Genomic DNA, 144,179 nt, shown 5'->3' on the forward strand with positions numbered 1-144,179 from the left:
ATCCCGAGGGTTTTCTGCATTTTCTTAGAGAATCCTGATAGTAAACTGTGTTGCGTTTTGAACCAATGACTACCAAGATCCAGCGATTGCTACAAATTAAGAAAATCATGAAATTTAGAACAATTTAGAAAAGTGAAAGGTGATCAATGTATGTGTGGTTGTATATTTAACTTCCCATTCATGATATGGCAACAAGAAGTGTTCTTCTACGTGTAGCCTTATCAAGATCCACAGAGTCACGGCGTGAACAATTGCACAGTAATAAATTGCCTTTTGCTACATCAGGATCTATGAAATGCGCATGATCTCTTATTGTTCTCTGATTGACCAATCCCCTGAGAGGAATATAATACATTTAGCTTTATTGCATCAACAACCTTCTATGGAGATGTTTGATCGGAGTTTGTGAAGTACTTACACCATCAACATTTAATAAGAATGCCAACGAGTATACCGAAGTTGAAGAAGAGACGAAAGTCCTCGAATTCCACACCGATGGTACCCGATAGGTGAAAGAAATGCTTAGACTTGTAGTGCACTTCTAGAACGTTATGACCTTCTTCTGACATTTCTCTATGCAATATTTATGTAACTTGTGGCAACCAGAACAAGGAATGGCTGGCCATGCTTGTAATTGCATCATTCAAATGCGTCTTCTTTATTCTTAAAAAGTGTCATGTCAATTTCTTTATCAGGTATGCCATGGTTATGGTCAAAGAGTTTTTGTAGTAGGATTCTATGGTTCTCATCCCTCTTCTGTTTTTGTTATGTGTAATAACAGATTGCCAATTTTACGAGGAAGCCAAATATTAATGCAACACTCTTTGTAGTACATGACGCACAACTGAAATGTTTGAATGACATCGAATTAATAGTAACATGTAGGTACATGCATAAATTTTATAAATTGTTATTTATGATATCAATTAAAATATCACTCACATACATAGAACTATGACAGTGTCTTAATCACATATAGAATCAAATAACACACTATAAGTGTGCGAATCATATCTGATATAACAAGTTATTTCTAACAAAGAGTCTTGGGCTAACCTTCTTTGCACGTCCCAGAATCTTCCTTCGACAGTTCCTAGATTCAAAAGCACCTAACTTCACACATGGAGATTGATATTGACCACGAGCAGGCAGGTCTTCAACTACCCCGCTCCATTCCTTGGAAGTAATTGTCCTAGGGAGCTACATGTTGGAGATATGTCCTAGAGGCGACCATGTATGATGATATTTCCTATGTGTTTATGAATAAAGATAGTCTTTAGACATTATCAATAATGTGTATTAACAAGAATGTGACTTGTTTGTGAGACTATGCATTGTATGACGACTGTCCTAAATGGTCCCTATCGGAGGTGGGTTATCAATACCTTCAGCAGGTTCAATTTGCACATCATTATTAGGTTCCTTACTACTATCTGATGGATCTTCTACATGAACATTATTCTTACCACTATCATTATCATTTAGTTCATGTTCACTACCAGATTGTGTCTCAGCATGAGAAATAGAAACATCATTATGATTCTCAGCATGTTTCTCAATATCAGGTTCACTAGGAGCATGCAAAGTCCTATCATTTTTCTTTTTATTTTTCCTCTTAGTGAGACTAGGTGTATCTTCATTAATTATTTGTAAATCTTGTTCTATTCCTTTAGGGTGACCTTCAGGGTAAAGAGGCTCCTGAGTCCTTCTACCTCCTCTAGTCATTACTCTAACAACATGATCATTCATATTGTTTTTTATTTCAGCAAGCGAATCATTTGTGTGACTTAGTGCTACGGCGACAGAAATCCCCGGCAACGGTGCCAGAAATCCTTCTACTGCCTCTTGAGCTTGCGTTGGTTTTTCCCTTGAAGAGGAAAGGGTGATGCAGCATAGGAGCAGTAAGTATTTCCCTCAGTTTGAGAACCAAGGTATCAATCCAGTAGGAGAATCGCGCCAAGTCCAGAGTACCTGCGCAAACACAAAAGAGCTTGCACCCAACGCTATAAAGGGGTTGTCAATCCCTTCAAGATTGATTGCAAAGTGAGATCTGAAGGTGGAAAGTGCAACGAAGTAAAAGTGTAAGGCTGAAAATATGGTGTGAAGTCGACCCGGGGGCCATAGTGTTCACTAGAGGCTTCTCTCAAAATAGCAAATATTACGGTGGGTGAACAAATTACTATCGAGCAATTGATAGAACCGCGCAAAGTTATGACGATATGTAAGGCAATGATCATACATATAGGCATCACGTCCGAGACAAGTAGACTGATACTTCCTGCATCTACTACTATTACTCCACACATCGACTGTTATCCAGCATGCATCTAGTGTATTGAGTTCATGACGAACAGAGTAACGCCTTAAGCAAGATGACATGATGTAGAGGGATAAACTCAAACCAATGATGAAAACCCCATCTTTTTACCCTTGATGGCAACAACATGATGCGTGCCTTGCTGCCCCTTCTGTCACTGGGAGAGGTCGCCGCACGGTATGAACCCAAAACCAAGCACTTCTCCCATTGCAAGAATCATAGATCAAGTTGGCCAAATAAAACCCACAACTCGAAGAGAATTACAAGGATATGAAATCATGCATATAAGAGATCAAAAGAAACTCAAATAAGATTCATAGATAACCTGATCATAAATCCACAATTCATCGGATCTCGATAAACACACAACAAAGAAGATTACATCGGATAGATCTCCATGAAGATCATGGAGAACTTTGTATTGAAGATCCAAGAGAGAGAAGAAGCCATCTAGCTACTAGCTATGGACCCGAAGGTCTATGGTGAACTACTCACGCATCATCGGAGAGGTCATGGTGTTGATGAAGAAGCCCTCCGTATCCGGATCCCCCCTCCGACAGGGCACCAGAACGTGCCCCAGATGGAATCTGGCGGAGACAGAAGCTTGCGGCGGCGGAAAAGTATTTTCATGGATCTCTCTCGCAGTTTTGGATTTTTTTTCTGAATTTATAGGCGGAAGAGATAGGGCAAACAAGACATAGGGGGCCCACAAGCCTGCTAGGCGCGGCCCCCCCTGGCCGCGCCTAGGGGGCTTGTGGGGTCCCCTGGTGGCCCTTGCCTTGGTTCTCAAGTCTTGCGTATCTTCTGTTCCGGAAAAAAATCTTTTCAGAAGTTTTATTCCGTTTGGATACCGTTTAAAATCCTCCTCTGAGAAGGGTCAAAAATACAGAAAAAACAGGAACTCGCACTTGGCACTGAGTTAATAAGTTAGTCCCAAAAAAGATATAAAAGGCATACAAAACATCCAAAGTTTGACAAGATAATAGCATGGAACCATAAAAAATTATAGATACGTTGGAGACGTATCAAGCATCCCCAAGCTTAACTCATGCTCGTCCTCGAGTAGGGAAGTGATAAAGACAGAATTTTTGATGTGGAATGCTACCTAGCATAGTTGTCCTTTGCAACTTCTTTCATGTGACATGAATGTTCAGATCCATAATATTCGAAACAATAGTTTGCTATTGACATGAAAACAATAATACTTCAAGCAAACTAGCAAGGTAATCATGAACTTTCAAAATAACAAGGCCAAAGAAAGTTATCCCTACAAAATCATATAGTCTGGCTATGCTCCATCATCCTCACACAACTAATTTAAATCATGCACAACCCCGATATTGGCCAAGTAATTGTTTTCACACTCTTACTTTCTCAATCCTTTTACAACTAACACGCAATACATGAGTGTGAGCCATGAATATAACACTATAGGTGGAATAGAGTGTGGTGGTTGTGAGACAAAAAGGAGGAGATGGTCACATTGACTCGGCATATCTAAGGGCTATGGAGATGCCCATTAATAGATATCAATGTGAATGATTAGGGATTGCCATATAAAGGATGCACTAGAGCTATAAGAATGTGAAAGCTCAAAAGGAGAACTAGTGGGTGTGCATCCAACTTGCTTGCTCACGAAGACCTAGGGAAATTTTGAGGAAGCCCATCATTGGAATATACAAGCCAAGTTATATAATAAAGATTCCCACTAGTATATGGTGGTGACAAAACGAGAGGCTCTCAGTCATGAAGAACATGGTGCTATTATGAAGCACAAGTGTGGAAAGAGATAGTAGCATTGTCCCTTCTCTCTTTTTCTCTTTTTTTGTTTGGGCTCTTTGGCCTCTTTTCTCTCTTTTTTATTGTGGGCAACTTTGGCCTCTTTTTTTTATTTCCTCACATGGGACCAAGCTCTAATAATGATGATCATCACACTTTTATTTACTCACAGCTCAAAGCTTAGAACAATGATGACTCTATAGAAAATGCCTCCGGCAGTGTACCGGGATGTGCAACGATCTAGCTTGGCGTATGATGTTGAAACATCTCGCTAGATATCTTACGATCATGCAATGGAAATATGAGAGTGACGACACATGTCATGAGATGGAACGGTGGGAGTCGCATGGCAATATATCTCGGAATGGCTATGAAAATGCCATAGTAGGTGGTATGGTGGCTGTTTTGAGTAAGGCATATGGTGGGTTTGTGCACCGGCGAAAATTGCGCGGTACTAGAGAGGATAACAATGGTGGAAGGTGAAAGTGCATCTATACCATGGACTCACATTAGCCATGAAGAACTCACATACTTGTTGCGGAAGTTTTTATTAGTAATTGAAACAAAGTGCTAAACGCATACTCCTAGGGGAAGGGTTGGTAGGTGTTAACCATTGCGCGATCCCGACCTCAACACAAAGGATGACAATCAATAGATCAATTATGCTCCGACTTCCTAACATAGCGGTTCACCATACGTGCATGTTACGGGAATCATTAACTTCAACACAAGTATTTCTAGATTCACAACACCCTACTAACGTAACTCTTAATATTACCAAATCCACGTCTCAAAACTAATTGAGAGGAATCAAACTTCTCTTTCTACTCAATGCTCATGAAGACGGAAGTTTTTGTATCCTCTTTGGGTACTTGTAACATCCCAAATTTTGGAATGTTAATATAATTATTAGATAGTTTGTTTGTTTGTTTGAGTGATTGAACTTGAGTGAAGTTTGAAAATTTTAAAAAAATTTGAATGAGAGGGAATAAAATGACTTTCCCCATTTCCTGCGAATTCAATTTCATCTTTTTAAAACCAGCGAGAGGAGATAGCATGACTTCTTCAACTATAAAGAATTTGAATCAAGATGGCATTGGAATTCCTTTCGATTTAGCTTTGCATTTTGTTTCTTCCTCAATCACGGAATGCCGGGAACAATACTTTGTCAAACAAGAGAAAAAGAGAGGAGGAACATGACCCTCCAAAACTCGGGTATATTCTTTGTATTATTTGAGCCATGAAACCCTTGATTTATTTGAGAAAATATTTGCAAAAAGAAATAAAGCATTTAGGGATTTTCTAATTTTTTTTTTAGTTTTTATTTTGGCCGTGGAAAAATGTCCATCATTTAGATTTTATTTTTCTATTAATTTTAGTTTATAAAAAACTATTTATTTCGAATTTATTTGGTTTCCTTTTTAATCGTTTACTTTCCTGTTTTTGAAAATAGGAAAGATATCTCTTTTAAATGGAAATAGAGCTGGCCCATTAAGAGGTTTCCAAAAACTGGCCCAACAGGATATTCTTCTTCCTCACGTTCACCCTCCTCCCAAGAACTTCCTTAGCCATGGAGACAGGGTATCTCTACCTTCCCGATCTCCCTCGTCCTTCCATCCCGGCGCCTCCCGAGCCCCCTATAAGAACCCCCTCCCTCTCCTCTTTCCATTCCCCTAAAAAAATCTCCGTTTCCTCGCCCAACGCCACCACCCCCACTCGCCGGACTTCCATGTGTGGACCGAAGCACAAGAGCACGCCAGGAGCGCCCGTGTCACCCAGGAGCCAACCCCGTCTCCCCTGGGAACCCCCTCCTCACCGAGGCCTTCCCCCGCCGGCCGCTCCCTCCCTCCACCACCGTTCTTCCTCGCCGGAGCACCCTCCCCGCCACCTTCACGTCGGCCTGCCAAGAGTCGCCGTTCTTTTTCCTGGAGCACGGTAAGTTCTTCCTCTCTCTCTCTCTTATTTTCCTCCCACCCTTAGATCTCGAATAGACGGTGTAGATTAGAGAGGGGATACCTCTTCGGTTCTTTTAAAAGAACCGGCGGTTTATTTTTATTTAGTTAGTTAGCCGACGCGGTTTGGTTAGTTTGCGGCCGCCCTCTAGATAGCCAAAAACGCACACACCCAACAACCAATCAGGATCCGCCCGGTCACTTTTTCGTTTTTATCTCTTTCAGTTTTTGTTTCGGAAATAGAACCAGTTCCAATTTTGTTTCCCTTATATCTTTTAATCTAGAAGTCCAATGAAGTAGATTCTTTTTGCAGTAGATCACAATTTTCCTGTAGTTTTCAAAAACATATTACTTGCCGATGTTTAAAATTTCAAAATTTGAATTAGAACAGATTTAGTTTAAATCTTGTTTTGCTTATACTGGGAGTTTAAAAATAGCTTTTAATTTAATTCTTTTTGCTGCTGTTTCCTAGTGATCATATCTTTCAGTAGTTTCAGTTTCAATGTTTTTAAATATTTTTACTTGGGATTTTACCAAAAACAAATTCTGTTTTGGTTATGTTAAGTGAATTTCTTCACTTGGTGCTATAGTGTTTAGGTGTTAAAGATTTTATTTTGTTTTCTCTTAGTGAATGGTAGGTTTTCAACACAAACAAAATTTTATTTTTATTTGTTATAATGAAATCAATTCTAGTTCTCTAATAACTTGCAATTGATTTTCCCAACTAGTTTACTCCCATTTGAAAATACTTTCAAATAGTTTTAGGAAAAATACTTTATTTTATCTTAGTTAAATTTATATTCTATTCTCTGTTATTTTAGTGTTTTATTTTCGGTTAGAACAAAAACTATTTAGTGTTTGATGTAATAGAAGACTCCCTAGATTTCTTTGAAATTTCCTTTGGATTCTTTTCGATCTTTCTTATTGTTTTGATTGCATCAACTTTTATTGTAGTTTGTTATTTGATTGCTAGAATGATTGCTAGTGTGAGTGCTTATGTGAACACTATGTTTGATTATATAGATTTCATCGGAGAGTGACGAATAGTTCTATCACGTATTTCCCGAGAAAGATATTGATCCAGTGCCCAGTGCCAGTTCCTGTTTGTTGCATGTTTTTTGTTTCACAGAATATCCATACCAAACGAAGTCCAAACGTAATAAAAACTTACGGGTTTTTTTTTGGAATATTTATGATTTTTGGGAAGAAGAATCAACGCGAGGCGATGCACTGAGGGCCCACAAGCCCTGTAGCCGCCACCAGGAGGTACGGTGTAGCGACCCGACTCAAAACGAGTCAAGCCTCTGTGTATCTGTGCCATCCCTGGATCAGTATGCTGGCACACACAGTACATCAATGTATATATCAAAGTGCAATCACATGTAAATAGCGTAAAACTGATATATACCTTAAATATTTCAGTGGAAGCAGCCAAGGGAGTGGAGTCCCAATAAACACCAACGGCAAGTTGAGTGTAGACCGTAACCCTGAATCGTACTCTTACTCATCGAAGAAAAAATATCAGCAACATAAGACGTTGCAGCCGTGTAGGTCAGCATATTGAATATGCCGGCAAGTCACATATGAGAGGGGGTAAAATAATAATCATCTATTCTACATGCATATATGGTAGGGGGGGCTATAAGTTTTTAGCGAAAAGCAAGTTTCTCCTACATCAAGAGGGGGCTAAAAGCAAAATGTTACTACAAAAGTTGGTTGTTAACGAGATGGTTCCGCAACCTGTTCTCGTACCTGAGTTGTCAATAATTACCCTCATCAAATATATTTAATGGTGTTGAGAAATCCAGATAACTTCAGTTCCTTTGGCTCAAGTTGTCCATGACCGTGGACACGGCTAATCGATTAGATTTGAGTACTCTGCAGAGTTTTGCACACGTTCCACACAACATTTGATCGCCTCCGAGTATGTCCTCGCACTTCAGGGTGTTTGAAGACCGGATGATCAAAACATGGTCTTTCAACGGGTCCCTCTGAATCCCTGTCGGTGCCCATCCATTCCTACCGTTCTTCTACATCTGCTAGCACCGCCTGTCCAGAGTTGCCGCGTTGTCCAACCAAGCCAGAGCCCATAATGACTTGTGGCTGTGCAGGTAAGCCTTGGGTCTTGAAAATATCCGTCCGTCTCTTTGAGCCTGGGTGAAGCTTTCCGCAGGATGACATGGCCTCTCCAGCATCCCGGGCATCCACTGGGTTCTCCAGGGAGCCTATCAACCGTCCTTCACCCAGAGTTGCATTGCGTCCGAGGTCTTGAAAATCTTGTCTTAGTCCGGTCTTGATTATTATATGAACCTCGCATCACTCGTGATACACACTCAACCGATAACCCGTCTACTCCAGCATAGGAATATGAAATTTGTCGTCCCGGGGCCAAGTATCGGGGTTGTTGTGTGACTACCACATGATACTACAATCTATACTAAAATTTCCAAGTACCTAAGGAGCATGCAATTGGGCGTAGGATGGTAGAACAACAATGCATAAAACATAGGTGATAGTATGATCAAAGTGACTTGCCTTGATGATAGTTGTCTTGCTCGAGCGCTTCTAAGTAACACGCTTCGCACTCCGGATGATCTACCGATACAAACACAAAGCACACCATAAGCACTTTAATCATGCCACAAGTAAAAATAACATAATAAGTAATGATTTGCGAAAGCCTAAGCAAAAGAATTTATCACGCGCCGGTATGGCAGAAAATTGTTTCTGTTGAAAACACCAGTAAAAATACTTTAAAATTTTTGAAACTTCTACCACAGTAAGTTTTATCACTAGGAAGCAGTAGCAAAAAGAATCAAATTAAAAGCTATTTTTAAACTCCTCGAATAAGCAAAACAAGGTTTAAACTAAATCTGATCTAATTCAAATTTTATAAGTCCAAACATAGACAAATTATATATTTTCGGGAACTACAAGAAATTTGTGATCTAACGCAAAAAGAGTCACCTAATTCGGAGTTATAGACTAATAGATATGAATTTTATAAGATTGCAATTTTCTGAAAAAACTGCAATACGGGATTTCGTGAATCTCACCGTGGCTGACACAAAGGAAGAACTCCGGCGAGGTGGCTGGTCCGGCGAGGTGGGGAGGTCGCCGGCGGGGTGGGGAATCGGCGGAGGAGTAGCACGGCAGGGGGTGGGGCGCTGGAGAGGCTCGGCAGGGGTGATGGGGAAGCGCCACGAGACCTACTGTACTCCGTTCTTGACAGGAAGATGAGGATGGTGGCGCCGTGGCTACGAGCAGGGAGAAGGCGAGGTGATGGGGAAAATGGAACGAGGAGAGGAGGGGCGTTCTTTTAGGGGTGGTGGGAGGCTCGGGAAGTAAGTGTATCCCGCGAATCGGGGGAGGGAAGCTTCCTGGGAAGCTTCTGCCATGGCCACACAAGGAAGCTCATGAGGAGGAAGAAGAAGGTGGGATTGGGCCAGATTGGTTTCCTAACGTGGCCCAAGTACATTCCTAAAATAAGAGATCATTTTCCCTTTTTATTAAAACAGGAATTAATACGATTAAAAGGAAATAGAATATCCCCGGAATATAGGGGTATAATATATTAAAATTTTCAGAAAAATAAATCCAAAAAGATGGGCATTTTTCCACTACCAAAATAAATACTTCAAAAAAAATGTTTTTTTATAAAATCCCTAAATTGGTTTATTTTCTTTTTGCAAATATTTTTCAAATAAACCTTGGGTTTTATGGTCCAAATATTTCAAAGGAATATCCCCGGTTTGGAGGGTCATGTTCCTCCTCTCTTTCTTGCTTGGCAAGAATTATTTTCGTGGTATTTCTCGGGGAAGAAAAATATAGAAGCAAGGGCAAATATTTGAAAGGATTCCAATGCAAACTCCGTTCAAATTCTTTATAGTTGAAGAAGTCATGTCTTCTTCTCTCTTTGTTTTTAAATGATTGAATTTGAATTTACCGGAGAAGGGGAAAGTCATTTTATTCCCTCTTATTCAAAAGTTTTTGAAAAGTTTCAAATTTCACTCAAGTTTCAATCACTCAAGCAAACAAACAAACAATATAATAATAATATTAACATTCCAAAATTTGGGATGTTACAAACCTACCACACTTAAAATGAACCTCGTCCTCGAGATTCGAAGAGGCTAGAAAGAAAGGTTAGGGTTTGGGGGTCTTCTAGCAATCCAATCTCCGGCAAGGTGGGATGCTACCACACTTAAAATGAGAGATACTGGTCCCTCAAATGCTTTAACGATCCTCTGGGGTTTTGGCAACTCACATCGCACAGTCTTCATATTAAATCCTTTGGTGATGCTCTCCCGTTGATATAAGCTTCTTCCGTCACGGGGTCTTCTTAACTGACAGTCTCGTGATCAATTCTAAATAACATATCGATGGTTCTCATGGTGGTCTACCATTTGGGGTTATCCTGCACAGAGAGGGGTCTTGGTTTCATTCTCACCGTAAAATTTCCTACGCGTGACAACAAGTGCCATGTACGTGGGCTTTTCTTATACCATTCTAAGGCTTAAACAAAAGCTTCAAAGAACGTCGTCTCTCACTATGGGTAAGTCTCTCAGATTTACCATTCCGAATAGCAAGATAAATGAGAAGAGTAAGTCGTCATGGTGATCAATCCATTCCACACCCAAATCATTTCTTTGTATAAGGTTTAGTGAATCTCGCATTCTAACACTTGGGCATCCTCACAAGCGTTGCAGAATTTCTCTTGTCCACGAACGAAGTTCGGATAATCCATTGGTTCTGCAAGCTGAACGAAACATCTATCGTATCTTCACAACTCTCAGGTTTTCGTATGCTCCTAAGAAAACGTTTGCTGATCCATCATAGCTTCTTCCATAAATCATATTCATTTCATAATCAATCCTTTATTACATCCTTGCTTTCTTCAAAATTCCAACTCAAAAGTAATTTATTACAAATGCTGCCATCCACATTGTTCGGTATGGTCGAGCATTTCTGCCAACTTTATTCATCTGCCTCTCTTGGAGGTACTTTAGTTCCACTGGAACTTTCCGAGGTGCTCCTTGATAATCATGGTACACTCCTACTCAATGGATCCTGTGGGTTTACCGATTACTACCACACTTAAAATGAGTTATACTCATGTCTGCATAGACCATATTTCTCATATCCTCATAATGTTCAGGGATCTTTGCTCGTAGATAAACAACGCATACATTTTCAACATAGGCAATCATGAGACAATAAATTCCATTTATTCATGATGTTATTACAATCTCAGGGATTTCTGTTACAAGAATTTCACTCCATGATCTCATGAAAAACAAGAGTGCTTCGGATTACACTTATTGCCATGGTCAAAACTTAACTACTCCATTCTAGCTTTCTTCCTTTGCGGACAATCGCTAGCAAAATGTCATGCTTCCTTGCAACGAAAACAAATGATTTCCGACAAGTCTCGAGGCTTCTTAGCTTCTGCTTTTGCTCCTTGGATTCCCGGCTTCCTTCCTGAGCACATGTATTTGTGGTGGCCAAATTTCATACACTTGTAACATCTGAGATGACTCAGGTCTATGTCTGTAGAGATTTGGCTCTTCCGAGGGTACGTTTTCTTCTTTCCGGACTCCTTTATTTTGGCCAGTTCTTCTATTTCAAGTGGATCAAACTCCACTTCTTCCATCGGGAAGTTTCCCAGATACTCTTGGCTTCTCTTCGTGCAGTCCTGTGAATAATGTCCTTCTTCTCCACATGAGTGGAATGCATTGGAGAAAAATCTGGTCAGACCTTGTCCATCAGGGTCTTCAATATTTTCGTTCATCACCGGCTCTTCTGGAATCTTCTTCTTGAGGGTTTCCTTCACTTCATCTTTCTGCTGCTTGACAACTTGTTGCACCTTGGGGTAAATGTGACACTGAGTTGGGTAGTGGGTGGTTCCTTCACACAAGAAACAAGTCACCTGACTAGTTGGGCATTCCTCAGCTGGGTGATTTTCTTCACAATGAGTGCAGCCATCCGTGTGTTCTTCCTGGGTGTGTCCTATTTATCCACAGATCTTGCATGCACAAGTCTTCTCCTTCGGATTGTCATAGCCCTTCTGAATGAGACGGGATATTAGCAGAGTCTTCTTGAATTCTTCCCAACTTTCTGCTCCACTAAATCCTTGTATGGCATGGTGCATTTTCCACCAGATAGCAGCACTTTGGGTAAAGTACTGAAGAGCGTGTTCCACTTCATACTTCCTTGAGATCAAGTTGCTCCCGAAGTGGTTCTCCATGTTCTGAATCCATGTTTCAGCCTCCAGCTGGGTCATTGGTCGAGATACTACAAGTCCAGCTTCATACTCCATCTGGTAGGGTTGAGGTTTTGGGGATGAGACGGGTAAGAGAGAGAGAGGGAGATACACACAATACAAACAATATTTTTGAGAATATATTTTATTTGTGGCCGTCGGAAAACACACACCAATGACGGCTCACAAATCATCGTAACTAACATGGGTATATAATTGGGGTTTGGACTTCTAATGGTCATATAATTATTCGAACACTTCAGGATCTTGGAATTCTTCGGGTCTTGAGAGTCTTCAATTGGCGCAGCTTCAATTCTTCAAATGCATGATGAAATCCTCATTACTTTGAAGTAGAACTCCGTTGATTCTTCATGAGGTCAAAGGGGTAAGGGTATTGTCTAACTATTGGAGGTGAGGGAGAACATTTGATGAAGTCAGAAGAGATGAGAAGTAAAAGGTGTTGTTGAAAATAAATTTTTTGAGAGATCCTTTCCTAAGAAATTTCCAGTTTCTAGGGTCACGTCCTATAGTCAACATGTGCTCTGATACCATCTCTGTAGCGACCCAACTCAAAACGAGTCAAGCCTCTTTGTATCTGTGCCATCCCTGGATCAGTATGCTGGCACACACAGTACATCAATGTATATATCAAAGTGCAATCACATGTAAATAGCGTAAAACTGATATATACCTTAAATATTTCAGCGGAAGCAGCCAAGGGAGTGGAGTCCCAATAAACACCAACGACAAGTTGAGTGTAGACCGTAACCCTGAATCGTACTCTTACTCGTCGAAGAAAAAATATCAGCAACATAAGACGTTGCAGCCGTGTAGGTCAGCATATTGAATATGCCGGCAAGTCACATATGAGAGGGGGTAAAATAATAATCATCTATTCTACATGCATATTTGACAGGTGGGGCTATAAGTTTTTAGAGAAAAGCAAGTTTTCTCCTACATCAAGAGGGGGCTAAAAGCAAAATGTTACTACAAAAGTTGGTTGTTAACGAGATGGTTCCGCCAAACAGTTCTCGTACCCGAGTTGTCAATAATTACCCTCATCAAATATATTTAATGGTGTTGAGAAATCCAGATAACTTCAGTTCCTTTGGCTCAAGTTGTCCATGACCGTGGACACGGCTAATCGATTAGATTTGAGTACTCTGTAGAGTTTTGCACACGTTCCCCACAAGATTTGATCGCCTCCGAGTATGTCCTCGCACTTCAAGGTGTTTGAAGACCGGATGATCAAAACATGGTCTTTCAACGGGTCCCTCTGAATCCCTGTCGGTGCCCATCCATTCCTACCGTTCTTCTACATCTGCTAGCACCGCCTGTCCAGAGTCGCCGCGTTGTCCAACCAAGCCAGAGCCCATAATGACTTGTGACTGTGCAGGTAAGCCTTGGGTCTTGAAAATATCCGTCCGTCTCTTTGAGCCTGGGTGAAGCTTTCCGCGGGATGACATGGCCTCTCCAGCATCCCGAGCATCCACTGGGTTCTCCAGGGAGCCGATCAACCATCCTACACCCAGAGTTGCATTGCGTCCGAGGTCTTGAAAATCTTGTCTTAGTCCGGTCTTGATTATTCTATCAACCTCGCATCACTCGTGATATACACTCAACCGATAACCCGTCTACTCCAGCATAGCAATATGAAATTTGTCGTCCCGGGGCCAAGTATCGGGGTTGTTGTGTGACTACCACATGATACTACAATCTATACTAAAATTTCCAAGTACCTAAGGAGCATGCAATTGGGCGTAGGATTGTAGAACTACAATGCATAAAACATAGGTGATAGTATGATCAAAGTGACTTGCCTTGATGATAGTTGTCTTGCTCGAGCGCTTCTAAGTAACACGCTTCGCACTCCGGATGATCTACCGATACAAACACAAAGCACACCATAAGCACTTCAATCATGCCACAAGTAAAAATAACATCATAAGTAATGATTTGCGAAAGCCTAAGCAAAAGAATTTATCACGCGCCGGTATGGCAGAAACTTGTTTCTGTTCAAAACACCAGTAAAAATACTTTAAATTTTTTGAAACTTCTACCACGGTAATATTTTATCACTAGGGAGCAGTAGCAAAAAGAATCAAATTAAAAGCTATTTTTAAACTCCTGGAATAAGCAAAACAAGGTTTAAACTAAATCTGATCTAATTCAAAGTTTATAAATCCAAACATAGACAAATTATATATTTTCGGGAACTACAAGAAATTTGTGATCTAACGCAAAACGAATCACCTAATTCGGAGTTATAGACTAATAGATATGAATTTTATAAGATTGCAATTTTCTGAAAAAACTGCAATACGGGATTTCGTGAATCTCACCGTGGGTGACACAAAGGAAGAACTCCGGCGAGGTGGCTGCTCCGGCGAGGTGGGGAGGTCACCGGCGGAGTGGGGAATCGGCGGAGGAGTAGAACGGCAGGGGGTGGGGCACTGGAGAGGCTCGGCAGGGGTGATGGGGAAGCGCCACGAGACCTACTGTACTCCGTTCTTGACAGGAAGATGAGGATGGTGGCGCCGTGGCTCGGGAAAATGGAACGAGGAGAGGAGGGGCGTTCTTATAGGGGTGGTGGGAGGCTCGGGAAGGAAGTGTATCCCGCGAACCGGGGGAGGGAAGCTTCCTGGGAAGCTTCTGCCATGGCCACACAAGGAAGCTCGTGAGGAGGAAGAAGAAGGTGGGATTGGGCCAGATTGGTTTCCTAACGTGGCCCAAGTACATTCCTAAAATAAGAGATCTTTTTCCCTTTTTATTAAAACAGGAATTAATACGATTAAAAGGAAATAGAATATCCCCGGAATATAGGGGTATAATATATTAAAATTTTCAGAAAAATAAATCCAAAAAGATGGGCATTTTTCCACTACCAAAATAAATACTTCAAAAAAAATTGTTTTTTAGAAAATCCCTAAATTGGTTTATTTTCTTTTTGCAAATATTTTTCAAATAGACCTTGGGTTTTATGGTCCAAATATTTCAAAGGAATATCCCCGGTTTGGAGGGTCATGTTCCTCCTCACTTTCTTGCTTGGCAAGAATTATTTTCGTGGTATTTCTCGGGGAAGAAAAATATAGAAGCAAGGGCAAATATTTGAAAGGATTCAAATGCAAACTCCGTTCAAATTCTTTATAGTTGAAGAAGTCATGTCATCTTCTCTCTTTGTTTTTAAATGATTGAATTTGAATTTACCGGAGAAGGGGAAAGTCATTTTATTCCCTCTCATTCAAAAGTTTTTGAAAAGTTTCAAATTTCACTCAAGTTTCAATCACTCAAGCAAACAAACAAACAATATAATAATAATATTAACATTCCAAAATTTGGGATGTTACATACGGTGGCGGCTGGCAGGCTTGTGGTCACTCCTTAAGGCGGCTGGAGCCCTTGTTTCTCCGCAAGAAAGATAATATCGAGAAGAAAATCGTGTTAAAATTTCAGTCCAATCGGAGTTACGCATCTCCGCGAATTTAAGAAACGTTGAAACGCAGAATCTTGGAGCGCAGAAATAGAAGGACAGAGAGAGAGACCAGAGGGGAAACCCTTCTCCCATCTAGGGAGGAGGTCAAGGAAGAAGAAGAAGAAGAAGGAGGGGGGGCTCTGTCCCCCTCTCTCCCGGCGGTGTTGGAACGCCGCCCGGGACATCATCGTGTGATGGCGATCTACACCAACACCTCCGTCATCTTCACCAACATCTCCATCATCTTCCCCATCTATATTCAGCAGTTCACTCTCCCGCAACGCGCTGTACCCTCTACTTGCACATGGTGCTTTATGCTACATATTATTATCCAATGATGTGTTGCTATCCTATGATGTATGAGTAGATTATCGTGTCCTATCGGTGATTGATGAATTGCTATGATTGGTTTAATTTCCTTGTGGTTATGTTGCTGTCCTTTGGTGCCCATCATATGATCGCGCGCGTGGATCACACCATAGGGTTAGTTGTATGTTGATAGGACTATGTATTGGCAGGCTAGAGTGACAGAAGCTTCAAACCTAGCATAGAAATTGATGCATATGGGATTGAAGGGGGACCAATATATCTTATTGCTATGGTTGGTTTTACCTTAATGAACGTTAGTAGTTCCAATCATAAGTGCATAGAATTCCAAGTAAGGGATGAGATGCTAGCAGAGGCCTCTCCCACATGATACTTGCTATCGATCTAGTAACATAGTCAATTGCTTAGGGACAATTCCACAACTCCTACCACCACTTTTACACACTCGTATTTGATTCTTTTTCTAACCAGCCCTTAGTTTTATTTACGTGTTCTTTACTTTCTTGCAAGCCTTTCCTATCACTCCTACAAAGTACTTCTAGTTTCATACTTGTTCTAGGTAAAGCGAACGTAAAGTGTGCGTAGAGTTGTATCGGTGGTCGATAGAACTTGAGGGAATATTTGTCCTGCCTTTAGCTCCTCGTTGGGTTCGACACTCTTAGTTATCGAGAAAGGCTACAATTGATCCCCTATACTTGTGGGTTATCAAGACCTTTTTCTGGCGCCGTTGCCGGGGAACAATAGCGTGGGGTGAATATCCTCGTCTGTGCTTGTTTGCTTTATCACTAAGTAGATTTATTTTCTGTTCTAAGTTGTTCTCTATCTTTAGTTATGGATATGGAACACGAAATACCCAAAAAATTAGGTGTACTTGCTACTCATGGAGATGGGGAACCTCCTAAAACCCTCGATGCTCGTTACGTGGAAAATACTGTATACTTCTTTAATAATCTTGAGAAAGCCCCATTCAATTATATAATGGGATACATGTTGGATCAACGTGAATACTTTAGGGATTATCGCTTAACTCAAAAAGGGAAACTTTTATGGGATGAAATCCATTTGTTGAAATGGTATGCTTGGGAACTATGCAAGAGATATGGTGTTACTTGTTGCTCTAGGATGAAGGCTCCACACCTTCCCTTTTCTTGTGAATTTAATGATCATAGAACCTTGGCTTCTTATGCTAATGGTATAGATGATTACTATGATGTGGATCAAATAAAAGAGTTTGTTGCTTTTATGGGTGCTTATGAAATTGAGGCTCTGTTTAAAAGGTATGATGATAATGATGATGCTCCTTACCGATCTGAAATTTTGGCTATGCTTCGTTATTGTTATACTAATTATGAATATAATTCCCATATTGAACGATTTAAGGAGAAATCCTATGCTGCCCAAGAAGAGACTATTATTTTGCAGGAAACTATGGAAGAAGAAAATGCTGAAATTGTGAGCTCATTAGATGAAAAAGATGAAGAGGAGAGCGAAGAACAAAAGGAGGAAGAGCGGACTAGCTACCCCTGCCCACCTTCTAATGATAGTAACTCTTCTACTCATACATTATTCAATTTTCCTTCGTTCTTACCGAAAGATGAATGCTATGATCCCTTGGATTCGTTTGAAATATCCCTTTTTGATGAACTTGATGCTTGCTACGCTTGTGGCCATGATGCCAATATGAATGATGCTTACGAAGATGAGCTAGCTATAGTTCCTTATGTTACACATGATGATTTTGATGAATATAATATGCATGTGCTTGCTTCTCCTACTTGCAATTATTATGAGAGAGGAACTACATTTCCAGTATGATAAAATTGCAAGAAACTGCTTATGCTATGTATTGGCCTTTACTTGATGTGCATGAATTGTTCTTTTATGACATGCCAATGCATAGGAAGAGAGTTAGACTTTGTGATTGCTTGATATATGTTACCTTGTGATCACTACTAAATTTCAAACCATTGCTAATTAAAATTGGCTTTGATATACCTTGGGATCCGGGTGGATCCATTACTTGAGCACTTTATGCCTAGCTTAATGGCTTTAAAGAAAGCGCTGCCTGGGAGACAACGTTGAAGTTTTAAAGAGTCATTTATTTCTGTTGAGTGCTTTTATTTAGTTTAAAAAAATAGAGGGGAACTTAAATCTTTTTCAAAATGAGAGGTGATTGAAAGGTGATGCATTGTGGAAGTGAGGCTCGACCTTGAACACTTGTGTTCATACTCATGGAAACAATGTAGAATTTTTCATGGAAGTTTCTCACAAAAATAATTATCCCCTTGTACAATTCCTTTGTTTTTTTTAAAAATAATGTGCCAAGCAAAGCCTTTACGATTAGTTTGGGTGATAGTTGTTTGATCACGCTGAGAAAATACAGAAACTTTCTGCTCACGAAATTAATTTTCATTTTTATTCTGGAAGAGATTTTGAGTTGATTCTTTTTTGATTCTGATTGATATGCAAATTTTCCAGACGTTCGTAATTTTTCAGATTTTTTTGAGATATCAGAGGTATAAGGAATATACAAATTGCTACAGACTGTTCTGTTTTGTCAGATTCTATTTTCTATGCATTGTTCTCTTATTCTGATGAATCTATCGGTAGTCTCGGGGGGTATTAACCATGGTGAAGTTGGATTATAGTAGATATAATGCTAATATGAATTTAGAATGAGTGCACAACAGTACTTGAAGTGGTGATTTATTTTATTATACTAACGGATCTCACGAAGTTTTGTTGAGTTTTGTGTGATTAAAGTTTTCAAGTTTTGGGTGAGAGCACGATGGATGAAGGAATAAGGAGAGGCAAGAGCATAAGCTTGGGGATGCCCGAAGCACCCCAAGGTAATATTCAAGGAAGACTCAAGCGTCTAAGCTTGGGGATGCCCCGGAAGGCATCCCCTCTTTTGTCTACAATCTATCGGTAATTTTACTCGGAGCTATATTTTAATTCGTCACATCATATGTGAAAATGCTTGGGGCGTCTTTTGTGTTTATTTTTCCTTTTTCTTTTATGCACCATGCTGGTATGATATAGTCCTTGGTTGGCTTTATAGAATGCTTCATGTGCTTCACTTATATCTTTTGAAGTTTGGATTGCATGTTTCCCTACACCTAGAAAACCGCCATTTGTAGAATGCTCTTTTGCTTCACTTATATTTGTTAGAGCGGGGCATATCTTTTGTACAAATAATTAAGCTCTCATGCTTCACTTATACCTATTTAGAGAGTTAACAGGAGTTGGTCATTCACATGGTTAGTCATAAAATCCTACATAAAACTTGTAGATCACTGAATATGATATATTTGATTCCTTGCAACAGTTTTGCGACATGAATATGTGATATTAGAGTCATGCTAGTGAGTAATTGTGTTTTTCAGAAATACTTGTGTTAAGGTTTGTGATTCCCGTAGCATGCACGTATGGTGAACCGTTATGTGATGAAGTCGGAGCATTATTTATTTATTGATTGTCATCCTTTGTGTGGAGGTCGGGATCGCGCGATGGTTAACTCCTACCAACATTTCCCCTAGGAGCATGCGTGTAGTACCTTGTTTCGATGACTAATAGACTTTTGCAATAAGTATTTGAGTTCTTTATGACTAATGTTGAGTCCATGGATTATACGCACTCTCACCCTTCCACCATTTCTAGCCTCTCTAGTACCGCGCAACTTTCGCCGGTGCATTACACCCACCATATAGCCTCCCTCAAAACAGCCACCATACCTACCTATTATGGCATTTTCATAGCCATTCCGAGATATATAGCCATGCAACTACCACCGTTCCGTCTCATGACATGTGCCACCACTTCCATATTGCCATTGCATGATCGTAAGATAGCTAGCATGATGTTTCCATGGCTTGTCCATTTTTTTGATGTCATTGCTATTCTAGATCATTGTCACAGCACACTACCAAAGGCATTTCATATAGAGTCATCATTGCTCTAAGTATTGAGTTGTAAGTGTGATGATCATCATTAATAGAGAATTGTCCCATGTGAGGAAATAAAAGAGGCCAGCGAAGCCCATTTATAAAAAGAGGCCAATGATGCCCACCAAAATAAAAAAAATGAAAGAAAGAGAGGCCAAAGAGCCCACAAAAAAATGAGAGAAAAGAGAGAAGGGACAATTTCTACTATCCTCTTCCCAAACTTTTGCTTCAAATAGCACTATGATCTTCATGACAGAGAGTCTCCTATGTTGTCACTTCCATATACTAGTGGGAAATTTTCATTATATAACTTGGCTTGTATATTCCAATAATGGGCTTCCTCAAAATTGCCCTAGGTCTTCGTGAGCAAGCAAGTTGGGTGCACACCCACTAGTTTCTTTTGTGAGCTTTCATACACTTATAAGCTCTAGTGCATCCGTTGCATGGCAATCCCTACTCACTCACATTGATATCTATTGATGGGCATCTCCATAGCCCGTTGATACACCTAGTTGATGTGAGACTATCTCCTCCTTTTCGTCTACTCCGCAACCACCATATTATATTCCACCTATAGTGTTATGTCCATGGCTCACGCTCATGTATTGCATGAAAGTTTAAAAAGTTTGAGAACACTAAAGTATGAAACAATTGCTTGGCTAAAACCGGGGTTGTGCATGATTTAAATACGTTGTGTGGGGAAGATGGAGCATAGCCAGACTATATGATTTTGTTGGGATAACTTTCTTTGGCCATGATATTTTGAGAAGACATGATTGCTTTGTTAGTATGCTTGAAATATTATTGTCTTTATGTCAAATGATAGACTATTGCTTCGAATAACTCGTGTTTTAGTATTCATGCCATGATTAGATTATATGATCAAGATTATGCTAGGTAGCATTCCACATCAAAAATTATCTTTTTTATCATTTACCTACTCGAGGACGAGCAGGAATTAAGCTTGGGGATGCTGATACGTCTCCATTGTATCTATAATTTTTTATTGTTTCATGCCAATATTCTACAACTTTCATATACTTTTGGCAACTTTTTATACTATTTTTGGGACTAACATATTGATCCAGTGCCCAGTGCCAGTTCCTGTTTGTTGCATGTTTTTTGTTTTGCAGAATATCCATACCAAATCAAGTCCAAACGTAATAAAAACTTACAGGGATTTTTTTTGGAATATTTATGATTTTTGGGAAGAAGAATCAACGCGAGGCGATGCACGGAGGGCCCACAAGCCCTGTAGCCGCCACCAGGAGGTACGACGGCGGCTGGCAGGCTTGTGGCCACTCCTTAAGGAGGTTGGAGCCCTTCTTTCTTCGCAAGAAAGATAATATCCGGAAGAAAATCGTGTTAAAATTTCAGCCCAATCGGAGTTACGGATCTCCAGGAATTTAAGAAACGGTGAAACGCAGAATCTGGGAGCGCAGAAACAGAAGGACACAGAGAGAGAGAGAGAGAGATCCAATCTCGGAGGGGATCTCGCCCCTCCGCCACCATGGAACCATGGACTAGAGGGGAAACCCTTCTCCCATCTAGGGAGGAGGTCAAGGAAGAAGAAGGAGGGGGGCTCTCTCCCCCTCTCTCCCGGCGGCGCTGGAACGCCGCCCGAGACATCATCGTGTGACGGCGATCTACACCAACTCCTCCGTCATCTTCACCAACATCTCCATCATCTTCCCCATCTATATTCAGCAGTTCACTCTCCCGCAATGCACTGTACCCACTACTTGCACATGGTGCTTTATGCTACATATTATTATCCAATGATGTGTTGCTATCCTATGATGTCTGAGTAGATTATCATTGTCCTATCGGTGATTAATGAATTACTATGATTGGTTTAATTTCCTTGTGGTTATGTTGCTGTCCTTTGGTGCCCATCATATGATCGTGCGCGTGGATCACACCATAGGGTTAGTTGTATGGTGATAGGACTATGTATTGGCAGGCTAGAGTGACAGAAGCTTCAAACCTAGCATAGAAATTGATGCATATGGGATTGAAGGGGGACCAATATATCTTATTGCTATGGTTGGGTTTTACCTTAATGAACATTAGTACTTGCGGACGCTTGCTAATAGTTCCAATCATAAGTGCATAGAATTCCAAGTAAGGGATGAGATGCTAGCAGAGGCCTCTCCCACATGATACTTGCTATCGATCTAGTAACGTAGTCAATTGCTAAGGGACAATTCCGCAACTCCTACCACCACTTTTCCACACTCGTTAGACACTCGTATTTGTTTCTTTTTCTAACCAGCCCTTAGTTTTATTTACGTGTTCTTTACATTCTTTCAAGCCTTTCCTATCACTCCTACGAAGTACTTCTAGTTTAATACTTGTTCTAGGTAAAGCGAACGTAAAGTGTGCGTAGAGTTGTATCGGTGGTCGATAGAACTTGAGGGAATATTTGTCCTGCCTTTAGCTCCTCGTTGGGTTCGACACTCTTACTTATCGAGAAAGGCTACAATTGATCCCCTATACTTGTGGGTTATCAATGGGCTCCCTGGAGAAACCAGTGGACGACCCGGGATGCATGGGGAAGCGCCATGACATCTTGCGGAAAGCTTCACCCAGGCTCAAAGAGACGGACGGATATTTTCAAGACCCAAGGCTTACCTGCACAGCCACAAGCCATTATGGGCTCTGGCTTGGTTGGACAACGTGGTGACTCTGGACAGGCGGTGCTACGAGATGTAGAAGAACGGTAGGATTGGATGGGCACCGACAAAGGATCAGAGGAACCCGTTGAAAGACCATGTTTTGATCATCCAGTCTTCAAACACCCTGAAGTGCGAGGACATACATGGAGGCGATCAAATCTTGTGGGGAACATGTGCAAAACTCTGCAGAGTACTCAAACCTAATCGATTAGCCGTGTCCATGGTCATGGACAAGTTGAGCCAAAGGAACTGAAGTTATTAGGAATTCTCAACACAAATAATAATATTGATGTGGGTATTATAGACAACTTGGGTACGAGAATTGGTTGGCGGAACCATCTCATTAACAACCAACAACGTAGTAATATTTATCTTTTAGCCCCTCTCTTGTTGTAGGAGAAAACTTTGCTTTCCGCTAAAACTTACAGCCCCACCTGCAATTTATGCATATAGTATAGATCATATTTTTACCCCTCTCTTTTTGTGACTTGCCGGCATATTCAATATGCTGACCTACACGGCTCCAACGTCTTATGTTGCAAATACTTTCTTCGACGAGTAAGAGTACGATTCAGGGTTACGGTCTGCACTCAACCTGCCGTTGGTGTTATTTGGGACTCCACTCCCTTTGACTATTTCCGCTGAGATTTTGAGGTATATATTAATTTAACATTATTTACATGTGGTTGAACTTTGATATATACATTGATGTACTGTTTGTGCCAGCATACTGATCCAAGGATGGCACAGATACACAGAGGCTTGACTCGTTTTGAGTAGGGTCGCTACAGATATGGTATCAGAGCACATGTTGACTATAGGACGTGACCCTAGAAACTTGAAATCCCTTAGGAAAGGATCTCTCTAAAATTTTATTTCCAAGAACATCCTTTACTTCTCATCCCTTATGATTTCATCGAATGTTCTCTCTCGCCTCAAATAGTTAGACAATACCTTTCCCCTTTGACCACATGAAGAATCAACGGAGTTCTACTTCAAAGTAAAGAGGATTTCACCATGCAATTGAAGAATTGAATCTACACCAATTGAAGACTCTCAAGACCCGAAGAATTCTAAGACCCTAATGTGTTTCCAATATTTCTATGGCCATTAGAAGTCCAAACCCTGTTACATACCCACGTTAGATACGATGATTTGTGAGCCGTCCTTTGTGTGTGTTTTCCGACAGCCACAAATAAATCCTATTCTCAAAAAATATTGTTTGTATTGTGTGTATATCCCTCTATCCCTCTCTCTCTTACCCATCTCATCCCAAAAACCTTGGACCCAATAGATGGCGTATGAAGCTGGACTTGTAGTCTCTGGACCAATGACCCAGCTGGAGGCTGAAATATGGATTCAGAACATGGGGAACCACTTCGGGAGCAATTTGATTTCAAGAAAGTATGAAGTGGCACATGCTCTTCAGTACTTTACACAAAGTGCTGCTATTTGGTGGAAAATGCATCATGCCATACAAGTATTTAGTGGAGTAGAAACTTGGGACGAATTCAAGAAGACTCTGTTAAGATCCCGCCTTATTCAGAAGTGCTATGATAATCCAAAGAAGAAGACTTGTGCATACAAGATCTGTGGAGGAATAGGACACACCCAGGAGGAACACAAGGATGGATGCACTCATTGTGAAGAGAATCACCCAGCGGAGGAATGCCCAACTAGTGAGGTGACTTGTTTCTTGTGTGAAGGAACCACCCACTACCCAGCCCAGTGTTACATTTACCCCAAGGTGCAACAAGTTGTCAAGCAGCAGAAAGAAGCAATGGAGGAAACACTCCCGAAGAAGATTTTAGAAGAACATGTGATGAAGGAAAATATTGGAGACCCTGATGGACAGAGCCTAACCATATTTTTCTCCAATGCCTGTTACTCATGTGGAGAGGAAGGACATTTTTCACAGGAGTGCATGAAGAAAAGCCAAGAGTATCTAGGAAACTTCCCGACGGAAAAAGTAGAGTTTGATCCACTTGAAATAGAAGAACTGGCCAAAATGAAGGAGTCCGGAAAGAAGAGAAAATACATGAGCCAGAGTCAAATCCCGGCACCTAAGGACCCGAGCCATATCAGATGTTTCAAGTGTAAGGAGTTGGGCCACTACATCAATATGTGCCCAGGATGGAAGCAGTAAACCTAAGGAGCAAAAGCAAACACTAAGAAGCCTCGAGACTTGTCCGAACTCATTTGCTTTCGTTGCAAGGAAGCAGGACATTATGCTAGTGATTGTCCACATGTGAAGAAAGCTAAAATGGAGTAGTTATGTTTTGACAGTGGTAATAAGTGTAACCTGAAGCACTCTTGTTTTTCATGAGATCATGGAGTTGAATTTTTGTAACAGAAGTCCCTGAGATTGTAATAACTTCATGAATCAATAAAATTTATTGTGTCATGATTGCCTATGTTGAAACTGTATGCGTTGTTTCTCTACGAACAAAGATCTCTGAACATTTATGAGGATATGAGAAAATATGGTCTATGCAGGCACGAGTATAATTCATTTTAAGTGTGGTAGTAATCGGTAAACCCACAGGATCCACTGAGTAGGAATGTACCATGCTTACCAAGGAGACACATACATTCCTCTGAGTACCTATTTTCTGACACCTGCAGATGACAACCCTCTACGAGTCATTCCTTAAGGGCCTAGAAACGATCATGACCCTGACTAGTGATCATGATTACCCGAAAATCCTAAAGGACATGATGAAACACATTCATCTTGAAGGAGATGCAGTCTACAAAGGCTACCCGTTCATGGAAAGTGGAGTGGAACTTTGGTATGTGGAAGTACAACTCCACCATGTGAAAGGACTTTGTCCAAAGACTATGTGATGCCCTTGATTTAATCGTACGCTAAACATACACGCAAATGCGTATGACCAAACCCAAGGACTCACGGGAAGATATCACAACACAACTCTAGACACAAATAAAATAACATCAGCTTCATATTACAAGCCAGGGACCTCGAGGGCTAGAATACGAAAGCTCGATAAACACACGAATCAGCGGAAGCAACAAATATCTGAGTACAGACATAAAACAACATGGGGTGCCTTAGAGAAGGCTAGCACAAAAGATACAACGATCGGACGAGGCGAGGCCTCCTGCCTGGGAACCTCCTAACTACTCCTGATCATCAGCGGCCTCCACGTAGTAGTAGGCACCGTCGGGGTAGCAGTCGTCGGCGGCGGGGACCTCCATCTCCTGGGCTCCATCATCTGGTCGCAGCAACGGATCAAGGGGACAAGGGGGGAGCAAAGCAGCGGTGAGTACTCATCCAAAGTACCCGCAAGTCTTACATCATAACTATTCTAATTATGCATCAGTATCAAAGAAGGGGGGTTATATGTGGACTGACTGCAGCAATGCGAGAAATAGAGAGAGAAGGCCTAGTCCTGCAGCAATAGACGAGAGTAGAACAGGGGGTAACACATTAATAGTCATATTGTTGCAGCAATATTAAAGTGAGGTCGCGCCTAAAGATCCTTCCTCGACTCCCTGCGAGGAAGCAATCCCGAGGCAAACTAATTCCAGTTAAGTAACAATTGTAGTTGTAAAAGATCGGGGCACAACTCCAAGTCGTCCTGTAACCGTGGACACGGCTATCCGAATAGTTAATTTTCATCCCTGCAGGGGTGCACCACATGTCCCGTCACGCTCGATAACACTCTGGCCGGGCATTCTTTTTTGGGTCCTGCCCCGCCTCGGAATATCGACACGTCGCAGCCCCACCCAAGACTAATCAGAGAGGCCAGCCCGCCGGTCTAAATCCTAAGCACAAAGGGTTCATGGGCCCAGTTCCCCTTCACGCTCCTACACGTGGCGTGGGCGGCCGACGTCAGTCCTAGCATCCCTTAATCACAAGTGCGATGCATCTCAGGACCACTCGGGCGCGCGCCGCTACATTGGTGGCATCTGAAAAGCTTCGGCTGATACCGCGACGCCGAGTACCCATAATTCTTCCCACGTAGCCGGTTAGTGCGAAAAGGTCTCCGACCAACCCAGATCAAATACCCAAATCCATTAGCATTTTAATTAGGCCAACAACACAGTCTCACGGGAATCCACCCGTCTTACAACTAATCACCAATGATCCGAGTAACATGGTCGAGTAACTGTGTGGTTGTAACATCGGGGGGAATCCGAGGTATCACCCTCGTTGGATTCTGAACGATGTACCCGTCAAGGTGGGCTTAGAGGAATCACCCTCGGGGGTCCCACACTCGCGGGGTTGCACGACAGAGGCGTCATCGGGAATGGTGAAAGAGGAATCACCCTCGATAACCACGACCGACTAGCTATACTACAGAGATATCATCAGGAGTACTTAGCGAGGTGTCACCCTCGGTACCCGATAGTATCCCTATAGAGTCGTACAACGAAGGGGGGTGAATGTGTTGTGTCGGGTCTGGCTCGTCGATCAGAGATCGAGATTTGAAAACAAGCGGGGCAACTGAACTACGGGGTCAGAGGGGATGACTGCTCCACCTATACTAAGCTGATTAAAGGTACTGGACTGAAAGTAGTAGTTCATCAAAAATAGGCTATGCATCAGATATAGGAGCTAACTACAACAGTAGCAAAATACTAATGCAAGCAGTAGGAAGAAAGACATAGGCGATATAGGAATGATCAAGGGGGGGTTGCTTGCCTTGCTGCTCTGCGGCAAAGGACTGATCGGCAGGGTCGTAGATGTACCCGGCAGCAGCGTCAGTCTCGGGGTCTACCGATAAGAAGAGGGGGAAGAAACAATAAATAATAGCACCGATGCAACACAAAGCATGACATGGCAAGATGCAGGCTAGACATGAACTAACGCAGCAACATCCGTCATAGATGGGTCGGAAGAATATCTGATGATATTTTCCGGGTCTCGGGCTACTACCGGTTATACGGGAAACGATGGAAATGTTCCATGTTTGCTATGCTAGGGACGCGTGACAGACGAATGGACCGTGTATCCTGGTTCGTCTCGCTTTGCTGATCAACTTTCATGTTGAAAATATCTCGATCTGACTTACGGATTATTTAATATTAATTTTCAAAGTTTTATTAATTATTTAGGAATTAAAAACAGATTTAGCTATTTTAAATGAAATCATATTATGACATCATCGCGATGTGAGGCTGGCATCAGCAGTTGACTGGTCAACTGACCAGCGGGTCCCGAACGTCATAGGCACAAGGTTTAATATCGATTAAATATTGATTTATCAGATTAATTTAATGAGGGACCCACGTGTCATACTCTAATTATGTTAATTAATTATTTTAACTAATATATCTATTTATTTATTTAATAAAAACATTATTTTTATTTTAACTATCGCGTGGGGCCTCCCTGTCATAGACAGCGGGTGCATTGGCCCCACCGGTAAGTGGCCTAAGGCTATTTACTCATTTCATTAATCTCAAATACATAATCATACACATGTCGTATTTCTCCACATGCCTATATACGCAAATACATAAGTAAATACGGGTATCAAATACATACATACATACATACGGAATACAACATTTGTTTTTTCTATTTTCTCTCAAAACTCTCATCTCCCTCTCTGTTAACAAAGAGACACAGAACTCTCTCTGCTCCAACTCAACATAGAAGAACATAAACTTCAATCCCTCCTACCGGAGTCTACCGTCGACGGATCGGGGTCCCGTTTGCCGGAACGGAACCGGGGCGGCTTGGAGAACGACATGGTGGGAGGAGCCCGAGGAGGTGCTCACCGACGTTGACGGGAGGGGCCGGTGAAGCCGGAGTTCGCGGGAAGAGGCGGAGGAGACGGCGTGGAGGCGGACGAGGCGGTGACGGTGACGGTGACGGCGCGGTTCCAGCAAGGAGGAGCCCGAGGTGGTCGGGACGCCGTGGCCGTGGTGGTGGTGGTTGCCGGAGTTGGTGAAGGGGGCCGGCCGATGGTGGGCCGGGGGATGGCCGGCCGAGGTGGAGGGCCGAGGTGGCCGGGGCCCCTGCCGGCGGGGTGGAGGCCGAGGGTGGTGCTGCTGGCCCGCGCGGTGGAGGGGGGGATCGCCGGCCGGGAGAGGGGAGGGGCCGCCGGGGAAGGAGGAGGCCGTGAGGGGGGGGGGGGGCGGCTCGCCGGTGGGAGGATGGAGGCCGAGGGGCGCGCCGGCCGGAGTAGAGGGGCCGACGGGGGGGGGGGGGGGGGGGAGGCCGCCGGCGGTTGGAGGGCGTGGATCTGAGGGGAAGAGGGGCTCCTGGGGGCGCGGGCGTCGTGGGGGAGGGAGAGGTCTCGTGGCGTGGGGGGGGCAGAGGATCACGAGAGAGAGAGGGAGCCCCTCGTGGGGAGTTGTCGGTGGGAGGGGTGGGGCCCCCCACGAGGGGGAGGCTGGCGGCGCTCAGGGGGGAGGGAGTAGCGAGGGGGGAGGGAGTTACGGGAGCGAGCCAGGGGGGACTAGGGTTTCAGCGGGAGGGGGCGCGGGGGCCTGGCCAGTTGGGCCTTTTGGCCCAGCTCGGCCAAGGGGTGGGGGGGGGTTGCTTTTTTTTCTTTTTTTTGTTGTTGTTTTGTTTTGTTTTGTTCTATTTTGCCTTTTCCCTTTTTTATTATTTCTTTCTTTCTAATTTCTTTTCTTTCTTTTATCATTATTATTTTTTAATACTTTCTTTTTTTTTCATATATATTCTTTCGATATTTAACATGAATTTATAAAAATACTTTTCTTTTGTTTTCAAATTTTTGGATCGTACAGACTCGAATCAACGCGGGTCTCAGATGGAAATTCGATGACGTGGCATCATTAGCGGGTGATCACTGTAGCTTAATTACAATAATTACTGTTGCAAAAGTCGAGGATGTCACAATTCTCCCCTACTAACAAGAATTCTCGTCCCGAGAATTAAGAGGTAGAGGGAAAGAGCCGGGGTATTCATCACGAAGATGATCCTCGCGTTCCCAAGTGGCTTCATCTTCAGAATGATTTGACCACTGCACCTTAAGGAACTTAGTGACCTTGCGACGATTCTTACGTTCAGCTTGGTCGAGAATGCGGACCGGATGCTCTTTATAAGAGAGGACTTGTTATAGTTCGAGCATATCGTGATCCACTGCTCGAATAGGGTCCTTGAAGCAGCGACGGAGCTGAGAAACATGGAAGACATCGTGAACCTGAGAAAGGTTCGCCGACAGTTCCAGTTGATAAGCCAATCTTCCATGCCTTTCGAGAACAGTGAAAGGACCAATATAACGAGGAGCTAACTTGCCCTTGATTCCGAAACGGTGTGCACCTCTCATTGGTGTGACACGAAGATAAGCCTTTTCGCCAGGTTGATAGACCATATCTTGATGATGACGGTCATACTGACTCTTCTGACGAGACTGAGCAGCCTTCAGATTCTCATGAATAATGCGGAGTTGATCTTCGGCATGTTGAATAATATCCGGACCGAAGAGTGATCGTTCCCCAGTTTCTGACCAATTCAGAGGAGTTCGACACCTTCGCCCATACAATACTTCGAAAGGGGCTATCTTCAGACTAGCTTGATAGCTATTGTTGTAAGAGAACTCGGCATACGGGAGAGATTCCTCCCATTTCTTACCGAAAGAAATGACACAAGCTCGAAGCATGTCCTCGAGAATTTGGTTGACTCGTTCAACTTGTCCCTGGGATTGAGGATGAAATGCAGTGCTGAAGGACAGATGAGTCCCCATAGCCTTATGAAAACTTTCCCAGAATTTTGAAGTGAACAAGCTGCCACGGTCCGAACTGATTACCAACGGAATACCGTGAAGTGAAACAACTCTTGACATATAAAGATCTGCCAGCTGACTAGCATTAATCGTTTCTTTGACGGCCAGGAAATGTGCAACTTTGGACAGTCGATCAATGACGACAAGAATAGAATCATTACCTTTCTGAGATCTGGGAAAACCAGTGACGAAGTCCATTTCAACATGGTCCCATTTCCACTCGGGAATAGAGATAGGTTGCAGGGTTCCAGCAGGCTTTTGGTGTTCTGCTTTGATACGCCGGCATATATCACATTCTGCCACATAGCATGCAATGTTTTGTTTCATATTGGGCCACCAGAATCTTTGCCGGATGTCTTGGTACATCTTGGTACTACCCGGATGAATAGACAATGGTGTGTCATGAGCTTCTTCCATCACCTTCCCAGTCATCCTGAGATTTTCCTTCTTATTTGGGACGAATAGGAGACCCTTGAAATACAAGGCGCCACCTTCATCAACAGTGAAAAAGGAGGGTTTACCCTTCGCAATATAGCTCTTAATCCTGTCGACATCATCGTCAAAGTCTTGCAGATTCTTTATGGAGCTCACAAGATCTGGTTCAACCACTAGGTTACTGAGGGAACGCTGATTAACAACACGAAGGTTCATCTTTTGACAATCTTCAGGAGGGGGAACAAGGTAACCCTGAGGAACAATGTGGAGGTTCAGCTTACGGAATTCCCCTTGCAGTCGATCGTGAACCCGATGAACCTGGAGGTGGTTGCAGTATGACTTGCGACTTAAGGCATCAGCCATTACATTAGCCTTGCCAGGGGTATATGATATACTACAGTCAAAATCTGCTATACGCTCCATCCATCTTTGTTGACGCAGGTTCAGCTCCGGTTGAGTGAACAAGTACTTCAGACTTTGATGGTCGGTGTAGATTTCACAGCGATTACCGACAAGGTATTGTCGCCATTCCTTCAATGCACGAATGACTGCGGCAAGCTCGAGATCATGAACTGGGTAGTTCTCTTCATGAGCACGCAGTTGACGTGAAGCATAAGCGATCACCTTGCGATCCTGCATTAGGACACAACCTATTCCTTGACGAGAAGCATCACAGTATATGACGAAATCCCTTTTCGTATCTGGAGGAGCAAGTACTGGAGCGGACGTCAGTTTGTCCTTGAGTGCCTGAAAACTTTGCTGGCATTTATCAGTCCATTCATATTTAACACCTTTGTGAAGCAGGTTGGTTAAGGGCTTCGCAATCTTGGAGAAGTTCTCGACGAATCGACGGCAATAGCTGGCGAGCCCGAGAAAACTTCTGACTTGCTTGACATTCTTCGGGGGAGTCCAGTCAAGAATAGCTTGAATTCGTTCGGGGTTGACCGCAATACCATCCTTGGAAATCACATGACCAAGGTAAGTCACTTTGTCTAGCCAGAACTCACATTTGGAATACTTCGCATAGAGTTTATGCTCCCGAAGCTTATCCAGTACAAGACGAAGATGCTCAGCATGCTCTTCTTTGTTCTTCGAAAATACCAGAATATCATCGAGATATACCACAACAAATTTGTCGAGGTAGTCCATGAATATATAATTCATCAATCGAGAGAAGGTTGCCGGTGCATTGGTTAAGCCGAAGGACATGACGGTGTACTCGTATGATCCATATCGAGTAACAAAGGCGGTCTTTGGAATATCTTCCTTGCGAACACGGATCTGGTGGTATCCCAATCTCAAGTCGAGCTTAGAGAAAACGGTGGAACCAGCAAGTTGATCATACAAATCATTTATCCGAGGGAGAGGATATTTGTTTTGAATAGTGGCCTGGTTGATAGGACGGTAGTCTTGAACCAATCGATTTGTCCCATCCTTCTTCTTAACAAAGAGAGAAGGTGCTCCCCAAGCAGAGGAACTCGGACGGATGAAACCCAGACGGAGCGAGTTGTCAATTTCTTGCTTAAGTTCAAGGAGTTCATGTGGTGGCATTTATAAGGACGCTTGGCAATAGGAGTGGTACCGGATACCAAGTCAATGACAAACTCGACAGCTCGAGCAGGGGGGATCCCCGGAAGTTCTTCTGGAAAGACATCTTGTAATTCTCAGACCACTGGTATGTTTTCAATCCCTTCAAGAGGCGACGCATTTAATGCATTCAAAGCATACAGCCGTGCCTCAGCATTACGGACGAGATGAGCATGGTAGCTTACTAGTTCATCTGAAGGGTGTAGGAGGTGGACGGTTTTGGTGGCACAAACGATCGATGCCGTATGAGCTTTCAACCAGTCCATCCCCAATATGAGATCAATGTTGGATGACTTTAGTAGGATGGGGTTGGTAAGGAATTCTAATCCTTCAATTTTAACTGGAACATGGGGGCAAACCACAGAGGTTCGGCATTCGCCCCCAGGGGTGTTTACCACTATCGGGATGTTCATCTCTTCGCTCCTAATGTCATGCATGTATGCAAAATTTTCCGACATAAAGGAATGCGATGCTCCTGTATCAAACAATACAGAAGCAGGTACTGAGTTAATGAGAAGTGTACCCATCACGGTAGCAGGCTGGTCTTGAGCTTGACCCATATCAATGTTGTTGGCCTGACCACGAACATAAGCAGGCTTAGTGTTGAAGTTGCGGTTCCGGTTGTTGCCACTGCCAGTTGTGGGAAGTGCCAGCTGATTCGGATTCTGCCTGCAGTCTCTAGCACGGTGACCTGGACGGCCACACTTGAAGCACAGCCCGTCCTCAGGACGGGAAGGAGGAACTCGAGGTGGTGGAGCTGGAAGCCTCGGCTGCCTAGGTGGTGGAGGAGGCAGGCGAGGTGCAGCATAGGACGGCCTCGGAGTAGGAGCAGGTGCATGGTACATGTTGTTGGGAATCCAGATCTTCCGCTTCTGTGCAGATGAGCCCGAAGATGAGCCCTTGTTGCGCTTGCTGCTATCTTTGTATTCCTGCAGACCAGTCTCAACCTGAATAGCCTTGTTCACCAGGGTGGCGAAGTCAGCATAGTCCTGAACGAGGAGTGTCAGCTTCATATCAGGGTGGAGGCCTTCACGGAACTTCTCCTGCCTGCGTGCATCAGTCGCAATGTCTTCTTCAGCATAGCGAGATAATTCCAGAAATTCCCGCTGATAAGCATCCATAGTCTTGTTGCCCTGGACCAAGTTGCGGAACTCACGCTTCTTCCGGTCCATGATTCCCTGGGGAATGTATCGAGCACGGAAAGCAGCCTTGAACTCTGCCCAAGTGATGATAGTTCCATCGGGCTGAGAGCGCCTGTGGCTGTCCCACCATTGAGCAGCGGGACCCTTCAGAAAGTAGGCGACAAAGTTGACATAGCTCGCCAGGGGCACATTGGCAGACTCCAGCTCATAAGAAATGTCACGGAGCCAGTCATCAGCATCTAGAGGCTGAGTTGAGCTGCGGTAGATCGCAGGGTTGAGACGGCAGAAGTCTTGCAGTGTCACGCCTTGCGGTTGGTTCATGTTCGGCCTTTGGAATTGATCCATGAGCCCTTGCATAAACTGGCGGTTCAGCTCAAACTGTTGGATCATCCCCGCCATATACTCAGGAGGCGGGGGTGGTGCATCGTTGGCAGGGCCACGCGGGCGGCCAGCTGGTCTAACCATCCTGTTAAATATTTAGCAGGGGTAGTTTAGCTTAAAGTAATTGAAAGGCATCGCACGCATTCATGAAGTAATCAAGCATAATGAAAGGGAAATGCGATAGATACTCCATAGTAGTTGAGTTCGACATACAGACCCATACATAAGTTCGATTACAGACTAACGATTACAAATTCGAAATTTGGCGATAGCCCGGACGCATTTGACGATACCCTGGACTCACTAGGCGGCGCGCAAGCACGCGGTGGAAGAGTACCACAACGAGATGTAGCGATAAGGCTACATCAACGTCGGAGAGGACGATCGAATCCTGGTAGCTGGCGGTGATAGAAGGTAGGGACAGGACCTTGTGTCCCGTTGTGACTCTGGTGAGGGTACCGCATCCAGTCGAGCAGCTGAGGTCCAAGTGCAGGGGTTCTACCCCCAACATCAGTCCACTCGAGAGCTGATGGTAGCTCTGTCCTGCCCGACTCGCGGATGCGCATAGGTGGAACCCTCGGACAGTGTGATGGCTGCAGCTCTGTCAATGCGTCGTAAAGACGAGCGCGCGTAGCATACAGCTCCACAGTCAGAGCTCGGAAAGCACGATCCATTGCCTCAGTGTACTGCACCAGAACCCGCGCGTCGTAGCGACGCGTCACGTAGGGGGCGCAGACAGCGACGTAGGAACGGTCACTGCGCTCCCGAACGTCAGAAGCGTAGGCAGTGAGATCAGACCCAGTCTCATCCCCAGCAGGAGCATGCGGTATGTATCTGAAAGGGCTCTCCTCCAGGTGAGGGTACGCTCCACGGAGACGGGTGATGGCGATGTAGGCCGCATCATGGACGGCCATCTCGACCAACACTCCAATACCACAGAACACGTGGCGCTCGAGGGTCTCGCCGCCCCTCTGGTTGAAGATGCGAACCTCAGCCTGGTACTGGTACTGGTTGTACTCGCGGAAATCCTCGAACACAGTGTACTCGGGGTATCAGCGATATCCCAGCCTGGTCAGGAGATCGACCAAAATGGCCGGGAACCCAATCGTCTCAGTGGCCTGTGTCAGGCGCACGTGCTGTCTTGCGGGACGCATCTGAAAATAAGATTGACGGATGTCAATGACTGTGTGTGTAATACATATTCAAGAGAAAAAGAGTAGATCGTCCAGCGCTCCGGATCGATGTGATTCGAGAACCTAATGTTAGAGTTAGTAAAATCTTTGACCCGAAAGAGAAGAGAAAGTAGAGCCCAGAGTATAGGAAAGGAGTAAAAGATACTAATACCACCCAATTGAGATGTGGGCCCGTAAGCCACAACATCAGTGTTAGTAAAGTTTTTGAAACACTAGACTCAACTTCGGCCAAGGAGTTGGAAAGGGGGCTACCTACAGGCAGTTGGCTCTGATACCAACTTGTGACGCCCTCGATTTAATCGTACGCTAAACATACACGCAAATGCGTACGACCAAACCCAAGGACTCACGGGAAGATATCACAACACAACTCTAGACACAAATAAAATACATCAGCTTCATATTACAAGCCAGGGGCCTCGAGGGCTAGAATACGAAAGCTCGATAAACACACGAGTCAGCGGAAGCAACAAATATCTGAGTACAGACATAAAACAACATGGGGTGCCTTAGAGAAGGCTAGCACAAAAGATACAACGATCGGACGAGGCGAGGCCTCCTGCCTGGGAACCTCCTAACTACTCCTGATCATCAGCGGCCTCCACGTAGTAGTAGGCACCGTCGGGGTAGCAGTCGTCGGCGGCGGGGACCTCCATCTCCTGGGCTCCATCATCTGGTCGCAGCAACGGATCAAGGGGACAAGGGGGGAGCAAAGCAGCGGTGAGTACTCATCCAAAGTACCCGCAAGTCTTACATCATAACTATTCTAATTATGCATCAGTATCAAAGAAGGGGGGGTTATATGTGGACTGACTGCAGCAATGCGAGAAATAGAGAGAGAAGGCCTAGTCCTATCGAAGACTAGCATCTTCAGGGTCTTGCAGCAATAGACGAGAGTAGAACAGGGGGTAACACATTAATAGTCATATTGTTGCAGCAATATTAAAGTGAGGTCGCGCCTAAAGATCCTTCCTCGACTCCCTGCGAGGAAGCAATCCCGAGGCAAACTAATTCCAGTTAAGTAACAATTGTAGTTGTAAAAGATCGGGGCACAACTCCAAGTCGTCCTGTAACCGTGGACACGGCTATCCGAATAGTTAATTTTCATCCCTGCAGGGGTGCACCACATGTCCCGTCACGCTCAATAACACTCTGGCCGGGCATTCTTTTTTGGGTCCTGCCCCGCCTCGGAATATCGACACGTCGCAGCCCCACCCAAGACTAATCAGAGAGGCCAGCCCGCCGGTCTAAATCCTAAGCACAAAGGGTTCATGGGCCCAGTTCCCCTTCACGCTCCTACACGTGGCGTGGGCGGCCGACGTCAGTCCTAGCATCCCTTAATCACAAGTGCGATGCATCTCAGGACCACTCGGGCGCGCGCCGCTACATTGGTGGCATCTGAAAAGCTTCGGCTGATACCGCGACGCCGAGTACCCATAATTCTTCCCGCGTAGCCGGTTAGTGCGAAAAGGTCTCCGACCAACCCAGATCAAATACCCAAATCCATTAGCATTTTAATTAGGCCAACAACACAGTCTCACGGGAATCCACCCGTCTTACAACTAATCACCAATGATCCCAGTAACATGGTCGAGTAACTGTGTGGTTGTAACATCGGGGGGAATCCGAGGTATCACCCTCGTTGGATTCTGAACGATGTACCCGTCAAGGTGGGCTTAGAGGAATCACCCTCGGGGGTCCCACACTCGCGGGGTTGCACGACAGAGGCGTCATCGGGAATGGTGAAAGAGGAATCACCCTCGATAACCACGACCGACTAGCTATACTACAGAGATATCATCAGGAGTACTTAGCGAGGTGTCACCCTCGGTACCCGATAGTATCCCTATAGAGTCGTACAACGAAGGGGGGTGAATGTGCTGTGTCGGGTCTGGCTCGTCGATCAGAGACCGAGATTTGAAAACAAGCGGGGCAACTGAACTACGGGGTCAGAGGGGATGACTGCTCCACCTATACTAAGCAGATTAAAGGTACTAGACTGAAAGTAGCAGTTCATCAAAAATAGGCTATGCATCAGATATAGGAGCTAACTACAACAGTAGCAAAATACTAATGCAAGCAGTAGGAAGAAAGACATAGGCGATATAGGAATGATCAAGGGGGGGGGGTTGCTTGCCTTGCTGCTCTGCGGCAAAGGACTGATCGGCAGGGTCATAGATGTACCCGGCAGCAGCGTCAGTCTCGGGGTCTACCGGTAAGAAGAGGGGGAAGAAACAATAAATAATAGCACCGATGCAACACAAAGCATGACATGGCAAGATGCAGGCTAGACATGAACTAACGCAGCAACATCCGTCATAGACGGGTCGGAAGAATATCTGATGATATTTTCCGGGTCTCGGGCTACTACCGGTTATACGGGAAACGATGGAAATGTTCCATGTTTGCTATGCTAGGGACGCGTGACAGACGAATGGACCGTGTATCCGGGTTTGTCTCGCTTTGCTGATCAACTTTCATGTTGAAAATATCTCGATCTGACTTACGGATTATTTAATATTAATTTTCAAAGTTTTATTAATTATTTAGGAATTAAAAACAGATTTAGCTATTTTAAATAAAATCATATTATGACATCATCGCGATGTGAGGCTGGCATCAGCAGTTGACTGGTCAACTGACCAGCGGGTCCCGAACGTCATAGGCACAAGGTTTAATATCGATTAAATATTGATTTATCAGATTAATTTAAGGAGGGACCCACGTGTCATACTCTAATTATGTTAATTAATTATTTTAACTAATATATCTATTTATTTATTTAATAAAAACATTATTTTTATTTTAACTATCGCGTGGGGCCTCCCTGTCATAGACAGCGGGTGCATTGGCCCCACCGGTAAGTGGCCTAAGGCTATTTACTCATTTCATTAATCACAAATACATAATCATACACATGTCGTATTTCTCCACATGCCTATATACGCAAATACATACGTAAATACGGGTATCAAATACATACATACATACATACGGAATACAACATTTGTTTTTTCTATTTTCTCTCAAAACTCTCATCTCCCTCTCTGTTAACAAAGAGACAAAGAACTCTCTCTGCTCCAACTCAACATAGAAGAACATAAACTTCAATCCCTCCTACCGGAGTCTACCGTCGACGGATCGGGGTCCCGTTTGCCAGAACGGAACCGGGGCGGCGAGGAGAACGACATGGTGGGAGGAGCCCGAGGAGGGGCTCACCGACGTTGACGGGAGGGGCCGGTGAAGCCGGAGTTCGCGGGAAGAGGTGGAGGAGACGGCGTGGAGGCGGACGAGGCGGTGACGGTGACGGTGACGGCGTGGTTCCGGCAAGGAGGAGCCCGAGGTGGCCGGGACGCCGTGGCCGTGGTGGTGGTGGTTGCCGGAGTTGGTGAAGGGGGCCGGCTGATAGTGGGCCGGGGGATGGCCGGCCGAGGTGGAGGGCCAAGGTGGTCGGGGCCCCTGCCGGCGGGGTGGAGGCTGAGGGTGGTGCTGCTGGCCGGCGCGGTGGAGCGGGGGGGGGGGGGGGGGGGGGGGGCTCGCCGCCGGGAGAGGGGAGGGGCCGCCGGGGGAGGAGGAGGCCGTGGGGGGGGGGCTCGCCGGTGGGAGGATGGAGGCCGAGGGGCGCGCCGGCCGGAGTAGAGGGGCCGACAGGGGGGGGAGGCCGCCGGCGGTTGGAGGGCGTGGATCTGAGGGGAAGAGTGGCTCCTGGGGGCGCGGGCGTCGTGGGGGAGGGGGAGGTCTCGTGGCGTGGGGGGGGGGGGGCAGAGGATCACGAGAGAGAGAGGGAGCCCCTCGTGGGGAGTTGTCGGTGGGAGGGGGTGGGGCCCCCCACGAGGGGGAGGCTGGCGGCGCTCAGGGGGGGAGGGAGTAGCGAGGGGGGAGGGAGTTAGGGAGCGAGCCAGGGGGGACTAGGGTTTGAGCGGGAGGGGCGCGGGGGCCTGGCTAGTTGGGCCTTTTGGCCCAGCTCGGCCAGGGGGTGGGGGGGTTGCTTTTTTATTTCTTTTTTTGTTGTTGTTTTGTTTTGTTTTGTTTTATTTTGCCTTTTCCCTGTTTTATTATTTCTTTCTTTCTAATTTCTTTTCTTTCTTTTATCATTATTATTTTTTAATACTTTCTTTTTTTTCATATATATTCTTTCGATATTTAACATGAATTTATAAAAATACTTTTCTTTTGTTTTCAAATTTTTGGATCCGGACAAACTCGAATCAACGCGGGTCTGAGATGGAAATTCAATGACGTGGCATCATTAGCGGGTGATCACTATAGCTTAATTACAATAATTACTGTTGCAAAAGTCGAGGATGTCACAGACTATGGGTCAATACTTTTTCATTTGACGCGTACCACGAGCAACCTTCTTTGATGTTGTTCGTGAAGCTGCCATGGAAGCCATACGTCAGATTGGAGAAATACTTGAAGCAAGACTCCGTCATACTCAGGAATACCTGAGTGAAGTGCATGCAGAGATGATGGAGATGAAGCTCATGGCCACCATGAGAAAGAAAAAGATGGATGATTTCAAGGAGCTCATTGGGATGTTCCAGTGGAACTAAAGTATCCCCAAGGGAGACAAATGAATAAAGTTGGCAAAAATGCTTGACCATACCGAACAATGTGGATGGCAGCATTTGTAATAAAGTTATTTTTTTGAATTTGGAGTTTTGAGAAGAAATTAAGGATGTAATAAAGGATTGATTATGAAATGAATATGATTTTTGGATGAACCAATACCTTTTAATGGGAAACACACCAATGGAAAAAATAAAGTATCCCACGGAGTGGAGTGTGTACCAAAAATAAGTCTGAGGATTTTATTATATGATGGTTACCCCAAGAGTATGATGGAATGAAACACTTTAGGATTTAAAGGCAGAGTAATTCCAAGTATGCCTGCAACCCATAGACCCCGGGACTAATAAGGATCAAGTACTACCTTTATGAACAAAGAAACTTGGAAGAAGCTATGATGGATCAGCAAACGTTTTCTTAGGAGCATACGAAACCCTGAGAGTTGTGAAGATACAATAGATGTTTTGTTCAGCTTGCAGAACCAATGGATTATCTGAACTTAGTTCGTGGACAAGAGAAATTCTGCAATGCTTGTGAGGACGCCCAAGTGTTAGAATACGAGATTCACTAAGCCTTATACAAGGTAATGATTCCAGTGCGACATGGCTTGGCCACCATGACGACTTACTATTATCATTCTCTTGCTATTCGGAATGGTAAAGCTGAGAGACTTACCCATAGTGAAAGACGACGTTCTTTGAAGCTTTTTTTAAGCCTTAGAATGGTATGATGAAAGCCCCATGTACATGGCATTTGTTGTCACGCGTAGGAAACTTTATGGTGAGGATGAAACCAAGACCCCTCTCTCAGCAGGATAACCACAAATGGCAGACCACCATGAGAATCATCGATAGGTTATTTAGAATGATCATGAGACTGTTAGTAAAGAAGACTCAGTGACAGAAGAAGCTTATAACAACAGAAGAGCACTCGATTTTGATGGAAAATGTTATTCATATAACGGAAGAGCATCACCAAAGGAGTTAGTATGAAGAAAGTGAGGAGTCAGATGCCAAAACCCGACACGATTGTTAAAACATTTTGAGGGACCACTAATCCTCATTTTAAGTGTGGTAGCATCCCACTTTGCAGGAGATTCAATTTGTTAGAAGAACCCCAAACCCTAACCTATCTTTCTAGCCTCTTCGAATCTCGAGGAAGAGATTCATTTGAAGTGTGGTAGGTTTGTAACATCCCAAATTTTGGAATGTTAATATAATTATTAGATTGTTTGTTTGTTTATTTGAGTGATTGAAAGTTGAGTGAAGTTTGAAACTTTTAAAAAACTTTTGAATGAGAGGGAATAAAATGACTTTCCCCGTTTCCTGTGAATTCAATTTCATCTTTTTAAAACCAGCGAGAGGAGATAGCATGACTTCTTGAGCTATAAAGAATTTGAATCAAGGTGGCATTGCTATTCATTTCGATTTTGCTTTGCATTTTGTTTCTTCCTCACTCACGGAATGCCGGGAACAATACTTTGCCAAACAAGTGAAAAAGAGAGGAGGAACATGCCCCTCCAAAACTCGGGTATATTCTTTGAATTATTTGAGCCATGAAACCCAAGATTTATTTGAGAAAATATTTGCAAAAGGAAATAAAGCATTTAGGGATTTTCTGAAAAACATTTTTTTTAGTTTTTATTTTGGCCGTGGAAAAATGTCCATCATTTAGATTTTATTTTTCTAATAATTTTAGTATATAAAAACTATTTATTCCGAATTTATTTGGTTTCCTTTTTAATTGTTTACTTTCTGGTTTTTGAAAATAGGAAAGATATCTCTTTTAAATGGAAATAGAGCTCGCCCATTAAGAGGTTTCCAAAAACTGGCCCAAGAGGATCTTCTTCTTCCTCACGTTCACCCTCCTCCTAGGAACTACCTTAGCCATGGAGACAGGGAATCTCTACCTTCTCGATCTCCCTCGTCCTTCCATCCCGGCGCCTCCCGAGCCCCCTATAAGAACCCCCTCCCTCTCCTCTTTCCATCCCCCTAAAAAAATCTCCGTTTCCTCGCCCGGCACCACCACCCCCACTCGCGAGACTTCCCTGTCTGGACCAAAGCACAGGAGCTCGCCAGGAGCGCCCCTGTCGCCCAGGAGCCGCCCCCGTTGCCCCTGGGAACCCCCTCCTCACCGAGGCCTTTCCCCGCCGGCCGCTCGCTCCCTCCACCGCTGTTCTTCCTCGCCGGAGCGCCCTCCCCGCCACCTTCACGTTGGCCTGCCAAGAGCCGACGTTCTTCTTCCTGGAGCACGGTAAGTTCTTCCTCTCTCTCCCTTATTTTCCTCCCACCCTTAGATCTCTAATTGACGCTGTAGATTAGAGAGGGAATACCTCTTCGATTCTTTTAAAAGAACCGGCGGTTTATTTTTATTTAGTTAGTTAGCCGACGTGGTTTGGTTAGTTTGCGACCGCCCTCTAGATAGCTAAAAACGCGCACACCCGACAACCAATCAGGATCCGCCACGTCACTTTTTCGTTTTTATCTCTTTCAGTTTTTGTTTCCGAAACAGAACCAGTTCCAATTTCATTTCCCTTATATCTTTTAATCTAGAAGTCCAATGAAGTTGATTCTTTTTGCAGTAGATCACAATTTTCCAGTAGTTTCCGAAAACATATTACTTGCCTATGTTTGAAATGTCAAAATTTGAATTAGAATAGATTTAGTTTAAATCTTGTTTTGCTTATTCTCGGAGTTTAAAAATAGCTTTTAATTTAATTTCTTTTTGCTGGTGTTTCCTAGTGATCATATCTTTCAGTAGTTTAAGTTTCAATTTTTTTAGATATTTTTACTTGGGGTTTTACCAAAAACAGATTCTTTTTTGGTTATGTTAAGTGAATTTGTTCACTTGGTGCTATAGTGTTTAGGTGTTAAAGATTTTATTTTCTTTTCTGTTAGTGAACAGTAGGTTTTCAACAAAAACAAAAATTTATTTTTATTTGTTATCATGAAATCAATTCTAGTTCTCTAATAACTTGCAATTGATTTTCCCTACTAGTTTACTCCCATTTGAAAATACTTTCAAATAGTTTTAGGAAAAATACATTATTTTATCTTAGTTAAATTTATATTTTATTCTCTGTTATTTTAGTATTTTATTTTCGATTAGAACAAAAACTATTTAGTGTTTGATGTAGTAGAAGACTTCCTAGATTTCTGTGAAATTTCCTTTGGATTCTTTTTGATCTTTCTTATTGTTTTGATTGCATCAACTTTTATTGTAGTTTGTTATTTGTTTTCTAGAATGATTGCTAGTGTGAGTGCTTATGTGAATACTATGTTTGATTATATAGATTTCATCGGAGAGTGATGAATAGTTCTATCACGTATTTCTCGAGAAAGATAATTCTTCTTCATCAACCTTACCAGGCAAGTCACGGTGATCATATTATTACCTATGTTTTATATACATTGTAGTTCTACCTTTCTTCACCCAATTGCATGCAAAGTAGGTACTTGGAAATTTTGGATCTTGATGTAGTATCATGTGGTAGGCACCCACCCCCTTGTTACTTTGGCCGGGACGTTATTATGCTATGCTCCTAGTAGACGGGGTTTTGGCTGAGTGTTTACCATGAGTATTGTGAGAACTTAAGAATCAAGACCTGAAGACTCCAAGACTTGCAAGACCTCAGAACGAAATATACCTCTGGGTGAAGGACGGTTTAGATGGGCTCCCTGGAGAAACCAGTGGACGACCCGGGATGCATGGGGAAGCGCCATGACATCTTGCGGAAAGCTTCACCCATGCTCAAAGAAACGGACGGATATTTTCAAGACCCAAGGCTTACCTGCACAGCCACAAGTCATTATGGGCTCTGGCTTGGCTGGACAACATGGTGACTCTGGACAGGCGGTGCTACGAGATGTAGAAGAACGGTAGGATTGGATGGGCACCGAAAGAGGATCATAGGAACCCGTTGAAAGACCATGTTTTGATCACCCGGTCTTCAAACACCCTGAAGTGCGAGGACATACACGGAGGCGATCAAATCTTGTGGGGAACGTGTGCAAAACTCTGCAGAGTACTCAAACCTAATCGATTAGCCGTGTCCACGGTCATGGACAAGTTGAGCTAAAGGAACTGAAGTTATCAGGAATTCTCAACAAAAATAATAATATTGATGTGGGCATTATGGACAACTTGGGTACGAGAATTGGTTGGCGGAACCATCTCATTAACAACCAACAACGTAGTAATATTTTGCTTTTAGCCCCTCTCTTGTTGTAGGAGAAAACGTTTCTTCCGCTAAAATTTACACCCCCACCTGCCATATATGCATATAGTATAGATGATATTTTTACCCCTCTCTTTTTGTGACTTGCCGGCATATTCAATATGCTGACCTACACGGCTGCAACGTCTTATGTTGCAGATACTTTCTTCGAAGAGTAAGAGTACAATTCACGGTTACGGTCCGCACTCAACCTGCCGTTGGTGTTATTTGGGACTCCACTCCCTTTGACTGTTTCCGCTGAGATTTTGAGCTATATATTAATTTAACGTTATTTACATGTGGTTGCACTTTGATATATACATTGATGTACTGTGTGTGCCAACATACTGATCCAGGGATGGCAGAGATACACAGAGGCTTGACTCGTTTTGAGTAGGGTCGCTACAATACTTATCACCTTTGGGACTATTTTCATAGCACAAACCAACTACCAAGTCACGCACCGCCGTGCTATAAAAGATATAAGTGAAGCACATAGAGAAAAATGGTCTAGCTCAAAAGATATAAGTGAAGCACAATGAGCATTCTAGCAAATTCACGATGAGTGCATGTCTATCTCAAAAGGTATGCAGCAAGGAGGATTGTGACAAAAAAAAATACTCCTACGATACAAGACGCTCCAAGCAAAACACATATCATGTGGTGAATAAAAATATAGCTCCAAGTAATGTTACCGATGGATTGAAGACAAAAGAGGGGATGCCTTCCCGGGGCATCCCCAAGATGAGGCTTTTTGGTGTCCTTGAATTTGGCTTGGGATGCCTTGGGCATCCCCAACCTTGAGCTCTTTCCACTCTTTATCCATTTTTCCATGAGAACATCACACAAAACTTGAAAACTTCACAACACAAGACTTAAACAGAAACTCGTGATATCATTAGCACAAGAAAACAAACTACCACCCCTTTAGGTACTGTAGCAATATTCATTTCTATTTATATTGGTGTTAGATTACTGTATTCTCACTTTCCATGGCTAGTACCCCCCGATACTATCCATAGTTTCATCAAAACAAGCAACCAACTCAATAAAAACAGAATCTGTCAAAAACAGACCAGTCTGTAGCAATCTGTATACTTTGTATACTTCTAGTACCTCAAAAATTCTGAAACATTACGACTGCCTGTGCAAAAGGCATATCAACCAGCAGCAAATAGAATAAACTCTCGAAATATCTTTGTGAATAAAAATGAAAAATAATCTTGTGAGCGAAAAGGTTCTGTCTTTTTCACCAGGATCAAACAACCATCACCAAGACTAGTCATAAAGGTTTTGCTTGGCTCAAACACAAAAAGAAACACAAAAGACACAATCATCACAGAATTATGATGGTGTGGATGCAACAAAACAGAAATAAAAAAGATAAATTCATTGAGTTGCCTCCCAACAAGCGCTATTGTTTAACGCCCTTAGCTAGGCATAAGGCAATACAATCACGTATCGTCGTCTTTGGTGCTCAAATCATAAGTAGCCCTCATCATAGATTCATAAGACAATCTTATTTTATTTCTAGGAAAATGCTCCATGCCCTTCTTTAAAGGAAATTGAAATCTAATATTCCCTTCCTTCATATCGATGATAGCACCGGTAGTCCTTAGGAAAGGTCTACCAAGAATGATAGGGCATGTAGGATTGCAATGAATGTCAAGCACAATGAAATCCATGGGTACATAGTTCCTATTTGCAATAATAAGAACATCATTGATCCTTCCCATGGGTTCCTTGACTGTAGAATCCGTAAGATGCAAATTAAGAGAACACTCCTAAATCTCATTAAAACCCAGAACATCACATAAAGACTTTGGAATCGCAGAAACACTAGCACCCAAATCACACAAAGCATTGCATTCATAGTTTTTGATTTTTATTTTGATAGTAGGTTCCCACTCATCATGAAGTTTTCTAGGGATATAAACTTCCAATTCAAGTTTCTCTTCAAGAGATTTTATCATAGCATCGACGATATGATCGGTAAAGGCCTTGTTTTGGCTATAAGCGTGTGGAGAGTTTAGCATGGATTGCATCAAGGAAATGCATTCAATCAAGGAGCAACTATCATAATTGAATTCCTTGAAATACAAAGTATTAGTTTCATTACTACTCAAGGTTTTAATAACTTCTACTCCACTTTCAATGCTTTTAGCATCAAGATAAATGGACTCCGAATCATTGGGGCATTTTTCAACCAAAGTGGATTCATATCCAGCCCCATCATCATTAGGTTTGACACAAGAAAACAAAGATTCAATGGGAGTCACACCAAGCACTTTAAGATCTTCATGATTCTTATCACGAGAACACGCCCTTTTAAGACATTCATGCCTAGCACGAATTTGGGCGGTTCTTTCTTTGCTCTCACTCATGGAAACATGCATAGCTTTCAAAGTTTCATCGATATTGATCTTGGGAGGAGCACATCTAACTTTCAAAGCATCAATATCATTAGACATTCTATCAACGCTCCTAGCCAAATCGTCAATTTTGAGTAGTTTTTCCTCTATGGACGCACTGAAAATCTTTTGCGAGTTGATAAACTCTTTGATATTAACCTCTAGATCAAAGGATAATCTATTGTAATTTCCATGAGTATTTTTGTAGGAGTTGCCAAAGTTATTAGAGGCGTTACTAGGAAAAGGCCTAGGAACATAGTTTCCTCTAAAAGCATTGTTGTTGCCAAAATTAGTCCTACCAACAAAATTAACGTCCAAGCTAGCGTTGCTACTCTCAATCAAGGAAGACAAGGGATGTCATTAGGATCTAAAGGAGCACTTCTACTAGCAACCAAATTCATTAACTCATCCATCTTAGCACTCAACGAGTTAATTTCTTCTATAGCGTGTACCTTCTTACTAGCAGGTGACCTTTCAGTGTGCCACTGAGAGTAGTTCGTCATGATATTGTCTAGGAGTTTTGTGGCTTCTCCTAATGTGATTTCCATGAACGTTCCACCTGAGGTGGAGTCCAAGATATTTCTAGAAGCGAAATTCAAGCCAACGTAGAAGATTTGTATAATCATCCAAAGACTCAAGCCATGAGCGGGACAATTTCTAATCATCAATTTCATTCTCTTCCAAGATTGTGCAACATGTTCATGATAAAGTTGCTTAAAATTCATGATATCATTACGGAGAGAGATAATCTTAGCCGACGGAAAATACTTGGATATATAAGCATCTTTGCACTTGTTCCAAGAATCAATACTATTTTTGGGCAAAGACGAAAACCAAGTTTTTGCTCGATCTCGCAATGAAAACGGAAAAAGATTCAATTTAATCACATCATTATCCACATCTTTCTTCTTTCGCATATCGCAAAGCTCAATGAAGGTATTAAGATGGGATGCGGCATCTTCACTAGGAAGGCCGGAGAACTGCTCTTTCATAACAAGATTCAGCAAAGCAGCATTGATTTCGTATGATTCCGCACTAGTGGCGGGAGCAATCGGAGTACTAATAAAATCATTATTATTAGTATTTGAGAAGTCACAAAGTTTGGTGTTTTCAGTCATGGTGACTTCAGCAAGCAAACAAGCACACAAGCAAACAGAAAGCAAGCGAGAGAAAAGGGCGAACGAAAAAGGCAAACGAAAAAAGGAAAATATTTTTGTAAATTTTTGTTTTTCACAAGTGGGGGAGAGGAAAACGAGAGGCAAAAAAGTAAATGCAAGAGATGAGTTTGCGACACTTACTTGGATGAGTTCTTGACTTGATCCTCCCCGACAACGGCGCCAGAAATCGTTCTGCTATAGCGACAGAAATCCCCGGCAATGGCGCCAGAAATCCTTCTGCTGCCTCTTGAGCTTGCGTTGGTTTTTCCCTTGAAGAGGAAAGGTTGATGTAGCACAGGAGCAGTAAGTATTTCCCTTAGTTTGAGAACCAAAGTATCAATCTAGTAGGAGAATCGTGCCAAGTCCAGATTACCTGCGCAAACACAAAAGAGCTTGCACTCAACGCTATAAATGGGTTGTCAATTCCTTCAAGATTGATTGCAAAGTGAGATATGAAGGTGGAAAGTGCAACAAAGTAAAAGTGTAAGGCTGAAAATATGGTGTGAAGTAGACCCGGGGGCCATATTGTTCACTAGAGGCTTCTCTCAAAATAGCAAATATTACGGTGGGTGAACAAATTACTATCGAGCAATTGATAGAACCGCGCAAAGTCATGACGATATCTAAGGCAATGATCATACATATAGGCATCACGTCCGAGACAAGTAGACCGATACTTTCTGCATCTACTACTATTACTCCACACATCGACCGCTATCCAGCATGCATCTAGTGTATTGAGTTCATGACGAACAGAGTAACGCCTTAAGCAAGATGACATGATATAGAGGGATAAACTCAAACCAATGATGAAAACCCCATCTTTTTACCCTTGATGGCAACAACACGATGCGTGCCTCGCTGCCCCTTCTGTGACTGGGAGAGGTCACCGTACGGTATGAACCCAAAACGAAGCACTTCTCCCATTGCAAGAATCATATATCAAGTTGGCCAAACAGAACACACAACTCGAAGAGAATTACAAGGATATGAAATCATGCATATAAGAGATCAGAAGAAACTCAAATAAGATTCATAGATAATCTGATCATAAATCCACAATTGATCGGATCTCGACAAACACATCGCAAAGAAGATTACATCGGATAGATCTCCATGAAGATCATGGAGAACTTTGTATTGAAGATCCAAGAGAGAGAAGAAGTCATCTAGCTACTAGCTATGGACCCGAAGGTCTATGGTGAACTACTCACGCATCATCGGAGATGTCATGGTGTTGATGAAGAAGCCCTCCGTATCCGGATCCCCCCTCCGCCAGGGCACCAGAACGTGCCCCATATAGAATCTGGCGGAGACAGAAGCTTGCGGCGGCGAAAAAGTATTTTCGTGGATCTCTCTCGCAATTTTGGATTTTTCTGAATTTATAGGCGAAAGAGGTAGGGCAGACGAGCTTGTGGGGGTCCCTTGGTGGCCCCTGCCTTAGTTCTCAAGTCTCGTGCATATCTTCTGTTCCAAAAGAATCTTTTCGGAAGTTTTATTCCGTTTGGACACCGTTTAAAATCCTCCTCTGAAAAGGGTAAAAAACACGGAAAAAACAGGAACTGGCACTTGGCACTGAGTTAATAAGTTAGTCCCAAAAAAGATATAAAAGGCATACAAAACATCCAAAGTTTGACAAGATAATAGCATGGAACCATCAAAAATTATAGATACGTTGGAGATGTATCACTTAGCAACTTGGTCTAGTTGGGTATGAACCGTGGAAGCCTGTTTACATAGACCTTTCACATCATTAGAAATTCTAAACATCAAGTCACTTAAGCGATCTATCATCATGACATTACGTCTTAATTGATCTTTGGCATAATTATTGAAGTTCTTTTGCTTAACAACGTAATTATCAAATTCAGCCATTCATTCACTAGGAGTCTTAGTGTAAGGTATATTACTTTCATAAAGGAACATAGCGAATTTACCTCTACTACCTGTGTCGGGATATCGAGTCCATCAATTTCTTCAATAGGTGGTAAATTCTTAACATCTTCAATTTTAATACCTTTCTCTTTTGTAGATCTGTTTGCTTCATGCATATATTTAGGGATGAGGAATAGAATACCTTTGTTCTTTTGAATAAGTTTCGGAGTTGGTCCAGGGAGAGTCAAATCATCGACATTTTGCAATATGTTATTCAATAAGTATTCAGCTTGACCAATAGTTCTTTCCCTGAAAACACAACCAACCCAACTATCTAGGAAGTCTCTAGAAGCATCAATTTTCCCATTATAAAATATTTCAAGAATTTCATTTTTCTTAAGCGGATGATCAAGCAAAGCTTTTAGTAAATGGAGAAGTCTCCCCAAGCCTGAGGGAGATTCTCTTCTTTAATTTGCACAAAATTAAATATTTCCTAGAAACCAACTTGTTTCTTATGAGCAGGAAAATATTTTTCAGAAAAGTAGTGAAGCATATCATGGGGACTACACATACAACCAGGAGCCAGAGAAAGGAACCATTCCTTGGCCTCGCCTTTCAGCAAGAGAGGAAAAAGCTTAAGGATATAATAGTAGTGTATCTTTTCATCGTTCGTAAATAGAGCAGCAATATCATTCAGCTTCATGAGATGTTCAACAACAGTTTTATTGTCATAATCATGGAAATGATCAGACTCAACTATAGGAATCACTCGTGCGTCTATAGAGAATTCATAGTCCTTATGAGTGATAAATATAGTTTGCATAGTAGTTTCTTCAAATCATTCCTATCCTCAAAAGCAAGAAAATCCCTTGCTACTTCCCCATCCATAACATAACCTTCAGGTACATATGGAAATTCACATCTATTAGGAGGGCGAGGTGCAACAAGTGATTCAAAATCTTCATCAGCTTTAGCATTTTAAAGTTCTCTAGCTTCAGCAAGATGAGCATAAAGCAATTCATTCAGTGGCGCAGTTTCAGTTTCATAAAATATACCAATAGTATCATCACTAATTTCAGAAGTAGCATCGTCAAGTTCATGTGACATATAAAGGCGAGCAACATATGGTGGTGTAAAAAGCTGATTCAAAACAGTAGGTGGGTCAAAAGCACAGCTAGATGGCGGTTCCGTACCTCCTCTCGTGCGAGAGGGTACGATCTTAGTTCGAGTATCTTTCAGTTTCTTCATAGTAGCAATTGGAGATCCTCAACTTAACACAATAAATATAGCTATGCTCCCTAGCAAGTTACACACTAGGGTAACACAGAACTAGCTCCAATTCATCAATATAATGTAGGCATTTTTATATGACACATTGTTCATATAACAGTTACACACTAGGGTGACACAGAACTAGCTCGAATTCATCAATATAATGTAGGCATGTATTCCGTGTATGGTCATATGTGCTTAAGATAAGAACTTGCATGACATATTTTTTCCTACCCTCCCATGGCAGCGGGCTCCTATTAGAAAGTAAGGGATATTAAGGCCTCCTTTTAATAGACAACTCGAACAAAGCATTAATACATAGTGAATACATGAACTCCTCAAACTACGACAATCACCAAAAAGAATTCCAATTATTGTCACCTTGGGGTATGCGGATCAAGACACGTAATAGGTAGCTTAACTTGCAAGATAGGATCCAAATCACTCTTATATTCATGAAAACATAATAGATTCAAATGTTAAATCATGGCACTCGGGCCCTAGTGACAACATTATCCATAGCAAAGTCATAGTAACATCAATCTCAGAACATAGTGGATACTAGGGATCAAGCCCTATCAAACTTAACTCCATTACATGATCAATCTCATCCAATTCCACCACTGTCCAGCAAGCCTACAAAGGAATTACTCACTCCCGGTGGTGAGCATCATGGTGGTGTTAATAGAGAAGGGTTGATGACGACGACGACGACGAATCCCCCTCTCTGGAACACCAAACGGACTCGAGATGAGCCCTCCGAAGGAAGAATAGGAGGTGGCGGCGGCTCCATCTCATAAAATGTGATGAAAACTTCTCTTCATTTTTTCTCGGAGAATATGAATTTATAGGACTGGAATTAGGGTCGGAGGAGCCTCGAGGGCCCCACAAGCCATCAGGCCGCGACTTGGGGGGCGCCGTGATGGCTGTGGCCCCCTGACACTTCCCCTTCGATAGGTCTATGCTCCATAAATCCTTATAAATTCCAAAAATAATTCACAAAAAGTTTTGTCGGAATCCGAGAACTTTTATTTACGCACAAAAATAACACCAAGGTAGTTCTGCTCAAAACAACTTTAGTCCGAGTTAGTTCCATTGTAATCATGCAAATTAGAGGCCAAAATCAGAGCAAAAGTGCTTGTAAAAGTAGATATGTTGGAGACGTATCATGCCTATATACAAATGATCTTTCCTACAAATAAATATTGCATAACTATGAGCTTTTCTATCAATTTCCCAACAATAATTTGTTTACCCACCGTATGCTTTCTTCGAGAGAGATGCCACTAGAGAATACTATGTCCCCGGGGCCTATTCACTATTCACATATAAATTTACAAAAAATACAAATACCTCTTTGTCTTTTTTATATATTTAATAAAATTGAACTATCTATCTACACTACTTATCTTCTTGCAAGTAACGAGTTCAAGAGGATTGAGAACCCTCTTGCCCGCGTTGGGTGCAAGTGTTTGTTCTTTTCTGTGTAGGCGTTGAAGACGGGAGTTGTATGGTCCTCCTATTGGTTTATCTATACTGTGCTACATCATCCCCTACTCTTCATGAAAAAAGCTAACACAAATCATAAGTATCAGCAAGGATTTCTGGTGTTGTTGGTGGGGAGTATCACAAATTTCCTATCAAGTACCTTCTCACAAATTATCATTCACTTGTTCTACTTTTCATTTGTTGTTATATTTTCTTGTTATAAAAATCAAAAATCAAAAATATTTATCTTTGCTAATTTACTTGTTTGCTTACAATAACTATGTTATCACACAAAAATGGATGTTAAAGACTTATGTATACACTTAAAGTTTTCTACTTGGACCATCTTCGATCCATACGTGCTCGTGCTAAAACCCGAACTAGCTTATCTGAGGGAAAATCATTAGATGAGCATGCTTATTTTGTGTGTCGCCGGTTGTCTCAAAAGGGGAGACTCTTATGGCATCAAATAAATTGTTTGCTATGCTATCCTTGGAATATGTGTGAAATTTATAATTTTAGTTGTTTTGAGAACCCTAAAAAACACCTTCCCTGCCTATGTGAGTTTGATGATAATGAGATCTTACATTCTTATGCCAAGGGTGTTCATAGTTACTATGATATCAAACTAATTGAGGAATTTGTTGCTTTTAAGGGTGCTTATGAAGTCACTTCTTTGATTTAAAAGTATGATGCTACTCTCTACAAATCTGAAAATTCTGCCATACTTAAATATTGCTACAAAAACTATGCTCCTAATGCCTATGTTAAAGAATTTATTGACAGAATGCCTACTGCATTGGAAGAAATGATGATTCCATTGATTCGATTGAAATATAACCTCCTGACGATGTGATGCTTGCTATTCTTATGGTTAGGATACCAATATTAATGATGCTTATGGAGATGAACCTGCAATAGTTCCTTATGTTGAAAATGAAATTATTGCTATTGCACCCAAAAAGCATGGTTGCAATGATGTTACTATAAACTCCATTAATGGAGACTGTGATAGTGATATTCAAAGGTAGAAGGTTGGGGATGATAGTTTTGTTATGTCCACTACATATTGCAATGATCATTATTGGAGTGGTGATGTTTCTTTTGTTCTTGAAAATTTATTTAATCGTATGATGAATATGTTATAGATAATAATGTTTGCAATAATATTGAAAGGATTGGGAAGAGTGTCAAATTTAGATAAGAATCCCACATATCCGAAGAGTTTTCAATCTTATGATTTTATTGATAAAAGTGGGTTTGGAGAAGTCATGACTTTAGTTAACGTTGATCCCACTACCTTGGAATATTGTATAACTTTTCTGCATGTGGATCATGGAGAGTGTATTTTATATGAGAGCTATATTATTGAATTTGAGTATGACCCTACATGTAGTTATTATGAGAGAGTAAAATATGGTTATAGAAATCTTCATGTTACTCACTTATCTCTCTTTGTGTTAAAATTATTAATGCCACATTCTTCCTACATGCATATACTTGATACTTCTTGTCTTGATAATTTGTTTACTGATAAAGTACCTATGCATAGGAAGTTTGTTAGACTTAAGTTTGTTTTTCATGTTAGACTTAAATATGTTTTTACATGCTACATGATGCTCTCTTTATGTTTCAATTACTATCTTTCATGTGAGCATCATTTTCATCACAAGCCTATCTTAATGGCTATAAAGAAAGAGCTCGTTGGGAGACAAACCAATACATGTTGTTATTTTAGTTAACCTGATTATTGCTACTGCATTGATTGTTTTTGTATGTATAAATTAGTGTTTGTGTCAAGTAAAGCCTTTGGGATGATTTAAATGATAAGTAGAATTGATACGGTGCAAAAACATAAAATTTAACGTCCATTGCAGAATTTCTATCATTTTTGCTAGAATGTCTTTTTGATCTAATTTTTAAAAACAGTATTGTTATACAAATTTCTCAGGTTGTCCTAATTTTTCAGAAATTTTGGAGTTATAGAAGAAGGGTGTCTTTGCTTATCACTATAGTTGTTCTGTTTGAGACAAATTCTATTTTTTGCTTGCATAGTTTGCTTGTTTAGATGATTCTATGGATTATATCTGGGGTTATAAGTCATGGAGAAGTTAGAATACAGTAAGTTATGCAATAACAAAATATATAATAGTACCTAATGTTTATGGTTCTCCTATCGTACTAACGGATCACACGAGTTTACTTTTGAGTTTTGTGTGTTTTAGTTCCCAAGTTTTGGGTGTTATCACGATGGATGAAGGAATAAGGAGCGGCAAGAGACTAAGCTTGGGGATGACCAAGGCACCCCAAGGTAGTATTCTAGGAATACTAAAGTGTCTAAACTTGGGGATGCCCCAAAAGGCATCCCCTCTTTCGTCTCAATCCATCGGTATGTCACTTGGATATATATTTTTATTCATCACATGATATGATTTTTTGCTTGGAGCATCATTTGATTTATTTTGCTATGGTTTTAGTTTTCCGAAATCATTGTTTGCGAGGGACACCCACATGAGAGAGAGACATTTTCACCATGATTTGTTAGAATACTCTTTGTGCTTCACTTATATCTTTTGAGCTAAGAAGTTGCTCTAGTGCTTCACTTATATCTTTTAGAGTAGAGTGGCATATTGATTTTACACAAATAATGGCACTCTCACTATTCACTTATATTTGTTTGAGAATTAATAAAGAACAATGGTAATTGGCATGGGTTTTAATATTAGTCCAAAAATAATAGGTATTCAAGGAGTGCATAATCAAAACCACATGTAGCGCATAAAATAGAAATTATGGGTAAATGATATTGATGTGGTAATATGAAAGCGTATGATTGCATGATTGTTGGTTTGTAAAACATAGATTGTTAAAGGATGTTAATTTTCTTTTTATCTAAGTATTGGTTGCGGCATGGTGATGATGTGTGAGCATGATGGGTCGGGGGTGCATGATGGTTAACTCCTACCAACCTCCCTCCTAGGGGCATGCAAGTAGTACTTTGCTTCGAGAAAGCTAATAAAACCTTGCGATAAGCATGTGAGTTATTTATGACTAATGTGAATCCATAGATGTCCGCACTCTTACCACCTCATATTTTCTACCCTCTTTATTATCATGCATTTCCCATTATTACCTCGAGGATCGGTGTGAATTTTGCCGATGCATCCAAACTCCACAACATGATACGCTTTGTTGCACATAAGCCGCCTTATATCTTCCTTAAAACAGCCACCATATCTACGTATCATGGAATTTCCATAGCCATTCTGAGATATATTGCCATTCAACTTCCACCATCACATCATATGACTAGTACATTCATTGTCATATTGCTTTGCATGATCATGTAGTTGATATAGTATTTGTGGCAAAGCCACTGTTCATCATTATCACACATGTTACACTAGATCATTACACATCCTGGTACACTATCACAAGCATTTCTATAGAGTCATATTATTTAGTAGTTTTTCATATTGCGTTGTAAGTAAATAGAAGTGTGATGGTATTCATTATTTAGGGCACTCTCTTAGTGAGGAAAGGATGATGGAGGCAATGATCCCCCACAAGTCGGGATGAGATTCTGGATGAAAAATAAAATAAAAAAAGAGAAAAATAAAGAAAGAAAGGAAAAGAAAGAAAATAAAAATAAATAAATAAAATGAGAGAAAAGGGAGAAGGGACACTGCTACTACCTCCTTTTCCACACTTGTGCCTGATACGTCTCCAACGTATCTATAATTTTGTATTGTTCCATGCTACTATATTATCATTCTAGGATACCTTTTGGGTATTTATATATCAATTTGTATTATTTTTGAGCACTAACCTATTGACCCACTGCCCAGTGCGAGTTGTTGTCTTGTACGCGTTTTTTGCTTTTCAGGTTTACAGTACCAAACGAAGTCCAATTGCCATGATACTTTTTGGTGATTTTTTCTGGACCAAAAGAATATCTGGAAGATTAGGGAGGAGGCCAAAAGCCTCACAAGGGGAGCACCACATAATAGGCCGCTCCCAAGGAGGGTGGTCCCTCCTTGTTGCCTCGTGCCCCCTCGGCTGCCTCCTGGCGTACCTCTTCGTATATAAATTGTGAAGCACTTTTTTCGCTGACATAAGTCTCTCCTCCGCCATGAGGCCATCTGGAGCCTTTTTCCTGTACCCTATCGGAAGGGGAATCGATCATGGAGGACCTCTAAATCAACCTCTCTTATCCCATGGTGATGTGTGAGTAGTTCACCACAGACCTACAGGTCCATAACTAGTACCTAGATGGCTATCTCTATCTCTCTCTTGATCTTCAATACAATGATCATCACATTTTCGCTTTGATCTATCCGATGTAACTCTTTTGTGCGGTGCATTTGTTTGGATCCGATGAATTGTGGCTTTATGTTGATATTATTCATGATAAATATTTGAGTCTTCCTTGAATTCTAAATATGATTCTTATGTGCATGATCATCATAGCTTCATAAATCCCTCCGATTTATTGATTTTCTTTGGGAAAGTAGTTTGATCTTTCTTCAGTGAGAGAGGTGCGTTGTAGTGGGTTCAATCTGGTGGATTTATATATCCTAGTGACAAAGTAGGGGACAAGATACGTCTTTGTATTGTTGGCACTAAGGATAAAATGATGGGGTTAATTCATATTAATTGAGTTCTCTTTGTCTACATCATGTCATTGTTCTCCAAGCATTACTGTATTTACTTAATACTCTAGATGCATCCTGGATAGCGGTCAATGAGTGGAGTAATAGTAATAGGTGCCCGCAGGAGTCGGCATATTTGCTGATGGATGTGATGCCTATATACACATGATCATTTCCATGAATATTGCATAACTATCTACTTTTCTATCAATTTCCTAATAGTAATTTGTCTACCCACCATATGGTTTCTTTCATGAGAGATTACACTAGGGAACATTATGGCCCCCGAATCTAGTCACTTAAAAATTTACAAACATTACAATTTCCTCGCTGCCTTTAATTATTTGTTATTTACTTTCACTTTGCAACTTCCAACCACACTGCTTACTTGCTTGCAAATAACGAGACAAGGGGATTGCCAACCCTGTTGCCCGTGTTGGGTGCAAGTGTTTGTTTCTTTTGTGTGTAGTTGTTGAAGATGGGGGTTAGTTGATACTCCTATTGGTTCAATAAACCTTGGTTCTCTATTGATGGAAATACTTACCGATATTGTGTTGCATCACCCGTTCTGGTTCTCTATTGATGGAAATACTTACCTATATTGTGTTGCATCACCCGTTCCTCCTCACGGAAAACCCAACACAGATCAAAAGTATTAGTGCCTCAAAGTGTCACCATGTTTTTCATATAAAGAGTCTCACGTTTTGTCACTTTCATATGCTAGTGGAAAATTTTCATTATAGAACTTGGCTTGTATATTCTGATGACGTACTTCCTAAAATGCCCGAGGTCTTTGCTTGGTGTTGCTGATGCGTTGGTTTTTTCCTCCAAGTGTAAAGTGTGATGTAGCACAACGATGACAAGAATTCTCTCAGTTTGGAACCAAGGTATCGAACCAGCAGGAAGATCCAAAATATTATGTAAGCACTACTTGCACACAAACACTACTCGAATTCCTTTATTTTCCGTCTGCCAAATCTTTGCCATCAGCCAGCGGACGGCGAAGAACCTCTTTACCGTGTGTTGGCAAAAAACAGACGGTAAAGAGGAGGCTGATGGCAAAATATATATTTGCCATCAGCCACCTCTTTGCCGTCTGTCAACAGACGGCAAAGGTGGGGATGGCAGACGGCAAAGCTATCCCACCCCACCCCTCCTCTCTCCCCATCCCACCCCGGCCCCACCCACCCCTTTGCCGTCTGCCTGACTAGCTTTGCCGTCCGTGGCAGACGGCAAAGGGGATCAGTGGCAGACGGCAAAGGGGATGGACCCCCCAAAAGTTAACGGTCGCCGCGCGCCCCACCTCTCTCCTCTCTCCCACGCACTCTCTCTCTCTCCCACCCCACCACCGCCGTGCACCCCCCCTCCGGCCCTCCTCCTCCTCCCTGCGCCCCCAGCGCCGCCGCCGCCCCACCGCCGCCGCCGCCCCACCGCCGCCGCCGCCGACGCCACCCCACCCCACCTCCCCACCCCACCGCCGCCCTGCGCCCCCCCCCTGCGGCCCTCCTCCTCCTCCCTGCGCCGCCGCCGCCACCCCCACCCCACCTCCCCACCCCACCCCACCGCTGCCCTGCACCCTCCTCCACCGCCGGCCTCCTCCCCCTGCGGCCCTCCTCCCCCTGGTAAGTTTCTTCTTTTTTTAATAGTTTTTGTTTAATTAGTTCTTACTTTTAGTTTAGTTTTAGTTTTAGTTTTAGTTTAGGTTTAGTTAGGTTAGTTTCAGTTTTAGTTTAGTTAGTTTCAGTTTTAGTTAGGTTAGTTTCAGATTTAGTTAGGTTAGTTTCAGTTTTAGTTAGGTTAGTTTTGGTTTTAGTTTAGTTTTAGTTTTAGTTTCAGTTTTATTTTAGGTTTATTTAGTTTAGGTTTAGAAGAAGAAGAAGAAGGAGAAAGGAGATGAAGAAGAAGGAGAAAGGAGAAGAAAAAAATAAGAAGAAGAAGGAAAAGGAAGGGAAGGAGAAGAACCAAGAAGAAGAAGAAGAAGAAAAATAGGAGAGGAAGAGAAGAATAAGAGGAAAAAAGAAAATAAGAAGAAGAAGAAGAAGAAGAAGAAGAAGAAGAAGAAGAAGAAGAAGAGAAGAAGAAAACAAGAAGAAGGAGAAGAAGAATAAGAGGAAAAAAGAAAAAAATAAAATAATAAGAAGAAGAAGAATAATAAATTAGTAGATTTAGTAGGTAGTTTCTGTTAGTTAATTAGTAGATTTAGTAGGTAGTTTCCTGTTTAGTAGAAGAAAATAAGAAAAAGTAGAAGAAGAAGAATAAGTAGAAGAAGAAAAAAGGAGAAGAAGAAGAAGAAGAAGAGCTAGTGGAGGAGGAGGAGAAGAAGAAGAATAAAAAGAAGAAGAAGAAGAAGGAAAATAAGAAGGAATGAAAGGAAAAGGCAAAAGGAAAATAAGAAAAGAATAAGAAGAGTGGATCAGCTGCTCGCCATGGATCGTCACGGGCAGCAACATGGTCCGCTCATGGCGGATGCCGGCGAGGGCGTGGAGAGACGACGCAGGCCGTCGCCGTAGAATCTGCGGCCGGGTCTGGTGCGTCGTTCGTCTCGTTCGCCTCGGTGTAGTCGACCGTCTCCAAGTAGAAGAGGCGGGGGCAGACATGTGTTGGCGTGTAGGGCTCATCGCAGTTAAAGCAAAGACCCTGACGTCGACGCTCCTGCTGCTCGGTCAGGGACAACCTGCGGAAGGTCCGTGTGGCGGCCGGAGGTGCGGCCGTTGCGGCTGGCGGAGGCCGGCCCGGTGCTGGAAGGGTCGGCATGGGTCGACTGAGCTGGCGGCCGCCCCGTCCGGGCGGTTGCTGCAGTGCCTGTGCCTGGGTATAGATCGGACCCGAAGATGATCCGGCTGCCCACGCGGGAATTGGCGATGGCGATGACGGGAACTGCACCTGGTGCAGGGGCCGACCGGTGGTTCGGGGCGCTGGAGGTGCTGCTGTCGATGGCGGCGGCGGCTGCTGGTGCGGCGCCGGAGCTTGCGCCGTGGTGGCCGGTAGCGACTGTTGGGGCAGCCCCCCCAGCGGCGCGGTGGTGGCCGGCCACACTGGCCAGGGAGTGCCCGCGGCGTGGTAGTGCTGCAGCAGCAGCTGCAGCGGCGGTGGCGGCGCCCCTTCGTGGAGTGGCTGGAAGGCCGGGGTGGCCCACGGCAGCGACGGCGGCCCGTAGGTAGTGGGGGCGACGCTCGGCGGCGGGGGTTGGGTCCTAGCGGGGCGGTGGTGGTGGTTTGCGGCAGTGGGGCGATGGTGGTGTTGAGCGGCGGCGATGGTGGAGGGAGCGACATGATCAGCCTGGAATCTCTGGATACCAAATTGGTAGGACTAGGGTTCCTACCGGGCCTCCGGCGTAGGTTGTAAGGGCAGGGAGGAGGGGAGCGAAGGCTAGAACGGACGCGCCGGCGAGATGGCGCCGTCGCGGCTAGGGTTAGGTGCGGCGGAGGCTAGGGTTCTGGCTCCTTGGAGAGCCGGGCATCAGAAGATAATATCCTTCTCCTCCTCCTCCTTCTATCCTTCTCCTCCTCCTCCTTCTCCTCCTCCTCCTCCTTCTTCTTGATTTCTTCTTCTTCTCCTCCTCCTCCTCTTTCTTCTCCTCTTTCATATTATCCTTGCTTTAATTAACCCAACAATGACATAATTAGCCCATTTAGCTCCAAAATACCATAATAAGCTCAAAATGGCATAAGAACCTTGGTTAGCTCATGAATATTATATACTTAGCTTGTTTTCCTCTAAAATGACATAATTGGAATATTTAGCTCAAAAAAGACATAATTAGGTAATTTAGCTCCAACAAGAGGAGAAGAGGAGAATAAATAGGCAAATTGAAAAGAAAGAAGAAGAAGAGATGAAGAAGAAGAGAAGGAGGAGGAGGAGGAGGAGGAGGAGGAGAAGGCCCAGGACCTTCTATCCTTCTCCTCCTCCTCCTCCTTCTTCTTGATTTCTTCTTCTTCTCCTCCTCCTCCTCTTTCTTCTCCTCTTTCATATTATCCTTGCTTTAATTAACCCAACAATGACATAATTAGCCCATTTAGCTCCAAAATACCATAATAAGCTCAAAATGGCATAAGAACCTTGGTTAGCTCATGAATATTATATACTTAGCTTGTTTTCCTCTAAAATGACATAATTGGAATATTTAGCTCAAAAAAGACATAATTAGGTAATTTAGCTCCAACAAGAGGAGAAGAGGAGAAGAAATAGGCAAAATGAAAAGAAAGAAGAAGAAGAGATGAAGAAGAAGAGGAGGAGGAGGAGGAGGAGGAGGAGGAGGAGAAGGCCCAAGACCATCTATCCTTCTCCTCCTCCTCCTCCTTCTTCTTGATTTCTTCTTCTTCTCCTCCTCCTCCTCCTCTTTATTCTCCTCTTTTATATTATCCTTGCTTTAATTAACCCAACAATGACATAATTAGCCCATTTAGCTCCAAAATACCATAATAAGCTCAAAATGGCATAAGAACCTTGGTTAGCTCATGAATATTATATACTTAGCTTGTTTTCCTCTAAAATGACATCATTGGAATATTTAGCTCAAAAAAGACATAATTAGGTAATTTAGCTCCAACAAGAGGAGAAGAGGAGAAGAAATAGGCAAAATGAAAAGAAAGAAGAAGAAGAGATGAAGAAGAAGAGAAGGAGGAGGAGGAGGAGGAGGAGGAGGAGGAGGAGGAGGAGGAGAAGTCCCAGGACCTTCTATCCTTCTCCTCCTCCTCCTTCTCCTCCTCCTCCTTCTTCTTCTTGATTTCTTCTTCTTCTCCTCCTCCTCCTCTTTCTTCTCCTCTTTCCTATTATCCTTGCTTCAATTAACCCAACAATGACATAATTAGCCCATTTAGCTCCAAAATACCATAATAAGCTCAAAATGGCATAAGAACCTTGGTTAGCTCATGAATATTATATACTTAGCTTGTTTTCCTCTAAAATGACATAATTGGAATATTTAGCTCAAAAAAGACATAATTAGGTAATTTAGATCCAACAAGAGGAGAAGAGGAGAAGAAATGGGCAAAATGAAAAGAAAGAAGAAGAAGAGATGAAGAAGAAGAGAAGGAGGAGGAGGAGGAGGAGGAGGAGGAGGAGGAGAAGGCCCAGGACCTTCTATCCTTCTCCTCCTCCTCCTTCTCCTCCTCCTCCTCCTTCTTCTTGATTTCTTCTTCTTCTCCTCGTCCTCCTCTTTCTTCTCCTCTTTCATATTATCCATGCTTTAATTAACCCAACAATGACATAACTAGCCCATTTAGCTCCAAAATACCATAATAAGCTCAAAATGGCATAAGAACCTTGGTTAGCTCATGAATATTATATACTTAGCTTGTTTTCCGCTAAAATGACATAATTGGAATATTTAGCTCAAAAAAGACATAATTAGGTAATTTAGCTCGAACAAGAGGAGAAGAGGAGAAGAAATAGGCAAAATGAAAAGAAAGAAGAAGAAGAGATGAAGAAGAAGAGAAGGAGGAGGAGGAGGAGGAGGAGAAGGCCCCGAACCTTCTATCCTTCTCCTCCTCCTCCTTCTCTTCCTCCTCCTCCTTCTTCTTGATTTCTTCTTCTTCTCCTCCTCCTCCTCTTTCTTCTCCTCTTTCATATTATCCTTGCTTTAATTAACCCAACAATGACATAATTAGCCCATTTAGCTCCAAAATACCATAATAAGCTCAAAATGGCATAAGAACCTTGGTTAGCTCATGAATATTATATACTTAGCTTGTTTTCCTCTAAAATGACGTAATTGGAATATTTAGCTCAAAAAAGACATAATTATGTAATTTAGCTCCAACAATAGGAGAAGAGGAGAAGAAATAGGCAAAATGAAAAGAAATAAGAAGAAGAGATGAAGAAGAAGAGAAGGAGGAGGAGGAGGAGGAGGAGGAGGAGAAGGCCCAGGACCTTCTATCCTTCTCCTCCTCCTCCTTCTCCTCCTCCTCCTCCTTCTTCTTGATTTCTTCTTCTTCTCCTCCGCCTCCTCTTTCTTCTCCTCTTTCATATCATCTTTGCTTTAATTAACCCAACAATGACATAATTAGCCCATTTAGCTCCAAAATACCATAATAAGCTCAAAATGGCATAAGAACCTTGGTTAGCTCATGAATATTATATACTTAGCTTGTTTTCCTCTAAAATGACATAATTGGAATATTTAGCTCAAAAAAGACATAATTAGGTAATTTAGCTCCAAAAAGAGGAGAAGAGGAGAAGAAATAGGCAAAATGAAAAGAAAGAAGAAGAAGAGATGAAGAAGAAGAGAAGGAGGAGGAGGAGGAGGAGGAGGAGGAGCAGGAGGAGGAGAAGGCCCAGGACCTTCTATCCTTCTCCTCCTCCTCCTTCTCCTCCTCCTCCTTCTCCTATTCCTCCTCCTTCTTCTTGATTTCTTCTTCTTCTCCTCCTCCTCCTCTTTCTTCTCCTCTTTCATATTATCCTTGCTTTAATTAACCCAACAATGACATAATTAGCCCATTTAGCTCCAAAATACCATAATAAGCTCAAAATGGCATAAGAACCTTGGTTAGATCATGAATATTATATACTTAACTTGTTTTCCTCTAAAATGACATAATTGGAATATTTAGCTCAAAAAAGACATAATTAGGTAATTTAGCTCCAACAAGAGGAGAAGAGGAGAAGAAATAGGCAAAATGAAAAGAAAGAAGAAGAAGAGATGAAGAAGAAGAGAAGGAGGAGGAGGAGGAGGAGGAGGAGGAGGAGAAGGCCGAAGACCTTCTATCCTTCTCCTCGTTCTCCTTCTCCTCCTCCTCCTCCTTCTTCTTGATTTCTTCTTCTTCTCCTCCTCCTCCTCTTTCTTCTCCTCTTTCAAATTATCCTTGCTTTAATTAACCCAACAATGACATAATTAGCCCATTTAGCTCCAAAATACCATAATAAGCTCAAAATGGCATAAGAACCTTGGTTAGCTCATGAATATTATATATTTAGCTTGTTTTCCTCTAAAATGACATAATTGGAATATTTAGCTCAAAAAAGACATAATTAGGTAATTTAGCTCCAACAAGAGGAGAAGAGGAGAAGAAATAGGCAAAATGAAAAGAAAGAAGAAGAAGAGATGAAGAAGAATAGAAGGAGGAGGAGGAGGAGGAGGAGGAGGAGGAGGAGAAGGCCCAGGACCTTCTATCCTTCTCCTCCGCCTCCTTCTCCTCATCCTCCTTCTCCTCCTCCTCCTCCTTCTTCTTGATTTCTTCTTCTTCTCCTCCTCCTCCTCTTTCTTCTCCTCTTCCATATTATCCTTGATTTAATTAACCCAACAATGAGATAATTAGCCCATTTAGCTCCAAAATACCATAATAAGCTCAAAATGGCATAAGAACCTTGGTTAGCTCATGAATATTATATACTTAGCTTGTTTTCCTCTAAAATGACATAATTGGAATATTTAGCTCAAAAAAGACATAATTAGGTAATTTAGCTCCAACAAGAGGAGAAGAGGAGAATAAATAGGCAAAATGAAAAGAAAGAAGAAGAAGAGATGAAGAAGAAGAGAAGGAGGAGAAGGAGGAGGAGGAGGAGGAGGAGGAGGAGGAGGAGGAGAAGGCCCAGGACCTTCTATCCTTCTCCTCCTCCTCCGTCTCCTCCTCCTCCTTGTCCTCCTCCTCCTCCTTCTTCTTGATTTCTTCTTCTTCTCCTCCTCCTCCTCGTCTTTCTTCTCCTCTTTTATATTATCCTTGCTTTAGTTAACCCAACAATGACATAATTAGCCCATTTAGCTCCAAAATACCATAATAAGCTCAAAATGGCATAAGAACCTTGGTTAGCTCATGAATATTATATACTTAGCTTGTTTTCCTCTAAAATGACATAATTGGAATATTTAGCTCAAAAAAGACATAATTAGGTAATTTAGCTCCAACAAGAGGATAAGAGGAGAACAAATTTGCAAAATGAAAAGAAAGAAGAAGAAGAGATGAAGAAGAAGAGAAGGAGGAGGAGGAGGAGGAGGAGGAGAAGGCCCAGGACCTTCTATCCTTCTCCTCCTCCTCCTTCTCCTCCTCCTCCTTCTCCTCCTCCTCCTCCTTCTTCTTGATTTGTTCTTCTCCTCCTCCTCCTCCTCTTTCTTCTCCTCTTTCATATTATCTTTGCTTTAGTTAACCCAACAATGACATAATTAGCCCATTTCGCTCCAAAATACCATAATAAGCTCAAAATGGCATAAGAACCTTGGTTAGCTCATGAATATTATATACTTAGCTTGTTTTCCTCTAAAATGACATAATTGGAATATTTAGCTCAAAAAAGACATAATTAGGTAATTTAGCTCCAACAAGAGGAGAAGAGGAGAAGAAATAGGAAAAATGAAAAGAAAGAAGAAGAAGAGATGAAGAAGAAGAGAAGGAGGAGGAGGAGGAGGAGGAGGAGGAGAAGGCCCAGGACCTTCTATCCTTCTCCTCCTCCTCCTTCTCCTCCTCCTCCTCCTTCTTCTTGATTTCTTCTTCTTCTCCTCGTCCTCCTCTTTCTTCTCCTCTTTCATATTATCCTTGCTTTAATTAACCCAACAATGACATAATTAGCCCATTTAGCTCCAAAATACCATAATAAGCTCAAAATGGCATAAGAACCTTGGTTAGCTCATGAATATTATATACTTAGCTTGTTTTCCTCTAAAATGACATAATTGGAATATTTAGCTCAAAAAAGACATAATTAGGTAATTTATGTCCAACAAGAGGAGAAGAGGAGAAGAAATAGGCAAAATGAAAAGAAATAAGAAGAAGAGATGAAGAAGAAGAGAAGGAGGAGGAGGAGGAGGAGGAGGAGGAGAAGGCCCAGGACCTTCTATCCTTCTCCTCCTCCTCCTTCTTCTTCTTGATTTCTTTTTCTTCTCCTCCTCCTCCTCTTTCTTCTCCTCTTTCCTATTATCCTTGCTTTAATTAACCCAACAATGACATAATTAGCCCATTTAGCTCCAAAATACCATAATAAGCTCAAAATGGCATAAGAACCTTGGTTAGCTCATGAATATTATATACTTAGCTTGTTTTACTCTAAAATGACATAATTGGAATATTTAGCTCAAAAAAGACATAATTAGGTAATTTAGATCCAACAAGAGGAGAAGAGGAGAAGAAATGGGCAAAACTAAAAGAAAGAAGAAGAAGAGATGAAGAATAAGAGAAGGAGGAGGAGGAGGAGGAGGAGGAGAAGGCCCGGGACCTTCTATCCTTCTCCTCCTCCTCCTTCTCCTCCTCCTCCTTCTCCTCCTCCTCCTTCTCCTCCTCCTCCTCCTTCTTCTTGATTTCTTCTTCTTCTCCTCCTCCTCCTCTTTCTTCTCCTCTTTCAAATTATCCTTGCTTTAGTTAACCCAACAATGACATAACTAGCCCATTTAGCTCCAAAATACCATAATAAGCTCAAAATGGCATAAGAACCTTGGTTAGCTCATGAATATTATATACTTAGCTTGTTTTCCTCTAAAATGACATAATTGGAATATTTAGCTCAAAAAAGACATAATTAGGTAATTTAGCTCGAACAAGAGGTGAAGAGGAGAAGAAATAGGCAAAATGAAAAGAAAGAAGAAGAAGAAGAGATGAAGAAGAAGAGAAGCAGGAGGAGGAGGAGGAGGAGGAGGAGGAGAAGGCCCCAGACCTTCTATCCTTCTCCTCCTCCCCCTTCTCTTCCTCCTCCTCCTTCTTCTTGATTTCTTCTTCTTCTCCTCCTCCTCCTCTTTCTTCTCCTCTTTCATATTATCCTTGCTTTAATTAACCCAACAATGACATAATTAGCCCATTTAGCTCCAAAATACCATAATAAGCTCAAAATGGCATAAGAACCTTGGTTAGCTCATGAATATTATATACTTAGCTTGTTTTCCTCTAAAATGACATAATTGGAATATTTAGCTCAAAAAAGACATAATTAGGTAATTTAGCTCCAACAAGAGGAGAAGAGGAGAAGAAATAGGCAAAATGAAAAGAAAGAAGAAGAAGAGATGAAGAAGAAGAGAAGGAGGAGGAGGAGGAGGAGGAGGAGGAGGAGGAGGTGAAGGCCCAGGACCTTCTATCCTTCTCCTCCTCCTCCTTCTCCTCCTCCTCCTTCTCCTCCTCCTCCTCCTTCTTCTTGATTTGTTCTTCTTCTCCTCCTCCTCCTCTTTCTTCTCCTCTTTCATATTATCTTTGCTTTAATTAACCCAACAATGACATAATTAGCCCATTTAGCTCCAAAATACCATAATAAGCTCAAAATGGCATAAGAACCTTGGTTAGCTCATGAATATTATATACTTAGCTTGTTTTCCTCTAAAATGACATAATTGGAATATTTAGCTCAAAAAAGACATAATTAGGTAATTTAGCTCCAACAAGAGGAGAAGAGGAGAAGAAATAGGCAAAATGAAAAGAAAGAAGAAGAAGAAGAGAAGGAGGAGGAGGAGGAGGAGAAGGCCCAGGACCTTCTATCCCTCTCCTCCTCCTCCTTCTCATCCTCCTCCTTCTCCTCCTCCTCCTCCTTCTTCTTGATTTCTTCTTCTTCTCCTCCTCCTCCTCTTTCTTCTCCTCTTTCATATTATCCTTGCTTTAATTAACCCAACAATGAGATAATTAGCCCATTTAGCTCCAAAATACCATAATAAGCTCAAAATGGCATAAGAACCTTGGTTAGCTCATGAATATTATATACTTAGCTTGTTTTCCTCTAAAATGACATAATTGGAATATTTAGCTCAAAAAAGACATAATTAGGTAATTTAGCTCCAACAAGAGGAGAAGAGGAGAAGAAATAGGCAAAATGAAAAGAAAGAAGAAGAAGAGATGAAGAAGAAGAGAAGGAGGAGGAGGAGGAGGAGGAGGAGGAGGAGAAGGCCCAGGACCTTCTATCCTTCTCCTCCTCCTCCTTCTTCTTGATTTCTTCTTCTTCTCCTCCTCCTCCTCTTTCTTCTCCTCTTTCATATTATCCTTGCTTTAATTAACCCAACAATGACATAATTAGCCCATTTAGCTCCAAAATACCATAATAAGCTCAAAATGGCATAAGAACCTTGGTTAGCTCATGAATATTATATACTTAGCTTGTTTTCCTCTAAAATGACATAATTGGAATATTTAGCTCAAAAAAGACATAATTAGGTAATTTAGCTCCAACAAGAGGAGAAGAGGAGAATAAATAGGCAAAATGAAAAGAAAGAAGAAGAAGAGATGAGGAGGAGGAGGAGGAGGAGGAGGAGGAGAAGGCCCAGGACCTTCTATCCTTCTCCTCCTCCTTCTGCTCCTCCTCCTCCTCCTTCTTCTTGATTTATTCTTCTTCTCCTCCTCCTCCTCTTTCTTCTCCTCTTTCATATTATCCTTGCTTTAATTAACCCAACAATGACATAATTAGCCCATTTAGCTCCAAAATACCATAATAAGCTCAAAATGGCATAAGAACCTTGGTTAGCTCATGAATATTATATACTTAGCTTGTTTTCCTCTAAAATGACATAATTGGAATATTTAGCTCAAAAAGAAGGAGAAGGAAGAAGAAGAAGAAGAAGAAGAAGAGAAGAAGAATAGAAGGAGAAGGAGAAGAATAAGGAGGAGGAGGAGAAGAAGAAGAAGGAGGAGGAGAAGAAGAGAAGGAGGAGAAGGAGAAGGAGGAGAAGGAGAAGGAGCCCTCCTTCTTCTCCTTATTCTTCTCTCGTTCTTCTCCTCCTTCTTCTCCTTCTTCTTCTCTTCTTTTTTCTTCTTCTCCTTCTCCTTCTCCTTCTCCTTCCCCTCCTCCTCTTCCTCCTTGTTTTTCTTCTCCTTGTTCTCTTATTGCTTCTTCTCTTTCTTCTTCAATTTAGCTTATTTGTCTTATATATGTTGTTCTTCTTCTTCTACTTACTTTCTTATTCCCATTTTGCAGATTGGATGTACTACATGCATGGAAGCTGGCGTTGGAGTGCTTTAGTTTCCGTTTTTATTTGAGTTGATGAACAATGTGTTGGTTCTTTGTATGTGTTGATGAACAATATATGTGCAACTATATGTATGTATATATGGATGAAACTTCGTATGTGTTGGTTCTTTTGATATATGGGATGTACGTCGATGAACAAATGGCATTGATGAGCTTTATATGTATATCATATATGTGTTGTGATCTATTTATGATATATGTGCTCTAAATTATATGTATATGTAATGTGAAATAGAAAAAATAAATAAAAAAGAGACAATATAGGCTCTTTGCCGTCTGCCAGCTGATGGCAAAGGCCTTTGCCATCAGCCAGCAGACGGCAAAGGTGCCACGTGGCGCCCAGCTGTGCAACCTGGGCAGTAGCAGCTGGCCATATAGTCTCTTTGCCGTCTGCCTACTGGGTAGGCAGACGGCAAAGAAGAGGGCACAGAGGAGGGGGCAGAATACAAAAGTGGAGAGAGGGGGGAGGGGAGGACACGGCAGACGACAAAGGTTGCCGAGGAGGCAGACGGCAAAGGTTACCGAGGAGGCGGACGACAAAGGTTGCCGAGGAGGCAGAAGGCAAAGGTTGCCGAGCAGGCAGACGGCAACGGCTCCGTTAACCCCTAACGGAGGCAACGCCTCTCGGCTGCCGTCCCAAACTCTTTGCCGATTGCTCCTCAGGAACGCTGACGGCAAAGAGCTTTGCCATCCGCTTTATGGGGGCAGACGGCAAAGAAGGTCCTATGCCGTCGTAGGCTGACGCAGAAAATTTGCCGGCCGTGACAATCTTTGCCGTCTGTTGTACTGTCTTTGTCGTCCGGGTATTTGTCTTTGCCGTCTGTGATGGCAGACGGCAAAGAAGGTGATTCCTGTAGTGAAACAACAAATCCTCGCATCACAACACATGTTGGGGTTGTCAATCCCTTGTGGGTAAGATAAAACAGTAAGTAGATAGATTGATAGATGCAATTAAAGTAACGGCAAATAAAACAAAACAAGGTATTTTTGGGTTTTGACAATATAGATCTGAAATTAAAAGAGAAAATAAATTGGAAACGTGAATGGCAAAATAGATCTTGCAAATAGATGATGAGGAATAGACCCGGGGGTCGTATGTTTCACTAGTGGCTTTTCTCTCTAAAATAACATATAGTGGGTAAACAAATTAATGTTGGGCAACTGATATAAGAGCGAATAATTATGACGATATCCAAGACAATGAGCATGTATATAGGCATCACGTCCAAGACAAGTAAATCGACTTCTGCCTGCATCTACCACTATTAGTCCACACATCTATTGGAAATATGCCCTAGAGGCAATAATAAATTAGTTATTATCATATTTCCTTGTTCATGATAATATTTTATTATCCATGATATAATTGTGCTGATTGGAAACTCAAATACATGTGTGGATACATAGACAACACGATGTCCTTAGCGAGCCTCTACTAGAATAGCTCGTTGATCAAAGATGTATAAAGTTTCCTAGCCATACACATGAGTTGTCATTTTATAACGGGATCACATCATTATGAGAATCATGTGATGGACAAGACCCAAACCTTAAGCATAGCGTTTGACCATATCCAGTTTACTGCTATTGCTTTCTGCATGTTGATACGTCTCAAACGTATCTATAATTTTTGATGGTTTCATGCTGTTATCTTGTCAACTGTCGATGTTTTATATACCTTTTATAACTTTTTTGGGACTAACTTATTAATTCAGTGCCAAGTGCCAGTTCCTGTTTTTCCTGTGTTTTTGACTCTTTTTCAGATCTGATTTTGGAACGGAGTCCAAACAGAATAAAATCCCCGAAATAAATTTTTCCAGAACATAAGAAGATTGGGGGAATTGAGGGCCAAGGCAGGAGGCCCACAGGGAGCCCACAAGCCCTATGGTCACGGCCAGCGGGGGCCGCAGCCACCAGGCTTGTGGCATCCCTGGGGCTCCCCTGCCCTATCTCTTTGGCCTATATATTCCCTAAAATCCCAAAAAAAAATCAGGGCGTCCACGAAACCACTTTTCCGCCGCCGCAAGCTTCCTTTTCCGCGAGATCTCATCTGGAGACCCTTCCCGGTGCCCTTCCGGAGGGGACTTTGGAGCTGGAGGGCTTGTACATCAACATCATTGCCTCTCCAATGACTCGTGAGTAGTCCACTTCAGACCTACGGGTCCGTAGTTAGTAGCTAGATGGCTTCTTCTCTCTCTTGGATCTTCAATACAAAGTTCTCCATGATCTTCATGGAGATCTATCCGATGTAATCCTCTTTGGCTGTGTGTTTGTCCATATCCGATGAATTGTGGATTTATGATCATATTATCTATGAATTATATTTGAGTCTTTGCTGATTTCTTATATGCATGATTTGATATCCTTGTAAGTCTCTCCGAGTCTTGGGTTTTGTTTGGCCAACTAGATCTATGATTCTTGCAATGGGAGAAGTGCTTGGTTTTGGGTTCATACCGTGCGGTGACCTTTCCCAGTGACAGAAGGGGCAGCAAGGCACACACCGTGTTATTGCCATCAAGGGTAACAAGATGGGCTTTCATCATATATTTGGGATTGTCCATCTACATCATGTCATCTTGCTTAAGGCGTTACTCTATTCTTATGAACTCAATACAGTAGATTCATGCTGGATAGCGGTCGACATGTGGAGTAATAGTAGTAGATGCAGAAAGTATCGGTCTACTTGTTTTGGTCGTGATGCCTATAGATATGATCATTGCCTTAGATAACGTCATGACTTTGCACGGTTCTATCAATTGCTCGATAGTAATTCGTTCACCCACCGTCTACTTGCTTTCTTCAGAGAAGCTACTAGTGAACACTACGGCCCCCGGGTCTATTCACAATTATCATCTCAGCTTTCACTTTTACTTTGCTTTGTTTACGTTTTGCTTTCAGTTCTCACTTTGCAAACAATCTATAAGTGATTGACAACCCCTTCATAGCGTTGGGTGCAAGCTCTTTGTGTTTGTGCAGGTACTTGTGACTTCACGCGATCCTCCTACTGGATTGATACCTTGGTTCTCAAACTAAGGGAAATACTTACCGCCGCAGTGCTACATCACCCTTTCCTCTTCAAGGGAACACCAACTCAAGGCACCAAGGCCTCGGGGGAATCCTTTGCATATTTGCCTAGGAAATTCCTATAGGCGTAGCCAGCAGCAGAAGGATTTCTGGCACCGTTGCCAGGAAAGGTTTTTGTTGCCGTAGCAGAAGGATTTTTGGCGCCGTTGCCGGGGAGAGATCAAGTCAAGATCTATCGAAGTAAGTGTCACAAACTCATTTCTTGCATTTACCTTTTTTGAAGTTGCCTCTCGTTTTCCTCTCCCCCACTTCACATTTGCCGTTTTCATTTGCCTTTCTCCTTTGCCTTTTTCGTTCGCCCTTTTCTCTCGCTTGCTTTCTGTTTTCTTGTGTGCCATGTGCCTTCAATATGCTTGCATCTTCGCTTGTTGAACATCTAGTGATATGGATCCTCATCCACTTGCTAATCTCTTTAAGAGATCCAATTATGTTGATCCAATTGCTAGTGACTTGAGTGCACTTGACTATCTTTATGGAGTTTTGCTTGAGATGCGTGAATCTGAAAATTGTGAGGAAGAAATTTATGAAGTGATCCACGAGGGCTCCTTGGATGAAAAGCATGATTGCAATGGTTTCACTATAAATTCTATTAGTGACAATCATGCTAAGAATATGCAAAACCCTAAGCTTGGGGATGCTAGTTTTGCTATGTCCACTACTTGTTGCAATGATCATGAGTGGGGCGATGATTTTTCTTATGATCTTGAAAATTTGTTTAAGACTCATGATGAATATGATATTTGCAATATTATTGAAAGTGGGTTTGGAGAAGTCATGACTTTAGTTGATGATAATCCCACTATTTTGGAAGATCGTCAACTTTGCATGCATGTGGATCATGAAAAGAATGTCCTTTGTGATAGTTAAATTGTTGAATTCGAATATGATCCCAAATGTAATAATTATGAGAGAGGAAAATATGGTGGTAGAAACTTTCATATCACTAAATCACCTCTCATTATGTTGAGATTGCTATTGTGTCTTTCTTCTTCCTTGCATATGGTAACTATTGGTTGTCTTGACAATCTGTTTTCCTATAAAATGCCTATGCATAGGAAGTATGTTAGACTTAGATGTGATTTTCACATGCTTTATGATGCTCTCGTTGGGCTTCAATTCTTTCCTTTTGTGTGAGCATCATTGAACCATCAATGCCTAGCTAAGGGCGTTAAACAATAGCGCTTGTTGGGAGGCAACCCAACGAATCTATCCTTTTTATTTCTGTTTTGTGTTTTCCACACTTTCATAATTCTGTTATGATTGTGTTTTTTGTGTTTCTTTTGTGTTTGTGCCAAGTGAAACCGTTATGATTAGTCTTGGGGATGATCGTTTGGTCATGATGGAAAAGACAGAAACTTTCTTCTCACGAAAAGAATTTTCATTTTTTTATGTGAGATATTTTGAGTTTATTCTTTTTTCTGCTGATTGCTCCACAAATTCTTCAGACTGTCGTAATTTTTCAGAATTTTGGAAGTACCAGAAGTATACAAAGTATACAGATTGCTATAGATTGGTCTGCTGTTAACAGATTCTGTTTTTGTTGAGGTGGTTGCTTATTTTGATGAAACTATGGATAGTATCGGGGGTATTAGCCAAGGAAGATTGAAAATACAGTAACCCAACATCAACATAAGTAGAATTTAAGTTTTCTATAGTACCTAAGGAAGTGGTGATTTGCTTTCTTATACTAATGTTATCACGAGTTTCTGTTTAAGTTTCGTGTTGTGAAGTTTTCAAGTTTTGGGTGAAGTTCTTATGGACAAAAAGATAAAGAGTGGCAAGAGCTCAAGCTTGGGGATGCCCAAGGCACCCCAAGATGATTCAAGGATGTCGTAAAAGCCTAAGCTTGGGGATGCCCCGGGAAGGCATCCCCTCTTTCGTCTTCAATCCATGGGTAACGTTACTTGGGGCTATATTTTTATTCACCACATGTTATGTGTTTTGCTTGGAGCGTCTTGTATCGTAGTAGTCTTTTATTTTTGTTGTGTCAAAATCTTCCTTTCTGCACACCTAGAGAGAGAGACATGCACTCACCGTGATTTTGTCGAGCTTCACTTATATCCTTTGATTAGGCAATTCAGCTCACATGTGTTTCACTTATATCTTTTGAGCTAGTTGATTTTGCTCTTTGAGTTTCACTTCTATCTTTTAGAGCACGGAAGTGCGTGGCGTGGTAGTGATCTAAGCTATGAAAGTAGTCTCAAAAGGGGTAGTTCTCCAAAGAGATATGAAAACTTCCTCCTTCATGTGCATTGAGTAGTTAGAGAAGTTTAATTCATCTCAATTAGTTTTGAGTTGTGGTTGTGGTAATATTGAAGTTATATTAGTAAGGTGTTGGGGATCTAGAAATACTTGTGTTGAAGTTAGTGATTCCTGTAGCATGCACGTATGGTGAACCTCTATATGATGAAGTCTGAGCATGATTATTTTATTGATTGTCATCCTTTGTGTGGCGGTCGGGATCGTGCGATGGTTTATACCTACCAACCCTTCCCCTAGGAGTATGCGTTGAATGCTTTGTTTCGATTACTACTAAAACTTTTGCAACAAGTATATGAGTTCTTCATGACTAATGTTGAGTCCATGGTTTAGATGCACTTTCACCTTCCACCATCACTATCTTCTTTAGTGTCGTGCAACTTTCGCCGGTGCATAAAACCCACCATTAGCCTCCCTCAAAACAGCCACCATAGCTACCTACTATGGCATTTTCAAAGCCATTCCGAGATGTATTGCCATGCAACTACCACCATGACATGTGCCACCACTTCTACATTGCCATTGCATGATCATAAGATAGCTAGCATGATGTTTCCATTGATGTCTATGCCATGCTAGATCATTGTCATGGTACACTACCGAAGGCATTCCTTATAGAGTCATCATTGCTCTAAATTTTGAGTTGTAAGTGTGATAATCATCATTGATGGTGCATTGTCCCACGTGAGGAAATAAAAGAGGCCAGCGAAGCCCATTTACAAAAAGAGGCAAAGATGCCCACAATATATATATATATATATATAAGAGGCCAAAGAGCCCACCAAAAAATGAGAGAAAAAGAGAGAAGGGACAGTGCTACTATCTTTCCACACTTGTGCTTATTAAGCACCATGATCTTCATGATTGAGAGTCTCTCGTTTTTTCACCACCTATAGCTAGTCGGAAATTTTCATTATATAACTTGGCTTATATATTCCAATGATAGGCTTCCTCAAAAGTGCCTTAGGTCTTCGTGAGCAAGCAAGTTGGATGCACACCCACTAGTTTTTTTAAGAGCTTTCACATACTCTTAGCTCTAGTGCATCATTTGTATGGCAATCCCTACTCATTCACGTTGATATCTATTGATGAGAATCTCCATAGCTCGTTGATATGCCTAGTCAATGTGACCATCTTCTCCTTGTTTGCCTTGCAAACTCCACCACACTCCATTCCACTTATAGTGCTAAAACCATGGCTCACGCTCATGTATTATGTGAGAGTTGAAAAGGCTTGAGAAAGTAAATGTGTGAAAACAATTACTTGGCCAATACCGAGGTTGTGGATGATTTAAATTCGTTGTGCAAGGATGATAGAGCATAGCCAGACTATATGATTTTGTAGGGATAACTTTCTTTTGGCCTTGTTATTTTGAAAGTTCATAATTACCTTGCTAGTTTGCTTGAAGTATTATTGTCTCCACATCAATAGCAAACTATTGTTTTGAATCTAATAGATCTGAACATTCACGTCACATAAGAGGAGTTACAAAGGACATCTATGCTAGGTAGCATGAAAGCATCAAAAATTCATTCTTTATCACTTCCCTACTCGAGGACGAGCATGAGTTAAGCTTGTGGATGCTTGATACGTCCCATACGTATCTATAATTTTTGATGGTTTCATGCTGTTATCTTGTCAACTTTGGATGTTTTATATACCTTTTATATCTTTTTTGGGACTAACTTATTAATTCAGTGCCAAGTGCCAGTTCATGTTTTTTCTGTGTTTTTGACCCTTTTCAGATCTGATATTGGAACGGAGTCCAAATGGAGTAAAATCCCCGAAATAAATTTTTCCAAAACAGAAGAAGATCGGGGGACTTGAGGGCCAAGGGAGGAGGCCCACAGGGAGCCCACAAGCCCTGTGGCCGCGGCCAGGGGGGTCGCGGCCACCAGGCTTATGTCCTCCCTGGCGCTCCCCTGCCCTAGCTCTTTGGCCTATATATTCCCTAAAATCCAAGAAAAAATCAGGGCGTCCACGAAACCACTTTTCCGCCGCCGCAAGCTTTCATTTCCGTGAGATCTCATCTGGAGACCCTTCCCGGTGCCCTTCCGGAGGGGACTTTGGAGCTGGAGGGCTTATACATCAACATCATTGCCTCTCCAATGACTCGTGAGTAGTCCACTTCAGACCTACGGGTCCGTAGTTAGTAGCTAGATGGCTTCTTCTCTCTCTTGGATCTTCAATACAAAGTTCTCCATGATCTTCATGGAGATCTATCCGATGTAATCCTCTTTGGCGGTGTGTTTGTCGAGATCCGATGAATTGTGGATTTGTGATCAGATTATCTATGATTTATATTTGAGTCTTTGCTGATTTCTTATATGCATGATTTGATATCCTTGTAAGTCTCTTCGAGTCTTGGGTTTTGTTTGACCAAATAGATCTATGATTCTTTCAATGTGAGAAGTGCTTGGTTTTGGGTTCATACCGTGCGGTGACCTTTCCCAGTGAGAGAAGGGGCAGCAAGTCACGCATCGTGTTGTTGCCATCAAGGGTAACAAGATGGGCTGTCATCATAGATTTGAGATTGTCCATCTACATAATGTCATCTTGCTTAAGGCGTTACTCTGTTCTTATGAACTCAATACACTAGATGCATGCTGGATAGCGGTCGACGTGTGGATTAATAGTAGTAGATGCAGAAAGTATCAGTCTACTTGTTTTGGACGTGATGCCTATAGATATGATCATTGCCTTAGATAACGTCATGACTTTGCGCGGTTCTATCAATTGCTCGATAGTAATTCGTTCACCCACCGTCTACTTGCTTTCTTGAGAGAACCACTAGTGAACACTATAGCCCCCGGGTCTATTCACAATTATCATCTCAGCTTTCACTTTTACTTTGCTTTGTTTACGTTTTGCTTTCAGTTCTCACTTTGCAAACAATCTATAAGGGATTGGCAACCCCTTCATAGCGTTGGGTGCAAGCTCTTTGTGTTTGTGCAGGTACTTGTGACTTCACGCGATCCTCCTACTGGATTAATACCTTGGTTCTCAAACTGAGGAAAATACTTACCGCTGCAGTGCTACATCACCCTTTCCTCTTCAAGGGAACACCAACACAAGGCTCCAAGGCCTCGGGGGAATCCTTTGCATATTTTCCAAGGAAATCCCTATAGGCGTAGCCAGCAGCAGAAGGATTTCTGGCGCCGTTTTCGGGAAAGGTTTTTGTTGCCGTAGCACATGTCAAAGTATGTGTTCCTATGACCATGAGATCATTCAACTCACTAACACTTCGGGAATGCCTTGTGTGTATCAAACGTCGCAACATAACTGGGTGACGTTAAAGATGTTCTACAGGTATATCCGAGGGTTTGTGTGGAGTTGGCATGTATCAAGACTGGGATTTGTCACTCCATATGATGGAGAGGTATCTCTAGGCCCACTCGATAATATGACATCACAACAATCTTGCAAGCAATGTGACTAACGAGTTAGTCACGAGATCTTGTGTTACAAAACGAGTAAAGGGACTTGCCGGTAACAAGATTCAACTAGGTATGTAGATACCGATGATCAAATCACAAGAAAGTAACATACCGACGGACAAAGGGAACTGCATACGAGATTGATTGAATCCTTAACATCGTGGTTCGACCGATAAAGATCTTAGTAGAAATACGTAGGAGCCAATATGGGCATTCAGGTCCCTCTATTGGTTATTGACCAGAGAGTGTCTCAGTCATGTCTACATAGTTCTAGAACCTGCAGGGTCTGCACACTTAAGGTTCAGTGATGATTTGGTATTAATGAGTTATGTATGATGGTGACTATAACGCCCAAGATGCGATCCTAACCTTATTTTGGTGCGAGGGCCTCGACAGGGATATAAACGCATCTCGTCGTTTTACAAGAATGGATATCATTACAAGTAAATGTACTGAAAAGAGGAGTATAAGGAGTTTGCTTACACTCGCCACAAGCTACATCAGAGTCACATCAATACAACCATATACAGTCATCATGAAGAAGGTTATGGTCCGACTACGGACGAAAACAAACAATAAAAGAATGACGTCCATCCTTGTTATCCCAGGTTGCCGGCCTCGAACCCATCCGAGATCGATGAAGAAGGAGAAGAAATCACAAATGAACAACCATCGCGCTCACGTCAAAGTAACTCCTTACCTGTACCTGCAACTAGTGTTGTAGTAATCTGTGAGCCATAGGAACTCAGCAATCTCATTTCCAAAGGTATCAAGACTAGCAAAGCTTAATGGGTGAGGTATGGTTAAGTGGTGAGGCTGCAGCAAGCGACTAAGCATTTATTTGAGGTGGCTAACTTACGAGTACAAAAAGTTGGGCCTTGCGAGACCAATTTTAATCTAATACGAATTATCAAGGGGGTCCCCATAACAACCCCGATCGTGTTAGGAGCGCTCATTTATGGAATATAACACCTGTAGCCGAAACTAAGGTAGCAAAGGTGGAACAAAACACCAGGCTAGAAGGCCAAGACTTGCACCTTTTACCAAGTATATAGGTGCATTAAATTAATTAGCATAATAAGGTGATATAACAATGAACCCATGTTTTCACATGGAAGCAACTGCACCTGCAACTAGCAACGGTATCAAAAGGCTGAGAAAAGCGGTAACACAGCCAATTAGTGGTTTGCTAGGTTGTGAACAAGTTGAAGGTTTCATGGCAATGTTGGGAGGCTGATATTTAATAGGTGGTAGGCAGCGAGACATCACGATAGAAACGAAACAACTAGCATGTCAATGATAGTAATGATATCTTGGGAAATGGTCATCTTTCCTGAGATCCCGCTTGGAAGAAGAACGACTCCGTGAAGCAGACGAACCGACATACTCTAACGCATCGTCACATTCCGACACGCTTGCGGCACTCTATCGAGACGAAGCAAACCGAAACAACAATCAACACACGATATTCACCACGTCACATGCACAATATGACGCACACCCTAATATGATGCATGATCAATTTCAAATATGCAAAGCAGGGCATGGCAATTCACACAGTCGAACGCTACACATTAAGCAAAGCTCAACATGCAACGAGTTGCATATTGATGGAACTCCGAATTTAATTATTTAGTTCACTCCCGTTTAGGTACACGGCTATATTAAAAAAATTCTAACATGGCAAGGGGGTGAAGCACAAATTAATCTACCTATCTGGGCATTTTAAATGAGGCCGGAAACGACATATAGCATCTCCGAACTGACCCCACACGTTAAATTCTAAATATGTCTAGACTTGTCCTAATCACCTTTTATGTTTCTTAAACAGCAAAACAAAGTGGTTCACGTGATTGTACTCGTCGTTATAGTCCATTTACATATATGGATCATCTCCAACGGAGCTACGGTTAAATAACTATGACCTAAACCATTCCTATCACATCGACACGCACACTGATGCAAACAACACACCTAACAGTTCTAAATATGCATGAGTTGGAAAATATTATTCTACACAAAATTCTAGCCATGTTACATATTTAACTTGTCGCAATCCGACGCACGGACTAAAATCTACGGGCGTTTGAAAATATGCTCTTTTCTGAAATTAAATAAATTCGCCGGAACCTAAAAAAACTAACAGGCCGAATCTGCTTACTATTGGGCTCAATAGGGCGGCACAAGATAACTAAATCTCGCCTAGGCGAAAATTGGAGGGGATCGGTGGGTTCGGCTCACCTTGGCCTCTTGGTCCGGCTCGGTGATGGACTCGAGCTGGGCCGGGGACTAAGGAGGCAGTGGAGGAGGCCGGACTCGAGAAGAGGCCCGACTGGGCCTTGGCGACTCGGCCGGTGGCTGGTGGCTGGGCCGATGTGGGAGGCCGGCCCGTAGGGGTGACCCGGTCTTCCTCCTCCTCGCTCGTGAGCGGGAGGCAGGGGCAGCGGCGGCGCAGGGCTCCGGCCACCGGGGCGAAGGCGAGCGGTACGAAGGCGGCGAGGAACATGCTGATCCAGGCTGGGGGTACCGGATCCGGCGAGGGCTAGCCGGGGCCGCAGGCTTTGTCGCGGATCAGGGCCGGCAAGCTTTGTTGGGGATCGTAGTAATAATTCAAAAAAAATTCCTACGTCACACCAAGATCATCTAGGAGAAACCGACAACGAGTGGGGAAGAGCATCTTCATACCGTTGAATATCGGAAAGAGGAAGCGTTACTATGAACGCGGTTGATGGAGTCATACTTGCGGCGATCTGATCCAAATACCGAACGTTCGGTGTCTCCGCGTTCAACACATCTACATCCGCGGGACGTCTCCTCCTTCTTAATCAAGCAAGGAGGGAGGAGAAGTTGAGGGAGAACTCTGGCAGCACGACGGCGTGGTGGCGATGCATATGTGGCTCTCCGGCAGGGCTTCGTCAAGCACCGCGGAGGAGGAGAAGAGGGAGAGGTAGGGCTGCGCTAAGGGGAGGTATAAAGGTGTGTGCAGCACTCCCAAATCCCTCTCTACTTATAGGAGGGAGAGAGAGGGGGCCGGCCACCCTAGGGTTTCCCTAGGTGGTGGTGCGGCGGCCCTAGAGGAGGAGGAGGGGTGGCGCCCTAGGGGGTGGCTTGCCACCCAAGGCAGCCCCCATGCCTAGGGTTTGCCCTCTCTTGCGCCTTGGGCATCCTCTTAGGCTCGCACCAGCCCACCAGGGGTTGGTTCCCTTCTCCTTTCAGACCATGTAGCCATCTGGGACAAGTGGACCTTCCCGGTGGACCCCTGTTACCCTTTCGGTGGTCCACGTACAATACAGATAAACCTAGAAACTTTTCCGGTGACCGAAACTGGACTTCCCATATATAAATTTTTACCACCGGACCATTCCGGAACTCCTTGTGACGTCCGGGATCTCATCCGGGACTCCAAACAACCTTCGGTAACCACATATACGATTCCCATAACAACTCTAGCGTCACCGAACCTTAAGTGTGTAGACCCTACGGGTTCGGAAAACATGCATACATGACCGAGACATTTCTCCGGACAATAACCAACAGCGGTGTCTGGATATCCATGTTGTCTCCCACATGTTCCATGATGATCTCATCGGATGAACCACAATGTCGAGGATTCACTCAATCCCGTATGCAATTCCCTTTGTCAATCGGTATGATACTTGCCCGAGATTCAGTCGTCGATATCCCGATACCTTGTTCAATCTTGTTACCGGCAAGTCTCTTTTCCCATTGTGTAACACAACATCCCGTGGCTAACTCCTTAGTCACATTGAGCTCATTATAATGATGCATTATCGAGTGGGCCCAGAGATACCACTCTGTCACACAGAGTGACAAATCCCAGTCTCGGTTCGTACAACCCAACACACACTTTCAGAGATACCTGTAGTGCACCTTTATAATCACCCAGTTACGTTGTGACGTTTGATACACCCAAAGAATTCGTACGGTGTCCAGTAGTTGAACAATCTCATGGTCTAAGGAAACAATAATTCACATTAGACAAGCTTTAGCAGACGAACTACACGATCTTTTGCTATGATTAGGATTGGGTCTTGTCCATCACATCATTCTCCTAATGATGTGATCCCGTTATCAATGACATCTGATGACCCACAAGTATAGGGTATCAATCGTAGTCCTTTCGATAGGTAAGAGTGTCGAACCCAACGAGGAGCAGAAGGATCTGACAAGTGGTTTTCAGCAAGGTAAAATCTGCAGGCACTGAAATTGTCGGTAACAAGTGATTGTGTGGTGAGATGATTCGTAGAAAGCAACAAGTAACAAAAGTAGCAACGGTGCAGCAAAGTCGCCCAATACCTTTTGTAGCAAGGGACAAGTCTGGACAAAGTCTTATAGGAGGAAAAACGCTCCCGAGGACACACGGGAATTTCTGTCATGCTACTTTTCATCATGTTCATATGATTCGCGTTTGTTACTTTGATATTTTGATATGTGGGTGGACCGGCGCTTGGGTACTGCCCTTACTTGGACAAGCATCCCACTTATTATTAACCCCTCTCGCAAGAATCCGCAACTACGAAAGAAGAATTAAGACAAAGTCTAACCATAGCATTAAACTAGTGGATCCAAATCAGCCCCTTACGAAGCAACACATAAACTAGCGTTTAAGCTTCTGTCACTCTAGCAACCCATCGTCTACTTACTACTTCCCAATGCCTTCCTATAGGCCCAAATAATGGTGAAGTGTTATGTAGTCGACGTTCACATAACACCACTAGAGGAAAAAATGCAACATATGAAAATACCGAACGGATACCAAATTCACATGACTACTATTAGCATGACTTATCCCATGTCCTTAGGAACAAAAGTAACTACTCACAAAGCATAATCATATTCATGACCAGAGAGGTAATGAGTAGCATCAAGGATCTGAACATAAACTCTTCCACCAAATAATCCAACTAGCATCAACTACAAAGAGTAATCAACACTACTAGCAACCTTACACGTACCAATCGGGGTCGCGATACAGAGATTGGTTACAAGTGATGAACTAGGGTTTGGAGATGAGATGGTGTTGATAAAGATGTTGATGGTGACGAGTTCCCTCTGATAAGAGGAGTGTTGGTGATGACGATGGCGGCGATTTCCCCCTCCGGGAGGGAAGTTTCCCCGGCAGGATCGTCCTGCCAGAGCTCTAGATTGGATCTCCTCAAGTTCGGCCTCGTGGCGGCGGCGAAACCACGAAAAAGCTCCTCCCTGAGTTTTTCCTGGATGAAACCCTCCATATAGCAAAAGAGGTGGGCAAGTGGGCCATCAGGGTGCCCACAAGCCCCCATGGCGCGGCCTGGGGGGTCGCCGTGCCGTGCAGGCTTGTGGCCACCCCTTGGCGCCCCTCTGGCACTTCTTCGGCCCAGTATTTTTGATAAATCGGGAAAAAATCCTCGTTGATTTTTACGGCGGTTGGAGTTGCGCAGAATAGGTATCTCAAACTTGCTCCACTTTCAGGCTAGAATTCCAGTTGCCGGTATTCTCCCTCTTCATGTAAACCTTGCAAAATAAGAGAGAAAAGGCATAAGAATTGTACCGTGAAGTGAAATAACAGCCCAAGAAGAGATAAATATCAACATGAAAACATGATGCAAAATGGACGTATCAACTCCCCCAAGCTAAGACCTCGCTTGTCCTCAAGCGAAAGCCTAGCTCAATAAATATGTCCACATGTTTAGGGAGAGAGGTGTCGACAAAACAAGATACGAATATGCATGCATCATGATCAAGCTGAGAACAGCAATACCAACATATAATCTCTCATGCTAAAGTGATAATTCCTTCACAAAGTAAAGCATGGATCAAGAACCTTACCAAGAAGTAACAACCGATAGCCTTTAGTCATTGAAGCAATTGCAATTTATCACAACATCAGAAAGAGTCAAATAAGAGCTTGTAAAGCAAATCCACATACTCAATCATTCTTTCGTTCTCTACAATTTCTACAACTCACGTGGTACTCATGAGATCAAAGTTTCAGCTGGACACAGAGAAAGATACGGGCTTATAGTTTTGCCTCCCAACTGCTTACCTCAAGGGTAATGTCAACAATAATAATTCATGAATACTTACCTCCAAGTTGACATATGAATATAGATCTTTCCCAAGCATGTGACGGTAGCCAAGACAAAGGCAAAATAAGGAATTGGTGCAGATCACCATGACTCTTTCAAGGAAAAAAAAGTAAAGGTACAAGATAGGCCCTTCGCAGAGGGAAGCAGAGGTTGTCATCCTCTTTTGAGGTTTGGATGCGCGTCCTCTTAGTGTGGAGGAACGTCACTTTGTATTGCCTCCTGTGATAAAGAACTTTATTATGCAGTCTGTCGCTTTTATGTCTTCCTCATCACAGGTTCGTACAAAGCTTATTTTCCACACACTAATAGATCATACATATTAGAGAGCAATTTTTATTGCTTGCACCGATGACAACTTACTTGAGGGATCTTATTCAATCCATAGGTAGGTATGATGGACTCTCATGGCAAAACTGGTTTGAAGGTTTACGGATGCACAAGTAGTATCTCTACTTAGTGCGGGAGGTTTGGCTATTGTGAGGTGGAAGCAATCGTCACATCCTAAGGGATCTCTAATCATATAACATTGTTCGGAGCCAAGCAAACACAATTCATTATGTTGTCTTCCTTGTCCAACATCTACTTCTAGGCATGCAATAGTTTAGTGAGTGTTCACAATCATAGATGGTGTCAGAGATGATATATTTATATGTCAACCTCTCCTTCTTTATCACTTACTACTAATTGCAACAGTGACCAAGGTCTATGTTTGCCTACCCTCAACAAGTTTCCATCATCATTCTTTTTATATGTGAAGCCATCACTTCGCATAAGATCATTCCATGATCTTTCATGCTTGTGTTTTATTCTCACTGTTTTGATCATGATAAGAGGCAAAGCCCTTCAACTAAGACACTCTTTATTATAAGGCTCACAAGCAAGAATACATCGGGGGTGACACAAAGCAAAACTCAAGACTAAAACACAAAGACTTTTAAACTACTAGAGAAAGAGAAAAGTGAAAAGGAAAATTAAAACAAAGGTAAAGGCAAAAGATGTGATGGTGATACGATACCGGGGCAACTCCCCCAAGCTTGGCACAAGCCAAGGGGATTGGCCATACCAATGCTCAGTTGTCTTCCTTTGGTGGTGAAGGTGGAGGAGTTGTTGCAGAGGTCTTGAGCTTGTTTAATTTCCACTTGAGCATAAAATTCTGCTCCCTGAGATCATCATTTTCCTCTTCAAGCTTCAACACCCTTTGGCATAATTCCTACTTACTCTCCTGCAAGAAATGAGAAGGGATAAATAAGGTTTTAGGATTCTTCCTTGAGTCAGGGAGGCTCGACTTCTTGAACTCCACATGCGCGCGTCCAGGTTGAGGTAGAGGAGCCTCCTCTTCATCGGAACTCGTTTGTTCCTTCCCCTTGGGATCGTAATCTTCTTCCTCATCACAGGTCCAGCCATAAGGATCAAAGTACCCATAGACCTTGGGGTTAGCAAGGTAATCAGCCACATAGCTCTCCCCCTCTGAATCCTGAGAAGACATCTTGACCTAGATCTGCGGCAGAAAACAGGCTCGAAACGAAAAACACAGGAAATCTGCGTGATGCAGAGGTCAGACCAAACGGGAGTACATATAATGATTTTTTCCAGACCAGAAGGAGTACCCTGCCCGAAAACGGAGTTCGGGAGGCGCACGAGGTGGCCACAATCCCTCACGACGCGGCCAAGGGGTGGGCCCGCGCCGTGTAGGCTTGTCGCCTCCTCGCGCACTTTCCGGATTGCTTCCAATTTTTTTATTTTTTCAAATATTCCAAAACAGAGAAAATTTCCTACTAGAAAAGTTTTGGACTCTGTTTTCTTACCGAATCACATACCTCTTCGTTTTCGGAGTCTGAAACAGGCTGATAAATGTTCCTTAGGTATTCTTCCGGAGTTATGGTATTGATGATATTGCTTTCAACATTTATGGGAGTACCTGAGATATAATGCTTGATTCTTTGCCCATTTACAACTCTCGGACAATCACCTTCCGTGTTGTTGATCTTGATAGCACCGGAACGATATACTTCCTCAACAACATAGGGACCTTCCCATTTAGAGAGAAGCTCGCCTGCAAAGAATCTTAAACGAGAGTTATATAGCAAGACATAATCACCTACATTGAACTCACGCTTTTGTATCCTCTTATCATGCCACCTCTTAACCTTCTCTTTGAACAACTTGGCATTCTCATATGCCTGAGTTCTCCATTCATCAAGCGAGCTAACGTCAAATAACCTCTTCTCACCAGCAAGTTTGAAATCAAAGTTGAGCTATTTGATTGCCCAATAAGCTTTATGCTCTAGCTCAAGAGGTAAATGACATGCTTTACCGTACACCATTTTGTACGGAGACATGCCCATGGGATTCTTATAGGAAGTTCTATAAGCCCACAGTGCATCATCGAGCTTCTTTGACCAATTCTTTCTAGACCTGTTGACAGTCTTTTGCAAAATCAGTTTAATCTCTCTATTTCTTAGCTCTACTTGACCACTTGACTGAGGGTGGTAGGGAGACGCAATTCTATGGTTGACATCGTACTTAGCAAGTGTTTTACGGAAAGCACCATGAATGAAGTGTCAACCACCGTCGGTCATTAGATATCTAGGGACTCCAAATCTAGGGAAGATAACATCTTTCAGCATCTTGATAGAGGTGTTGTGATCAACACTACTAGTGGGGATAACTTCTACCCACTTAGTGACGTAATCAACAACAACTAAGATGTGAGTATACCCATTAGATTTTGGGAAAGGTCCCATATAATCAAAGCCCCAGACATCAAATGGTTCAATGACAAGTGAATAGTTCATAGGCATTTCCTGATGTTTGCTAATATTACCTATTCTTTGACATTCGTCAGAAGACAAGACAAACTTACGGGCATCCTTGTAGAGAGTGGGCCAGTAGAAATCTGATTGCAATACCTTGTGTGCAGTTCTATCTCCCGCATGGTGTCCTCCGTAGGCCTCGGTGTGACACTTATGTAGGATCTGTCCCTGTTCATGTTCAGGTACACAACGTCTAATAACACCATCTACTCCTTCCTTATAAAGGTGAGAATAATCCCAAAAGTAATGTCTCAAGTCAAAGAAGAATTTCTTCTTTTGCTGGTACGTGAAACTAGGTGGTTTGTATTTGGCAATGATATAGTTTGCATAATCAGCATACCACGGTGCACTACGTGAAGCATTGATGACATTCAGTTGCTCATCGGGAAAGCTATTGTCAATAGGTTGTGGGTCATCAAGAACATTCTCCAACCTAGACAAGTTATCTGCTACTGGGTTATCAACACCCTTTGTGTCGACAACGTGCAAATCAAATTCTTGTAGCAAGAGAACCCATATGATAAGTCTAGGTTTAGCGTCCTTCTTCTCCATGAGGTACTTAATAGCAGCATGATCAGTGTGAATAGTGACTTTGGAATCAACTATGGTAAGACCTAAACTTCTCACATGCAAACACGATTGCTAAAAGTTCCTTCTAGTAGTAGCATAATTTCTTTGGGCACTGTCTAGAGTTTTACTAGCATAGTGAATAACATTCAACTTCTTATCAACTCTTTGCCCTAGAACAACACCAACAGCATAATCACTAGCGTCACACATGATCTCAAAAGGTAGGTTCCAATCAGGTGGTTGAACAATAGGTGCAGTTATCAAAGCCCTCTTAAGTATTTCGAAGGCTTCCTCACAATCATCGTCAAAAACAAAAGGAATATCCTTTTGCAAGAGATTGGTAAGAGGCCTAGAAATCTTAGAGAACTCTTTAATGAACCTTCTATAGAAACCATCATGACCAAGGAAACTTCTTATACCTTTGATATCTGTGGGGTATGGCATTTTCTTGATTGCATCAACCTTAGCCTTATGGACTTCAATACCTCTTTCAGAAATTTTATGTCCTAAGACGATGCCTTCATTAACCATAAAGTGGCACTTCTCCCAATTAAATACAAGATTGGTGTCTTTACATCTTTGTAAGACTCGATCAAGGTTGCTGAGGCAATCGTTAAAGGAAGACCCGTAAACGAAGAAGTCATCCATGAAAACCTCGACAATCTTTTCACAGAAGTCAGAGAATATAGCCATCATACATCTTTGAAAGGTGGCAGGTGCATTACATAAGCCAAAAGGCATACGTCTATAAGCAAAGTACCAAAAGGGCAGGTGAAAGTGGTTTTCTCCTGATCAGATTGTGCAACTGGTATTTGGGAGAAACCAGAATAACCGTCTAGAAAGCAGGAGTGTGTGTGTTTAGACAACCTTTCGAGCATTTGGTCAATAAAAGGCAAAGGGTAATGATCTTTCCTATTGGCTTTATTCAATTTCCTAAAATTGATCACCATCCTATAGCTAGTAATAATCCTCTGTGGGATCAACTCATCCTTATCATTAGGGACAACAGTAATGCCTCCCTTCTTAGGGACGTAGTGCACCAGACTCACCCAATCGCTATGAGCAACAGTATAGATAATACCCGCTTCCATGAGCTTTAGTATTTCTTTTCTTACTACTTCTTTCATCTTAGGATTTAATCTCCTTTGATGATCAGCAACTGGTTTGAAATCAAGATCGGTTTTCATCTTGTGCTGGCATAGTGTAGGACTAATGCCCTTAAGATCATCAAGCGTATATCCAATAGCAGCATGGTGCTTCCTCGGAGTTTTAGTAACTTCTTTTCTTCATGCTCTGAGATGCTAGCACTAATTATAACAGGATATATCTCTTTTTCATCAAGATAGGCATACTTAAGAGTATCAGGCAACTGTTTAAGCTCGAACACAGGATCACCCTTTGGTGGGGGTGGATCTCCAAGCAGTTCAACAGGCAAGTTATTCTCAAGGATAGGATATTGTTCTAAGACAACTCTATCTATCTCATCCCTTTCATCCATATGCATATCATTTTCATGCTCAAGCAAGTATTGCTCTAAGGGATCAGTAGGAGGCACGGCAATAGAAGCTAAGGAAATAGTTTCATCCTTACTAGGCAAGTCCTTTTCATGAGGTTGTCTACCAAACTTAGAGAAATTGAACTCATGTGACACACCTTCAAAGTCAATAGTGACAGTTTGCTTCTCACAATCAATATGAGCATTGGCGGTATTGAGAAAAGGTCTGCCAAATATGATGGGACAAAAGCTATCTTGTGCGGTAGCAAGAACGAGGAAATCAGTAGGATACTTTGTTTTACCACACAAGACTTCAACGTTCCTAACAATTTCCACAGGGCAAATAGTATCTCTATTGGCAAGCAGAATAGTGACATCAATGGGCTCTATCTCAACAGGTGCAATCTCATCTTTGATTTCATCGTATAAGGATTGAGGTATTGCACTAACACTAGCACCCACGTCACATAAACCATGGTAACAATGATCTCCTATCTTAACAGAAACCACATACATGCCAACAACAGGCCTATGTTTGTCTCTAACGTGAGGTTTAGCAATTCTAGCAGCATCTTCACATAAGTGAATATTATGTCCCTCAACTTCTTCAGACAGAAGATGTTTGATGATACCAATGCTAGGTTCAACTCTAATTTGCTCAGGGGGTGTAGGTGTTCTAATATAGCCTCTACGTATCACAATTGAAGCTTTAGAATGATCCTTTATCCTAACAGGGAAAGCTGGTTTCTCAATGTAAGCACTGGGAACCACAGGATCATTATAGGCAATGAATCTCTCTTCAACTGAAGTGGGTTTAACTACATTGACTTCTAAAGGAGGATGATATTTAAACCACTTCTCTTTGGGGAGATCAATATGAGTAGCAGAGGATTCACACAATGAAGCTACTATTTCAGAGTCAAGTCCATACTTAGCGCTAAAGTCACAAAAAGTATTTGTCTCAACAAAGGATTTAATGCAATCAAACGTGAAATTCATACCTGACTCCTTACCTTCTTCAAGCTCCCAATCTTCAGAGTTGCGTTTAATTCTCTCCAATAAATTCCATTTGAAGTCAATATCTCTCTTCGTAAAAGAACCGGTACAAGAAGTGTCAAGCATGGTGCGATCATCATGAGAAAGCCGAGCATAGAAGTTCTGAATGATAATTTCTCTCGAGAGCTCATGATTGGGGCATGAATATAGCATTGATTTAAGCCTCCCCCAAGCTTGAGCGATGCTTACTCTGTCACGAGGCCAAAAGTTATAAATATAATTCCGATCACGATGTACTAAATGCATAGGATAAAACTTTTGATGAAATTCCAATTTCAACCGATTGTAGTCCCATGATCCAGTATCATCACATAGCCTATACCATGTCAACGCCTTATCCTTCAAAGATAAAGGAAATACCTTCTTCTTGACCTCATCCTCGGGCACACCTGCAAGATTAAATAAACCACAAACTTCATCTACATAAATCAGATGCAAGTCTGGATGTGATGTTCCATCTCCTGTAAAAGGATTAGCCAGTAGTTTCTCAAGCATACCTGAAGGAAATTCAAAGCAAATATTTTCAGTAGGTGCAGCAGGTTGAAGAGCAACTCTTTATGCTTCCATTCGAGGTGAAGATACCCCGAACAAGCCCCTCAAAGGATTAGTATCCATAGTGACAAGTGACAATAAATTTCAGCACACTATATGAATGTTTCCTTACCAACTTCCACTTACCAAAGGTGCTTCACTCCCCGGCAACGGCGCCAGAAAAGAGTCTTGATGACACACAAGTATAGGGGATCAATCATAGTCCTTTCGATAAGTAAGAGTGTCGAACCCAACGAGGAGCAGAAGGAACTGATAAGTGGTTTTCAACAAGGTAAAATCTGCAGGCACTGAAATTGTCGGTAACAAGTGACTGTGTGGTGAGACGATTCGTAGCAAGCAACAAGTAACAAAAGTAGCAACGGTGCAGCAAAGTGGCCCAATCCCTTTTGTAGCAAGGGACAAGCCTGGACAAAGTCTTATAGGAGGGAAAACGCTCCCGAGGACACACGGGAATTTCTGTCATGCTAGTTTTCATCATGTTCATATGATTCGCGTTCGTTACTTTGATAGTTTGATATGTGGGTGGACCGGCACTTGGGTACTGCCCTTACTTGGACAAGCATCCCACCTATGTTTAACCCCTCTCGCAAGCATCCGCAACTACGAAAGAAGAATTAAGACAAAGTCTAACCATAGCATTAAACTAGTGGATCCAAATCAGCCCCTTACGAAGCAACGCATAAACTAGGGTTTAAGCTTCTGTCACTCTAGCAACCCATCATCTACTTATTACTTCCCAATGCCTTCCTCTAGGCCCAAATAATGGTGAAGTGTTATGTAGTCGACGTTCACATAACACCACTAGAGGAAAAACAACATGCAACATATCAAAATACCGAACGAATACCAAATTCACATGACTACTATTAGCATAACTTATGCCATGTCCTCAGGAACAAAAGTAACTACTCACAAAGCATAATCATATTCATGACCAGAGAGGTAATGAGTAGCATCAAGGATCTGAACATAAACTCTTCCACCAAATAATCCAACTAGCATCAACTACAAAGAGTAATCAACACTACTAGTAACCTTACAAGTACCAATCGGAGTCGTGAGACGGAGATTGGTTACAAGTGATGGACTAGGGTTTGGAGATGAGATGGTGCTGATGAAGATGTTGATGGTGACGAGTCCCCTCCGATGAGAGGAGTGTTGGTGATGACGATGGCGACAATTTCCCCCTCTAGGAGGGAAGTTTCCCCGGCAGGATCGTCATGCCGGAGCTCTAGATTGGTTGTGCTCAAGTTCCGCCTCGTGGCGGCGGCGAAACCACGAAAAAGCTCCTCCCTGATTTTTTGCCTGGACGAAACCCTCCATATAGAAAAAGAGGGGGCAAGTGGACCAGCAGGGTGCCCACAAGCCCCCATGCCGCGGCCTGGGGGGGTGGCCGCGCCGTGTAGGCTTGTGGCCACCCCCTGGCGCCCCTCTAACACTTCTTCGGCCCAGTATTTTTGATAGATCGGGAAAAAAATCCTCGTTGATTTTTACGACGTTTGGAGTTGCGCAGAATAGGTATCTCAAACTTGCTCAACTTTCAGGCCAGAATTCCAGTTGCCAGTATTCTCCCTCTTCATGTAAACCTTGCAAAATAGGAGAGAAAAGGCATAAGAATTGTACCATGAAGTGAAATAACAGCCCAAGAAGATATAAATATCAACATGAAAACATGATGCAAAATGGACGTATCAACATCCTATGTCCATGATCAGGAAACCATGACCATCTATTTATCAACGAGCTAGCCAACTAGAGGCTCACTAGGGACATGTTGTGGTCTATACATTCACACATGTATTACAGTTTTTGGTTAATACAATTATAGCATGAATAATAGACAATTATCATGAACTAGAAAATATAATAATAACCACTTTATTATTGCCTCTATGGCATATTTCCAACAAGCTCGAGAGGACCGGCCATGGCGTAGGACAGCGTGGGGGAGGCAACCTTGGCGGGCGGCGGCGCAAGCACCTGCTAGCGACGGCCCGGCGAGGCGCGGATGACGGCGACGAGCGGCTGGAAGGCCCCGGTGGATCTAGAGAGGGCTGGGTGGTCGGGGTAGCTCGGCTCCTCCATGGCTGCGGGCTGGTGATCCTAATCGGATGGGTTATTCTTGTGGTCGCCCTGACGTGTCCGGTTTGACCGCAGACATGTCCGGTAGGTGGGAGATTGGGTGATTCTGGGTGTTTGGATGGAGACCCAATGGTCCAGATCTGACCCAAAGATGGATTTCGGGAGAGAGAGGAGGTGGAGCTAGCAGGTGGGGTTTTCTAGGTGGGTGGCTGCATACATTGCTAGGGGAAACCCTACTGGAGTGAGAGAGGTCTCTCCATGGGGTGGTTATTATATAGGGTTTGGTCTATGGTGGGATGGACCTCGTACGTCCGATCGCGATCCGATGACCACGAACGGAGGAAGTGGCCAGATGGGTCTAATGAGTTATGTAGTTGGGCTATGAAGGGATGAGAGGGAAATGGCGCGGTTCGAGGCAGAGTTTTTAAAACGCTGAACGTCTGACAATTAAATAGGCTATAGTGCCACTATATAATTAATGGTACGGTTATCAAACGAGCTCCGACTGCGACAAAAATTGGTAGGCGGCCTACCTACAACATATAAAGACCACACACCAAGTTTCAACCCAATCCGAGTATATTTTACACGCACATTTAAAAATAATATTTTATCGATGTCGCGGGCGTGTGTGGTTGCACTCAAAATGGTGAACGATGAAAACGGAGAGAACCGACAACTACTAATGGATGCAGGTTCAAAAACTGGCGGCAACAGAGTGCCGATGCAATGCGGATGACCCGAACGATGCAATGATGAATGCAACAAACAAATATTAACCCGGTGACAACGAAATAAAAGGGGAATCTTCTGGATCGTCGGTCTCGGGCTCTTATAGTGACCAAAAATTGTTGGGAGTCCCAGATGAGATCCCGGACATGACGAGGAGTTTCGGAATGGTCTGGAGACAAAGATTGATATAAACGGCAGAGGTATTCGGGTTTCGGAAAGGTTTTAGGTGTTTCTGGTATTGTATCAGGAGTGTCGAAAGTGCTCCGATGGTCGGGAGGGGCCCACCCATCCCGGGGGGCACATGGGCAGAAAAAGTGGCACACCAGCCCCTGGTGGGCTGGGCAGCCGACCTCAAGGGCCCATGCGCCCCAATGGTGGTAGGTGGGAGGACTCCTAGAGGAGAGGGACTCCTCCCTAGGGTGCGCCCCACTTCCCTTGTAGGAAGTGGACACCTCATTTTCCTCCCTTCACCCTATATATACTGGAGAGGAGAGAGGCCAGCCGCACCATAAGCCATGGTGGATCCTCTCCCTCTCTCTCTAGATCAGTTTCTCCTCTAGATCGTTGCGGTAGCGCTTGGTGAAGCCCTGCACAGACAGCTCCACCACCACCGTCGCCACGTCGTCATGCTGCTGGAGAACTCATCTACCTCTCCGCCCTCGCTTGCTAGATCAAGGAGGCGGAGACATCATCGAGTTGTACGTTGATACGTCCCAAACGTATCTATAATTTATGCTTGCTCCATGATTTTTTAGGTGGCATTGTTATATGTTTTGCTACACTTTTATATCTTTTAAAACATATTTGGACTAACCTACTAACTCAGTGCATCAAGTGCTAGTTTCTGTCTGTTGATGTCTTTTTTGCAGGGGCTTTTACCCAATTTTCCGGAGCCCCAAAAATCCCGAGAAAAATATATAAAAATAAGCGTAACAGATGCTTCCGGATCACCGAAGATGGGCTAGCGGGGGCCAGGGCCTGCCCAGGCGACCTCCCGGCGCGGCCTGGCCCTTGGCCGCACCCACAGGCCGCTTGGGTGGGTCCCACCTTCTTTGACGCCCTCCTTTGGCCTATATTTACTCCTCCATGAGGAAACCCTTGCATCACATCCAGAATCGTGAATTTTTTCATTGTTCCACTGCCGCGGCGCTTCCGAGATCGGGAGAGTCATGAGACCTCTTCCCGGCACCCTACTGGAGGGAGGATTGACCTCCGGGAGCTTTGCCACCGCCATGGACGCATCCGGGACATGCCGTGAGTAGTCCTCCTTGGACCATGAGTCCATGACCAGTAGCTATGTGATGTCTTCTCTCCAATCTTGTGCTTCAATGATTAGCCCTTGTGAGCTGCCCTACATGATCAAGGCATCTATGTAATTTTCCTGCTATTGCTATGCTCGGTTTGTTGGGATCCGATGGATTATGAGATTATGTTCATATTTTCCTGAGTTATATATTTGATTATCCTTTTATATTATGTTCTTTAGTGATTCATGCATGTTCTTTGTTGCTCTTTATTGCTTTGGATGAGTAGTAGATTGTAACTCCAAGAGGGAGCATTATGCATGATTATGGGTTCATGCCCCCTGATGTCTAGCTTGAGTGACAGAAACATGAGACTAGGGGATGTGTTGTTTCCACCAGGAAGAAACTAACGGTGCTTGTGACCATAGTTGCAAGGATTGTTTACCTTACGCATAGTTCGTTAATGCAGTTGTCCGTTGCTTTGAGTTTACACTTTGGGTGGAGCTCCCAACTTAATACCAGCGAGATGTTTTGGATAGATATCTCAAGGTGGATGATTAGTAAGTAGATGCTAATGAATAAACGGTCTAGTTGTCTTGGCGTACTGCACATTACTATTGAGCTTCTAAATGTCAAGTAGCATAATTAGCATTGCGGTGCGTTTATAATTCTGTCAATTGCCCAGCTGTAATTTGTTTACCCAAGCATAGTTGTTTATCATCTTTTGGTAGACAGACATCACTAGTGAACATCATATGACTCTGGTCCATATCACTACCATTGCTTACACCTCCATCATTTACTGCTTTCATTTACTTTTCCATGACAATCACTATCACTATTCCCGCCTGTGTTTTGATCCTTTGCAAACTACAAGGCCGGAGAGATTGACAACCACTCTGTACTCGTTGGGAGCAAATTTATTTGTGTGTGTGCAGGTCCACGTCTTCTTCTTGCGCCAGGGCAGAGGACACCTACTTGTTGATCCTCGGAGTCCTCCTGGTTCGATAAACCTTAAAGTCTCCATGTAAAGGAAAAATTTCTGCTGACTACATCTCCACCTTCCACTTGGGGTAACCAACGAGGGGCGAGAAGTATATACATCAAACTCGTCACCAAGAAAGTTTTCTGGCACCGTTGCCGGGGACTCCAGTCTTCAAGATAGGGGAGTTGCACGCTATCTTTTACTTTTGCTTTTTAGTCTTGTTAGTTTGCTTTCTTGTTTTTCTTTAGAGTCCTATACCAAAAACCATAAAAAATTAGTTGCTTTGTTCTTGCTTGTTGCTGATGCTATGGGTTCCACTGAGAACACCAAGTTGTGTGACTTCACTAGTCACAACAACAATGACTTTATCTGCACTCCTATTGCTGCTCCCGCCACTCGGGCTACCTCCTATGAGATTAAACCTGCTTTACTGAACCTTGTTATGAATGATCAATTCTCCGGTGCTGGAGATGATGCTGCTTTGCACTTGAACAATTTTGTTGAGGTTTGTGATATGCAAAAATATAAAGAAGTAGATGGTGATATTGTTAAACTTAATCTTTTTTCCTTTCTCCTTGAGAGGAGGAGCTAAAGTGTGGCTTCAATCTTTGCCTAGGAACACTACAAGAAATGTGCTCATACATGACGTTCTTTAAGAGGTTGTTGATGAATTCGTCATAAATCTATGACGATTTCATCCGAGATGGTCGTAAACCGTTTGAGGGGTTCAAATCTACATATAAATTACAACGATGTGAGTCATAAACGTCGTAACCGCATAAGATGAGATCGGCATAACTTTTACGACGATTATAAAAATGTTGTAACATGTTCTAACTATGTTGACATGTCACTCATGGGTCCATTCTATCCCACCTCATCCATGTATTGAACTGTTTATATACCACTTTTCTGTTGGGCTATTTCTTCATCTTACTTTTATATTGGGCTGGTATTTTATTCTCCATGCTTGCTAATGGTTTGGTTTGTGGTCTGTCATAATATTTTATATTATACATAATATATGGTCTAATATTTTTATAAATGAGTTGCTACATTTTTACAACAAAGATTTGGTAGGTTCTTTACAAAAAAAACCTATTTTTCTCGCACTTCGAAAATAGAAAATGATTTTTTGTGCAAACAAAATGTAAAATCTCTTTGACAACGTTGTTTGTCATACCAACATACACACATGTGGACAATATTGGGTCATTATAACAAACTATAAGAGGATAAAATATTAGAGAAACAAACAAACAAGAAAAAAATTATATAAGCTTAATTCTGATTGGTGGAATCTGCTATGGCATGGATCGATGACGTGTCAAACATCCATCCATCCATACGTCCATCCAACCCACCGGCCCACCAAACCCTAGGATTCACTCCTCACATACCACCACCACCTCCTTTGTTGTGTCTTCCTCCTTCCCCCGAATCCCAGATCCACCCAACCAGTCGGCAACGGCCACCTGTCCCCTACCCTCACCCAACCTGTCGCGCTGATCTGAGGGGTGCGTGGACGAGAAGGGGAACCCCCAGTCCCTGCGAGATCCCGTCGGGCGCCCTCCTCCCCAGCCGACGGGGATGGTGCGGCCGGCGGGCCTCTTCGTCCCGACGACGCCGAGGCGTCGGTTCCTCGACCAGCTACGCCCCTCCTTCCGCCGGCGGTGGCGGCAACGCCCGCTCTGGGCCCGCCTCCTACTCTTGGTCCTCCTAAACCTTGCCTGCGCCCTCCTCCTCCTTGCCCTTGCCGGCTTCCCCGACCCCTCCTTCCCGCCCGCCACCGACGACCCCACCCGATCCGCCCATGTCGACACCCACGCCGATGTCGTCTCCTCCCCTCTCCTCCGCCACGTAATGATTACACAACCGGTTAAGCCGAACCGCATCTGCCGCTCCGTATTACGTAAATCATGTCACCTCATGTGCCCCAGAACCATTAGATTCTAGGTTTTAGGGTACTCATTTTAACTGCTGAATTTGATAGTTGTGCATCACTACTACTCGACTAGTAAGGAGTGCACGCTAGTTGTTTATTTAAGGGAATATCATGAATGCTGGACCAGTGTGCAGAGATCTTACCTCGAGGTTATCACGGACGCGCACAACATGACGGACAAAATGATGAGCGCTCACTCGTTTTCCCGTGAGCTCATGGACCAGACTTTCCTCGCAAAGACCTACATCACAATCGCAAAAGAAGCCAACAACCTGCAGTTCGTGGCGGAGCATGGTGCACAGTTGCGGAGGAAGCCAATTGGTTATTGAAATGTGATGATTTGTGAATTTTAGAAATGTTAGAAACCAGTTCAGTGCTAAGTTAATTTTTTTTCTTCTTATTTTCTTATGTGTATGGGAAAAGATTGCTTACGGGGTTGAGTGTTGTGCTTGCAGGCAAGAGAGAAGGAGGAGAAAAAGCTGAAGGCAAAGCAAAAGGAGGCTGCCAGGCTCCAGGTATCAACATTCTTAAATGAGTTTGGTGCTGAAATGCCTGGTGGAGATGGTTTTGTGCTAATTTGGTCTTCTGTAGGCTCAAGCAACTTCTGATAGACCTAAGAAAAGTGACAAGAAGCAAAAGAAGAAGGTTGTGGATGATGAAAACCCCGAAGATTTCATTGACCCTGATACCCCTAGTGGGGAGAAGAAATAGCTTGCACCTGAAATGGCGAAGCAGTATAGCCCAAGTGCAGTGGAAAAATAGTAAGATGCTAGTCTGCCTTTCTCGTATTTGTAATTCATATAGTCTGAAATGCCTAGCTGACTGAATAGCTCCCCCCCCCACAATGTAGGTGGTATGCCTAGTGGGAGTCAGCAGGATATTTTGGGGCAGACCCTGCAAGCTCAAAACCAACCTTTTTTATAGTAAGTGACCCACTTCTTATTAGCTTCATGCAAGATGTGCACTGCGTGAGCTGGGTTAGCATTGGCATCTTATGGGATCTCTAGTGTTTTTTTACAAATGTGGAATTGGGTTTCCTTCCTGCAATTCTACCACCTCTGAATGTGATGGAAAGGTGTGATGTTTCGCCCGACTTCCCCCCCCCCCCCGCATCAATTTTAGTGGTGGTTTGTCTACTATGTGCTATAGCGGATAGCAGTAATGCATATTGAGTGACTAGATTTCCATGTATACTACGAAAGTAGTTAGATTTGCAGTCATGACTGGCCCATTTGCTAGTCTTGTGGATAACCAGCTGAGAGACGCTGAAAGAGAAATCATCGATTAAGCCTCCATGGTAGTGTAGTACCATGTCCTCTCATTTCATTAAATAAATTCAGTGCTGCACACGAAGATCTCTAAATTTTTTTCCTGTGATGGGCCATACTATCGACTAAATTATGTAATGTTATGATTTTTATGATAAGGGTTTCAACAAAAGTAGGCTGACCGGGATCCCTTCTTCATATTTACGACTGAATATACTGTTAACTTTAAATAAGTCTTTAGCTATCTTGGTTGATCCCTGCCTTTTAAGAAATTTGTGATTATATTCGTAAAAGCATATACTATTATGTGAGTATGCAATTTGGAATATATTTGTAAAAGCATATACTATTTTGGAGGAAAAAAATTATTGTTAACTTTAAATAAGTCTTTAGCTATCTTTAGCTATCAAGTTATGCGTTTGAGTCTATTGTAGGAATAAGTTCACTAAAAACTCGCAACCGCATCTTGAAGAACATCTCCGAGCATAAGTATTGTTTATGCTATTGGACTACCATTCTATTGCGTGGACATGACTAGGATACTGATATTTCTATGGTTATTAATAGCTAGTTCATGCATTTTTGTTGAATCTATATTGGTTGAGACAAAGACATGCATTGCGCGTGCACATTTACTTCATAACTTAAGTAACATGTTCTGTTATTAGGTACCTGGAATGAATGGATGGTATGAATGCCTATGGAGTAAATGGAAAAAATGAGTATCTTTTATTTGCACTAACAATTGTAAGTCGTCTCCTCTACAACCTATAGTCACCTAGGAGCCATCTTCATGTTTAAATGATAACTCTTGATGTATAAAATAAGTTTTTGTACTTTTCATTGTGAGCAGATTGGAAGTTCGGCATTCGGTGCAGCTGTAATGCTATTTATGTGAACTATGTGAAATAAGAAATACGTTTAGATGCTTGCATGATAGCTACTGCGGCTTCACCTATTTTTTTTCTAGAGTCGTGAGAAGACATCGATAACATTTAGATGCTTGTTGATTTTGGAAGTGGAAATAATTTGAAGTAGCCCTATCAATTTTGGAATATATGCAGTTTCAGCTCCTTGTAAGGTTTGGTTAACATTTTTGTAATAAATTTCAGATTTTAGTAAGGTTATGTTCCGTGTTCACAGTTCAGAAATTATATGTATGAACCGACTGCATCGGAAATTGTGCTTCTCATATTCCCTTGTTTACGATGTACTAAGCGTGTGTCTATTGCATATGTTTTCTGCTCACTCCTACACTAGAGGCCCTTCGAAAGCTAACTAAGATATTGTTAGTTTACAAGCCTTTTGAGGAGACTTAAGTATGTGTGATAGGCCTGACAGTAACAAAGATCTTTTCATATGTGATGATTTGTTGAATGTGTTGTTGTGATAGATTTAATATTTTTTCACATGAGTTTCAATGTCTGATTACCATTTTTGTAGGACAACATACTAAGTGTGCGTCTATTGCATATTTTTCTGCTCATTGTTGCACTAGAGTACTAATTGAGATGTTGTCGCTTTTTCATTTTATTTTTTGAGTAATGTCCACCTATCATGTTAAAGCAATTTCTCATCCCAAATAAATGTTACCGTTGTGTAGAAAAACAATTTGATTATGTTCTTTTAAGTTTCTTCTGAATATGATGCTTATACCCATTTCTAAACTGTTAACACTCTGACCTATTACATGTGTAGTGGAAGACTTCTTATTTTGATTGACTCTGGATAAGAATATATTGTTAAATTTAAATAAGTCTTTAGCTATCTTGGTTGATCCCAACCTTTTAAGAAATTTGCGATTATATTCCTAAATGCATGAACTATTTTGTGAGTATGCATTTTGGAGTATATTTGTAAAAGCATATATTGTTTTGAAGGAAAGACATATACTGTTTTGGATAATGCCTTGTAAGAAATTTGTAAGTATATTTGTAATAAGTCATGAGCTATCTTAGTTAATCCATGAGTTTAATCATGTGCAAATCATCAGCAGCATCACATATAGTGCATAGTTTACTTATGTGAATAGAGTATTTACATGCTCTCTTACCTGATGGTGGTGCTTTCCTCATTATTGTCCGCTAATTTTGCATTCTTTCTCATGGATCCAAACTGTTTCTCAATGCATCCATTATCTTTCAGACTGAGATGGAAGAGAAGATGACTACTCCTGTACAAGAAGGCGAAGAGCGAAAGTCTTCTATTTCAGTTGTTGCGGAAGTTCTGACCAAGCATCGCCCATCAAGCAAAACAGATTTTGGTAGCACTTTTTGTGCACTTGATAACATATTTTGTGATAGCACTTGGTTTGGTAGTAGAATTTGTGTACTTGGTTGTGAAATTTTGTACCAGATTGTGCTACAGGTTTGGTAGCAGATTTCGGTTGTGCTATAGGTTTTGGCTATATCATCAGATCTTGGAATGTGCTTCAAACTTTGTGGTGTGGGCTGTCATTAAGAGATGCTTCAGATTTATATGTATGGGCTTCAAATTTGTATGGGCTATTATTTATAGATCCATTAACAGCATAAAAGAAAAAAACTTGCTGAATTCAAAAATGAGAAAAGGCCAAAACTAAACTGGACCAAATGTATTTGGGCACTAAAAGGCCAGGGCCCAAATTCTAATGATAAAAAAAATTGAAAAAAATACTAGAAGCGGCTGTAAATAGGCTATGGCCCCAAAGGAAGCCCAATAAGAAAAAGCCCCAAAAACTAAAACCACCCCATGTGATCAATTCAAATGGGTTGGGCTGATTTCAGCCATGAGGTTTTGATTTCATCGTAATTTTGCCATGTAGGACTGCCACGTAGGATTGGCTTAGATTGCCAATGACGATTTAGGATCGTCGTAAAGGTTACGACGATCCAGGAATCATCATAAAAGTTACGATGATTTCGATCAAAACATCGTTGTTGTCAGTTCTTGACGCCTCGTTTTCGTCGCTTGGTTTTTCGTCGTAAGATCGTCGTAAATTAAAAACCGTGACGATGTAGCGACGAAAATATAGCGTCATGTATTAGCATATTTCTTGAAGTGGAATGACATAAATTCTTGGGATAAGTGCAAAGATGCTTTTATTGGGAAGTATTACCCGCCTGCTAAGATTATCCAGTTAAGAAGTAACATTTTGAATTTTAGGCAACTGGATAATGAACACGTTGGTCAAGCTTGGGAATGTATGAAATCCCTTTTTAAGAATTGCCCTACACATGTTTTGACTACTTGGATGGTTATCCAAACATTCTATGCAGGATTGAACTTTACCTCGCGGAATCTGTTAGACTCGGACGCGTGAGGAACCTTTATGTCAACTACACTTGGTGCTGCCACAAAGCTATTGGATGAGATGATGAAAAATTATTCTCAATGGCACACCAAGAGAGCTCCAACAGGTAGGAAGGTAAACACTGTTGAGGAGATCTCCTCCCTTAATGATAAGGTTGACATGATCATGACTTTACTTACTAAGCAAGCTCCTATTGATCCTCATGATGTTACTTTAAATTTTTTGGTTGCTAAAGAAAGAGAGCAAGTTGATGTTAATTTTATCTCTAGCAACAACTTTAATAATAATGCTTATAGGAGTAATTTTGGTAGCAATCCTAGACCGTTCCCATCCAACAACTATGGGAACAACAACAATTATCCTAGAACCAAAAACTCCACTTCTGAATTAGAGAGCATGCTTAAAGACTTTATCACTTCTCAAAAAGACTTCAACAAGAGCGTAGAAGAGAAATTAGAAAAATTAGATAGTCTCTCTTTGAAGGTGGACAACATAGCTCATGATGTAGAGATGCTTAAAATTAGAACTTCCCCCTTGAGGAAAGGAACACCACATCCACGAATGTTATCCAAGTCCAAATTAATGAGAACATAAGAATGCTAGCCAAACTTAAAGATAGATGGGATAGAGAAAAAGAAGAGGAAGATAGGATTAAGATCCTTCCTACACACACTACCATTGCTACTATACAAGTTTTTGAGGAGCTCAAAACTTTTAGCACCCATCACACCCCTAGTCCCAATGGACCAATTAATGGTGATGCTAATACCTCAACTATAGGACAAGAAGGTCCTTTGAATTTAGAGACTAACAAAAGAATGAGCTTAGATGACATCACTACCACTTTAATTAATGGTAATAATATTGATTTAGACAATTGTAGTCTTTCCAAAGTGATCACTTTTTTGGAAAGAATGGCTAAAGACCCCCACACTAGTACACTCAATATTGCCTTCATCGGGCATATTACCAATCCTCTTATCAAAGCTAGGGAGGAGAAGCTCAAGCTAGGGACTTATATTCCTAGAAAACTAGAAGATGGTTGGGACCCTATGGTCATAATTAAATTGAATAATATATCTTGCTTTGCTTTATGTGATGTTGGAGCTAGTGCCTCCGTTATACCCAAAAGAATGTATGATATTCTTGATTTGAAACCTTATGATCAATGTTCTTTTGGTTTTCATCTCGTTGATTCTTCCATAAAGAAACCTTTAGGGAGAATTGATGATGTGCTTACTGTTTTCAATGATAATTATCTGCCCATTGATTTTCTTATTATGGACATTGAGTGTGATCCTTCATGTCCAATTATTTTGGGACGTCCTTTTCTCCGCACCGTTGGTTCTATTTGACATGAAATAAGGGACCATTAGATTCCAATTTCCCCTTAAAAAGGGAATGTAACACTTCCCATGAGAGAAGATTAAGTTACCTTATGAGTTCTTTATTTGAGCAAGTTATTCTTCTGGAGTTGATAACACTTGATCTTTTTGCATCATGCCTAGCTCAAAGGCATAAAAGAAAGCGCTTGTTGGGAGGCAACCCAATTTGTTTTTTACTTTAATTTTAGTGGTCTTGATGCTTGTTACTACTTTAGCAACATCACTGTATCTTTATTTTCAAGCTTTGTGCCAAGTTTTATCCTCCGATTGCAAGAAAGTTCAAAAGTTGTGACATGCTGTTCAGAAACAGATTATGTCTGCTTGACGGAAAAATTCTCCAAAAATTACCAGATCATCTTTCTGATCTTAATTTTTTTTATAGCATGATCTATGTAATTTTATTTCTGGCATATGTTCTGAGGTTTTTGATTTCAGTTGCAGAAGTGCCCCGAAAAATTTATTTACCACCTGTTGTTCTGTTTTTCACAAATTCTGCCACGCTTTGCGTTTTCATCATTTTGCAAAGCTCAAGCTTGCTTTTCCTTTGCAAAAACCTTTTGGGAATCATGAGAAACAGTGGCTTTTCATGAAAATCATTATTTCCAGAAGGTAATGAATTATTTTATTATGGGTACTAACCACTCTAATCAGCTTGTGATGAGTTTCATATGAAGGTAGTTTTCAAGTATGCGATGGAAGATGATGAAAGAAGATCCAGGAGTGTCAAGTGCTCGAGCTTGGGGATGCGCCCATGCACCCCCAAGAAATATTCAAGGAGACTCAAGCGACTAAGCTTGGGGATGCCCGCGTGCATCCCCTTCTCTATCAAGAATCATCAGTTCGTCCATCTCCATGCTATATTTTTATCACTTCATATGTTATGTGCTATGCTTGGAGTGTCCCGCTCTTTACTTTTTAGTTTGTTTTAGTTTTTCTTACTGTTCATAACAAGTCGGAACCTAGCCTACCTTGTTTGGGGGATAAACACGCTCCATTCCACTCTAGAACACAACATAGGTTTTTATTCTTACCTTTTATGTGTGTTCTCTATCTTTACATAGATACTGGCATGCCTAGCTCTTAGTTTTCATGCTATATCTTTTAGGAGCTTTTATTTAGGTTGCTTTTGGAACTCTCTTGAGTTATCATGCTTATCTTGTTTAGAGAGTTGGCTCATTGCACATAGTTGTGTGTCTTGCATGAGTAGGTAATTGAGGTTGCTATTTAAGTATAGTAGTAACTTGCAATAGTTTTGAGGTATTGATTTGAGTAATGTTTGGACTATTGGTGCGAAGAGCTTGGTACTATTAGTGATAGGTGTCGTATTTTCGGAAATCCGTGTGTTTTTCAAAAACTAAAAATTAGTTGAGAACTCTAGCTACTATATTGATCGCTAACCTCTGGAGGGGTTGGAATATATAGAGTACCCTCATGTTACCATGGGTCTAGGAGGCGCAAGGATAACCAAACCCCCAAACATTACTCCTCGGGATACTTGTCTCCTTATGAATTTCCTAACTAGATAGAGAGTTACCAATAATAAGTGTATGAGTTCTTCGAACTAATGTGAGTATTCGATTGTTGGCACTTCCACCATCCATATTTTGCTAGCCTCTTCGGTACCGTGCATTGCCCTTTCTCATGTTGAGAGTTGGTGCAAACTTCGCCCGTGCATCCAAACCCTTGGCATGATATGCTCTGTCATCATAAGCCTCATTATATCTTTCCTCAAAACAGCCACCATAGCTACCTATTAAGGCATTTTCATAGCCTTTCCAAGATACATTGCCATGCAAGATCCACCATCTCATGACTAGATCTTCATGTCATACATGCTTTTGCTTGATCGAGGAGCCGCATGCTAGTTGGGCTTTGCCCTTATTATTGCTACATGACCCACTAGTTTTATTACATATCCTGCTACACTGGCAGAGGCATACATTTGCATACATCATCATAGTTTTCATTTGTCTTTATGTTGAGTACTTCTTATAAAGTGTGATGATCTTCTTTTTATTCTTGTAAAATATAGAGTGGTTCCCTTAAGAGAGCAAAAGATCCCAAAGAGGACAAATTAAAAGATCCCAAAGAGGACAACGAGAGATAAAAATAAAGAGCCAAAGAGGCCACAAAAAAGGAAATAAAAATAGAGAAGGGGGAAACACTACTATTCCTTTTGAAAGATCCACACTTGTACTCCATTGCTATATTTGTACCACATAGAGATTATCATTCATGCATAACTATAGAACTTGGCTTGAATATTCCAATGATGAGCCTCCTCAAATGAGCTCTAGGTCTTCATGAGCAAGCAAGTTGGATGCACCCCACTAGTTCCATCGGAGAGCTTACCTTAGCTCATATGTGCATACGTTACATGGAAATCCCTACTCCTCACATGATATCTATCATTTGGCTTTCTCTCGCCTATGGTTAATCTCATTGATGTGAGCATTTCACACCTTTTTGTCTTCCTACCCCATCATTATTCTATTTGCCATCCTAAGTGCCAAAATATCTTGCTTACGCTCATCCATTGCATGAGTGCTCAATGTCGAAAGGGAGAGGATCATTTTGACTTGTGCCTGACTAGTGGTCTGGGGATGAGTCAAAATAAGATTCCTAAGGATACCAAGTGTGAGGTTTAGTAGATTGAGTTATCATTAAAAAAATATTCCATGCTCTAAACCCATCTACCACTTCTTGCACGCAAACACCATTTGGAGACATTCGAGTCACGGACAGCGAGAGCTCTTGCACCATTATGTTCTTACTTTGCTAAACTCAATACTAAATATAGACTCTTGCTTGTTCTTTTCTTGACTTGAATTGCATATCTCACTTGCTTTACTTTGAAGTTCTTATACGTGTGTTAGCATGTCACCACAGAAATTATTGTGTTATCATTTACCTACTCGAGGACGAGCAGGAATTAAGCTTGAGGATGTTGATACGTCCCAAACGTATCTATAACTTCTGCTTGCTCCATGATCTTTTGGGTGACATTGTTATATGTTTTACTACACTTTTATATCTTTTTACATATATTTAGACTAAGCTACTAACTCAGTGCACCCAGTGCCAGTTCTGTCTGCTGATGTCTTTTTTGCAAGGGCTTTTACCAAATTTTTCGGAGCCCCAAAAATCTCGAGAAAAGTATATAAAAAATCAGCGTAACGAAAGCTTCCGGATCACCGAAGATGGGCCAAAGGGGGGCCAGGGCCTGCCCAGGCGACCTCCCGACACGGCCTGGCCCCTAGCCGCGCCCACAGGCCGCCTGGATGGGTCCCACCTCATCTGATGCCCTCCTTTGGCCTATATTTACTCCTCCGCGAGGAAACCCTTGCGTCACATCTAGAATCGCAAATTTGTCCATCGTTCCGCCACCGGAGCGCTTCCGCGATCGGGAGCGTGAGGAGACCTCTTCCCAGCATCCTGCCGGAGGGAGGATTGACCTCCAGGAGCTTCTCCACCTCCATGTACTCTTCTCGGACATGTCGTGAGTACTCCACTTTGGACCATGAGTCCACGACCAGTAGCTATGTGATGTATTCTCTCCAATCTTGTGCTTCAATGATTATCCCTTGTGAGTTGCCTTACATGATCAAGGCATCTATGTAATTTTCCTGCTATTGCTATGCTCGGTTTATTGGGATCCGATGGATTATGAGATTATGTTCAGATAATTATGAGTTATATATTTGATTATCCTTTTATATTATTTTCTTTAGTGATTCATGCATGTTCTCTGGTGCTCTGTATTGCTTTGGCCAAGTAGTAGATTGTAACTCCAAGAGGGAGCGTTATGCATGATTGTGGGTTCATGCCCCCTGATGTCTAGCTTGAGTGGCAGAAGCATGAGACTAGGGGATATGTTGTTGCCACCACGGAGAAAACAACGGTTCTTGTGACCACGGTTGCAAGGATTGTTTACGTTACGCACAATTCGTTAATGCAGTTCTCCGTTGCTTTGAGTTTACACTTTGGGTGGGGCTCACAACTTAATACCAGCGAGATGTTCTGGATAGATATCTCAAGGTGGATGATTAGTAACTAGATGCTCATGAATAAATGGCCTACTTGTCTTGGCGTATTGCCCGTTACTATTGAGCCTCTAACTTTCAAGTATCATAATTTGCATTACGGTGCGTTTATAATTTTGTCAATTGCCCAGCTGTAATTTGTTTACCCAAGCATAGTCGTTTATCGTCTTTTGGGAGAGAGACATCACTAGTGAATATTGTATGGCTCCGGTCCATGTCACCACCATTGCTTACACATCCATCATTTACTGCTTTCATTTACTTTTCTGTTGCAATCACGATCACTATTCCCGCCTGTGTTTTGATCCTTTCCAAACTACAAGGCCGGAGAGATTGACAACCTCTTTGTACTCGTTGGGAGCAAAGTTATTTGTATGTGTGCAGGTCTACGTCTTCTGCTTGCACCAGGGCAGGGGACACCTACTTGTTGATCCTCAGAGTCCTCCTGGTTCGATAAACCTTACAGTATCCGTGTAAGGGAAAACTTGCTGCTCACTATATCTCCACCTTCCACTTGGGGTAAACAACAAGGGGAGAGAATTATATTCATCAAACTCGTCATCATACGTGTGCTGAATGCGGAGGTGTCGTCCACTTAGTGCTAGATCAGGACGGATCGTGATTGGATCGCGAAGATGTTCGACTACATCAACCGCGTTATATACGCTTGTGCTTAGCGATCTACAACGGTATGTGGATCCTCTCTCCTTCTTGTAGCTTGTGGATCCCCATAGATAGATCTTCGGTGTTCGTAGGAATTTTTTTGTTTCCCATGCAACGTTCCCCAACAGTGGCATCATGAGCAAGGTCTATGCATAGATAACATGCACGAGTAGAAGACAAAAGAGTTCGTGGGCGTTTATGCTCAGATTTCTTACTTCCTTAGTATTGTTTTGATTCGGCGGTATTGTGGGATGAAGCGGCTTGGACCAACCTTATTCGTCCACGTATGAGAGATCGGTTCCATCGACTAACATGGAACTTGTTGCATAAAGATGGTTGGCGGGTGTCTCTCTCTCCCACTTTAGTTCAATCGGATTCAACACAGGCGGTCCTTGTAGAAGGTTAAATAGCAACTTGAATATCACCATTGTGGCTTTGCGTAGGTAATAATGGTTCTTGCTAGTTACCCATAGCAGCCACGTAAAACATGCAACAACAAGTAGAGTACGTCTAACTTATTTTTGCGTGGTATGTTGTGATATGATATGGCCAATGACATGATGAGATATATGTGATGTATGCGATGATCATGTTTTGTATAGAATTATCACTACTTGCATGATGATGAGCACGGCAACCGGCAGGAGCCATAGAGTTGTCATTAATAATTTGTGCCTTTTTGCTTTACTTGATCACCATGAGTTAGCAATAGTGGTAGAAGCATAGTTGGTGCAAAAACCCCAATGGCGACATGATGACGGATATCATGGTGTCGCCGGTGATGATGGAGATCATGCCGGTGCTTTGGAGATGGAGATCAAAAGAACAAGATGATGATGTCCATATCATGTCACTATTATGATTTGCATGTGATGTTAATCCTTTTATGCATCTTATTTTGCTTAGGACAATGGTAGAATTATAAGATGAACCTCACTAAAATTTGAATATAAAATTATGTTCTCCCCAAGTGTGCACCATTGTGAAGGATCGTTATTTTGAAGCACCACGTGATGATCGGGTGCAATAGACTCTACGTTCGCATACAATGGGTGTAAGCCAGTTTTGCACATGCAGAACACTTGGGTTAAACTTGAAGAGCCTAGCATGTATAGACATGGCCTCGAAACACAGGAGATCGAAAGGTCGAATATGAGTCATACAGTAGATATGATCAACATGGAGATGTTCACCATTGAAACCACCTCACCTCACGTGATGATCGGACTTGGGTTGGTGGATTTGGATCATGTCACACTCGAACAACCTGAGGGATGTTGAGTTGAGTGGGAGTTCTTAAGTAATATTATTAATTGAACTCGCTATCATGAACATAGTCTAAGTTGTCTTTACAAAGTATGTTGTAGAACAATAGCTCGCGTTGTAGCTCCCCTGTATTTTTTATGAGTTCCTAGAGAAAATTAAGTTGAAAGATGATAGTAGCAATTATGCGGACTGGGTCCGTAAGCTGATGATTCTCTTCATTGATCCACAGAAGGCTTATGTCATTAATGCACCGTTCGGTGTACTACCCCCCAAGCATCGATCGTGGATGTTGCGAACATCTAACATGCACTTTTTGATAACTACATGATAGTTTAATGCGTCAAACATTACGTCTTAGAATCTAGGCTCCAAAGTGTTTTGAACATCGCGGAACATATGAGATGTTCCAAGAGCTGAAATTAGGAGGCTCATGCTCATGTTGAGAGTTAAGAGACCTCCGACAAAATTATTTGCCTAAAAGATGAAGGAGGATAGCTCAATCGGTGAGCATGTGCTCATATTGTGTGGGTACTAGAATCGCTTGAATCAAATGGGAGTTGATCTTCCAGATAAGATATTGATAGTTCTCTAAAATCACTGCCAACAAAGCTACTGGAGCTTTGTGATGAACTATAGCATATCAGGGATGGAGAAGATGGTCCCCAAGCTATTCACGATGTTTGACACCAGGAAGGTAGAAATCAAGAAGGAGCATCAAGTATTGATGGTTAGTAAAACCACTAGTTTCAAGAAGGGTAAGGGCAACAAAGTAAACTTTGAGGATGACAAGACAGTTGTCTCTCCACTGAAGAAACCCAAGGTTGAACCCAAACCCGAGACTGAGTGCTTCTGTTATGAGGGGAGTGGTCACTAGAAGCGGAACTACCCTAGATGCTTGGCAGATAAGAAGGCTAGCAATGTCAACAAAGGTATATTTGATATATGTGTTATTGACGTATGCCTTACTAGTGCTCATTGTGGCCCCTCTGTATTTGATACCGGTTCAGTTGCTAATACTAGTAACTTGAAACAGGAGTTGCAAAATAAATGAAGACTAGCTAAGAGAGAGGTGTCGATGTGTGTTGGAAGTGTTCCAAGGTCGATGTGTTCACCATCGCACGCTCCATCTACCTTGGGGATTCGTGGTAAACCAAAATAAATGTTATTTGGTGTGTGCGTTGAGCATGAACATTATATTGATTTTTTTATTGCTAGATGATTATTCACGCGAGTTAGAGAATAATGGGTTATTCTATTTACATGAATAATATCTTTCATGATCATGCACCCAATGTGAATGGTTTATTGAATCTCGGTCGTAGTGATACACACGTTCATAGTATTTATGCCAAAAGATACAAATTAGTAATCCTAGTACCACTTACTTGTGCCCCTGCCACTTAGGTCATATTGGTATAAAACGCATGAAGAAACTCCATGCTGATGGATCTTTGGACTCACTCGATTTTGAATCGTTCGAGACATGCGAACCATGCCTATTGGTGTATAACACATAAAGAAACTCCATACTAATGGATCCTTTGGGATCACTTAATTTTGATTCGCCTGAGACATGCAAACCATGCCACATGGGAAAGCTGACAGAAGGCCTCATTTTCTATTAAGATGGAACGGGCAAGTGACTTATTGGAAATAATACATTTTGATGTATGCAGTCCAATGAGTGTAGAAGCACACAATGGATATTGTTACGTTCTTACTGTTGGGGAACGTCGCATGGGAAACAAAAAAATTCCTACGCGCACGAAGATCTATCATGGTGATGTCCATCTACGAGAGGAGAATTGGATCTACGTACCCTTGTAGATCGCATAGTAGGAAGCATTAAGAAACGCGGTTGATGTAGTGGAACGTCCTCATGTCCCTCGATCCTCCCCGCAAACCGTCCCACGAACCGTCCCGCGATCCGTCCCATGATCCGCTCCGATCTAGTGCCGAACGGATGGCACCTCCGCGTTCAGCACACATACACCTCGACGATCGTCTCAGCCTTCTTGATGTAGTAAGAAAGACAGAGAAGTAGATGAGTTCTCCGGCAGCGTGACCGCGCTCGAGTGGTGGTGAAGGACCTACTCCTGCAGGGCCCCGCCACGGCTCCGTAGAAATACGATCTAGAGGAAAAACCATGGTGTTTGTGGTCGGGCTGCCGTGGCAAAAGTTGTCACAAATCAGCCCTAAAACTCCACTATATATAGGAGGAGGGGAAGGGAGGCTTGCCTTGGGGTCCAAGACCCCAAGGGTGCGCTGATACGTCTCCAAGGTTTTGCATGCTTTTTATTTATTTTCTGGGACTAACTTATTAACTCGGTGCCAAGTGCCAGTTCCCTTTTTTCATGTTTTTGACCCCTTTCAAAGGAGATTTTGAAACGGAGTCCAAATGGAAGAAAATCCCCGAAACGATTTTTTTGGAACGGAAGAAGATCGGAGAACTTGGGAGCCAAGCCAAGACAACCCTAGGGGCCCCACAAGCCCCCACCACGTGGCCAGGGGGCACGCCATCCAGGCTTGTGGGCCCCCTGGAGGTCCCCTGACCTAGATCTTGCATCTATATATTCCCTAATATTCCCAAAAAAATCAAGAGACGATCGCAATTAATTTTCCGCCGCCGCAAGCTTCTGTCTCCGCAAGATCCCATCTGGGGCACGTCCTGGTGCCCTGTCGGAGGGGGGATTCAGATAAGGAGGGCTTCTTCATCAACACCATGACCTCTCTGATGATGCGTGAGTAGTTCACCATAGACCTACGGGTCCATAGCTAGTAACTAGATGGCTTATTCTCTCTCTTGGATCTTCAATACAAAGTTCTCCATGATCTTCATGGAGATCTATCCGATGTAATCTTCTTTTGCGGTGTGTTTGTCGAGATCCGATGAATTGTGGATTTATGATCAGATTATCAATGAATCTTATTTGAGTTTCTTCTGATCTCTCTTATGCATGATTTCATGTCCTTTTAATTCTCTTCGAGTTGTGGGTTTTGTCTGGCCAACTAGATCTATGATTCTTGCAATGGGAGAAGTGCTTGGTTTTGGGTTCATACCGTGCGGTGACCTCACCCAGTGACAGAAGGGGTAGCAAGGCACGCATCATGTTGTTGCCATCAAGTGTAAAAAGATGGGGTTTTCATCATTGGTTTGAGATTATCCCTCTACATCATGTCATCTTGCTTAAAGCGTTACTCTGTTCGTCATGAACTCAATACACTAGATGCATGTTGCATAGTGGTCGATGTCTGGAGTAATAGTAGTAGATGCATAAAGTATCGGTCTACTTGTCTCGGACGTGATGCCTATATGCTAGATCATTACCTTAGATATCGTCATGACATTGCGCGGTTCTATCAATTGCTCGACAGTAATTTGTTCACCCACCGTGATATTTGCTATTATGAGAGAAGCCTCTAGTGAACACTATGGCCCCCAGGGTCTACTCCGCACCATATTTTCAGCCTTACACTTTTTACTTCGTTGCACTCTCCGCCTTCAGATCTCACTTTGCAAACAATCTTGAAGCGATTGACAACCCCGTTGAAGCGTTGGGTGCAAGCTTGTTTGTGTTTGCGCACGTACTTTGGACTTGACGAGGCCCTCCTTCTGGATCGATACCTTGGTTCTCAAACTGAGGGAAATACTTACTACTCCTGTGCTGCATCACCCTTTCCTCTTCAAGGAAAAAACCGACGCAAACCAGAGAAGTAACAAGAAGAATTCCTAAGCGCTAGGGAAGGACTTTTGTTGCCGTAGCAGAAGAATTTTTGGCGCCGTTGCCGGGGAGGAAGATCAAGTCAAGAACTCATCCAAGTAGGTGTCGCAAACTCATCTCTTGCATTTACTTTGTTTGCTAGTTGCCTCTCATTTTCCTCTCCCCCACTTCACCAATTGGCCTTTTTCGTTCGCCTTTTCGTTCGCTTTTTTGTTCGCCCTTTTTCTCGACTGCTCTTTGTTTGCTCGTGTGCTTGCTTGCTTGCTGAAGTCACCATGAACGAAAACACCAAGCTTTGTGACTTCTCAAATACAAATAATAATGATTTTATTAGTACTCCGATTGCTCCCGCCACTAGTGTGGAGTCATACGAAATCAATGCCGCTTTGCTGAATCTTGTTATGAAAGAGAAATTCTCTAGCCTTCCTTGTGAAGATGCCGCATCCCATCTCAATACCTTCATTGAGCTATGCGATATGCAAAAGAAAAAAGATGTGGATAATGACGTGATTAAATTGAAGCTTTTTTCCTTTCTCGTTGCGAGATCGCGCAAAAACTTGGTTTTCTTCTTTGCCCAAAAATAGTATCAATTCTTGGGATAAGTGCAAAGATGCTTATATATCCAAGTATTTTCCGCCGGCTAAGATCATCTCTCTCCTTAATGATATCATGAATTTCAAGCAACTTGATCATGAACATGTTGCACAAGCTTGGGAGAGAATGAAATTAATGATTAGAAATTGTCCCGCTCAAGGCTTGAGTCTTTGGATGATTATTCAAATCTTTTACGCTGGCTTGAATTTTTGTTCTAGAAATATCTTGGACTCTGCCTCAGGTGGAATGTTCATGGAAATCACGTTAGGAGAAGCCACAAAGATCTTAGACAACATCATTACGAACTACTCTCAGTGGCACACTAAAAGGTCACCTACTAGTAAGAAGGTACACGCTATAGAAGAAATTAACTCGTTGAGTGCTAAGATGGATGAGTTAATGAATTTGGTTGCTAGTAGAAGTGCTCCTTTGGATCCTAATGATATGCCTTTGTCTTCTTTGATTGAGAGAAGCAACGCTAGCTTGGACGTTAATTTTGTTGGTAGGACTAAGTTTGGCAACAACAACGCTTTTAGAGGAAACTATGTTCCTAGGCCTTTTCCTAGTAACTCCTCTAATAACTTTGGCAACTCCTACAACAATACTCATGGAAATTACAATAGATTACCCTCTGATCTAGAGAGTAATATCAAAGAGTTCATCAACTCTCAAAAGATTTTCAATGCGTCCATAGAGGAAAAACTACTCAAAATTGACGATTTGGCTAAGAGCATTGATAGAATGTCTAGTGATGTTGATGCTTTGAAAGTTAGATGTGCTCCTCCCAAAATCAACATGGATGAAACTTTGAAAGCTATGCGTGTTTCCATGATTGAGAGCCAAGAAATAACCGCCCAAATTCGTGCTAGACATGAATGGCTCAAAAAGGCGTGTTCTCGTGATGAGAATCACGAAGATCTTAAAGTGTTTGGTGTGACGCCCATTGAATCTTTGTTTTGTTGTGTCAAACCTAATAATTATGGGGCTGGATATGAATCCACTTTGGTTGAAAAGTGCCCCAATGATTCGGAGTCCATCTATCTTGATGCTAAAAGCATTAAAAGTGGAGTAGAAGACGTTAAAACTTTGAGTAGTAATGAAATTACTACCGTGGATTTCAAGGAATTCAATTATGATAGTTGCTCCTTGATTGAATGCATTTCTTTGATGCAATCCATGTTGAACTCTCCACACGCTTATAGCCAAAACAAAGCCTTTACCGATCATATCGTCGAAGCTATGATAAAAGCTCTAGAAGAGAAACTTGAATTGGAAGTCTCTATCCCTAGAAAGCTTCATGATGAGTGGGAACCTACCATCAAAATCAAAATCAAAAACTATGAGTGCAATGCTTTGTGTGATTTGGGTGCTAGTGTTTCTGCGATTCCAAAGTCTGTATGTGATGTTCTGGGTTTTAATGAGATTGAAGAGTGTTCTCTTAATTTGCATCTTGCTGATTCTACTATCAAGAAACCCATGGGAAGGATCAACGATGTTCTTATTATTGCAAATAGGAACTATGTACCCATGGATTTCATTGATCTCGACATTGATTGCAATCCTGCATGCACTATTATTCTTGGTAGACCTTTCCTAAGGACTATTGGTGCTATCATCGATATGAAGGAAGGGAATATTAGATTTCAATTTCCTTTAAGGAAGGGCATGGAACACTTCCATAGAAAGAAAATAAGATTGCCTTATGAATCCATGATGAGGGCCACTTATGGTTTGAGCACCAAAGACAACGATACGTGATTCTATCGCTTTTATGCCTAGCTAAGGGCGTTAAACAATAGCGCTTGTTGGGAGGCAACCCAATGAATTTATCTTTTTATTTCTGTTTTGTTGCGTCCACACTTTCATAATTTTGTTGTGATTGTTTTTTTGTGTTTCTTTTTGTGTTTGAGCCAAGCAAAACCTTTATGACTAGTCTTGGTAATGGTTGTTTGATCCTGCTGGAAAAAGATAGAAACTTTTCGCTCACGAGATGATTTTTAGTTTTTATTCAGAAAGAGATTTTGAGTTGATTCTTTTTGCTGCTGATTGATATTGTTTTTCCCCAGACCGTCGTAATTTTTCAGAGTTTTTGAGGTAACAAATGTATACAAAGTATACATATTTCTACAGACTGGTCTGTTTTTGACAGATTATGTTTTTGTTGAGTTGGTTGCTTGTTTCGATGAAACTATGGTTAGTATCGGGGGTACTAGCCATGGAAAAGTGAGAATACAGTAGCCCATCATCAATATATATGGAATTCAAGATTGCTACAGTACCAAAAGAAGTGGTAGTTTGTTTTCTTGTATTAATGTTATCACAAGTTTCTCTTTAAGTTTTGTGTTGTGAAGTTTTCAAGTTGTGGGTGACGTTCTCACGGACAAAGAGATAAAGAGTGGAAAGAGCTCAATCATGGGGATGCCCAAGGCATCCCAAGCCAAATTCAAGGACACCAAAAAATCCTAAGCTTGGGGATGCCCCGGGAAGGCATCCCCTCTTCCGTCTTCAATCCGTCGTTAACATTACTTGGAGCTATATTTTTATTCACCGCATGATATGTGTTTTGCTTGGAGCGTATTGTATATTAGGAGTCTTTTCTTTTTGTTGTGTCACAATCACCCTTTCTGCACACCTTTTTGAGAGAGAGAGACATGCACTCATCGTGATTTTGCTAGAATGCTCATAGTGTTTCACTTATATCTTTTGAGCTAGATACTTTTGCTCTTGTGCTTCACTTATATATTTTGAGCTAGATACTTTTGCTCTTGTGCTTCACTTATATCTTTAGAGCATGGCGCTGCGTGATTTGGTAGTTGGCTTATGATATGAGAGTAGTCCCAAATGTGCTAGGTACCCAAAGAGGATGCAAAAACCTCCATCTTCATGTGCATTGAATAGAAAGAGAAGTTTTGATTCCTCTCAATTAGTTTTGAGACGTGGATTCGGTAATATTGAGAGTTATGTTAGTAGGGTGTTGTGAATCTAGAAATACTTGTGTTGGAGTTAGTGATTCCCGTAGCATGCACGTATGGTGAACCGCTATGTTAGGAAGTCGGAGCATAATTGATCTATTGATTGTCATCCTTTGTGTTGAGGTCGGGATCACATGATGGTTTACACCTACCAACCCTTCCCCTCGGATTATGCGTTTAGCACTTTGTTTCGATTGCTAATAAAAACTTTCACAATAAGTATGTGAGTTCTTCATGACTAATGTGAGCCCATGGTATAGATGCACTTTCACATTCCACCATTGCTAGCCTCTCTAGTGCCGCGCAATTCTCGCCGGTGCACAAACCCACCAAATTCCTTCCTCAAAACAGCCACCATACCTACCTACTATGGCATTTTCATAGCCATTCCGAGATATATTGCAATGCAACTCCCACCGCTCCGTCTCATGACTTGTGCCGTCACTCTCATGTTGCCATTGCATGATCATACTAGATCGTTGCACATCCCGGTACAGTCCGGGAGGCATTTCCTATGGAGTCATCATCATTTTGGATCTTTGAGCTGTGGGTAAATAAAAGTGTGATGATCATCATTATTAGAGAATTGTCCCATGTGAGGAGAAGAAAAAAAGAGGCCAAAGAGCCCAAAAAACAAAAAAAGAGAAAAGAAAAAAAGAGGCCTAAGAGCCCAAATAAAAAAAAGGGAATGAGAGAAAAGGAGAGAAGGGACAATGCTACTTTATTTTTCCACACTTGTGCTTCATGTTAGCACCATCTTCTTCATGATTGAGAGCTTCTTGCTTTTTCACTACCATATGCTAGTGGGAATCTTTGTTTTATAACTTGGCTTGTATATTCCAATAATGGGCTTCCTCAAAATTGCCCTATGTCTTCGTGAGCAAGGAAGTTGGATGCACACCCACTAGTTTTCCTCTTGAGCTTTCACATACTTATAGCTCTAGTGCATCTCTTGTATGGCAATCCCTACTCATTCACATTGATATCTATTAATGGGCATCTCCATAGCCTATTGATACGCCGAGTCAGTGTGACCATCTCCTCCTTTTTGTCTCACAACCACCACCACACTCTATTCCACCTATAGTGCTATATCCATGGCTTGCTCTCATGTATTGCGTGATAGTTATAAAAAGTTTGAGAAAGTAAGAGTGCGAAAACAATTACTTGGCCAATTCCGGGGTTGTGCATGATTTACATTAGTTGTGTGAGGATGATGGAGCATAGCCAGACTATATGATTTTGTAGGGATAACTTTATTTGGCCTTGATATTTTGAAAGTTCATGATTACCTTGCTGGTTTGCTTGAAGTATTACTGTTTTCATGTCAATAGCAAACTATTGTTTTGAATCTTACGGATCTGAGCATTCATGCCACGTGAAATAAGTTGCAAAGGACAACTATGCTAGGTATCATTCCACATCAAAAATTCATTATTTATCACTTACCTACTCGAGGACGAGCAGGAGTTAAGCTTGGGGATGCTTGATACGTCTCCAACGTATCTATAATTTTTGATGGTTTCATCCTATTATCTTGTCAAACTTTGGATGTTTTGCATGGTTTTTATTTATTTTCTAGGACTAACTTATTAACTCAGTGCCAAGTGCCAGTTCCTGTTTTTTCCATGTTTTTGACCCCTTTTAGAGGAGATTTTGAAAAGGTGTCCAAACGGAAGAAAATCCCCGAAAAGATTTTTTTGGAACGTAAGAACATCGGAGAACTTGGGAGCCAAGCCAGAAGAGCCCCAGGGGCCCCACAAGCCCCCACCCCGCGGCCAGGGGGCCCGCGCCATCGAGGCTTGTGGTCCCCCTGGAGTTCCCCTGACCTAGATCTTGCGCCTATATATTCCAAAATATTCCCAAAAAAATCAAGAGACGATCGCAATTACTTTTCCGCCGTCGCAAGCTTCTGTCTCCGCAAGATCCCATCTGCGGCACGTCCTGGTGCCCTGCCGGAGGGGGGATTCGGATACAGAGGGCTTCTTCATCAACACCATGACCTCTCCGATGATGAGTGAGTAGTTCACCATAGACCTACGTGTCCATAGCTAGTAACTAGATGGCTTCTTCTCTCTCTTGGATCTTCAATACAAAGTTCTCCATGATCTGCATGGAGATCTATCTGATGTAATCTACTTTTGCGGTGTGTGTGTCGAGATCCGATTGTGGATTTATGATCAGATTATATATGAATCTTATTTGAGTTTATTCTTATCTCTCTTATGCATGATTTCATATCCTTGTAATTCTCTTCGAGTTGTGGGTTTTGTCTGGCCAACTAGATCTATGATTCCTGCAATGGGAGAAGTGCTTGGTTTTGGGTTCATACCGTGCGGTGACCTCACCCAGTGACAGAAGGGGTAGCGAGGCACGCATCGTGTTGTTGCCATCAAGGGTAAAAGATGGGGTTTTCATCATTGGTTTGAGATTATCCCTCTACATCATGTCATCTTGCTTAAAGTATTACTCTGTTCGTCATGAAATCAATACACTAGATGCATGCTGGATAGCAGTCGATGTGTGGAGTAATAGTAGTAGATGCAGAAAGTATCGGTCTACTTGTCTCAGACGTGATGCCTATATGCTAGATCATTGCCTTAGATATCGTCATGAATTTGCACGGTTCTATCAATTGCTCGACAGTAATTTGTTCACCCACCGTGATATTTGCTATTATGAGAGAATCCTCTAGTGAACACTATGGCCCCCAGGGTCTACTCCACACAATATTTTCAGCCTTAAATTTTTTTACTTCATTGCACTTTCCGCCTTCAGATCTCACTTTGCAAACAATCTTGAAGGGATTGAAAACCCCTTTGAAGTGTTGGGTGCAAGCTTGTTTGTGTTTGCACAGGTACTTTGAACTTGACGAGGCCCTCCTTTTGGTTCGATACCTTGGTTCTCAAATTGAGGGAAATACTTACTGCTCCTGTGCTGCATCACCCTTTCCTCTTCAAGGGAAAAACCGACGCAAACCAGAGAAGTAACAAGAAGAATTCCTAAGCGCCAGGGAAGGACTTTTGTTGCAGCAGCATGCGCCGGCCAAGGAGGTGGAGGAGTCCACCTCCAATCCTAGTCTAACTAGGATTGGAAAGTGAAGTCCTTCTCCACCTTCCCACCTTTCTTTTTTTTCCTTTTCTCTTGGTTTTTCTCCTTGTGGCGCCTGGCCTCTCTTGGGATGTCCCACCAGCCCACTAAGGGCTGGTGCGCCACCCTCAAGGCCTTGGGCCACTCCCGGGTGGGTCGCCCCCTCCCGGTAAATACCCGGAACACATTCGTCACTCCCGACATGATGCCGGTAATGTCGGAAAACTTTCCGGTAACCAAATGAAACAAACCTATATATCAATCTTCATCTCCAGACCATTCCGGAAATCCTCGTGACGTCCCTGATCTCATCCGGGACTCCGAACAACATTCGGTAACCACGCATATAACTCAACTATACTGAAAACACGTCGAACCTTAAGTGTGCAGACCATGCGGGTTCGAGAACTATGCAGACATGCCCCGAGGTACTCCTCGGTCAATATCAAATAGTGGGACATGGATGCCCATATTGGATCCTACATATTCTTCGAATAACTTATCGGTTGAACCTCAGTGTTAAGGATTCATATAATCCCGTATGTCATTCCCTTTGTCCTTCGGTATGTTACTTGCCCGAGATTCGATCATCGGTATCCGCATACCTATTTCAATCTCGTTACCGGCAAGTCTCTTTTCTCGTTCTATAATACAATATCCCGTGACTTACACTTAGTCACATTGCTTGCAAGGCTTGTGTGTGATGTTGTATTACCGAGTGGGCCCCGAGATACCTCTCCGTCACACGGAGTGACAAATCCCAGTCTTGATCCATACTATTCAACGGACACCTTCGGAGATACCTGTAGAGCACCTTTATAGTCACCCAGTTACGTTGTGACGTCTGATACACACGAGGCATTCCTCCAGTGCTAGTGAGTTATATGATCTCATGGTCATAGGAACAAATACTTGACACGCAGAAAACAATACAACAAAATGACACGATCAATATGCTACGTATATAATTTGGGTCTTGTCCACCACATGATTTTCCTAATAATGTGATCCCGTTATCAAGTGACAACACTTGCCTATGGCCAGGAAACCTTGACCATCTTTCATCAACGAACTAGTCAACTAGAGACTCACTACGGACAGTGTGTTGTCTATGTATCCACACATGTATTTGAGTTTCCAATCAATACAATTCTAGCATTGATAATAAACGATTATTATGAACAAGGAAATATAATAATAAGTAATTTATTATTGCCTCTAGGGCATATTTCCAACAGTCTCCCACTTGCACTAGAGTCAATAATCTAGTTCACAGCACCATGTGATTCTAACGAATCCAACACCCATATAGTTCTGGGGTTTGATCACGTCTCGCTCGTGAGAGAGGTTTTAGTCAACGGTTCTGAATCTTTCAGATTCGTGTGTGCTTTACAAATCTTTATGTCATTTTTATAGATGCTGCTACTACGTGCTATTCGGAAATACTCCAAATATCTACTCTACTATACGAATCCGTTTCACTACTCATAGTTACTCGGATTAGTGTCAAAGCTTGCATCAACGTAACCCTTTACGACGAACTCTTTAAGCACCTCCACAATCGAGAAAAATTCCTTAGTCCACTAGTTACTAAGGATAATTTTGACCGCTTTCCAGTGATTCAATCCTGGATCACTATCTGTACCCCTTAACAGACTTGTGACAAGGCACACCTCAAGTGCGGTACACAGCTTGGCATACTTTAGAGTCTATGGCTAAGGCATAGGGAACGACCTTCGTCCTTTCTCTTTCTTCTGCTATGGTCGGGCTTTTGAGTCTTACTCAAATTCACACCTTACAACACAACCAAGAACTCCTTCTTTGTTGATCTATTTTGAACTCCTTCAAAAACTTGTCAAGGCATGCATTTCATTTGAAAGTTTGGTTTAGCATTTTTGATCTATCTCCATAGATCTTGATGCGTAATGTTCAAGTAGATCTATCCAGGTCTTCCTTTGAAAAACCCATTTCAAACAACCTTTACGCTTTACAGAAATTCTACATTACTTCCGATCAACAGTATGTCAACCATATATACTTTATCAGAAATACTATAGTGCTCCCACTCACTTCTTTGGAAATTAAAGTTTTCTCATAAACCTTGTACAAACCCAAAAGCTTTGATCATCTCATCAAAGCGTATATTCCAACTCCGAGATGCTTGCACCAGTCCATAAAAGGATCGCTGGAGCTTGCATACTTGTTAGTATCTTTAGGATTGACAAAACCTTCTGGTTGTACAATATTTCCTCAAGGAAAACATTGAGGAAACAATGTTTTGACATCCTATGTGCAATATTTCATAAATAATGCAGGAACTACTAACATAATTCTAACACACTTTTAGCATCGCTACGAGTGAGGAAGTCTCATCATAGTCAACTATTTGATCTTGTCGGAAACATCTTTGCGACAAGTCGAGCTTTTCTTAATAGTGACTTATCACCATCATCATCTGTCTTTCTTTTAAAGATCCATCTTTACTCAATAGTCCTACGACCATCAAGTAGTTCTTTCAAAGTCTACACTTTGTTTTCATACATGGACCCTCTCTCGGATTTCATGGCCTCCAGCCATTTGTCAGAATCCGGGCCCACCATCGCTTCTGCATAGCTCGTAGGTTCATTGTTGTTCAATAACATGACCTCCAAGGTAGGGTTACTGTACCACTCTGCAGCAGTACGGGACCTTGTCGACCTACGAGGTTAGCAGTAACTTGATCTGAAGCTCAATGATCACCATCATCAGTTTTCTACTTCAGTTGGTGTAGGCGCCACAGGAATAACTTCCTGCGCCCTGCTACACACTGGTTGAAGTGATGGTTCACTAACCTCATCAAGTCCCACCACCCTCCCACTCAATTCTTTCGAGAGAAACCTTTCCTCGAGAAAGGACCCGTTTCTTGAAACAAATACTTTGCTTCCGGATCTGAGATAGGAGATGTATCCAACTGTTTTGGATATCCTATGACGATGCATTTATCTGCTTTGGGTTCGAGCTTATCAGACTGAAACTTTTTCACATAAGAATCGCAGCCCCAAACTTTCAAGAAGGGAGAGCTCAGGTTTCTCCAAACCATAGTCTATATTGTGTCATCTCAATGGAAATATGCGGTGCCCTATTTAAAGTGAATGCACTTTGTCTCCAATGCATAACCCATAAATGATAGTGGTAAGAGACATCATAGTATGCACCATATCAAGATAGGGTGGGGCTATGACGTCCGGACACACCATAACACTATGGTGTTCTACGTGGCATAAACTGTGAAACAATTTCCACATTGTCTCAAGTGTGTACCAGAAACTTGCAACTCAGATATTCATCTCTATGATCATATCGTAGACAGTTTATCCTCTTGTCACGACGATCTTCACTCTGAAACAACTTTGAACTTTTCAACATTTCAGACTTGTGATTCATCAAGTAAATACTCCTGTATCTACTCAAATCGTTAGTGAAGTAAGAACATAACGATATCCATTGCGTGCCTCAGCACTTATTGGACTGCATACATCAAAAATGCATTACTCCCAACAAGTTACTCTCTTGTTTCATGTGGCATGATTTGCATGTCTCAAGTGATTCAAAATCAAGTGAATCCAAACGATCTATCCGCATGGATTTTCTTCATGCGTTTACACCAACAGGTATGGTTTGCATGTCTCAAACGTTTCAAACATGAGTGAGTACAAAGATCCATCATCATGGAGCTTCTTCATGCATTTTACACCAACATGACTCAAGTGGCAATGCCCCAACTAAGTGGTACTATCATTATTACTTTATATCGTTTGGCACCAATATTATGAACATGTGTAACACTACGATCGAGATTCAGTAAACCATTGAGGGTAATTATTCAAGCAAATAGAATAACTATTATTCTCTTTAAATGAATAATCGTATTGCAATAAACACGATCCAATCATGTTCATGCTCTACGCAAACACCAAATAACAATTATTTAGGTTTTACCACCAATCCCGATGATAGAGGGAGCGTGCGATGTTTGATCACATCAACCTTGGAAACACTTCCAACACGTATCGTCACCTTGCATTTAGCAAGTCTCCGTTTATACCGTAGCTTTCATTTCGAGTTACTAATCACTTAGCAACCGAACCGGTATCCAATACCCTCGTGCTACTAGGAGTACTAGTAAAGTACACATCAATATCATGTATATCAAATATACTTCTGTCGACATTGCCAGCCTTCTTATCTACCAAGTATCTAGGGTAGCTCCGCCTCAGTGACTGTTCCCCTCATAACAGAAGCACTTAGTCTCGGGTTTGGGTTCAATTTTGGGTTTCTTCATTAGATCAGCAAGTGGTTTGCCGTTTCATGAAGTATCCCTTCTAGCTCTTGCCCTTCTTGAAACTAGTGGTTTTACTAACCATCAACAATTGATGCTCCTTCTTGATTTCTACTTTCGCGGTGTCAAATATTGCAAATCACTCAAGGATCATCATATATATCCTTGATTTGTTTATAGTTCATCACGAAGCTCTAGCAGCTTAGTGGCAATGACTTTGGAGAACCATCCCTATCTCATCTGGAAGATTAACTCCCACTTGATTCAAGCGATTGTTGTACTCAGACAATCTGAGAACATGCTCAAAGATTTGAGATTTTCTCCTTTACTTTGTAGGCAAAGAATCTTGTCGGAGGTCTTATACCTCTCAACAAGGGCACGAACATGAAATCTCAATTTCATCTCCTTGAATATCTCTTATGTTTTGCGATGTTTTCAAAACGTCTTCGGTGCCTTGCTTTTAAGCCATTAAGTATTGCGCACTGAACTATTATGTAGTCAACAAAGACATGTATGTCAGATGTTCACAACATCCATAGACGGTGCCCGAGGTGCAGCACACCGAGTGGTGCATTAAGGACTTAAGCCTTCTACGTAGAAATGAGGACGATCCTCAGTTTTACAGACTCAGTCCGCAAAGTTGCTGCTATCAACTTGCCACTAAATTTTCTCTAGGAACATATAAAAACAGTAGAGCTATAGCGCAAGCTACATCATAATTCGCAAAGACCATTAGACTATGTTCATGATAATTATGTTCAATTAATCATATTACTTAAGAACTCCCACTCAAAATGTACATCTCTCTAGTCATTTGAGTGGTACATGATCCAAATCCACTAACTCAAGTCTGATCATCACGTGAGTTGAGTATAGCTTCAGTGGTAAGCATCACTCTCCTAATCATATCAACTATACGATTCATGGTCGACCTTTCGGTCTCTTGTGTTCCGAGGCCATGTCTGCACATGCTAGGCTCGTCAAGTTTAACCCGAGTGTTCCGCGTGTGCAACTGTTTTGCACCCGTTGTATGTGAACGTTGAGTCTATCACACCCGATCATCACCTGGTGTCTCGAAACGAAGAACTGTCGCAACGGTGCACATTCGGGGAGAACAGAATTTCGTCTTGAAATTTTAGTGAGAGATCACCACATAATGCTATTGTCGTTCTAAGCAAAATAAGTTGCATAAAAGGATTAACATCACATGCAATTCATAAGTGACATGATATGGCCATCATCATGTGCTTCTTGATCTCCATCACCAAAGCACCGGCACGGTCTTCTTGTCACCGGCGCCACACCATGATCTCCATCAACGAGTCGCCATCGGGGTTGTCGTGCTACTCATGCTATTACTACAAAAGCTATGTCCTAGCAATATAGTAAATGCATCTGCAAGCACAAACATTAGTTTAAAGACAACCCTATGGCTCCTGCCGGTTGTCGTACCATCGACGTGCAAGTTGATATTAACTATTACAACATGATCATCTCATACATCCAATATATCACATCACGTCATTGGCCATATCATATCACAAACATACCCTGCAAAAACAAGTTAGACGTCCTCTAATTGTTGTTGCATGTTTTATGTGGCTGCTATGGGTATCTAGTAGATCGCATCTTACTTACGCAAAAACCACAACGGAGATCTGCAAATTGCTATTTAACCTCTCCAAGGACCGCCTCGGTCAAAACCAATTCAAATAAAGTTGAACAAACCGACACCCGCCAGTCATCTTTATGCAACGAGGTTGCATGTCAAGTGATGAAACCAGTCTTTCGTAAGCGTACGAATAATGTCCGTCCGGGCCGCTTCAATCCAACAATACCGCTGAATCGAGAAAAGACTAAGGAGGGCAGCAAATCGAACATCACTGTCCACAAAACCCTTTGTGTTCTACTCGAGATAACATCTACGCAAGAACCTAGCTCTGATACCACTGTTGGGGAACGTCGCATGGGAAACAAAAATTTTCCAACGCGCACGAAGACCTACCCTGGTGATGTCCATCTATGAGAGGAGATTTGGATCTACGTACCCTTGTAGATCGCACAACAGGAAGCGTTAAGAGATGCGGTTCATGTAGTGAAACGTCGTCACGTCCCTTGATCTGCCTCGTGAACCGTCCCACGAACCGTCCCGCGATCCGTCCCACGATCCTCTTCGATCTAGTGCCGAACGGACGGCACCTCCGCGTTCAGCACACGTACAGCTCGACGATGATCTTGGCCTTCTTGATCCAGCAAGAAAGACAGAGAAGTAGATGAGTTCTCGGGTAGCATGACAACACTCCGATGGTGGTGAAGGATCTACTCCTGCAGGGCTACGCCGAAGCTCCGCAGAAATACGATCTAGAGGAAAAAACCGTGGTGTTTGTGGTCGGGCTGCCGTGGCAAAAGTTGTCATAAATCAGCCCTAAAACTCCACTATATATAGGACGAGGGGAGGGGAGGCTTGCCTAGCGGTCCAAGACCCCAAGGGTGTGCCAGCCAAGGAGGTGGAGGAGTCCACCTCCCATCCTAGTCTAACTAGGATTGGAAAGTGGAGTCCTTCTCCACCTTCCCACCTTTCTTTTTTTTCCTTTCCTCTTAGTTTTTCTCCTTGTGGAGCCTAGCCTCTCTTGGGCTATCCCACCAGCTCACTAAGGGCTAGTGCGCCACCCTCAAGGCCTTGGGCCACTCCCGGGTGGGTTGCCCCCCTCCCGGTAAATACCCGGAACCCAATCGTCACTCCCGGCACGATGCCGGTAATGCCTGAAAACTTTCCGGCAACCAAATGAGACAAACCTATATATCAATCTTCGTCTCCGGACCATTCCGGAAACCCTCCTCACATTTGTGATCTCATCTAGGACTCCGAACAACATTCGGTAACCACACATATAACTCAACTATACTAAAAACATCGCCGAACCTTAAGTGTGCAGACCCTGTGGGTTCGAGAACTATGGAGACATGCCCCGAGGCACTCCTCGGTGAATATCCAATAGCGGGACCTGGATGCCCATATTGGATCCTACATATTCTCCGAATAACTTATCGGTTGAACCTCAGTGTCAAGGATTCATATAATCACGTATGTCATTCCCTTTGTCCTTCAGTATGTTAGTTGCCCGAGATTCGATCATCGGTATCCGCATACCTATTTCAATCTCGTTATCGGAAAGTCTCTTTTCTCGTTCCGTAATACAAGATCCCGTGACTTACACTTAGTCACATTGCTTGAAGGGCTTGTGTGTGATGTTGTATTACCGAGTGGGCCCCGAGATACCTCTCCGTCACACAGAGTGACAAATCCCAGTCTTGATCCATACTAACTCAAGGGACACCTTCGGAGATACCTGTAGAGCACCTTTATAGTCACCCAGTTACGTTGTGACGTTTGATGCACACAAGGCATTCCTCCGGTTCTAGTGAGTTATATGATCTCATGGTCATAGGAACAAATACTTGACACGCAGAAAACAATAGCAATAAAATGACATGATCAATATGCTACGTATATAACACTTGCCTATGGCCAGGAAACTTTGACCATCTTTGATCAACGAACTAGTCAACTAGAGGGTCACTAGGGACAGTGTGTTGTCTATGTATCCACACATGTATTTGAGTTTCCAATCAATACATTTTTAGCATGGATAATAAAGGATTATTATGAACAAGGAAATATAATAATAACTAATTTATTATTGCCTCTAGGGCATATTTCCAACACTTACTTCACGGATGATTTGAGTAGATACGAGAATATTTACTTCATGAATCACAAGTCTGAAATGTTGAAAAGTTCAAGCAATTTCAGAGTGAAGTTGAAGATCGACGTGACAAGAGGATGAAATGTTTATGATGTGATCCTAGAGGTGAATATCCGAGTTATGGGTTCGGTATACATTTAAGACAATGTGGTTATTGTTTCACAACTCATGCCACCTGGAACGCCATAGTGTGATGTTGTGTCCGAATGTTGTAGACGTACCCTATTGGATATGTTGCAAACTATGATGTCTCTTACCGATTTTCCACTATCGTTTTGGGGTTATGCGTTAGAGACAACCACATTCACTTTAAATAGGGCACCATATAATTCCATTGAGATGACACCGTATGAACTATGGTTTGGCAAGAAACCTAAGCTATCGTTTCTTAAAGTTTGGGGCTGCGATGCTTATGTCAAAAGGCTTTAGGCTGATAATCTCGAACTCAAAGCGGACAAATGCATCTTCATATCATACCCAAAGGAAACAGTTGGGTATACCTCCTATCTCAGATCCGAAGGCAAAGTGTTTGTTGCTAAGAATGGGTCATTTCTCGAGAAAAAAATTCTCTCAAAAGAATTGAGTGGGAGGATGGCGGAACTTGATGATGTTATTGAACCGTCACTTCAACCAGAGAGTAGTAGGGCGCAGGAAGATGTTCCTGTGGCACCTACACCAGTTGAAGAGGAAGCTAATGACGGTGATCATGAACTTAGGATCAAGTTACTACCAAACCTCATAGGTCGACAAGTACACGTACTGCTCTAGAGTGGTACAATAATCATGTCTTGGAGGTCATGTTGTTGGACAACAATGAACCTACGAGCTATGGAGAAGCAACGGTGGGCCTGGATTCCGACAAATGGCAGGAGGCCATGAAATCCAAGAAAGGATCCATGTATGAAAACAAAGTGTGGACTTTGGAAGAACTACCTGATGGCCGTAAGGCTATTAAGTTTAAATGGATCTTTATAAGGAAGACATACGATGATTGTAAATGTCACCATTTAGAAAGCTCGACTTGTCGTAAAGAGGTTTCCGACAAGTTCAAGGAGTTGACTACGATAAGACTTTCTCACACCCTTTCCTTAACGGTTTCCTTGAGGAAAGGTTATATGTGATACAACTGTTAGGTTTTGTCGATCCTAAGGATGCTAAAAGGCATGCGGGCTCCTGTGATCCATTTATGGACTGGTGCAAGGATCTTGGAGTTGGAATAAGTGCTTTGATAAGTGATCAAAGCCTTCAGTTTATGCAGGGTTTATGAAGAAACTTGTATTTAAAAGAAAGTGAGTGGGAGCACTATAGAATTTCTGATAAGCATATGTGGTTGACACATTGTTGATCGGAAATGATGTAGAATTTCTGGAAAGCATATAGGGTTGTTTGAAAGGAGTTTTTCAAAGGAAAACCTGAATTAATCTACTTGAACATTGTGCATCAAGATCTATAGAGATAGATCAAGACGCTTAATAAAACTTCCAATGAATACATACCTTGACAATTGAAGGAGTTTAAAATGGACCGGTCAAAGGAGTTCTTCTCTGTATTGTAAGGTGTGAATTTGAGTATGACTCAAAGCCCAACCACGGAAGAAGAAAGATAAAAGACAAAGGTCGTCCCCTATGCCTTAGCCGTAGGCTCTATAGTATGCCATGTTGTGTACCGCACCTGGTGTGTGCCTTGCCATGAGTTTGTCAAGGGGTACAAGAGTGATCCAGGAGTGGATCACTGGACAACGGTCAAAATTAGTCTTAGTAACTAGAGGACTAAGGTAATGTTTCTTGATTATGGAGGTGATAAAATAGTTTGTCGTAAAAGGTTATATCAATGCAAGCTTTAACACTAATCCAGATGACTCTAAATAGCCAAACGGATTCGTATAGTGAGCAGTAATTCGATGTTGTTTTAAGTGGAGTATGGTAGCAGCATCTACAGTATGACACAGAGATTTGTAAAGTACACACCGATCTGAATGTTGCACACTCGTTGACTAAAACCTCTCTCACAAGCAAAACATGCTCAAACCTCAGAACTTATTGGGTGTTAATCACATGGTGATGTGAACTAGATTATTGACTCTAGTGCAAGTGGGAGACTATTTGAAATATGCCCTAGAGGCAATAATAAATTAGTTATTATCATATTTCCTTCCTCATGATAATATTTTATTATCCATGCTATAATTTTATTGATTGGAAACTCAAATACATGTATGGATACATAGAAAATACCGTGTCCCTAGTGAGCCTCTGCTAGACTAGCTCCTTGATAAAAGATGGCTAAGGTTTTCTAGCCATAGACATGAGTTGTCATTTGATAATGGGATCACATCATTAGGAGAATGATGTGATGGACAAGACGCAAAACTTAAACATAACGTTTGATCGTATCCAGTTTACTGCTATTGCTTTCTGCATGTCAAAGTATAGGTTGTTGTGACCATGAGATTATGCAACTCACTAACACCGGAGGAATGCCTTGTGTGTATCAAACGTCACAATGTAACTTGGTGACTATAAAGATGCTCCACAGGTATCTGCGGGGGTGTCTGTGGAGCTGGCATGTATCACGACTGGGATTTTTCACTCCATATGACACAGAGGTATCTCTAGGCCCACTTGGTAATACAACATCACAGCGAGCTTGCAAGCAATGTGAATAAGGAGTTAGTCACAGGATCTTGTGTTATGGAACGAGTAAAGACACTTGCCGATAACGAGATTGAACTAGGTATGTAGATACCGACGATCGAATATCGGGAAAGTAACATACTGATGGACAAAGGGAACTGCATACGGGATTGATTGAATCTTTGACATCGTGGTTCGACCGATAAAGATCTTCACATAATATGTAGGAGCCAACATTGGCATCGAGGTCCCGCTATTATTTATTCACCGGAGAGTGTTTCGGTCATGTATACATAGTTCGCGAACCCGCAGGATCTACACACTTAAGGTTCGGTCATGATTTCGTATTAATGAGTTATGTATGATGGTGACCAAAAGTTGTTCGGAGTCCCGAATGAGATCCCGGACATCACCAGGGGTTGCCGAATGGACTAGACATCACCAGGAAAGATGTATTCGGGTTCCAGAAAGGTTTAGGATCTTTCCGGTATTGTAGTGGGAGTGCCGAAAGGGTTCCGGGGGCTACCAGGAGGGGCCCACCCATCTCGGGGGGGGGGGGCACATGGGCTGAAGAGGTGGTGCACCAGCCCCAAGTGGGTTGGGCAGCCAACCCCAAGGGCCCATGCTCCCCAATGGTGGTAGGTGAGAGGAGTTCTAGAGGAGAGGGACTCCTCCCTAGGGCGCGCCCCACCTCCCTTGTAGGAGGTGGACACCTCCTTGGCCGCCGACCCTAGGGGGAAACCCTAGGGCGCCACCCCTCCTCCCTTCCCCCTATATATAGTGGAGAGGAGAGAGGGAAGCCACACCATAAGCCACGGTGCAGCCTCTCCCTCTCCCTCTAGATCAGTTTTTCCTCTAGATCATTGTGGTAGCGCTTGGCGAAGCCTTGCCGGGATAGCTCCACCATCACCGCCGCCACTCCATCACGCTGCAGGAGACTTCATCTACCTCTCTGCCCTCGCTTGCTGGGTCAAGGAGGCGGAGACGTCATCAAGCTGTACATATGCTGAACGCGGAGGTATCGTTCGTTCGGTGCTAGATCGGGACGGATCATAATAGGATCGTGGGACGGATCGTGATTGGATCGCGAAGACATTCAACTACATCAACAACATTATATACGCAATACATGAGCGTGAGTCATGGTTTTAGCACTATAAGTGGTGTGGAGTGTGGTGGAGGTTGCAAGAAAAACAAGGAGAAGATGGTCACATCAACTAGGCATATCAATGAGCTGTGGAGATGCTCATCAATAGATATCAATGTGAATTAGTAGGGATTGCCATACAAATGATGCACTAGAGCTAAGACTATGTGAAAGCTCTTAAAGAAAACTAGTGGGTGTGCATCCAACTTGCTTGCTCACGAAGACCTAAGGCAAATTTGAGGAAACCTATCATTGGAATATACAAGCCAAGTTATATAATGAAAATTTCCCACTAGCTATATGGTGGTGACAAAACGAGAGACTCTCAATCATGAAGATCATGGTGCTTAATATGCACAAGTGTGGAAAGGTGGTAGCATTGTCCCTTCTCTCTTTTTCTCTCATTTTTTTTGGATGGGCTCTTTGGCCTCTTTTTTTTGGTGGGCATCTTTGGCCTCTTTATTTCCTCACATGGGACAATGCTCCATCAATGATGATCATCACACTTACAACTCAAAACTTAGAGCAACGATGACTCTATATGGAATGCCTTCGGTAGTGTACCGTGACAATGATCTAGCATGGCATGGACATTAATGGAAACATCATGCTAGCTATCTTACGATCATGCAATGGCAATGTAGACGTGGTGGCACATGTCATGGTGGTAGTTTCATGGCAATATATCTCGGAATGACTTTGAAAAAGCCATAGTAGGTAGGTATGGTGGCTGTTTGGAGGGAGGCTAATGGTGGGTTTTGTGCACCGGCGAAAGTTGCACGGCACTAAAGAGGATAATGATGGTGGAAGGTGAAAGTGCATCTAAACCATGGACTCAACATTAGTCATGAAGAACTCATATACTTGTTGAAAAAGTTTTATTAGTAATCGATACAAAGCATTCAACGCATACTCCTAGGGGAAGGGTTGGTAGGTATAAACCATCGTGCGATCCCGACCGCCACACAAAGGATGACAATCAATAGACTAATCATGATCAGACTTCATCACATAGCGGTTCACCATACGTGCATGCTGCAGGAATCACTAACTTCAAAACAAGTATTTCTATATCCACAACACCTTACTAATATAACTTCAATATTACCATAACCACAACTTAAAACTAGTTGAGATGAATCAAACTTCTCTAACTATTCACTGCACATGAAGGTGGAAGTTTTCGTATCCCTTTGGATAACTACCCCTTTTGAGACTACTTTCATAGCATAGATCAACTACCAAGCCACGCACCACCGTGCTCTAAAAGATAAAAGTGAAGCACATAGAGCAAAAGCATCTAGCTCAAAAGATATAAGTGAAGCACATGTGAGCTGAATTGTCTACCAAAGGATATAAGTGAAGCTCGACAAAATCACGGTGAGTGCATGTCTCTCTCTCTAGGTGTGCAGCAAGCATGATTGTGACGCAAAAAAAATAAAAGACTACTACGATACAAGACGCTCCAAGCAAAACACATAACATGTGGTGAATAAAAATATAGCCCCAAGTAACGTTACCCATGGATTGAAGACGAAAGAGGGGATGCCTTCCCGGGGCATCCCCAAGCTTAGGCTTTTACGACATCCTTGAATCATCTTGGGGTGCCCTGGGCATCCCCAAGCTTGAGCTCTTGCCACTCTTTATCTTTTTGTCCATAAGAACTTCACCCAAAACTTGAAAACTTCACAACACGAAACTTAAACAGAAAGTCGTGATAACATTAGTATAAGAAAGCAAACCACCACTTCCTTAGGTACTATAGAAAACTTAAATTCTACTTATGTTGATGTTGGGTTACTGTATTTTCAATCTTCCATGGCTAATACCCCCCGATACTATCCATAGTTTCATCAAAATAAGCAACCAACACAACAAAAACCGAATATGTTAACAGCAGACCAGTCTGTAGCAATCTGTATACTTCGTATACTTGTGGTACTTCAAAAATTCTGAAACATTACGATAGTCTGAAGAATTTGTGTAGAATCAGCAGAAAAAAGAATCAACTCAAAAGCTCTTACAGAAAAAAATGAAAATTATTTTCGTGAGCAGAATGTTTCTGTCTTTTCGAGTATGACCAAACGATCATCCCCAAGACTAATCATAACGGTTTTTCTTGGCACAAACGCAAATAGAAACACAAAAAACACAATCATAACAGAATTATGAAAGTGTGTAAAACATAAAACAAAAAGAAAAAGAATAGATTCGTTGGGTTGCCTCCCAACAAGCGCTATTGTTTAACGCCCTTAGCTAGGCATAAGGTGATGGAATCACGTATAGTCATCTTTGGTGCTCAAACCATAAGTAGCCCTTCTTTCTGGGAAAATGATCCATGCCCTTCTTTAGGGAAATTGAAATCTAATATTCCCTTCCTTCATATCGATGATAGCACCAATAGTCCTTAGGAAAGGTCTACCAAGAATAATGGGACATGAAGGATTGCAATCTATGTCAAGTACAATGAAATCCACAGGTACATAGTTCTTATTTGCAACAATAAGAACATCATCGATCCTTCCCATGGGTTTCTTGACAGTAGAATCCGCAAGATACAAATTAAGAGAACACTCTTCAATCTCATGAAACCAAGAATATCACATAAATACTTTGGAATCGCGGAAACACTAGCACCCAAATCACACAAAGCATTGCACTCATAGTTTTTTATCTTGATTTTGATAGTAGGTTCCCACTCATCATGAAGTCTTCTAGGTATAGAGACTTCTAGTTCGAGCTTCTCTTCAAGAGATTTCATCATAGCATCTACGATATGCACGGTAAAGGCTTTGCGTTGGCTATAAGCATGTGGAGAGTTTGCAATGGATTGCAGCAAAGAAATGCATTCAAACAAGGATCAACTATCATAATTGAATTCCTTGAAATCCAAAGTGGGAGTTTCATTACTGCCCAAAATTTTGATTTTTCTACTCCACTCTCCACACCTTTATCATCAAGATAGGTGGACTCTGAATCATTGGGGCATTTTTCAACCAAAGTGGATTCATATCCAGCACCTTCATCAATAGATTTGACACGCGAAAACAAAGATTCAAGAGGAGTCACACCAAGCACTTTAAGATCTTCGTGATTTGCATCACTAGAACGCTCCCTTTTAAACCATTCATGCCTAGCGCGAATTTGGGAGGTTCTTTCTTTGCTCTCATTCATGGAGACACGCATATCTTTCAAAGTTTCATTTAAGTTGACCTTGGGAGGAGCAAATATAACTTTCAAAGCATCAATATCACAAGACATCCTATCAACGCTCTTAGCCAAATCGTCAATTTTTAGTAGTTTTTCCTCTATGGGCGCATTGAAAATCTTTTGAGAGTTGATGAACTCTTTGATATTACTCTCTAAATCAGAGGGTAATTTGTTGTGATTTCCATAAGTGTTGTTGTAGGAATTTCCATAATTGTTAGAGGAGTTACTAGGAAAAGGCCTAGGAACATAGTTTCCTCTAAAAGCATTGTTGTTGCCAAAATCGTTCCTACCAACAAAATTAACGTCCAAACTAGCATTGATACTCTCAATCAAGGAAGATAGTGGCATGTCATTAGGATCTAAAGGAGCATTTCTACTAGCACTAAGCGAGTTAATTTCTTCTATAGCGTGTACCTTTTTGCTAGCAGGTGACCTTTCAGTGTGCCACTGAGAGTACTTGGTCATGATATTGTCTAGGAGTTTTGTAGCGTCTCCTTACGTGATTTCCATGAACGTTCCACCTGAGGCGGAGTCCAAGATATTGCGAGAGGCAAAATTCAAACCATCGTAAAAGATTTGTATAATCATCCACAAAGTCAAGCCATGAGCGGGACAATTTCTAATCATAAGCTTCATCCTCTCCCAAGATTGTGCAACGTGTTCATGATCAAGTTTCTTGAAATTCATGATATCGTTACGTAAGGAGATAATCTTAGCCGGTGGAAAATACTTGGATATGTAAGCATCTTTGCACTTATCCCAAGAATCGATACTATTTTTAGGCAAAGAAGAAAACCAAGTTTTTGCATGATCTCGCAACGTGAAAGGAAAAAAGCTTCAACTTAATCACGTCATTATCCACATCTCTTTTCTTTTGCATATCGCAAAGCTCAATGAAGGTATTGAGATGGGATGCGGCATCTTCACTAGGAAGGCCAGACAATTTCTCTTTCATAACAAGATTCAGCAAAGCTGCGTTGATTTCATACGATTCCGCACTTGTGGCGGGAGCAATCGGAGTACTAATAAAATCATTATTATTGGTACTCGAGAAGTCGCAAAGTTTGGTGTTTTCAGCCATGATGACTTCAACAAACAAACAAGCACACAAGCAAGCAAGAAAACCGGCAAAGGAAAATGGCAAAATGGCAAAAGAAAGCGGCAAAGGAAAACGCAAAAAGGAAAAAGAAAAAGGCAAAGGAGAAAGGCAAACGAAAACGACAAATGTGAAGTGGGGGATAGGAAAAAGAGAGGCAAATGATAAAAAAGTAAATTCAAGAGATGAGTTTGTGAGACCTACTTGGATAGATCTCTCCTTCCCCGGCAACGGTGCCAGAAATACTTCCGCTACTGCAACAAAAGACCTTCCAACGGCGCCAGAAACAAGTGTGCGGATGGGATACTATTCTTGTCTTGATTATCCTCAGCAACGGCACCAGGAATCCTTCTGCTATAGCTACGCCTTTAGGGACTTCCTAGGAAAATATGCAAAGGATTCCCCCGTGGCCTTGGAGCCTTGCGTTGGTGTTCCCTCGAAGCGGAAAGGGTGATGTAGCACAGCGGTGGTAAGTATTTCCCTCAGTTTTGAGAACCAAGGTATCGATCCAGTAAAGGAGCCAACGCTATGAAGGGGTTGTCAATCCCTTATAGATTGTTTGCCAAGTGAGAACTAAAAGTAACAAAGTAACAAAGAAAAGTAAAAGCGAAGGTGGAAACGATAGGTGTGAATAGACCCGGGGGGCGTAGTGTTCACTAGTGGCTTCTCTCATGAAAGCAAGTAGACGGTGGTGAACGAATTATGGTCAAGCAATTGATAAAACCGCGCAAAGTCGTGACATTATCTATGACAATGATTATATCTATATGCATCACGTTCAAAACAAGTAGACCAATACTTTCTGCATCTGCTACTATTACTCCACACGTCGACCACTATCCAGCATGCATCTAGTGTATTTAGTTCATGACAACAGGGTAATGCCTTAAGCAAGATGACATGATGTAGATGGACAATCTCATATCTACGACAAAACCCATCTTGTTACCCTTGATGGCAACAACATGATGTGTGCCTTGCTACCCCTACTGTCACTGGGAAAGGTCACCACACGGTATGAACCCAAAACCAAGCACTTCTCCCATTGCAAGAATCATAGATCTAGTTGGCCAAACAAAACCCAAGACTCGGAGAGACATACAAGGATATCAAATCATGCATAAAAGAAATCAGCAAAGACTCAAATATATATCACAGATAATCTGATCACAAATCCACAATTCATCGGATCTCTACAAACACACCGCCAAAGAGGATTACATCGGATAGATCTCCATGAAGATCATGGAGAACTTTGTATTGAAGATCCAAGAGAGAGAAGAAGCCATCTAGCTACTAACTACGGACCCGTAGGTCTGAAGTGAACTACACACGAGTCATTGGAGGGGCGATGATGTTGATGAAGAAGCCCTCCAACTCCAAAGTCCCCTCCGGCAGGGCACCGGGAAGGGTCTCCAGATGAGATCTCGCGGAAACGGAAGCTTACGGTGGCGGAAAAGTGTTTTCGTGGATGCCCTGACTTTTTCTAGATTTTTAGGGAATTTATAGGCCAAAGACCTAGGGCAAGGGAGCGCCAGGGGGGCCACAAGCTTGGTTGCCGCGGCCTCCACCCTGGCCGCGGCAACAGGGCTTGTGGGCTCCCTGTGGGCCCACTTGCTTGGCCCTCAAGCCTCCCGATCTTCTTCCGTTTTAGAAAAAATCATTTTGGGGATTTTATTCCGTTTGGACTCCGTTCCAAAATCAGATCTGAAAAGAGTCAAAAACTCAGAAAAAACAGGAACTCGCACTTGGCACTTGGTTAATAAGTTAGTCCCAAAAATGATATAAAAGGTAAACAAAACATCCAAAGTTGACAAGATAACAGCGTGAAACCATCAAAAATTATAGATACGTTTGAGACGTATCAAGACCCTTCGATGAAACTATGTGTGGTGCATTAATCGCAAATGATGCTCTAAAAGAACCATCAAAAAAGATGCAAAACATTTGCGATGGCAGAGACATCAAACATGATTCAGATTAGAGTTGCGTGCGCGATGCGTGGCATATGGTTCACTCAAATGAACTGTTTGCGATGAGAAAGAACAGCAAAAACGGACAGCCAAATGAAGGTGGGTGCGATATACGACATACAGTTCACTCATATGAACTGTTTGTGATTAAGTAACACAACAAAAACGGTCAGCTAGATCAAAATGTGCGCTATAGACGGGATACAGTTCACTCGGATACACTGTTTGCGTTGAGCCAGGAGAACAGAAACGGTTCAACATAACAAGATGTACTAATAAGGAAATGATTGCACAACCAAATTAAACATCCAATTACATAGGTGGGTAGTACACACATGACATTTACACACGCCAAAATAAAATACTACATGCATAATTAACTAGGATAAACGATCATGTGATCATCATATACTTCTTCTTGTGATGCTTGTTGCCACTTCTCTACTAGGATAAATAGAACAATATTCTTTACTTTGAATAGTATGCTCTCTTGGGCACACAAGTATATATATGGATTATAGCCTTGGGCGAGCAATGTTCCCGCACGCATCATGGTAGCTTGATGTTCCTTCAATGCTAAGTTTGCATTAAATGGTGGTGTTTTATGAACATGTCGTCGTTTCCCGCCATTTCATCACCAGTTTCCCGCCTCCCCTACCGATATTTGCACATAAATCTACACGGCACGCGACACACTGAGGCAACAAGCGCAGCTTGTAGCACATCCACCTTTGCATATCAACCCACGGAAGCGTCGCCTCTAGCAACAAGCTCCTCGACGAGGAATTTACGAGTACTCTACTTAATATCTATAGATTTTGAATATAGAACTGCGTCTGATTAATAAACCACGCCACTCACCTTCAAAACCCCGAGGTGCAAAATAGAGTGTCAATCGTGTGGGGCCCGGTTGTCCTGCGAGATATGACATTTTCTTTCCTCATATAAGGCATGAATGCTTATTTTCTGTTATCATGGCACTCCATGTATATGTCCATGCCATGACACCAATATGTTTGAAAACTTCTTCCAATTTACTGCACATGGAATTAACTTGCACACAACAAGTACACATATATGACTTTTCAAACCGTTATGGTTAGGTGTTGCATGTACATGTAGTTTAGGAATTATGGTCATTAAATGGCTAGAAAATCACTTAAATGTCTTAAAAACGTCAAATGACCCTTGAAAATTTTTAACTTTTGAAATGGCAGTTGTATTAGTGCACGTTAACTATGGAAACAAATTGAAGGCCATAAGAGCAAGCTATTGCCGATTCGTCATCAAACATGCATTGTTCCCTCTCAGAACCACGAGCCTTCTAGTGAGTTTCTCCGGTTTGTGAGGGGTGTGTGTCCAAACTTTTGTCAAACATCCCAATTTTATTAGCAAATCATCTTGGTGGCATGTCATTACGTCAAGCAAGGTTCCATGTATTTCTAATCATTTTTTATTTTTTTGGAATTCAAATGCCATGGCACTCGATGTGTCCAAGCCATGACACCAATATGTTTAAAAATCCTTCCAATTTACTACACATGGAATTAACTCGCACACAAGTACGCAAATATGATTTTTCAAACCGTTATGGTTAGTTTTTGCATGTACATGTAGTTCAAATTTGAATTACTTTCAATAAATGGCTAGAAAATCACTTAAATATCTTTACAAGGTCAAATGACCCCTGGCATTTTCCAATTTTTGACATGACACTTGTATTAGTGCATGTTAATTGCATAATTTTTTTGAAGGCCATAAGCGGAAGCTATCGTCGGTTCGTCATCAAACATGCATTGTGCCCTCTTGAAACCACGAGCCTTCTAGTGAGTTGCTCCGGTTTGCGAGGGGTGTGTGTCCAAACTTTTGTCAAACATGCCACTTTATTTACCATGGCATCTTGGTGGCATGCCATTACGCCAAGCAAGGTTTCATGTGTTTCTGATCATTTTTGAAAATTTTGGAATTTTAAGTGCCATGGCACTCGATGTGTCCAAGCCGTGACACCAATATGTTTGAAAATCCTTCCAATTTACTACACATAGAATTAACTCACACACAAGTATGCAAATATGATTTTTCAAACCGTTATGGTTAGCTCTTGCATGTACATGTAGTTCAAATTTGAATTACTGTCATTAAATTGCTAGAAAATCCCTTAAATGCCTAAAAAAGGTCAAATGACCCATGAAATTTTCCCGCCTACTGAAGTACTGCCCAATGATGAGGATCCTATGCCCCTCAATGGCAACCCTCACCCGCTTCCTGGACAACTCGTCAATGACAACCTACAATTTGCTCTGCCCCCTTACCCTGCTTTGGGATGGAATGCACTGCCGCTAGCACCAGAAGATCCAGTGGTACCTGCTGCTGCTGATGATGGTGGTTGGGGACAGCCGCCAGCAGCTGCTGATGGAGGAGGATGGGAACCTGAAGCGGCCCCAGAAGCACCTCCGGCTGATCCTGTTCAGGATCAAGAGTCCATGGTGATTGATCAACCGAGCCCTTCTTCCTCTGACTCGGTTCATGAGCTTGTTGACCTAGACCCTCAGCCGCAAGGAGACATTACGGCGGAACCTGCTGATCACGCCCCCCTGCTCCCAACCTGGATGTGGTAATGGATGATAACCCTGTCGCCCTTGATGCTGATATGGCACCAGTTGTCCAGGCTCCTGCTGCTGAGCCGAAGGAAGATGTGCTAGGGGTGGAGGAGGAGGCGCAAGATGACAATCCGCTGGCGATTGTCCCATACAAACCCCCACAGGTTCAGTCTGGCAACATTTTTGTGGGGGCTGTCAGGGTTTTCTATGGGCCTCCTCTACCACTGGCTCTATCCTGGTCCCGAACTTTTGATGCTTTAATGGGAGCTGCTACCTCCATGCACGTGCCTCGTCACCTGCAGATGCCAATGGTGGCGCCCATTGTGAACCCCAAGCAATTATGGGCGGCGGCTTTTGATTCTACTGCTCCAGCGCTGCCACCGCCAGAGCCGGCAAGCAGCACACTCTTCGTGGATGAGGTAATCCCAGTCAGCCCATCTTTGTCTGCAGAGGACTTCTCCTTTCAATCTCCTGCTCCAACGAAGAAAGGGACCCGCAAGAAGGCCACTCTTGTCGTCGACTCCTCTATGCGTCGATGTACCCGCGGCTCCATCAAGCGGGATGGCTTCAAACCGGTCTTGCTGGAGCTGCCGGCGCATGTCCCCAAGAAGAGGAAGCCCAAGGCCAAGCCAATGCCTTCTCCAGCACAGGAGTCTGATGATGTGCAAGTTCCACCTACCACTCCTATTCCGGTGATACAGGCGATCGGGCAGACGCTTGGCATTGCCCCTGAGAAGCTGACTGTGGATCGACTTATGGAAGATCCTGTTGATTCCGCGCCATCATCTGCTGATGATTAGTACACTTATGTTAATTTGTTACTGTAGTGGCTCTATGTACTGTCCGACTACTGCTTGCTCTGTCTTTTGGTTAACTGAACCTCGGTCGCATGGGCTATTACATATCCCTGCGTTTTCTCTATATATATTGTCCAATGGATAGTCGTTCTACGAGAAGTTGGCGTGTGCTGTGTTGGAATGTGCGTGGCCTAAATTCGGACCACAGGCAACGTACGGTTCGTAACAAGATGGATGAGAGCCTAGCTGCCATGGTGTGCTTGCAGGAAACCACAATGCAGTCAATTGAGTTTCGTACAGTCAAGTGTTTCTATCCTAAACGTTTTGATCAGTTTGCCTACTCTCCCTCCAGGGGGGCATCGGGGGGGGGGGGGGGCTTATCACTCTCTAGAACTCATCCATTCTTACTGGTCAGTTAGTTGAATGCACACCTATGGTTTGATCATCTTCTTTACCTCAAATCATACTGGTGAATCCTGGACTTTGGTGAATGTCTATGGTCCTTGTCAAGGTGAAGCTAGAGATCTATTTGTTAGCTGGCTATATAATCTTCATATACCTAGTGGGGATAATTGGTTGCTTCTTGGAGATTTTAATTTCATTAGATCACCTGATAACAGAAACCTCCCTGGGCTGATGTAAATGATATGTTCATCTTCAATGAAATTATTGGGCATCTGGGCTTACTGGAACTACCCATTAAAGGCAGATCTTTCACTTGGTCCAATATGCAAGATTCCCCTCTTCTCGAGCAACTTGACTGGTTTTTCACATCAGCCAACTGGATCTCTCCATATCCTCTTACACAAGTGCTCCCCCTTGCAAAGACAACTTCTGATCATGTTCCTTGTGTGGTCACTGTCAACACTTCCATCCCTAAGTGTAACTCATTTCGTTTTGAAAACTAGTGGGTTGAAATGGAGGGCTTCATGGATTGTGTTCAGCAGTCCTGGGCCATTCCTTCTAGGAAAACCCATATTACTGCTGTCATTATGGATAAGATGAAACATCTCAGGCAGGCTCTGAAAAGATGGCAGACAAACCTATCCCACTTGAAAATTTTCATCTCCAGATGTAATCAAGCTATGTTGTGCTTGGATGAGCTTGAGGAATTGACGCCCCTCTTCACACCTGAAGCTAACTTCAGGAATATCATTAAGTTACACTTGGAGCACCTATTGGATCTGCAGTGCTTATACTGGAAAAAGAGAGCCACTATCAGATTTGTTAAAGTTTTTGAGGAAAACACTAAATTCTTTCATGCTATGGCAACTGAGAGATATAGGAGGAACTCCATTGCATCTCTCAAGTTAAATGATGGATCCATCATATCTGATCATGATCAAATTGCTGCATGTTTTGGGCATCCTTGAAGGATAGAATGGAACTTCTCTTGGAATCAACATGGCCTTTGACTTGCAATCCCTGCTTCAGAAGGTGGAGGGTCTTTATATTCTCATAGAACCTTTTTATAAGTTTGAAATGGACAAGACTGTTCAGGAAATGCCCATTGACAAAGCTCCTGGACCTGATGGTTTTAATGGCCTTTTCTTTAAGAAATGCTGGCACATTATCTCCCCTGAGTTTTATCATCTTGCTGTTGCCTTTCATACTGGTCATGCTCAACTTGAGAACATGAACTCATCTTATATTACTTTGATTCCCAAGAAGAGATCACCTGAGCAGGTGGGGGACTACAGACCAATATCACTTACTGGGATGGGCCTCAAATTTCTGTCCAAAATGATTGCTAACAGGTTACAGTTATAGATTGTGAAGTGTATTCACAAGAATGAGTATGGTTTTATCAAGTCTAGAACCATTCAAGATTGTGTTGGATGGACTCTGGAGTACCTGCATCAATGCCATCAATCCAAGAAACCAATAGTTATTCTCAAGCTGGATTTTGAAAAGGCATTTGAATCTGTGGAGCATGAGTTCATTTTTAACATTCTCAAGCACAAAGGCTTCAATGACAGATGGATACTTTGGGTAAAGCAGCTCCTAACTTCTGGCTCATCTTCTGTCCTAATCAATGGTGTGCCTGGAAAGAAATTAACATGCAAGAAAGGAGTCAGGCAGGGAGATCCCATGTCCCCACTGCTTTTTGCTATTGGTGTTGATTTTTTACAGACCTTGGTTAACCATCTGCTGATGGAGGGTCTGATTCAGCTGCCCATACCTTGTCATGATAAGGATTTCCCTATAGTGCAATATGCTGATGATACCCTTATCATCCTACCTGCTAATGAAACTCAGTTGTTACAGTTCAAGAAAATGCTCTTACTTTTCTCCCAATCCACTGGACTACATGTGAACTATCACAAATCTTCCCTTCTACCTGTCAACACCTCCCCACAGCAAATCCAAGACCTGGCAGACTCCATTGGCTGCAAAGTTGGATCTTTGCCCTTCACATACCTTGGCCTTCCAGTTGGGACAACTAAACCTAGAATTATTGATCTCATGCCACTGGTTGACAACATGGAAAGAAGGCTCAGTGCTAGTTCATCTTTCCTGGCTCAGGGGGGAAGGTTACAGTATCTCAACTCAGCACTGTCATCTGTTCCTATTTTCTTCCTATGCATTCCGGATATCCCACCAGGCATACTGAAGTAGCTTGAAAGAATTCAGAGGCAATGCCTATGGAGGAAAAATGGGAAAGATCATGCTCCCTCTCTTGCAGCCTGGCAACTGGTGTGCATACCTAAAAATAAAGGGGGTTAGGAATTATGAATCTAGCAATCCAGAATGAAGCACTGCTGCTCAAGCATGTTGATAAATTTCTAAATCATGCTGATATCGCATGGGTTAACCTAATTTGGAACATTTACTATCATGACACAGTTCCTCAGGGAACTGCCCTTTGTGGTTCTTTTTGGTGGAAGGATATCTGTAAAAGGCTTGACAAATTCAGATCAGTTACATATGTTCAGCCTAACAGGGGTGACTCCTTCCTGTTTTGGTCTGACTCCTGGTTGGTTGGAAACTCCACTAGGCCTCTGGCTGCTAGATTCCAAAGACTTTTTTCCATTGTGGCTGATCCTTTCTGCACAGCTCAGGAGGTCTTTCAAGCCTTTTACGATGATAGCATGCTCTCTATGTTCCACTTTCCACTTTCTGCTCAAGCTTACCAGGAGCTGTTTTCAGTCCAATCCTTGCTTCAAGCCCCGGATATCGACCCCCAGGCCTCTGACACATGGGTATGGGGAAAGGATGCTAAGGCCTAAACAGCCAAGAGATACGATATTCATATTCACAGCAGTATTACACCAAACCCCTTGCTCAACTGGATC

This window comes from Hordeum vulgare, chromosome 7H (genome assembly GCF_904849725.1).
Source record: "Hordeum vulgare subsp. vulgare chromosome 7H, MorexV3_pseudomolecules_assembly, whole genome shotgun sequence".
Taxonomy (NCBI): domain Eukaryota; kingdom Viridiplantae; phylum Streptophyta; class Magnoliopsida; order Poales; family Poaceae; genus Hordeum; species Hordeum vulgare.